The sequence below is a fragment of the Chanos chanos genome, chromosome 7 (assembly GCF_902362185.1).
Source record: "Chanos chanos chromosome 7, fChaCha1.1, whole genome shotgun sequence".
NCBI lineage: Eukaryota > Metazoa > Chordata > Actinopteri > Gonorynchiformes > Chanidae > Chanos > Chanos chanos.
Genome location: NC_044501.1, coordinates 13,578,325 through 13,716,198, shown reverse-complemented (window position 1 = coordinate 13,716,198; position 137,874 = coordinate 13,578,325). Strand labels below are relative to the sequence as shown.

General features: G+C 41.6%; 17 protein-coding genes across 19 annotated transcripts in view; 6 read left to right on the top strand and 11 right to left on the bottom strand.

Annotated features, from left to right (window-relative positions):
• The window catches only part of tfdp1b (transcription factor Dp-1, b), a 4,651-nt gene extending 1,758 nt beyond the window's left edge, over positions 1 to 2,893 (bottom strand). Inside the window, exons 1-6 of the mRNA XM_030780439.1 lie at positions 2,832 to 2,893; positions 2,236 to 2,335; positions 1,701 to 1,710; positions 940 to 1,064; positions 279 to 444; positions 1 to 40 (exon numbers count right to left, since the gene is read on the bottom strand). The exon at positions 1 to 40 is cut by the window's left edge and continues 107 nt beyond it. Coding sequence (XP_030636299.1) covers positions 1 to 40; positions 279 to 444; positions 940 to 1,064; positions 1,701 to 1,710; positions 2,236 to 2,324 — 430 coding nt within the window. The 5' untranslated portion in view covers positions 2,325 to 2,335; positions 2,832 to 2,893. The remainder of the gene's footprint in view (positions 41 to 278; positions 445 to 939; positions 1,065 to 1,700; positions 1,711 to 2,235; positions 2,336 to 2,831) is intronic.
• Positions 2,894 to 9,675: 6,782 nt separating this feature from the next.
• On the bottom strand, positions 9,676 to 21,109 carry tmco3 (transmembrane and coiled-coil domains 3). Its single transcript, XM_030780157.1, has 13 exons — positions 21,050 to 21,109; positions 18,972 to 19,448; positions 16,155 to 16,334; positions 14,601 to 14,795; positions 13,937 to 14,065; positions 13,405 to 13,497; positions 11,902 to 12,088; positions 11,694 to 11,811; positions 11,071 to 11,266; positions 10,732 to 10,882; positions 10,407 to 10,486; positions 10,075 to 10,224; positions 9,676 to 9,891 (listed from the first exon to the last, which is right to left on the bottom strand). Exons 2-13 carry the CDS (start codon positions 19,419 to 19,421, stop codon positions 9,778 to 9,780), a joined length of 2,043 nt encoding a protein of 680 aa, XP_030636017.1. The 5' UTR covers positions 19,422 to 19,448; positions 21,050 to 21,109; the 3' UTR covers positions 9,676 to 9,777.
• Positions 21,110 to 23,349: 2,240 nt separating this feature from the next.
• dcun1d2b (DCN1, defective in cullin neddylation 1, domain containing 2b) lies at positions 23,350 to 27,125 on the top strand. The gene is made up of 6 exons (XM_030780507.1): positions 23,350 to 23,560; positions 24,071 to 24,239; positions 24,570 to 24,700; positions 25,187 to 25,269; positions 26,699 to 26,795; positions 27,046 to 27,125. The coding sequence occupies exons 1-6, from the start codon at positions 23,386 to 23,388 to the stop codon at positions 27,123 to 27,125; spliced, it is 735 nt and encodes a 244-aa protein (XP_030636367.1). The 5' UTR covers positions 23,350 to 23,385.
• A 3,506-nt stretch (positions 27,126 to 30,631) lies between these two features.
• On the top strand, positions 30,632 to 35,236 carry adprhl1 (ADP-ribosylhydrolase like 1). Its single transcript, XM_030780862.1, has 7 exons — positions 30,632 to 30,845; positions 33,170 to 33,334; positions 33,553 to 33,678; positions 33,845 to 33,985; positions 34,251 to 34,378; positions 34,626 to 34,758; positions 35,082 to 35,236. The coding sequence occupies exons 1-7, from the start codon at positions 30,632 to 30,634 to the stop codon at positions 35,234 to 35,236; spliced, it is 1,062 nt and encodes a 353-aa protein (XP_030636722.1).
• A 6,172-nt stretch (positions 35,237 to 41,408) lies between these two features.
• Positions 41,409 to 49,311, top strand: grtp1a (growth hormone regulated TBC protein 1a). Its single transcript, XM_030780735.1, has 8 exons — positions 41,409 to 41,648; positions 42,618 to 42,769; positions 43,118 to 43,276; positions 44,673 to 44,797; positions 45,686 to 45,782; positions 47,192 to 47,364; positions 48,327 to 48,512; positions 49,207 to 49,311. The coding sequence occupies exons 1-8, from the start codon at positions 41,569 to 41,571 to the stop codon at positions 49,297 to 49,299; spliced, it is 1,065 nt and encodes a 354-aa protein (XP_030636595.1). The 5' UTR covers positions 41,409 to 41,568; the 3' UTR covers positions 49,300 to 49,311.
• Positions 49,312 to 50,943: 1,632 nt separating this feature from the next.
• lamp1a (lysosomal associated membrane protein 1a) lies at positions 50,944 to 60,448 on the bottom strand. Its single transcript, XM_030780674.1, has 9 exons — positions 60,143 to 60,448; positions 55,862 to 55,977; positions 55,194 to 55,410; positions 54,483 to 54,650; positions 53,787 to 53,986; positions 53,469 to 53,591; positions 53,201 to 53,267; positions 52,614 to 52,781; positions 50,944 to 52,259 (listed from the first exon to the last, which is right to left on the bottom strand). The coding sequence occupies exons 1-9, from the start codon at positions 60,186 to 60,188 to the stop codon at positions 52,120 to 52,122; spliced, it is 1,245 nt and encodes a 414-aa protein (XP_030636534.1). The 5' UTR covers positions 60,189 to 60,448; the 3' UTR covers positions 50,944 to 52,119.
• Positions 60,449 to 62,978: 2,530 nt separating this feature from the next.
• On the bottom strand, positions 62,979 to 75,929 carry cul4a (cullin 4A). The gene is made up of 20 exons (XM_030779862.1): positions 75,325 to 75,929; positions 73,972 to 74,087; positions 72,336 to 72,439; positions 71,944 to 72,013; positions 71,629 to 71,702; positions 71,374 to 71,536; positions 70,817 to 70,906; positions 70,174 to 70,256; positions 70,032 to 70,099; positions 69,808 to 69,926; positions 69,164 to 69,356; positions 68,652 to 68,756; positions 68,313 to 68,423; positions 66,701 to 66,786; positions 66,158 to 66,265; positions 65,866 to 65,979; positions 65,671 to 65,776; positions 64,604 to 64,776; positions 63,691 to 63,843; positions 62,979 to 63,230 (listed from the first exon to the last, which is right to left on the bottom strand). Exons 1-20 carry the CDS (start codon positions 75,452 to 75,454, stop codon positions 63,135 to 63,137), a joined length of 2,262 nt encoding a protein of 753 aa, XP_030635722.1. The 5' UTR covers positions 75,455 to 75,929; the 3' UTR covers positions 62,979 to 63,134.
• An 809-nt stretch (positions 75,930 to 76,738) lies between these two features.
• On the top strand, positions 76,739 to 82,908 carry pcid2 (PCI domain containing 2). The gene is made up of 15 exons (XM_030780032.1): positions 76,739 to 76,824; positions 77,141 to 77,196; positions 77,290 to 77,379; positions 77,540 to 77,613; positions 78,039 to 78,104; positions 78,217 to 78,258; positions 78,459 to 78,513; positions 78,690 to 78,793; positions 78,986 to 79,061; positions 79,240 to 79,381; positions 80,617 to 80,717; positions 81,061 to 81,134; positions 81,643 to 81,768; positions 82,245 to 82,368; positions 82,580 to 82,908. Exons 2-15 carry the CDS (start codon positions 77,161 to 77,163, stop codon positions 82,667 to 82,669), a joined length of 1,200 nt encoding a protein of 399 aa, XP_030635892.1. The 5' UTR covers positions 76,739 to 76,824; positions 77,141 to 77,160; the 3' UTR covers positions 82,670 to 82,908.
• A 374-nt stretch (positions 82,909 to 83,282) lies between these two features.
• prozb (protein Z, vitamin K-dependent plasma glycoprotein b) lies at positions 83,283 to 86,490 on the bottom strand. 2 transcript variants are annotated; one of them, XM_030780036.1, is made up of 8 exons: positions 86,330 to 86,490; positions 85,696 to 85,850; positions 85,250 to 85,274; positions 85,030 to 85,143; positions 84,746 to 84,877; positions 84,496 to 84,608; positions 84,096 to 84,213; positions 83,283 to 83,913 (listed from the first exon to the last, which is right to left on the bottom strand). In XM_030780036.1, the coding sequence occupies exons 1-8, from the start codon at positions 86,403 to 86,405 to the stop codon at positions 83,372 to 83,374; spliced, it is 1,275 nt and encodes a 424-aa protein (XP_030635896.1). In that variant the 5' UTR covers positions 86,406 to 86,490; the 3' UTR covers positions 83,283 to 83,371. The 2 variants fall into 2 exon arrangements, with proteins under 2 accessions (XP_030635896.1, XP_030635897.1); XM_030780037.1 differs by having other exon boundaries at positions 85,696 to 85,835.
• Positions 86,491 to 88,059: 1,569 nt separating this feature from the next.
• f10 (coagulation factor X) lies at positions 88,060 to 91,752 on the bottom strand. The gene is made up of 8 exons (XM_030779579.1): positions 91,606 to 91,752; positions 90,952 to 91,112; positions 90,785 to 90,809; positions 90,345 to 90,458; positions 90,005 to 90,136; positions 89,567 to 89,838; positions 89,015 to 89,132; positions 88,060 to 88,763 (listed from the first exon to the last, which is right to left on the bottom strand). The coding sequence occupies exons 1-8, from the start codon at positions 91,664 to 91,666 to the stop codon at positions 88,141 to 88,143; spliced, it is 1,506 nt and encodes a 501-aa protein (XP_030635439.1). The 5' UTR covers positions 91,667 to 91,752; the 3' UTR covers positions 88,060 to 88,140.
• A 626-nt stretch (positions 91,753 to 92,378) lies between these two features.
• Positions 92,379 to 95,679, bottom strand: LOC115816596 (coagulation factor VII). The gene is made up of 8 exons (XM_030779580.1): positions 95,568 to 95,679; positions 95,261 to 95,424; positions 95,121 to 95,145; positions 94,518 to 94,631; positions 94,240 to 94,377; positions 93,810 to 93,919; positions 93,461 to 93,581; positions 92,379 to 93,314 (listed from the first exon to the last, which is right to left on the bottom strand). The coding sequence occupies exons 1-8, from the start codon at positions 95,674 to 95,676 to the stop codon at positions 92,653 to 92,655; spliced, it is 1,443 nt and encodes a 480-aa protein (XP_030635440.1). The 5' UTR covers positions 95,677 to 95,679; the 3' UTR covers positions 92,379 to 92,652.
• Positions 95,680 to 96,318: 639 nt separating this feature from the next.
• f7 (coagulation factor VII) lies at positions 96,319 to 99,967 on the bottom strand. Of its 2 annotated transcripts, XM_030779581.1 has the most exons (8): positions 99,830 to 99,967; positions 99,434 to 99,597; positions 99,058 to 99,082; positions 98,854 to 98,970; positions 98,060 to 98,200; positions 97,677 to 97,801; positions 97,314 to 97,434; positions 96,319 to 97,164 (listed from the first exon to the last, which is right to left on the bottom strand). In XM_030779581.1, the coding sequence occupies exons 1-8, from the start codon at positions 99,888 to 99,890 to the stop codon at positions 96,599 to 96,601; spliced, it is 1,320 nt and encodes a 439-aa protein (XP_030635441.1). In that variant the 5' UTR covers positions 99,891 to 99,967; the 3' UTR covers positions 96,319 to 96,598. The 2 variants fall into 2 exon arrangements, with proteins under 2 accessions (XP_030635441.1, XP_030635442.1); XM_030779582.1 differs by lacking the exon at positions 99,830 to 99,967 and having other exon boundaries at positions 98,854 to 98,938; positions 99,434 to 99,565.
• Positions 99,968 to 100,053: 86 nt separating this feature from the next.
• Positions 100,054 to 103,684, bottom strand: f7l (coagulation factor VII, like). Its single transcript, XM_030779583.1, has 8 exons — positions 103,543 to 103,684; positions 103,185 to 103,348; positions 102,936 to 102,960; positions 102,671 to 102,784; positions 102,032 to 102,169; positions 101,800 to 101,897; positions 101,467 to 101,587; positions 100,054 to 100,955 (listed from the first exon to the last, which is right to left on the bottom strand). The coding sequence occupies exons 1-8, from the start codon at positions 103,625 to 103,627 to the stop codon at positions 100,408 to 100,410; spliced, it is 1,293 nt and encodes a 430-aa protein (XP_030635443.1). The 5' UTR covers positions 103,628 to 103,684; the 3' UTR covers positions 100,054 to 100,407.
• A 1,220-nt stretch (positions 103,685 to 104,904) lies between these two features.
• On the bottom strand, positions 104,905 to 109,582 carry LOC115817353 (uncharacterized). Its single transcript, XM_030780644.1, has 9 exons — positions 109,356 to 109,582; positions 108,924 to 109,115; positions 108,588 to 108,707; positions 108,201 to 108,433; positions 107,884 to 108,021; positions 107,284 to 107,477; positions 106,694 to 106,773; positions 105,916 to 105,999; positions 104,905 to 105,674 (listed from the first exon to the last, which is right to left on the bottom strand). The coding sequence occupies exons 2-9, from the start codon at positions 109,108 to 109,110 to the stop codon at positions 105,529 to 105,531; spliced, it is 1,182 nt and encodes a 393-aa protein (XP_030636504.1). The 5' UTR covers positions 109,111 to 109,115; positions 109,356 to 109,582; the 3' UTR covers positions 104,905 to 105,528.
• An 857-nt stretch (positions 109,583 to 110,439) lies between these two features.
• setdb2 (SET domain bifurcated histone lysine methyltransferase 2) lies at positions 110,440 to 115,146 on the top strand. Its single transcript, XM_030778986.1, has 11 exons — positions 110,440 to 110,455; positions 110,600 to 110,713; positions 110,869 to 110,964; positions 111,221 to 111,323; positions 111,641 to 112,453; positions 112,987 to 113,156; positions 113,515 to 113,759; positions 113,850 to 113,898; positions 114,229 to 114,404; positions 114,797 to 114,885; positions 115,002 to 115,146. Exons 1-11 carry the CDS (start codon positions 110,440 to 110,442, stop codon positions 115,117 to 115,119), a joined length of 1,989 nt encoding a protein of 662 aa, XP_030634846.1. The 3' UTR covers positions 115,120 to 115,146.
• Positions 115,147 to 116,115: 969 nt separating this feature from the next.
• Positions 116,116 to 116,532, bottom strand: h2af1al (H2A histone family member 1a like). Its single transcript, XM_030780321.1, has one exon. It carries the CDS (start codon positions 116,530 to 116,532, stop codon positions 116,116 to 116,118), a length of 417 nt encoding a protein of 138 aa, XP_030636181.1.
• Positions 116,533 to 117,178: 646 nt separating this feature from the next.
• Positions 117,179 to 120,428, top strand: creg1 (cellular repressor of E1A-stimulated genes 1). Its single transcript, XM_030779822.1, has 4 exons — positions 117,179 to 117,511; positions 118,216 to 118,335; positions 118,698 to 118,893; positions 119,661 to 120,428. The coding sequence occupies exons 1-3, from the start codon at positions 117,239 to 117,241 to the stop codon at positions 118,884 to 118,886; spliced, it is 582 nt and encodes a 193-aa protein (XP_030635682.1). The 5' UTR covers positions 117,179 to 117,238; the 3' UTR covers positions 118,887 to 118,893; positions 119,661 to 120,428.
• The last annotated feature ends 17,446 nt before the right edge of the window (positions 120,429 to 137,874 follow it).

The following is a 137,874-nucleotide window of genomic DNA, read 5'->3' as shown; positions in this document are numbered from 1 at the left end:
CATAAACACGCCTTCGGATATTCTTTTGGTCATAACCATGCTACAATCAGAGAAAAATAGTCAATTTCTTTTAACTATAACTGGAGAAACAACAGTGCTGATAGAACACATCAAAGCACACATTATACAGTGTCAAATTAATCACTAAACAACAAATTATACTGGACCATTTATTTAAAAAGGGAGAGAGAGTGAAAGAAAGAAGAGAGAGCTAAAGTAAAACTTGATCTTTGCTGAACTGAGACATAAACGAGACCATGTGACAGAGTGATGCTCACCGAGTCGTTGGGAGAGACACCGCTGTCTCCTGAGCTGAGCTCTGCCACCAGCTCATCAGCGACCTCATTGTAAGAGGTGACACCCTTCTTCTGGACCTTCTCACATACCTTCATGGAGAAATGCCTCAGGCCTTTCCCATTCTTGTCTCCTCTTTTGCTACGCCGCCTGGGCAGAAAGCAAACCAGGAGAGATTACAATTAAGATACCAGACTTCCAATGGCATGCTTGAAATTTAGAGAAATCTGAAGTTGGAAAAAAAAAAAAAAAAAAAACAGTTGAAAGACAAAATATTTGAGTCTTCTTCACTTATGGCTGGTGAACTTCTCAAAAAGACCACTGGCATGCACTGTGCTGTTTTATCAAATCCGCTACCAGTGAGGTCGTCTCACTCAGGCAAAGAAGGTTTACTCTACAGCCATGAACACTATGGCTTCTCCAATCAAGACAACCACTCTATCCACACACAGACTGACTTCAGACAAACAGTAGTGACTGACCATATCTGTACGTCATTTCATTTCCCATGGAGTTAATGAGCTGTTTGATGTGGAGAGAGAGGGGTTAAGGATGACCGTGGACCTGTGCTAGTCATGGATGCCCTGCTGGGATCTCTCTCTGGCATTGACCTTAGACTCAACCAAGCAGGGAGTGATGACTCACCCTGTCGACCAAGGCGAAGAATCCTGCGGCTGGATCTGTGTGAGCAGCTGGGTGCTGGGTGTGTGTGGACTGGACAACAGGACACTGCCACTGGAGGTACTGGGCCTCTGAGGTGTGCCAATGACCTACAGGAAGGGGGTGAAAGAGACCCTTTACTAGACCCAGTGGTCAGTCTCCATAATGATACTGTAATGTCACACTCACTTCACAAACATGCTAATGAACAGACCACAAGAGGTGTCAGAATAATTTGGGGGCGGGGGGGTAAGATGGTAGCAGAAAAAGGAAAGGAGTGACTATTTAAGGATGGAACTGGCTGATTCGGGCAGCTCCAAATACATTATAAGTGTGTGTGGGGTCCTGGACGTGGTTCAGAAGCATCTCTGACTGCGTGGAGAGCCTGGCTTGTCCCCAGGCTTGGGTCATTAAGAGGATGATAAAGATGATGTGTGCAGTAATCCTGCTGACCACAAAGTTTGTGATCAGCTTAGACTGACTCTCAGGTCACCTCACACAATGTTAATGGAAAGCTTTATCACCATGGAGACCTCCAGATCTGAGTTAGCCAGCTGGAGGGTGAGAGAACCAGGGAAACCTCTCAGGGTGAGATGAGCCATGCCACATTGGAAAGGAACTCCCAGTTCTTATGTGTCACATGGCTGGCACATGTGTCTACCAATGTCTATTACCAGAGTGAGATGGATGGCTTTCAAGTGTGTAAAGTATATGAGAGATTACACTACTCAATGAACGAGAGTCACAATGTGCCCTCTGTCATAACTGGACAATTATATTCTAACGTTTCTTGGTTCGAACTGTCCGGCATTTGGTTGTCATATGGGGAACTGTGCTTCATTGTAGCATAAAAGAGCATCCATTCAATCAGTTCACAATGAAGCACAATTTTCTAAACATGCAGCAAAGCCAGCTCGAAGGGCTAACTTCACTCTGATCCCAGCGATCTCTTAGTACGGTCTAAAATTTTTTCGATCATTCTTTTGTCTCACTTTGGTCACTCTTACAAATTCATTTGCATGCTCCTCTCATGACCGGATGTTGACACTCAGTTGTACCGATTATACTATATATGTTAAATCAATACAAAAGTCATCAAGATGTTAGTCCTTATTAAAAACAGACCCCACTTCAAGTCTCTCACCTCACACTAACAGTGGTTTAAATGTCAAGATATTAACATTTAGTATGAGATAACATTTCAGATGTTAAAAGTATCAAAATTATCCTACTTTTTAAGATAAAGGAGAAACAAATCTGTATGAGATGGGATGTTGGTGCAGTTCAGTTACCATCTGTGGCACAAGTGTTTTGGGCAGTAGCTGCTTCACTCCAGAGACAGATGACGGGTGCACAGTTACCAGAGACATGACACCTGCTCCTGAGAAAACAAGAGGTTCATCATTCAGCCCGTCTTCAGCAAGTTAGGACTAATTAAACGAGTATAACCAAGTAATCAAGACTGGTCAGTGACTGTGTTTACATGTAAGCACAAAGACCGTACCTCCTAAAATGTCAGAGAACATGTTTGGTTAACATAACTGATTCTGCCTGTTATTTGTTGTCCTTGTTGCTGTTGAGGGAGCTGTACTCAGGACAAATTGTACAACAGGCTGACACTTTGTGAACGCACGAGACTCGGCTCAGTGCATGGGGACAGCGACCTCTGCTGTTCAATAATATAACTGTCAACATATGCACAACCCAGATATCACAATCATGATGCGGCAAAAGTTTTTTTTTTTTTTTTTTCAACTAAATTTTCACAAAAACTGTCCTGCAGGGCCAACAAGTAAGCAATGCACTAAAAAAAAAAAAATGACAGCAATGGGTGTTTTCCTCTCTGTTCACTATTTGGTTTTCATGCTGCTGCTCACCTTTCCCTGGGCTTAGATTCTGGTTTAGGAAAACCTTCAGCTCTCCATTGGTTTTAATTAGAGGAGCCTGCGGAAGAGGAAAGAGCGGAAAAACAATTGTCATATCAAATGCATCTCCACAGCAACACGATCACTGTACATTTCTACAAGAGCAAGTAACTCTCCAAAGCCATTGAATCAATTATCCTATTTCAATCATGTGCTGCTGACATTCATAGTAACCCGAAAATGTGACCTTGCATCTGAAACCACTTTGGCTAATGATATGAGATCTGGTTCCAGCCAACTGTGGGTCAATGATTAGATGAACAAGAACATAGCTGAAGCGAAGCCTAAACCGAGGACTAGCGGGAGTGCACCCCTTTTAAATGACATGCACAGACCTTGGGCACCAGGTTCCGTTAGACAAGGAAAAAAAAAAAAAAAAAAAAAAAAAGGTATGTGGCTTGTCCCACAGTCCCTAAACCTCACACATGATGTGCAAGGTCTTTAACATAGCAGGCTTAGAGTATTACAGCACTTCCTCATTGCTAAACGGTCATTATAATACACAGACAACTTGGCTTTGCCAAAGTATCACAGGATTTGCCAAACTACACTTATGTGACACAGAGGGATTTTAAGGCTTTGTAGTAACTGCTTTCATGGACTTTTCCTTTTGAGCTCTAAATGCTCCAATGTTTCAGAACATTCTTGCCTCAACTTTAAAAGCGTAATCCCGTTTTAACGTGTAACAGAATGGCACCTTCGTTTCCTCTGTTTTGATAGCGACCCGGTAACCATGGCAACCACACAGCACAACGGCAGTTTTAACGACTCATTTGTGTTGAACGTGCTACCAAAACCCAGTGAGAGTGAGGGCAGAATGCATCACCACTGGAAGTTTGAGTATTACTGGCTGTGCTGCAGCACGAGAACAAAATGTGTCAGTTTTCTTTTTTTTCCGCCCCCCCCCCCCCCCCCCCAAAAAATGCACCCATCAACTTTATCACATCTGGCTTACGGTAGGGAGAAGAAAAATGACAGAACCTCGTTTTCAGTGGAGCAGGTAAAATGAATAGAAAGGCTGACCCAAAAAGAAGATGGAGAAGCAGCTTTCCTTAACCTACATCAAAGTGAGACCGGAGTAAAAAGCAATTGCATTTGTTTCCAGGATATACATGAGTTTGAATAAAGATTCTCTATGAATTACAAAAGCAAGCACATGGTTTATCCTGGGTGCAAGTATAACAGGGCAGAAATGTTCCATTCAACTTCTCAACATTCTTCATCCCAAGCCCGTGCTCTGCTTTATTTAAAGGGGTAGTACAGCCTTTCGAGACATGGGCTCCTTACAACACTTACTTCACTGTTAGTCAGCTGCGCAGATGCTTTGTTATCAAAGGATTAAATTTTAATTTTTGTATTTTTCACCAAAACTTTACTTCCCCATACTGTTCCTCAAAAAGACAACTATGGTGACTGTGACAACAGTTAGTTCCCAGATAAATGAATGATTCCAGGTAAATGATTTATAGCTGTCGAACAGGTAAAAAAGGAAAAAAAAAAAAAAAAAAAAAAAAAAAAACCCACCAAATACCTATTTCTTATCACTACAGTTCTATTCTGCATGGCAGGTAACCTAGCTGACACTGTTATTACTTTTTAAGATATAACTTACAGCTATTTCTGCTCAGCCTGTAAGCAAATGTAACACACTGATTTACTTACTGGACTTCAAACTGAGGCCAAAACAACAAAATGTAATTAATATTGATTTGTTGAAATATCATATAAGAAAAATTGTGAAGACAGTTTACAAAAAGAAGGCACATGTGAAAACAGACACATGCATCAAACAAAGTTTAAGCTCTGCTTTACAAGCACTGTGTCAGCTTACGTTTTCAACACATTCCTTTCACATTTGTCCCATGTTATTTCAACACCATTCAGCAGAGCAACGTATTATATAAAGTTTCCACCCAGCAGATGGAAACATCTTTGGACAGATGCACTGGGATCCTTTCTACACCCAGATTGCCAGACATCTAGCAATACTTACATCATTTGCCATGATACCAGTTTTGAGAAGCAGGGACAATGAGCTCTTTGGAGAAAGCCTTCAGTGTCAACCTGTGGTTTCCCTATAAAACAAAATATTATAATCCTCATACAATCACATTACATTAAGTTACATAGTAAAGCCTAACAGACTGTACGTTCCTGAATAAAACGAACTATTGCACAGTCTGGGTTCTCTTGAGTCTTTGATGACTAAACAACACATGGCATCGCTCTACTTTGTCATAATGCAGGGCACTGATGTATTACATGAGTAAATATGACATCCCCAATTAAAGGAAAAAGTTAAGCTCAGTTTTTTCCATTTATATACCTGAGAATAATCACACTTGAATCAATGCACACTGTCCTTTTCCCCAAATGGTGGTGTTAGTAGTTGGAATTTTGACTTCAGTGTACCGCTATGCCTTAACAATAACTGTTTACAGTATATCTCTGCGGTTGAGCAGACACGACAAAAATACATGACAACTACTTCGGCAAACTATGGTCTATAGACGAAACAGGATGAGTTCCAGCTGATGTCGAGGAAATGCGCGAAAATGCACGCACACCATACAAAACATCCATTCACCAACATGCAAACCTTAACCTCATCCCTAGATGACAGTTTGAACACTCCAGGGAACAACGCATCCGCAGGGCGCGGAACGCATTCAGGCACCAAGCCTTAACGCTTTCGCTACCACAAGCATAGCAGAGGGGGTGAAAGGGTTTGTATTCTCACGCACATGCACTGATACAGATAAACAATTTTATGTACGAACGAGTTCAGTAGCCTGCGACCAGGCTCTTCATTCTCGCCTTAAGAACAGCTGCGCACCACTGACAACTCGATAAATGTTAAGATGTGTGGTCCCACCAAGGTAGAAAATGACAAACAGGCTGTGTTGTCAATAAAACAAGCACAGAAGTTACTTAAACATGATATTAAAGTTTCTCCAAGTGTCGATGGGCAGGCCTTGATAGAGGCCACCCTGTCTTTAGCATAGCATTGCCGGAGCTGAAGAACGAAAAACTTTCGAAACGTCAGTTACAAGTATTAAAATTTCGTGGTTTATGTTACCTCGAGGGAACATCTTTATGAATATCCGTCAGGAATGTCGATTACCTAAACATCTGCTTTAAAATTAGAGTCATAGCACACTGAACGAGTAGCCTACCACTAGAAGTTTCCCAGTTGAGACAGACTGCACATTGAAAACGATGATATAGAGACCAAATATCACGCACAAGTAATAAATACAAGCATTACACTTACGAACTCGAGCAGAGTTTATTGTCCTAGTTTATGTCCCACTCCTCTTTTTTATTGGCAGTGAGGACAGGGGAGGAGGAGTAGGTCTAAATCCGGACACTGAACAGGAAACAAGTAAAATGCGAAATAATTTCACAATGTGAAAGACTGATGCCATCGGACGTAACGTGAGCTGTCCACACATGCAGTCCATGATCCACATTATGATAAAATAACTTAAATCAACCAGGATAGAAACGCAAATTCTTGTTAATTAGCTTGCCATCTGGCAAATTTACAGACAAAATGGATGCTCGGCAAGGCAGCTAATTTTATCTCTGAGTTGTGGCTCACACACAAACTCTCTAAATAAACATATGCATAAAATAAGCTAGAAAGTGACAGCTTCGCCTTCAGTTGTTGACAACTCCGTGAGTCGCTCAGTACTTTTTTGGCAATTCCCATGCGCGTCTTGTAGGTCTTTCACATGGCTCAAATGTGAATAACATCAAAATGACTAAGTGTGCATGCAGTTTCAAAGTAGCAAGGGCTTCTGTACCAGTATGTTGACCTACATTACATAGTCATTTCAAATATGAGTCCCGAACAACTAGGAGTAAACTTCAAAGCGTCTGTTTTTACCCTTACAAAACCTCTACACTTCATCTAATTATACGTCTTTAACCATTTGTTAATTAATGACTGAAGTCGAACGAGGTAGCTAGCTACGTGAGCTAACTAATATTTACTCAGAACCTGAGTGTAACCTAGCTCGCCGGCTGATGTTGCTCGATAACCTTGTGTGCTAGCTTGCTACAGCTATGTTAACATGATTACCAAAGAATAAATTAGGAGAAGTGAAATGTTAATACACCGGAGCGACAGTTCTACCAGAATGGAAATGAAGTTCTACAATAGTACATTCCAAATCTTGTTACTGTCAGTGCTACAAATTTAACATAACTGTTTTCATGTCAACGTACAAGTAGATTACGAATATCGCTGTTATCTTCAGCAGGCTGGAGTGCTACCACCACCTCATTACCTAGCTAGCTAACGTAGCGTAGATAGCGTTAACCGGCTAACTTAACTAGCTAGCTAGTTCATTCGGTAGGTTAGAGATCTTCTAGCTACTTAAAGAAATTGTAAAACCATGTGCAACATTAATTGAAAGCTGCCGTAATACCTACCTGATCATGGTTCAAAGAACCGATAGCTCTACTACTGGCATATGCAGTTACTTCAGATAAACTGTTAACAAAAGTAACTACCAAGTCAGTGACTCTCAGCTAGCTGGTTCCTCAGAGATGCATTAGTTTAGCAAGCTAGCAAACTAACCAAAGCTCTGATGGCTAAGCGCAAAACTGAGCTTGGCGGTGTCCAATAAGCACGAACTCTGGTTGGATACGTATAATACGACGCCAACACGCACACCAGATTTTGACCACGCCTCCTCACATTGACTTATTTGGCGCGCCAATATGTTTAAGTCATATGTTGTTGTTTCAGATATGTTTTCGGTTGTAAATTTAAATTCTTGAAGAAGGACAGTAGTCAGCATATGAATTCAATTATCGTGTAAACTCGATATTGCCTTGCTTACATAATCCAGTTCGTTTGTAGAGACCCAGTTAATGTGTTATCGTCAATGTTAACTCTGCACTGCTTAAAAAAGTTATTTCCATTTCCAGCTCCTCAGCATTTAATAAACATATATTTATTTGGCAAATGGCTTGTATATTATTCAGTGTATAACCTTTACAAATAATCAACTGTATTTGGTCTCACAATCCCAGACAATGCATCTTTGGAGAGTTCTTTTCATTTCAGCTGGTGGGTCAAACTCCATTTGGTTAGTGTATTGCAATGGCTTTGCAACAGTCCACTTTAATTAATCATTGTCCTTCATGAGTAGTCGTCTCACTATAGCCATTGATATACAGTATTTAAGACTTGCATTCATATACAGAACAGTAGCTTGAGAAAGGCTTATTAGAATATGCCAGCTATTTAGCAGAAGGTTAGTCAACATCCCCACTACTGCCTCTTCCTGTATTCTATCATGTTTTTCATCTAATCCAAATTTAATCCTGTACAATATTCAGAGACTCACCCAGATATTGATTGACTGCACCAGGTGAACACGAGGGTGGCCTGAAACCAACATTAAGGAGGACAGTTGCCTAACTCTGACTTTTCAGAATCTTGGGGGTGGTTTTGCACAATTAGTAGATTACAGTTTCTCTTTATGGAAAGAATTACTTATTTGACAGAGAACAAGTGTGGCCTTTAGTGTAATTCCGGACTCCACATAATGTATGTCACAGCAAAATGAACAGAAGTACAGTTGGTACCAGCTGGGGACTAGCCTAACAGGCGGCTGCTACAATATCAATAAAGTCATTGATACTTCATATTTACAAGTTGTGCTGAAGTTGTACTCTAATATGACTAAATTACCATTTTCCACAGATGAATTCACAATTAATTATTGTGAGCAATTTTTCTTAACATTCATATCAAGGTTGAGGACAGCTGAACTGTGACACGGTCAAATCAGAAAAGAGAGAAAAAAAAAGGGAACCGAAATTCAGCTATGAACTGAAAGTCACTGATGGGCATTTAACGAGGTAAGAGATGTATTCCGGTTTATGGAATGAGAATTGGAACTGAAAAGGCACAAACATGTGCTCTTATTGATTCAAAGTAGTCTCATAAAAAGTTGTGTCCTTACATGCTAGGAAAGCAACGCATGTAAAAGAACAATGTAGATCACTTTTCTTTAAGAGCCTCCACCTGCACACTTCTGTCTGGCCTGTCAGTTTCCTGTAGTTGGAAATGCTACTTCATTCTTAGACGACTAACTCTTATCAGGAGCCTTAAGAATGCGTGCCTGTCTGTATCTCGAAAATGCTGGTTGCATGTCTGTGCCTAAAACCAAACTGGCTGATGTAATCAGACAGGTTGGTATGTGTGTGCCATGTTCTACCTTTCTTCCATAAGTTCTGGCTTGCAACTTGAACATCTTGAACATTTGTGGTTTTTTGGTGGGGTTTTTTTTTTCCAACCCTTTTCTTTTACTGAGCACTGTAGATGAGCATTACTGATTGCATTCTATAATGTATGTAATATGTGTGTGTGCGTGTGTGTGTATATACATAAATATACACACACACACATATGTACATATACATGATACATGTGTTAGTTTCCTAACTCATTTATAGAGGTTGCAAACTTTGCAACCTGTGCCTTTCTCTCACAGTTGACTGAGTGAGAGATGTAGGGATATATCTGTCATTCTAGCATATGTTAACATGATCAAATCTGAATAATAGAATTGTGTTTGTGTGCTTCTGATCATGAGCATAAATTGTGCTATCTGAACATATGTTGAAAAAGGTGAAAATAAATAATCTATTATGGTTAACACAGACATTATAAAAAATAATGGAGAACAAAATATAAAATATCAAAAAAAAAATCCCTTTTTACCCTTTAGAAGAAAAAGTACTATTTTCTTTGTCATTTAGCATCTGCTCTAATGTAGTGCTAGTGTAAACATTCAAAATGCCACTATTGTTCATCATGATGTTACTGTAGCGCCTGGCACAGCAGGCAAAGGACAAGACCCAGGATGCTGTTGGGTCAGGTAGATGTTTTCCGATCTGTCCGAGGGATGAACTTCAGTGTGGCAGCTCTCCACAGCACCGGTGCCAAAAGCAGACTGAGCGTGGTGACACTAAGAACCAAAAGATACACCTGAAAAGAGAGAGACCCCAACACAAAGTGAGAGAAAGAACAGGAGAAGATAACTGTGAAATGGAGGCAGGTATGATACGTCATTGAAAAAGCTGATGCAACTTTAAAAGTTAATTCTTCTTTTCGTGAATACGTGGGTGACAAGGTCAGTGAGCGGGAGAGGGCGCTAGTGCCAGCGCTCACCTCTCGAGAAATGATGCCAGCCCGGCGGGCACGGCTGCCCAGTACGAAGGAGAACTCGCTGACTTGTGCCAGGCCAGCTGACACCAGCCAGCGGATGTGTCGAGAGCCACGGGGCAGGATAGCAGACAGAACCAACACTGCCATGATAAACTTAGAGAGAGAATGTGAATAATAAGAAAAGAGACAGAAAGAGAGAGAGGGACAGAAAAAGAGAAATGGTTTAGAGAAATACTTACAATACTGCATAGGTTACTTTATACCACCATATATTATGTAGTTCTGAATAGTGGAAAAGCAGACAAAAGTGAAAGTCAACAGTGTGGAGATCATACCTTCATAATCACCAGTGACAACGTCAGGACCAACAGGATGGTTAATTCATATAAAACAAAAGTTGGGAACACATGAAGTCCTTTAAGAAGCAAGAAACAATTGAGAAAAAAACAGAAACATTAGTATTGTGATCATCACATTAGAGCCATGTGTTATTGATTTTAATATAGCTGCCATCCATTATCAAAAACAAAGGAGCATATATAGATTTGATGTATATATCACACATTAATGTGCTGGAAAAAAAGAAAATTCTAAAAAATTCTAGCTTAGTGGTTCAGACCAAAAACTACTATTATTTCATTTGAAAGACAGCTTACTCACCAATGGATGCAAAGAAAATAATAGCCAGGAAGTCTCTGATTGGCTCAATGCAACTCATGACCTCACTGGTGACCATGTGACCTTGTGATGAGAGGAGTGCTCCAGCCACAAAACAACCTAACTCCATGGAAACATCCAGGAATTCTGTCACCTGCAAAGATTTAGGAATGTTAGGATGCCTCCCCTGAAAGTGCCCTCTTCATAGGCAAAATCTCACCAGAATGTTTAGGAAAAACTTAGTGGTCTATGGATTCTAGAAAAGGCTAGAGGAAACTAGCTGTGTTCTTCAGCTTGGGCTAACAGATCAAAAGAGAAAAGAACAAAAGATGAATCATGTACCGTAAGCATGAAGAAAACAAACGCAGTCGTGCCGAGTACCAGGATTTCCTTACTGCCCCTGCACTCGGCGTGAAGCTTCCTGTAGAATGGACCAATCAGGTGGGACCTGAGGAACATGCACAGAACCAAGACAGCTGCCAGGGAGACCAGCACTTGTGCCAAGAGCATCAGGACATGAAAACCTCCGATCAGAACACTGCAATAAAGAGACATACCCAATGAGAGCACAGTGACAGAAAGAGGCAGCCAATTAGAGGGCTCCAGAGTAGCAATATTCATCAAAGTCTCCAGTCAAGGTCAATTAGCACAATAAAGTTCAGAACATTCAACTATGGTACCAGCAGTTAAGCAATCAACCGTAATAAACAAGAAATCAGAGCATTGTTTTTCAAGTCAGAAAACAAAATTGCATTATGGAACAATTAATACTGTCAAAAAACAAAACAAACATTTAAAATGTATATGACAGCCATTCGGATGCTGAGAGCACACCCTAATATAGGGAAAAGACAAAACACGGCTAACCTTTTGCCATCAGTCATACTCTGAAGGTGTGCATGTGTCTGTGTACACAGGTGTTTGGAGGAGCAGGTGTGTATGTGCATTTATGTGAGCAAATTCACCTGTCCATGTCTCCGTTTCCTGCTTGGATAAGCGTGGGCATGACAGCAATAAAGAGGCCCAACTGGACATCCTGCATAACCAGCATTCCCAGTAAAACACTGCTGTAGTCCAATTCACCTAAACACACACACACACGCATGCACATAAGCCAGAATACATTTTGCATACGACTTCCTGCAACACACACACACACACAAACACACATACCATCCTTCTCCCCCCTGGATGCTCCGGAGAGGAAGCGAGACACCAGAGGTGTACTGGACAGTGACAGACAGCTGGAGATGAAGACAGTCTGAGTGGGGTGGAGGCCTAACACCTTGCCCCAAAGGAGCCCTGCTCCCACCATCAGGAGACTCAGGTAACACGAGCCCTGCACGGAGATCTTCCACACCTGTTACAAAAAGCCATACCGCGTATGAATGGATGGTACGTATAACCCTTGAAAGCTGATCTGGGATCGGTACGAACTTTTGAACCGTGGATGGGTTCAATGTAAGAGAGGCAAATGAAAAAGAAGGTTCACACGGACGAGTTCCTTTGTACCTACAGACCTAAGTCTATGTCATAAACACAATGCATGGAGTCAAAGACATGTCACAGCTTTTGTTGTGAAAGGAATGACTGGCCCAGTCAGTTAGTCTTTCAGTCATTAAGAAACATTCCAGAGACCGTGGGAGGACAGCAGTGAGGGAAAGATGAAGCATACACGTGGGAAAAAAAAAAAAGAAATAGAAAAAGAAGAAGAAGAAGAAGAAGAAAAAAAACAGAACGTGGACTGGTAGGAATGAATCACAGTCGCAAAAAAGTAAAGAGAGGAACTCTTTGTGAAATTAATTTTCAGACATTTATGGAAGGCAGGATTTGGGTCAGTCTATGAGTAAATGAAAATCAGCGGAAAAATCCATTGAGGAAGTTGCAATCGGAGATAGTTGAACTGAACTTAAAACTCATATTTTGTATAAAAATTTGTTTTCTACAATATCAAATGAGAAGCACTTCAAAGTTATCTTTGCATAGAATGTAGAATTAAACATTAATTAACAAAATTTAATACTTAATTTTCTGATTTACATCATAACATAATTTATATCTGAAGTAATGCGGCTAATATTTCTAATATCAAACTTTCAATATTTTGTTGAACTGAATTCTGCTTCCAGTAGTTCCTATTCAATTCCAATTCTACCTCTTGAAAGTCTGTTTACCAGAATTGAAATGGAATTTCTCAGTTTTCAGTTCAGTTCAGAACTGATTCTAACAGCAGTATTGTTATTGGTAAGTCAGCACGCAGGAGAAGGGCAGAAAGACCACAACAGCATAAAAATGAAAATATACTTCAGAAGATTAGTGGTTGCTACAACAGCTTTGTTGTCAATAAATATGTGGTTGTGTGAGTCATGCTTTAAATGTGCAGTAGTCTGTAAGTCAGAGCACAGTAATATTTTGTGTGTGTGAGTGTGTGCGTGTTTGTGTGCGTTTGTGTGCGTATCTGACTGTATGTGTGGGCGTGTGTGTGTGTGTGTGTGCGTGCGCGTGCGCATGTGTACCCCCGTGATACCATTTTGGAAAAAGTGGAAGTCCTTCAATAACTAAACCATCTCCTTTTATGAACAGACAATAATTTACAGAGCCATGTTGATGAATGTGCTTTGATTGTCTAATGTATGGGAGGAATAAGGTAAATATTAAACTGGTATAGTTTGATACCTTGTGTAGGCGTTCAGGTGAGAACTCCAGTCCAACCACAAACAAAGTAAAGAACACGCCCAACTCTCCCAGTGTCTCCACCTGTACCATAGACTAACAGGAGAGATAAACACACAGATATGAGTGATAAAGCTTAGCTTATTCTGTGTGGAAAAAAAAAAAAGTCTCTGTGAAAATAAACTCATGAGCAGAGAGAGGACGGGATTGAATATGTTTTCATTTTTATTTCTCTAAAAGGTCAAATTCCATCTAGTTGGACAAAAATATTTATCAAAGCACTTCTTGTATGGTGTCAGTGAAAAGCAACAAACAGGTGCTGAAATTCCCTACAGTGTGTTGTTGCGCATAACACTTAACACTCGCCAAATGGAGTCCGTGTGGTTATGGATGTTTAAATACATCACCTGCTGTCTGCACAAGTGCCAAAATATTCAGATTAGGTACAAATACAGGGATCCACAGCTAATGTTACATGCAAAACAAACTGGATCTCATACACAACAACGCATTCACTGTTTGATGTGTGACTTACCTTTATACTGTTAAGTCCAGACGGTCCCAACAAGACACCGGAGACTATGTAGCCAAACATGGGAGGAAGCCCCATCAGTGTACACAACCAGCCACATGGTAGGGACAGCATAACCACAGATACCAAATCCTGGTTGGGCAAATGCAGATAAACATGTTAAAGCAAGTCCATTTGGCATCAGCCAGAAACTGTCAGAAAACACTTTTAATGTGCAAGACTCCTGATGTTCTTAGCTTGACCCAAACACTATCAGGCGCAAACAGACAGTATTAAAGCAAGTTTGATGCAAGCTGGATAATTTAAATAAGACCTCAGAAGCACTTTGAAAGTGCGAGGCTAAAACGCTATAGATTCTCACATTCTCGCAATTACATAAAGCATGTTAGATTATCAGACATATACTCAAATTATTTCGTTTTTGATTAAATGACATCAAAAAGACAAGTTTCCTGGACTAAACAAAGACAAAATACAGCATAACTCTAACACAAACATACTATCAACTGTACCGACCATATGTGTTTGCTCTGGACTAGTCACAGATTCTTTTAATGTGTTTTTGTGCAAACAATTTTAATTTGCATTAACCGTGGGTAAACATGTAAACAAACACCTCGGTGCCACTGAGGGTGAACGGTCAGACGTGAGGAATCAGGCTGCTTACCTTGATGAAGTGGTGGTCGGCCCGCGGCATGGTGGAGTCCCGCGGTTTGGTCAGAACATACCGGTTATTCTGGGAGTCAATGAGCATGCTCAGTCCGAGGTCGCCCTTCACCTCCTGTTTCGACGCGTTCTTCCTCTTAACGTCCTCCTCATCATCCTCAACCCTTAGGACTGCCTCTACATTGACCCCTTTTATCTGAATAAAGACAAAGAAGAGAGAGAGCGAGAGCGAGAGAGAGAGAGAGAAAAAAAAAAAGGGAGTGAGAGGACAAATTAGCATGGTTTTGAGGCCAAGTCAAAATTTTGTAGAATTCAGAGCAAATCATTAACACGTTTGAAAGCATACAGATTCTCCCCTGAATTGCACATATCAAATTTAGATTTCAAATTAGGCAAAATGAGGCAAATGAAAACCATTACAGATAGGACTCAAATATGATACATATGGAGTCTTTCTATTTTTGGTGCCTTCACATAATCCCTTTACACGAGTACGAGGAAAGAAGGAACAGAGAAATAGTGTTTACGATTGCCATAACAGGGACGATCATTAAACTCTATCAAACAAACAGGTCTGTTCAGCGCTGCGTAAAAAGGACAAGTAATTACTCGGCGACAGGTTTACACTGTGTGTAACAACATGGAAAACTAAAGCTCTGCAGAGAGAAATACGCACAACACAAAAGCGACCAGTGAGAAACTGTGTCATTAGTTCTCAGTGTGTCCATCAACAAACTGCCTTCAAGAGTTATGAAAACGTAGACAAACTTTCAGAAACTGTGTATGAAACTTGACTTAGCTGTCTCTTGAAAACTGAATGTAATATAGACGTACAGTTAGTACTTTAGTGGGTTTAAGACACAGTGCATTGTGTTTTTAAGTGCAGTCCAACCTGTTCCTCACAGTTGCAGGTGTGGTATTACATGTTAAAGACAGTCAGAGATCTCGGCCAAAAGACTGACTTTGTATGGCTTGCAACGAAAACACTTTCTGTCATGAGTTCTCTCACTCTCCCTCATTAATTAATGATCTGAAAATGAGAAATATGGGAGAAGGTTTGTGGGAGTCAAGCCAGTTCCCCAAGAATTCAGTATCACATGGTTTTCATGTCACACGCTTCATTAGTGTTAGGGGCATGGTCTCATAGAGCTGAAACTTTAGAGCATGGCCTTGGCCTTTTTAAGCCCTGACCTGTTTGTTTGTTTGTTTGTTTGTTTGCTTGTTTCTCTGTTTGCTTGTTTCTCAGTGTTCTTTAAGACTGAGACAAGGCCTGACATGTTTGTTTGCTTGTTTCTCAGTGTTCTTTAAGACTGAGACAAGGCCTGACATGTTTGTTTGCTTGTTTCTCAGTGCTCTTTAAGACGGAGACATGCCCTGACCTGTTTGTTTGTTTGTTTCTCAGTGCTATTTAAGACGGAGACATGCCCTGACCTGTTTGTTTGTTTGTTTGTTTCTCAGTGCTATTTAAGACTAAGATAAGCCCTGACCTATTTGTTTGTTGGTTGGTTGGTTTGTTTGTTTCTCAGTGCTCTGTAAGTATGAGACAAGGTCTGACCTGTTTGTTGTTGTCAAAGGCGTGGTCCTCAATCTCTTCCTCCAGCCGGTCTGCAGCCTTCCTCACATCCTCCAGGATCTCATCCAGCATGGACAGAGTCTTATTCTGATCCTGAGCCACCTTCAGCGCCTCCTGCTGGTGCTTCTCCGCAGCCATCAGTTCCACATACTCCCTCTCCTCCTGCAGAGGCCCAAAAAACGCAAGCACGCATATACGCACGCACGTGCAAATGTACATGCAAGCATAGAGATAATACTAATTATTGCATGTACAGTTAAGAATAATCATTTACTCACATACTACCAAAACCCAGTGCATACATATATACAGTGCTGTCAAAAAGTCTTTGCCCTCTTCCCGATTTCTTCTATTTTTGCTTATTTGTAACATTTAAATGTTTCAGATCATCCAGCTAATTTTAATATTAGACAAAGACAATGTGGGCGGTAGCAACTGCCTCGGCGGAAACAACTGCAATCAAACGTTTGCGATAATTGACAATGAGTCTTTTACATCGCAGTGGAAGAATTTCAGCCCACTCTTCTGTACGGAATAGTTTTAACTTAGCCACACTGGAGGGTTTTCGAGCCTGAGCTGCCTGTTTAAGGTCACGCCACAGCGTCTCAATCGGATTCAAGTCCGGACTTTGACTAAGCCACTCCAAAGCCTTCATTTTGTTTCTTTTGAGCCATTCGGAGGTGGACTTGCTTGTGTGCTTCGGATCATCGTTCTGCAGCATACCCCGACTACGCTCGAGCTTCCGGTCACTAACTAATGACCGGACATTGTCCTTCAGGATTTTCTGGCACAGAGCAGAATTCACAGTTCCATCACTTATGGCAAGTCATCCAGGTCCTGAAGCAGCAAAGCAGCCCCAGACCATCACCATCACACTACCGCCACCGCGTTTGACTGTTGGTATGATGTTCTTATTGTGGTATGCTGTGTTAACTTTACACTAGATGTAACGAGGACCCATGTCTTCCAAAAAGTTCCACTTTTGACTCATCAGTCTACAGAATACTATCCCAAAAGTCTTAGGGGTCATCAAGATGCTTTTTGGCAAATGTTGGACAAGCCTTTGTGTTCTTTTTGGTCAGCAGTGGTTTTTTCGCATTGGAACTCTTCCATGGATGCCATCTTTGCCCAGTTTTGCCCAGGGCTGCAGCTCTTTAGGTATTCGTATAGGCTCTTTCGTGACTTCCTGGGTGAGTCATCGATGCGCTCTTGGAGGAATTTTGGTAGGCTGGCCACTCCTGGGAGGGTTCACCACTGTTCCAAGTTTTCTCCATTTGTAGATAATGGCTCTCACCGTTGTTCGCTGGAGTCTTTGTAACCCTTTCCAGACTGACAGATGTCAATGACTTTGTTTCCCATCTGTTCTTAAATTTCTTTGGATCGTGGCATCAGGTGCTGCTTTTTGAGACCTTTCAGCCTGCTTCACATTGCCAGACAGGCTCTATTTAAGTGATGTTCAGATTCATCAGGTCTGGCAGTAATCATGCCTGGGTGTGTCTATTGAAATTGAACCTAATTATCAATTAAATTTGGTTAATTGGTTGATGTAGTAAATAAGGGGGCAATTACTTTTACACACAGGGCCAGGCAGGGTTGGATAGCTTTTTTCCTTTGTTAAATGAAATCATCATTTAAAAAACTGCATTTTGTGTTTACTCTGGTTATCTTTGTCTAATACTGAAATTAGTTTGATGATCTGAAACATTTAAGTGTGACAAATATGCAAAAATAGAAGAAATCGGGGAGGGGGCAAATACTTTATCACAGCACTGTGTTCAGATATATTCATACATATACAGGCGTATTTAGACTAAAATGATGCCTTGTTCCATCCAGCAATTTTTCCCTCCCCAAAAGCTCACATCTCTATTGGTTGTTATGCCTCTTACCTACTGCTGTGATGAATAAATGTTCTATTTTTGGTATGATAATAAACTTTGTTTTATTCTATATGGCATTATAGGAAACTGGTCAAGATGTTTCAGTTACAGTGGACTTTTGCTCAAGACACTGCAGTTAATGTGAGAAAAAAAAAAACCTTAACACCCCCCCACCCCCCACTATTGACATTCATGGACCGCACCCGGACCTTTTGCTGCCTCACACACACACACAAACACACAACGACACACTTGCATCTGGTATAAACAGATAGCAGCATGTTTTGGAGTGTAATGCTGTCCCCTCCCCAACCCAGCTCCTTGGTGCTGTCCTTCAGTGTGTCAGAGATAAGAGTCTCCTCTCTAGCTGAAAGCTCTGGGAGTTCATCAGACCTCCTCTATGCCACAGTTGCCAAGGAAACAACAGTCGAGCAACTTAGACTGCCAACAACACTTAACCACTCAAGTCCCAGGGATCCTTATTGGCCCTTTAACTACAAACTACCACTTGTCTACTGAAAAGAAACGGAATAGAATATATAAGCATACCCATTTGCCTAAATGGCCCTAGACCTGGGTACAGAAATACATAACCGTCATTACATCATTATTTGATTTCTGGGCTTATTGCCCAGAAACAATAGACAATATATGATTGTGAGTCACTAAAACTTTGATTGTCTACTTTCAAGTTTGAAGTTTTAAACTGACTCATATAAGCACTTCCATCCATTACAGTATCTGAGCACGGAGTCATTTCAGAGTTATCATGGCAACAATAACCGACAGGCTCTGACATTAAAGACACCTCCCAAAAAAAGCCCTCATCAACGTGGTTTACACTTTTCCGCAAATATCACGAATACGGCCACCTCCAGACCTAACCAAAATGACCTCCTCCGTCCCCCAAACTCCTCACCTTGATGGCAGCCTCCCTAAGCGCCTCCAGTCTCTGCCGACTGCTTTCTTTCATGCTGACCACATCCCTGTAGTCTCCGCGCAACACACGCTGAAGGCCCAGCACGGCCTGGAAGACGGAGCGCTCGCTCTCATTCAGTTCCTTCTGGAAAACTTCCAGCGTGTGGACCTGGAACAACTTCTCCGCGTCGGAGAGCGCCCGGTCGCGGAGGACCGCGGCGGCCGCGGCCGTGAGCTTCTGGACGGCGGCGCTCTTTTGCCGGAGGAGGCCGGAGAGCCGCCGGCAGTTCTTGGCCACCCAGTTGTGGCTGTGTGCAGCGGTGGCTGCGTCCACTTTCCCGCGGTGCAGCTTGATAGCATGCTGGGCCACCTGCTCCTTCTGCTGCTGCTCCCTCTGCTGCTGCAGCGCCCCCACAAGGCTGAGGCACAGCAGCACACACAGAGGTTGCATCCACCCAGCTCTGCTATCACTCCTACACTGGGGGGGGAGAGAGTGAGAGAGAGAGAGAGAGTGAGGCAGTTCACTGTACCACCTATACCTAGCTATTTCACCATCCTGTGCATCGGTATTTGGTGCTGTCCATATGAGCAGATGGTCTTGGTATAAGCCTTTATATAAATAGTGTTAATAATCACCATGTCAACAGTAAAAAAAAAATAATAATAATAAAATAAAATTAAAAAAAATTACTTGGATCAATTTTCTGATTTCCACTTAAGGTGATTCTGGCCTAAAGTAAATATGCTGAAGGCTATACATTTCCTAGAATTTCTTAAGCAATGCAGATAACTGCTGCTAGAACTGATCTATGAGTTGTTGTAGGACTGGTTTTTCAAGAACCATATACAGCTAATGGTAAATCAGGGCTTAAAGGCAGCTGTGCACTGCACTTTGGCCTCAGGGTTAAACAGCTTAGGTATATATTTCCTCATTCCAAAACAATCAAATCTACAAAACCTGTTGGAATCGGGATGCTCATCAAATATAACAACAAAAAGAAATGCACTCATAACTGCCCTAATCCTGATTTGATCCGGAAAACATAAATATCTGCGATCCAAATCACACTGCAATTACTCAAAGTAGCCTTCATTATCAAAGATTTTTAGAATGTGACCACATCATGACAACAGAAGGAAAAAAAACAAACGCAAAACTTTGCTGCCAGCCTCTGTCTGTCTTTCTCTGCATTTGGTGGCTGTGTTAGACAGAGCAGAATATCGTCATAGGTTGACAAAGGTGGAGTCCATGTTTGAGCTACTCAAACAAAGTGGAGGTAGAATTACTTGCGCTGAAACACCTGTATCCTGTGTCTTAAGACCATAGAGTCATTGTGGACCAGCTGTTACTGTCATTCCCGAGAGGAGAGAAAGGTGGAGATAACTAGGCCAAAATCTTGTACAATGAAGCTAAAAAATGCAGTCATAACAGGAGGCTCTACTGCTGAAGCCTTACCAGTGAGAACTTAAATCCACAGAAAATAGCTGTAGCCTAGTTTCACGTGTGGAACATGAGGTATATTTACTGCCCGACGTAACTGTCAACAACTGTGAGGCTGTATTGCTATAATATGTCACTTCTCATATGCTGTATAGCTATTAATGTGTTGACAGTTTTACTGTGCAGCATGAAAAACGAAAAAAAAAAAGAAAGAAAGAAGTGAGGTTATGAAGACGACTGTTTTGCCTTGAATTAAAGTGGTTGGTTACTTACGACCTCCAATACCTCCAATGCCTGCTAAAAATTTCTGCCTTCTAGTGTTCACGCCGTTTTATTAATCTCTTTCTCTCTCTCTCTCTCTCTCTCTCTCACACACACACACACACACACACACCTAAAAACAGAAATACAATGATTTGACTTCTGTGCATAACATTCAAGTAGGTCGGTCAGGTAAATATTCAAAGATCACAGTTGTCATATTAGCTGATTTCATCGAATGCTTCCACAGTTTTTCACTCGAAAGCAAAGACCTTCTGATTGCCAACCAACACAGTGTCCAACAGCACCAGGAGAGAGCCGGATAACAACCGATATGTCTAAGTTGATAATAATTGGCGAAAATTTAAACAGGATACCTACTAGAATGCTACGCCGTCCACGCAGCACCGGGCTCCAGAGTGAATGTAGAAAACAATTGGGCTCTTGTAATGCCACCCCTCCCCAGACGCCACATATTACAAGCCAGCGTTGAGGAGTGACAGGAGGCAGGCACCTTTACGAAGCAAGTTTTAACAGTTACAGCAACGTTGTTGGCGCCTCAGTCGACCAACAGCGCAAGTCCTGTTCGGGTGGAAACTGGGTCAGGTAATCCCTTTTTTTACATGACATGACAGTGTATTTTACAAATGATGCGATAATATTCTGAGACAAACTCCCGACGTAAGGCTGATAGCTAAGCGATTAACCTCGGCTAACCAGAGTCGGTCCGTCTGTAATATTTCGAGTAGTGCGCTTGTTTGCAGTGCTAAGCTAAAAAGAGAATGGTCGAAGCCAACTCATGCTAGCCACAGCGGCTCCTGTACATCAGCAAAACAGCTTAAATAGTGTCAAACTTTACCGAAAGTTTCAGAATATGTGTGACGGAATTAACAGTCGGGGCCGTGCACACATGACTGTGTAGATCTGGAAATGTCCAGCTCATTCCTTACAATGTAACATCAGATTTATAACCTCAAAATCGGAATTTCTTTACTTCCGAAACAAATCAGGACGACCGTGTCCATATTTGCACTGTAATATGGGATATGTAGTTCGATTGTAATGATTCCACACGTAAATTCACCGATTGTGACTTATTTAAGTTGATTCCTTTTGAGAGGTGATTCGCAACCCTTTTAATCATTTTAAATTTATGAATAGCATCTCTTTCTTTCGATACAATGGCAAATATTAGTATTTCAAACAGTTTGCCAGTTAGAGCTCTATTTGGTCTGGCCATTCATGATTCGTGCAAATATATATGTCTATCTCAGCCTTTTATATATTGCTCATAAATGCAAAATAACAATTAAGTTGTACCTCGCTGAACGTCTTGGAGTTACTGACCAAGACATGACAAAATCTCTCATTCCGAGTAGGACTACACTTCCCTGCAGCCAAACGCCCAAACAAACACTCCCGTTTTCTAGCGCAGTTTCAGTAGGCTCCCGCGCAGGCGTGGAAGGGGCTGTTGGCTATCAACTTGGTCAAACAGCGGGTGATAAAATGGTAGGTAAAGATAAAAATAATAAACCCAAACGTGAGACTGACCAGACAACAGAGCATTGCAGTGCAAAGGAGGTTTATGCTCTACGCCTGGGAGGCTTGGTTGTCGGAAAAATGAGGGTGTCCTTTGCCAGTGTCGCATTGTCACTGTATTTCACTAGCAATTTATCAGGGAAATGGAAGGTCAGTTGTTGGTATTTTGAGAGCTGAGACCCGTGCTTGCTGGGCACGTACTTTTCCCTTTTTGGTATGCTGCTTATGCGAGCTGAGGCAGAGGGGCTGTCCAAATGGACTGGCCCATGAACCGGGTCGTGAATGACTGCGTTGCTGAAGCCGGGTGGGTCATCTCTGCAGGACGAAGAGAAATTCACATCATCGCTGGACTGTACTTCTGCCAATAAGCATCTAATGAGCAAAGCTACGGTCAAGACTGTCAATGTTCGTTTCGTCGTGCGTCCAGTGTGTTCACAGTGGGGTGGCGCTTATGGTCTATCTTTCGTGTTAAACGTGTTTACGATTGTCCTTTATAGTGTGTTTTGACGTGAGCTTCGTTTTGACAGTTGACATTCTTGTCGACGTTGCGTTTAGTTTTGAGCGCGCTGCGCGGCCCTGTAGCCAACTCTCCAGGTTGAACGTATGTACTGTTTATGTTGTATTTGTGAAGCAATTATTGAGCCCTCAAAGAAAACAACTTCCCTTATCGCTTACGGTTACCGATATATAAGAGACACGATGATAAATGTATTGTCAGTCCTATGAAGATTGTGGTGGAAGTTTCACGCGTTTGCACTGACTTATTAGATTTCATCTAACACACTCGACGGGCCTTTCTTTGCAGTAGTTCGTTCACAAAATATAGAAGTTTTTGTAGCCAAGAACATATTTGCTTGTGAGAATTTGTATTTGTATTGCACAGCTGGTTTGGAGTAAGAGTTTTGTCAAGCATATTCAGCACCTGAGTTAGTGTCCATCTTGCCCTCTGTGATCTCTGCATAGTATACTCTGCTCAGTTCCTGATGACAGGTGTGACAACACAGACCTGACCTATCCTGACAAAGGGCGTGTGCCCTGAGTGATTTCCTCTGATACCAAGATCCATATGCTCCTCACCTTAAGATGAAACTTAAACACGTGGGTCATTTGATGTCTTCTTCTCCTTCTGCAGCATAAGCTGAAGTCATCACAGAAGGACAAGGTTCGTCAGTTCATGTCCTTTACCCAGGCTGGGGAGAGGACTGCTGTGTACTGCCTCACACAGAATGACTGGAAACTAGAAGTGGCCACTGACAACTACTTCCAGAACCCAGATCTCTACTACAAAGAATCCATGAAAACCTCAGTGGACCGCAAGAAGCTGGAACAGCTGTATAATCGCTACAAAGGTAGGCTCTACCGCATATTGTGTCTGTATATCTACAATATTGACTGAAGACTATTAAGTCTGTCTGATTTCAGGACACATTGACTAATTGGGCTTAAAAATATATGTTTATGTGTGGTTTCGGCGGTCGAATTATCCCAAAATATTTTGTCACTGACTTATTGTATTGATTATCCTATTTTCTCTTTCTCTTTATAATTATCTTACTCTCTTTTTATAATTTCTGTAGATATATTTTTTAATCTTAGGGATGTTATGGCCCTTTCTTGGAAGGCTGGTTTTATGTGCAAATTTACACTGAGTTTCTACACTGACTGTAATACTTTGAAGGAGCTGCCAGGGTAGAGGATGTGCTCATCTTGTCCACAAAGATCTGTTTCCGATTAAAAAGACATCCAGAAAAACTCCACATGCACTGTCCCTTGAGGAAAAGGGTTGTCTGCAACCCTACCTCACTTCATTTCAGTGGTGTGTTTCAGTCCGCTGTATGTGCCAAATTCTCCCTCCCCAGATCCCCATGATGAGAATAAGATCGGCATTGACGGGATCCAACAGTTCTGCGATGACCTCACCCTAGATCCGGCCAGCTTAAGTATTCTGGTGGTGGCCTGGAAATTCCGGGCTGCCACGCAATGTGAATTCAGCCGGAAAGAGTTCTTGGATGGCATGTCTGAATTGGGGTGAGAAATCTCACAACATCTTCTGATAACCGTTTGATTGAACAATTATACTTAATAGCATTGTATTTAGTTATAATTCATGGAATACAATTGGGGTTTTTAAGGTTTAATACGCCACTCACAGAGGACAATTATTGAGCTCATGAGGCTTATTCAGTAATCATCTACTAAGCATCTGATAATCAAGCCCAAGATTATTTGAATTAGTTGTGCCAGTGTGGATTTAACAGAATTGTTTAGGCCTTGGGCACTGGGAACTGTAATTGATTGCAGAACAGTTTTAGATTAAGGGTCATGCAAGTCTTATTCTCCCTGTCCCCCATTTCTTAGTTGTGACAGTCCAGAGAAACTGAGGGCTATTTTGCCCAGATTAGAACAAGAGCTCAAAGACCCTGCGAAGTTCAAGGACTTCTACCAGTTCACCTTCAACTTTGCCAAGAACCCAGGCCAAAAAGGCTTAGGTAAGTGGCACGTCAAAAGACCCTCTGTTGTTTACAGTAACATAGCAACCTGGTGATAGTGTCTGTTAATTAGGAAACTATTTTAATTTTGTCATCGGAACGAGTCCTTAAATTAACAGTGGCTATCTGGTGTGAGTTGATGACAAATGTGCAATGATACTTGTAAATGTTCACTTCTTGGAGGGAATTCCTGGTTATTTGCTGTTTGCAGTGGTGTTTTTCAGAATGGTACACTCATCTGAACACAAATGGGTTTGCCCTAAATTGGAATTGGGGGCCTTCTGCAGGCCAGTGTTGGCATAGAAACAAAGGTGTTATTTGTCTCTTTGCAGTGACCCCTTCTTGTTGCTGCCACACAGAGTCTCATTGTCAGATCCACATTGGGGATGGATCTCTCTGTGTAGCCTGCCCCCCCCAACACTTTTGCCCTTTTCTTCACTGTCTTTCACCGTTTCCATGTGTCTCTCACCACTGTCTGTGTTTCAGATTTAGAGATGGCAGTGGCTTATTGGAACCTGGTACTGACGGGCCGGTTCAAGTTTCTGGACCTCTGGAACAGGTTTCTATTGGTAAGTCTAGCTCTTAGAGCAGAGATCTGTGTAAATGTTGTTGTTATTTTATCCAGGAAGAGTGAACCTACCTTTCTTCTTAATGCATGTAAGTGTCCATTTACTGTAATATTTGAGAAGGCTAATGGCAGCCGTTTACAAGTGGGTGTTCCCAGTCTGTATTAGCATCAAATAATACCTTCAAATAATATTTCTGATACAGTAGTATTGAATTGGAAGCTTAGACACACATTGACAGTTGCGGTAACTGTTTTCATTCTAGGTATAACAGACTTTTCAGACATAAACAAACCAAGCTGATTTAAACAATACTTTGTGAGGTATTGAAATTGAAATTCCATACTTTTGTGTGTAAACAGACTATTACCAAAATACTCAACATCTTGATGGCTCCCTTCACACCGCAGACAGTTCCAAATTGCTTTTCAATAGTTTTTTTTTTTTGTCTGACTGTTCACATTAATTTTGCAAAGTGACCCACACCCAGTATCAGAGTGTGCCATCCTGAAACGGCCCATATGTACGATAGGCAGATGCAGCTCCTGTCTAGATAGTTGCACCAAGAGAACAAACTCACCATTGAAATTACACTGCGGCAGTCCAGCTCCTACTTTTATGAGTGATTGAGAGTAGAGACAGTCTGTAGATTCATCAGACTACCCGAGACAATAATCAAAACAGGAAAAACCCCCGAAGTTGTGTATTTAGCGCTCTCCACATCCAACACGTGTTTTTTACCCCCCTCGATTAGCAACTAAAAATCACTTGGGCCATACTAAAAGGCCAAACAAGTCCAGTTTGATTGTTCTCATTCAGACTGCTAACTAGTTGCTTGTATTGGCATCAGATTTTGTAACCAAAATCAAAACTAAAAGCTGGGATGCTGCATGTTGTTTTTCCACTAAAATGGCTTTACATGCGTTTGATTTGTGTCACATATTAATGGGGGAAAAAAAAAAGTTGGAATTGGGTCACTTTTAGCTGCAGCGTGAGATTTGAGTATAATAAATGTTGTCATAAACTGACAAACCATTTTCTCTGGTCTCTGGTTTCTGCTTTCAGCGGCTCATACCAAGAATGAGCAATCACCCTGTCCTACATTTGTAGAACCTGGCATGTTGGTTGGGGAATAGCACATACATAGACCGAATGGATGGGGCTTTTTCAAAATGAGGGAGATGCCCATTGATCTTGAGCAGAGATACTCCACCCCGGCCCTGAAGTCCAAAATCAGTCATGTCTTCTCTCACCTCTAACAGTTGAAATAATAGTTGGCTCAGTTGATTGGCCATAGCGTCATCTGTTTGGCTTCTCTGACAGGGCAGAGAGAAAAATCTACAGTACCCTGCTCTTCAGGGGCAGAAATTGGATAGCTGTTGTCTTCGAGTTTTGGACGTGTTCCATTTTCATCTTCCGCTCTTCTCTTTAGGAACATCACAAAAGGTCTATCCCCAAAGATACGTGGAACTTGCTGCTGGACTTTGGCAACATGATCGCAGATGACATGTCAAATTACGATGAGGAAGGTAAGCCCGTTCTGTCATGTCACTGTAACGAAACTGGTGTAGAGGTAGGAGTTAAAGAGCACCGTTGAACATCCAGGGCTTCACTTCTTTGCTGAAATGCTGAATATTAAAGAGCTGGTATTCTTGAAGTTAAAGGGGGCACCTATTCAGTATCATAAAACAGGGCAAAAAGAAGTCACTCGGGGTCATTGGTTCAGAGTGGAGTCTGATTGAAATCATTCTATTGTCTGTATGTTATTTCTACTCTTAGGAGCGTGGCCAGTCCTTATAGACGACTTTGTGGAATTTGCTCGACCAATTGTGACAGGGGCCAAGCGCAAGAGCTTATAATTACCAACTGCCTCTTGGGGAGGGAAGTGGAGTCATATCTCTTTATTCTGACTTTCAAGGATTTTTTTTAAGGAAAATTAAAAAAAAAAGAGGAATCAAAAACACAAACAGAAAGAGAGAGACTTATCAGTTAAGTGAAACTATCCTACAGTCAGATCAGAGGAACGTGCTGGAGGACAAAGGAAACAGCCAATCAGGAATGGGCAAGATGAAGATGTCGTCAGGACCGCTTTAACGTGTGCTCCCATCAAAAGGGCGATGACCAATCAGCCCCCTCGGCACAAAGCTAGCGAGCTTCCTGAATCCTGCTTGGGTGGTGGCGCTGGGTAGTTGCTATGGTAACGGGCAACCTGACTCTTCATTTTTACCTCCGGCCACCTTTTGACTTCCACTGCGACAGGGCAAGCTTGCAAACATGCTAATGATACACCTGTTCTAGAGATTCAGTGGTGACTCTCTAAAACTGCTGATGACAATGTACATCATAGGACGTTAGACTGTGCATGGGATTTTTTTTTCCTTTTTGTAATTTATACAGATTATTAAGATCTTAAATTGAAAAAAAAACAAAAACAAAAAAAAACAAAGAGAGAAAGAGAAAGATCGAAACAAATTTCATCAGATATCGTCTTGTACAGTCTCACTCTGCCGTGTAGTTTCAATAAGAACAAACTAATTACAGTTTGTTTGCTTTGTCATAAGATGTGTAAAGTTCATATTCTAGTTTTTTTGGGAGGTTTTTTTTTTTGGTCTATCGGTGTAAAGAACAGAACTTTTATCACTGAAACATGTAAAGAAAAGTTCGAAGAGTCTAAAGAGCAGATTCCACCATTTAATTCTTGGTAAGCTGTACAGAGAATAGAAGATTCACTCTCATACTCAGAGTAAGTTAAGCACCATGCACTACCTGCCCAGAACACCAGCAGAAATCTTATTGCTACAGTTGTAATATACTGTATCTATGGAGATATATCTAGATATATAGTGGTTGAGAACTGTATGATCTAAAAACATGACAAGCATTATGGCGAGAAGAGAAAAGAGAGTATCCTATTATTATGTGCATTCTCACTGAGTGTATTCCAACTCCCAAAAGTGTATCAGGTAAAAGGTTTTTATCGGGTTTTTTTGTCGTTGTTTGTTTGTTTTTACACTTTTTTTAACCTCAGTGGTGAGCATTTTCTTGGTTTTCTTAATAACTTTGAATTGCGTCTTACTTTTATATCTGCAACTAAATAGTGGTTACAGTATGTAAAACTTTCAGTTCACGCACAGAATGTTAGCGGAGTCGTCAACAGTTACTACGAACCTCAGTTTGCCTCTTATCAACTCTTTTTAACTTTTTTTTTTCTAGCTTTGGTCTTGTTTAAGTTTGTCACCTTTTAATGCTAACTTAGTAATGACATGAATGCTATGAGAATATATGTTATGAAAATTGTTTTGTCTGAACAAATGGAGAGGCAGTGAGACCTGCATACATGCAGTCCATTTCTACAAATAATTTATTTTTATTTGAAGTGGCATCATCGAGTCAAAGTGTTCTGAAAAGATTTTTTTGTTTGTTTGTTTGTTTTAAAGATGTCATCATCATAGAGTGTCAGTGTAGATCTGGGGCATATTTCACAAGACGAGATTGTTGTGCTAGTTTGCTAACTTTCACCTCATACAGTTGGCTGTTTTATTGCAGTGTAGCCAGCTAGTACATCGATTCTTTTCTCTCTTTTTTTTTTCTTTTTCTTTTTTTTTTTCTTTTTTTTGAGTAATCTAGTTATGCCCCGTTGAAAGATGATGTCACCTCGAATGAGCAGGTTAACTCTGCAGTAGTGTTTCCTGAGATATCCCCTGGTTGAGTTCATGTGATCTGGCTATGTCATAAATGAGACTGAAGCTAGCTTCTCTCAGTGTTACATTGTACTTGTGTGGTACGCATTGCTGGGTGTTCTGTGTTTTGACAGTTAAGTTCTCACTAGGCAACTTCAACTCATCAAATCAGTATTATTGCTCATGTAAATAAAGATTATTTAAAAAAAAACAAAATAAGATACTATAGTTAAATCTCCATTGTCAAACCATGATTTATTTGTTTGTGGAGCAAAGAAGATGTGCAATAAAGCATGTTTTTAACAAAAATGTAGAACTTAGACTAGCTTTTGTGTTTTCCAGTGTGAAAGTAAGCCGTGACGGACGGAAAGCTTCTTTAAAGCATAATAATAAAAATCACACATTCACGTGGTCTCCAAAAATGTTCTAGGGACAGCAGAAGAATTGACATAGAATAAAGGGGGTTTTTTTTACGCAAAACAAAGGAATTTTTCACATAAAAACAATAAATATTTTTGATCAGAAAATACTTAGACCAGTTAATGGCCTTTCACGTGTTTCACCATTTGTGGCTTTGGTCATAAGTGAAGACAAAATGAGATGAGTTGGTCACGTCACATTACACTTGTGAGTTGATACATAAGTGGGTGTGTGCAGTCAGACATAACCATGGTTATATTTTTATAGACAATACTTAATAATTAACGGTTTGTGTCTGTCAAATATGATTACCAGTTGTGGCAGGGCTGTAAAAATTAATTTATCTGACATTTCATTCTCTTTTCCCTGGCTTTTTCACGCTCTCGCTTATACACTTATTTCTTTTTTTTTCTGATTTTCAGTCAGAGGTTATGTCATGTGTCATATTTTCTGTCCCCATCTACTTCATGATCTGTCAACAAGCATCAAAAATCTTGAAAGAGAATATTGTGTCATGTATTTTGCGTCATCCGAGAAACAACTGCCACTATTTTATAATAACATTAATGGTCTCTCTAGTCTCTCACTGACGTCAGAGTGCCAAGGTTAAACCTCATTTGTTTCAAGTGTGAACAGATATATAATAGCTCAGTTTAACCCTCCATCTTGAGATCCTAACGTGTAGAATGATGACATTAGATTATAGTGATAAATGAGTGTAGCCTCTGCTGTCGTACAAGGGGCTGGGTGGGGTCAGGGCTGAGAGAGGTTAGTGGAAGTGCTCCGTAATGCTCCATTCTTATCCATCCTCTGTGGGAGGGGTGTCTGTGCTGATCCCAGACCAGCTGCATGTCGCCCCGTCTCTTGTCCTAGTACCATAGTGATTGCCTTTTTAGGAGACACCTGATCACAGCAGTCTTAGTACAGCAACACAAAGAGGCAAGCTGATAACGTCTGACTGGTTTAGAGGGGGAGAATGTGATTAGCCTGAGAGTTGGAGGGAGGGAGGGAAAGAGAGAGAGCAAGGGAAAGGGAAATTTTGGTAGAAGTGGAGTTGATTCTGTGGGGTGAGCTTGGGTGGCGGATTCCCTCTCTGAAGACTGAGGAGGTGGGACAGTTTGAATTGGGGCAAAAGGCCTACTTTGAGATCCGAGTGCAGATCTAGAGAAAGAAGATATTGTTCATCCCTGGGACATCAGAGGTTGTTGAGTGGGTGACGGGTTTCTGAGAGAGTCTGAGGGGATTGGTCTGTTGGAGTCGACTTCATGGAGAAGTTCCAGGCTGCGATGGTTTTGGGTGGCGTAGGAGACGCCCTGGGATACCGTAAAGGCCGATGGGAAGGCTGCACATCTGGGAAACAGATTCAGGAGGAGCTCGCCAGCCTTGGTGGACTGGCGGCTCTTAAACTGGACCCCGAAAACTGGCCCTTGAGTGACGGGGTCCTGATGCATATGACCACTGCTGAGGCGCTCATCACAGGTGAGGATATGTACGCTCAAGGTGGGGAGGTTCATTAAAAACGAATAAGCACATTGCTTATTCACATTTTTGGCAGTTGGGTAGTTCTTCCTCTGCACCAGTAAAAAGACCGCACAGAGATTATGGTGTATGCATATTGGTTTACTTTTAATCAGGTTTATGAAATTTTTACGCAATTAGTTGCACATGATCAAACAACACTTCTATATCTACATGTACATGTTTAGACTATTTTTATATTAAAAATGGAGGAGAGCATTTCTTTACAGAGAAATTTACTTCAAAATATGAGCAAGTTCTGTATACATAGTATACTTTTCTAAAGATAGTTTTATTACTGAGAACATTTGCCAGCATGGTCCACGGAATTTTCTGCAAAACAGTGTGTGCATGGATGTAGACAAAGTCCTCTGAGGTTCACTGAATGTCAGTTACCTCAGTATTCCACCATATACTCCACATTACCCCTTTCCACAATTCAGACACACACACACACATAAACTCACACATATATGTGTAAAAGGTCTCTGTCGGCCCACATTCATCTCTCTCTCTGAGCTCACTGATTCCAGAATAGAGGTAGATTTGAGCTGGAATGTCCCAATCACTCTGAAGTCCACTCACTCTATTGACATGTCAATGCTCAATAACATGGGCTCTGCTCCATGACCGTAATAAATAATAGGGGAGTCAACCGTGTCCAAACGCAGCTCTAATCCACTCTACCACAGCGAAACCTTAATGCAAATGTCAACGCTGCCGCATCTCAAATCCTCATCCCCGTAACATGTATGGAATGAGAATTAGTACCCTACTCTGGTTAAGTTATGGTGGTTCAGGAGTTGCCAGGATAAGTGAGCTGAAAATAGCGTCTGAGTCAATGTGATCTGCTCTGCTGAACAATGACTGAGTGCCTCTGATTGGGGCAAATATTGTCCTCCGCAAGTGGCTTGTGTTCAAAGCCCCCTCCAGCCTTGACGAGAGACGTGAGGACAGCTCTCTGGATTAGCAGTCCGCTTATTCAAATTCCAATGCTGCTCTGGTGGTCGAGAAAAATGTCATGAACGAATCATATACGAGAGGCTGTTAGAGGGGATACTCTGATCCACGTGGAAAAGAAGCGAAAAGAAAGCCCTTTTTGGTGTCGGCGGACGACAGGCCAAGTGTGCGGACTGCGGCAGTGAGTTCAGTAGTGATGAGAATGTAATCGGATGAGCCCCTCAGGATTCATCGAACCCGTATTCTCCTGCCCCACTAAATTCGCACCTGTGCCCGATGCAAGATCCCCTAAGCCCCGTTGTTCCTAAATCTGAGGTTCCAGGCTTCCAACGCTTTTGGCAGTTTGTCAGAATGGTAGGGGGATTACTGTGTGGCCTCCCAGGACACCCTAACGTCCAGGAAGGGTCCCCCCCCAGGCCAGACTCCACTTAATCATGACTAAACTTAGCCTCACGCACAACGGCTCATCTGTCAGGAATGCCAAACATTCTTAAGCCACATGAGAGTATCTCAGTGCGTCTGCGCCACGTTTGTGAATGTATTTTCTCGGGATGTAAGAGAAGGAGAAAAAAAAAAAAAAGAGCGTATTTGTATTCTGTGCAACTTCCCTCTTGTTTGTGAGGCCGTCATATTTTTTTTTATGGATTTTTAAGTTAATAAAGTTTTTAATGAAAATTCAGGACGAGGAGTTGGAAGACGATCCCTCACCGTCATAAAATGAATCGGGCCACAGTATTTAAAAAAGCTTCAGTCGCTTCCAATGCTTTCACCAGCTCTTCTCCTCCCCTGACTCACCACTCATCCACTCCTTCCTATCCATCTCTCCGATAAAGGGAATGAAAGCTTTCCAAGGGCCTACTCTTCCCAGCTTGGATTTCAAACCAAATGTGCTACTATGTTTATCCAGCATCCTCAAGTGTTCAACAACACCATTCTATCAACCCCTCAACTCATAAATTCCTGTTTGTGACTCTCATCCTCAGTGCAAGATCCCAAATAATAAAAGATACCAGGCAAGACATTTAACGGGCCATTGTTGGTTGTAATCTTTTAACCGCTTGCTTTTAGATTCCGTTCAGCTTTGCGATGCCCTTGTGCTAAACCACCCATGTCAAATGTGCTAAACCACAAATTACTACCCCACCTTTCCTGTGTGTTCCTGTCAGCAGAACACAGCAAAGAGATAGAGATATACAACCATGTCACGCATGCAAACACATCCAAACACTGCCTGACACACTACATGTTCACAGAGTATGGAATGTATGGGAAAAAGTGTTAACTGACTGTAGTGATAACTGATTTGTGTGCTTGTGTTCTGTCAGATTACTGGTGTATGGAGGATCTGTACAGAGAACTGGTGAGGCTTTATGTGGAAGCCATGGTCTTGCTCCAAGGACGTGCCCCTGATCCCAGCACTGTGGAGGGCTGTGCACACCTCAAACCAAACAACTTTCTCCTGGCATGGCATACGCCTTTCAATGAAAAAGGTCAGAAACAGCCCTCATAGTTACAGTGCTGTACTGCAAGTATTCTCCTCTCTGACTACTGACTTTTTCTTTGTGTTTAGACTGTTTCTATGTGTGTAGAGACAATAAACTCTTACTCTAATTCTCTTATGTTTCTCCTGTGTGTGTGTGTGTGTGTGTGTGTGTGTGTGTGTGTGTGTGTGTGTGTGTGTTTATGGGGGGGTGTGGGTGCACTCCAGGATCTGGCTGTGGTGCAGCCACGAAGGCCATGTGTGTTGGCATGCGGTACTGGCGGCCTGACAGATTGGAGAGCCTGATAGAAGTGAGCATAGAAACAGGCCGGATGACCCACAATCACCCCATAGGTACAGCACCAGCAACCCACCAGCAATCTACAATATTACCTTACCCTTCATTGCCTCATCTGTCTGTCTACCTTCTCTACTCAGCCAAAAAATGATTCACTGCTTGCTTGCTTTCTACACAAACGTCAAATTCTCTGTGCCCACCCCTGTTTACTTCCGTGTGCAGGATTTCTGGGGTCTCTCTGCACCGCCCTTTTTGCCTCTTACGCCCTGCAGGGCAAGCCAGTGGTCAGCTGGGGTAGAGAGCTCGTGAAGATCATTCCCAAAGCGGAGGAGTATTGTAAGAAAACCATCCGGCACATGGCAGGTAGACCAGCGTGACAGTGTGAATGTACATGTATGTTTTTTTTGCACGTGAGACAAGTTTGTTGTTTAGGTGCAGAGGTCTATGTACGTGTATTGTGTGTTTGTGTGTATACGCGTGCGCATCTTTGATGTGATCGTGAGTATCGGAGTGTTTTGAGAATGAAAGGTTTGTTTATGCGTCCCGAAGAGAGCCTTTGTGTGCGAGAGAATGTTTGCGTGTGAATGTGTGTGCGTGTCTAAATGGTGTGTGACCCTTGACTTTCCAGAGTACCAGGAGAAGTGGTTTTACTTTGAGGCTAAGTGGCAGTTCTATCTAGAGGAGCGAGGCATCGCGGAGGAAGGCCAAAACAAACCCGTGTTCCCTGACAAATATGACGCCGAGGAGAGAGACAAAGTGAGACACAAACACACTCGCACAAAGCCACACACATTTTTGACATCTACGTATGTCAGCCTAACTGAATCACACAGCATAAGCAACATGAGCCGTAAATAGCCCGTGGATTCTGTTACTGGGATTCATTTCATGATGCGTCCATTTTGCTGCGTCTATGTACAAGTCACATAATCTCATCAGAGGGTAATGTCTCAGTGGTATGTGTTGATTGTTAATCACAGCTGTTATCAATAAAACTCCTCAGGCGTACAAGCACTGGAGTTCAGAAGGTCAAGCAGGGCACAGAGGTCATGATGCCCCAATGATTGCCTATGATGCTCTCCTGGCCTCAGGATCTGACTGGATAGAATTATGTAAAAGGGCCATGTTTCACGGAGGTGAGCCAACAACCATATCAATTCATAGGAGGTTTTCATGTCCATAGTGCAATGCGTGTGCCATCCAGCTGAGCACAGTATGCGCATGTGCAGTGTGTCTCTTTGGAAATGTTCATGTGAATGTTTCCAAATCCCGTTTTCTCTCCCTGTTTGGTGTTCTTTGCTTTTCTTTGTGTGTCTGTGTGAGTGTATGTGTGTGAGCGTGTGTATGAGTGTGCCCGTGTGTGTGAGTGCAAGTGCGTGTGTGAGTTTATTAGTTTCTGGGTATAAATATGTCTATATAACAGTCCTGACTCTATAACAGTCCTGAGTCTGTGTTCCAGGTGTAAGCAGTGCCACAGGTCTGATAGCAGGCTGTCTGTACGGTCTAATGCACGGACTGGGTCAAGTGCCTGCCGGACTGTACCAGAACCTGGACAAGAGGGAGCGCCTGGAGGAGCTAGGGGCCAAATTATACAAAGCAGCTGCAGAGAAGTAAAGTTCATCCCTCCCTGGCTCAAATACGAACTGCACACAGTTCTAAGGCAGCTCACCATTCCCTCCTGATACCCAGCTTCCCTCTACTGCGCTGGCACCTCCTCTTCCTCCTCCTCCTCCTCTGTATTAACATAACTCAGCTATCTATTCTATTCTTAAGCCCCACCCACCTTGCTATCACAGGAGTCACAGTATTGGACACAAAGCTGGATAGAAACATACAGTATGAATATACAGTATGTGTGTGAGGAGATACTACTGATGAAAACGTAATGCATTTTCAGGTTGCATTTTCAGGTCTCTTTAAAATGTACTGTTTGACAGAGTCTGAGTTCAACACAACAAAATGATACGGAATACTAAAAAAGTATTACGTTGTAGTATCTGACTAATAATTAGAGGAACAATAAAAGAAAGAGAGAAAGAAAGAAAGAAAGAAAGAAGGAAATTCAAGTAGTTCTTTATCTAAACAGAGCACTCACCTTGCACCTAGCTGACACCAGATGGCACTAAAGGCATTTTATATATAGATCAACAGACTGCTACAGCACATTTTGTCTGTATTTTGTATTTTTTGATTACAGATGAACTGGTGTGTTAAAATGAACAGTTTTGTTAATCTGATATCTACCACACATTCTTAAATCTTAAACTGGCTGTAGAACAGTTCTCAAATGTCAGAAAGTCCATGGGCACAGAGAGAAGCCGATATAACTATAAGTAGAAGGTAACTTAAAACTAGGTTAAACAGACAACTGTTTAGTGCTTGCAATTATGTAGTTATTTGGAATATGTGTACGCATGTTCTGTAGCAAGTTTAATGTTTTAATCTATTAAACAAAAGTATTGTCATATCATGCTTTTATTTGATTATTAATAAAGCACCTCCTTTAGCTGACTTAAAGAAAACACTGCCCCACAAGCACTCTCCCACTCTCCCCCTGTTCTGATGTTCAGTCTGTGGCTGCCTTTTGGTGAACCTGCACCAGTCCTTATAAACACACCGAGCCCAGTCAGAGTTTCAACACTGACAGTAATAGCATCTGAAATCCTGCCTTCTACCCCTGTCTTTGCTTGTATGAAAAGCCACTTGGAAATATATCGAAGAGTTAATGTCGTAAATGCTAGTTAATTGAAGATGTTGCTGCTCCTCCTTGAGTACAAAAAAAGGAACTTTTATCTCATACAGACTTGAGAAGGTGAGGAGTCAAGAAGCTGTTGCCACGGTGACCGGCAACAACATGGACGCCACGACGCTGAAACAACTGGTCTCGGACCGATCGTTGCGCCCAGAAGTGAGAGAAGTTCTGGACACTCTCTTACAGTACCTGACCCGAGAACTGCCAAACAGGGGCGAAAATCCTAAGGAGGACCTCTCGAAAGAGACTGGAGGGTTTAGGAAGATAGTTAAACCTGCAGGGGGCAACAGCGCAAGGCGCCCCACTACCTTTCAGCTCCTTCAAGCTAGATTTATGAGGTCCACATCAAAGCCACCAGTCACCCACAGACGTGAGGTGGGGTCTTTGCACCTACGAGGAGGACGTGTCAGCCCAGTCAGAGATATAAACAGGCCAAACCTTGACACGGCCCATGGAGTGAGGGGAGGGAGCACCAGTGTACAAGGTATGGTTGCTAGATTTGCAGCTGTAGAGCAGAAAGAGAGAGAGATCTTAGCGAAAACACAGGGGCCAAAGAATGGGATAAAGTTGAAGGGCAAGGGATCAGGTTTGTCTCACATGATGGAAGTATTCGAAACTCTGTCAAAGGTGAACAGCAGGGAGGGCCTAATGTGTGAACGTAAAAAAAGACCTCAGGACAGCGAGAAGGTGAAAGTTGCAGGTGTTTTTGGAGCAAAAGAGCAAGAAAAAGTCCATAACGTGGGACGAGACATCAAAACTCAGAGTTTACTGAAAAAAGGAAACAGACATGATTCTGAACAACAGATTACTGCTGATAGTGGAGGAGAATGTAATTGCGGGCAGAGAGAGGAAGAGGTGGTACAAAGGAGAGGTTTACCGCCACAGGACGAGGTACAGGAAGAGGCCTCAGACCTGACCTGCTATCCTGGAGGCAAATGTCAGGGGTCAGGTAAGAAAGTAATGTGTGGGCAAAAAGAGGTGATATACTCCTATGCTGTTGTGGAAGGTCCTAAAATTGAGTTCCACACTTCTTTAGCCATAGCGGAGGTCCCACAAGGGAGATATAGAGCCGTAATTCTCCACTGTCCTGACGTATGGATGCTAGCATCCTCAAGTCTTCCTCATGTGCATTGCTTAGATCACTCTGTAAGCACAGAGTGTTTGGGCCAATCACAGCCACAAAACCAAGAGTTACAATCCATCCATTCCTCTGAACAATCACAACCCAAGCATTTAAACCTCACCGCATACGAGAGTTTAGGAAAGCCACAACAACAGGACACACAGACAATTTCTCCCTCACAATCATCATTCACGCCATGCCTCAAGGAGCCTCAACCTCAAAGTTCTGAACCCTCTCTCCAAAAGATTCTGAACCCTTATTCCAGTGAGTTAATTAACCCACAAAAGGATTCTCTTTGTCACCTAAGTCTAGTTAACAATCCCTGCCACAACAATACCCCTTTTCTTAACACAGACCATGAAACTCAGACCGCTGTGGATAGAAACCTCAGGGCTTATTCAAATTCAGCTCAGGCTCTGGAAAAACAGTCAAATTTTCATCAGCCTCTGGCAACTAATCAGACAATGCCAACGTATCGTATCCCACGAGCTCAAGGATCACGATCACCAGCACAGACTGCCATTTCCAACAACTGTTCCTCACCACCAATCACAAAACTGAAGAATCCAGACAATGAGAACTTCATCCAATCTTCTGAAATCATGACTGCCTCTGACTACTCATTTCGACCAATCAGAGAGCTGAATGATGCAAACCCAGAGGAATTATCTCCTAGGACAACACAGTATGCAGCGGATCAAGCAGTCTGTCTAACTGGAGATGATCAAGGCAGACATTTTACTCCCGAGGAAAGAAGCAGTGAGATATTCTTGAGGGAAAGACTTCCAGAAAACATTCTGTGCAATTCAACGGTGAAGAACAGTCAGGGGTGTTCACCAGATGAAAGGTTGGGAAACAGCAATTTATCCCCAAGGGAGAGGCCAAAGTACAGAACTTTCAATTACAGTGATCCCTCAGTAAAAAAGACATTCAGTCCCAAAACCATTCGATTCACTGACACATTCAACTTCTAAAAAAACCAAAAACTGTCACTGCTGTAAGTTTTTAGCAGTACTGGTCAGTATTCTCCTTTTATAGAGAAATTTGATATAACTCAATCATCTCTCACTCTACATTCTCAGTTATTTAAACTGGCCTTACCAAACAGGTTCTATCACGTGAAGGTGCATTCCATTAGACACAGCTAGATCTGAGGCAGAATGATATGCTGTTATTTTTTTAAAGAGAACCATTTTGACTGTTTTCAGGGAACACGTGACCTGGTAGAACATGGACTCATTGGTAATTGTAGGTCTTTGACCTTGACAATATAAACAACTTTTTTAAGCTACCAGGTTAATCTCTTTACTGGACCAATTCATTATTGTTCTAATATATTTAATTTATTATTACGCTGGGATGAACTCACAAAACACATGCACATTTATTAAAACTAAATATTTTTAAGTATTCACTTTTGTGATAAAGAAAGACTGACCATAAACTTATATCTGTCTTTGAATTGCATATGGTTTGATGTGATTGGATGCATTACGTTCATATTTGAGTTTTACAGCAGACAATGTCCTTCACATAATTTTATCAGTGGTACACTGTCCGCTAAGTGAATTTTAGATTTACAGTGTTCTTCCTCTTAAAGCACCAATATCCTCATATTTTTGACAAACAGAGCCTTTTAAAGGTTTATTTACCTACTAGCTCCTATAGTTACCCTGTGCTACTCATAGTGTTGGAAAGAACAAGGTCATTACGACTCCTTTTTTAAAAATTGTATCAGCCTTTCTGTTTGATGCATGTAAAAGCCCTCAGTGGGTGTTTTTTTGAGCAGTCAGGTTTCTGTTTACCTTGTTAGTCAGAAAGGAGCTGACCATAGAGTATAGCTATATATGGTTCCTCGCTGCTGTACCACTAACAATGAGAGCATTCTTTCTAACCATTGTGTTCCCTTATCTCTTTAGTTCCTAATTATACTGATTCAACAAAGCAAAGTAATTGAGTAAACTGTTCAAACTGTTAGTCTGCAGTTTGGACTCCTATCAGACAAGATTTGAAGTGCTGTTTAAGACAGCAGGATTTCTGTAATAACACAGTCCACAAGGGTGTGGTTCACTACACAAACCTGAAGGAGAGAACAGAAAACATAATGTGGCAGAGGCAAGAACGATCTTCGAAAGATTAACTACTGTTATAACCCTCACCAAAAAAAAAGACATTTTATAATGATTTAAAAATAAATGAATAAAAACTCAATTTGTCTTAATTTGTCTTTATGTGTAGTCTGTGTTTGCTCTAGTTTCATTGTTCGACAATATTCAGCTTTATTTTGGTTTGCTGAGGACTGCGTGATTTAATAGAAATAGTCTTAGAGAATCTCAGAATGTGTTCTAGTTAATCTGACATGGATTATCTTCACAAAAACTTATGTAATATTTGTCACAGCCATCCCCTTCCACCCCCCCATCCCGACACACACACACACACACACACACACACTGTTGTGTTGGATGTACAATATGACCCATTTTCTGAATGTGGTCTGAAGTATATGTGAGCAACAAAGTCAATGGCAGTGTTCACAGAGAAAACAGTGACTCATAACTGTAGAGGCAGGAAAACATTTCAGCCTAGAGTGAAATTTCCCGTTTTTTCTGAACGAGACCTTGAATCACAATTTGAATTACATTCAGTGACACTGCATTTACTGATAACTGAAATATTTTAAAGCATCCGCAATTTAATCTCCTTTCCTCAACATAAGTAACAGCAGGCTAGACTAACGAGGGTACATTCACATTCGTAGCTACCTATATTACCTCGTGGGAAATTGTGAGAGTGAAATGGTGACAGAGAATGAATCTAGAGTGGGGTGATGACAGTGCACGTGGCCCGGCTACGGTCTAATCCTCTGAGAGGCCCAGCACACAACCAGCGAGGGATCAAAAGAGGAGGATTTAGCTACAAATGGACAGAAATCGGTGTCTGTCGCACAAGAGCGGAGCAACAGGCTCGAAGGACTACAACACAGCCACAACCAGAGATATACGTTCCCTTTCCTGTGTGAACTTCTAAAGTGCTATTTCAGTTAAACGTTTGGAGTACACACATTTCACATATTAAGAATACTCGCCGTGTTTCTCGAGAATAGACGAGAACTGAGGCCAGAATGCAAGCACTGCCCTCCGCTTCCTTTACTTACGTCAGAACACCTGTTTGAAGGGGTGGTCAGGTGAATGAAAGCATCACTTTTGCGCACTGGACTTTACATACAATCATACAAATGCAAGTTCCACCTCATGTCTTTCCTTTTCAGTTTTGCAAAACAAACTTGCTTGCTTCATTCATGAGATTCTAAGAACACAACGGATGCAAAAATTCTGGGCTTAGCGAAGCGACAACTTGGACGGAGTAAGAAGCGGCTCTACCGTAATAATAATTAAAGGGGCGTTCCATGTCCTTTACACGCCCCGCCCCTAGTGTGATTGACGTCTGCCCTTGAGCTGCTAGGAGAAATTAAACGAGCGTGTTGGCTATGGAAAGAGTTACCCATAGGGGATGACAGAAGACCGCGGCAAAATGTAAAATAATGAGTCAGCGAAGTGGACCTAATATTTAGAAGTAGCCTACCGTTTCTGAAGTGTTCCTCGTTCACAGTGGCAACTCAGACATGGTAAAGTCAATTCGCTCCTGCTCGGCGATCAAAGTGAGCGACAGGTTTATCCATGGTTCGTCTCTGTCATGAAGGAACACAGTTAGCCTATGATAACGAGAGAAATGCGATAAGCTTGCACGGACCACAGAAAGCGATACTTTCGTGTCGTATTAACGATGAACCGACAAAATTATTTAATTAATCGTTTTTTTGATCACGAGTAGTAAGTGACAGCGAACATTTCTTTCAAAAGGCGGCTACAAAGAAACCTCGTCTCTAATTTGCTGGACCTCATGGCATGGGCACCGAATTTGCTTCACAGCTCAAGACCCCGTGTAATGTTTGACCAACAGTGATAAACTTTTCGACTTGACTGGGGGACCTTAGAGCTAGGATGAGTGCAGAAAAACAAACTTAAACACCTGCGAGTGGATAGCGGTCGTTTAAAGCGAGAGTTCACCATGGACAAGAAAGCAAACGGTACAAGTTCACCTCAGCTTCGAATAAACATCCCCAGCACAGCGAAGGAAAGAGTTCCCAGGTAAGTTCATTAATTAAGTATGATTCTAAACCTTGGCGATACAGCTTTTCTTTCATCACACGCGTTGCTGTTTGCCCAAACAAAACTTTGTAATACTTGTTCTGAGATGGCGGGTGTATTGAGGCTACCACAATACACCGGCCTGTTACTCTGTTCGGTCCCCCAGTGTATTGGCATGCTTGCTATCTAAAGCAGCCACCTCGCAACCTAAACCCGACACCAGCGAAATTCCTGTCCCGTTTTTGTCATAGATACGTGTGACGTTTTCCCACAGCATCGTTACATTAGACAGTTTGTAGTATGTCAACACTTGTGTAATTAAAGTATAATTGAACGCTTTCCTGTGCGCGCATCTTGTATTGGAAATAAAACAGGACAGCGATGCTCTTCTCTAGCAGGTGAAACGAGATACGATCAGGATCACTTGTTTTACTGGAATTTACCCTGTCGTTTTAACCAGTTTGTCAAGATCCCCTATGTCGTGTAATGACTAATCTCTTACCGCAGTGTTAGTATTTTTCTTTTTATCCGTCGTTTATCAAGTATTTTCGAAAACCCCGTTTGCCATTTAATGCTCTTACGTAACTCACTTCACCGTCAGACCCGGAACTACCGGCACAGGTGTGTAATTATGATAATAATAACAATTAAAAAACCCTTTGTACTTGTTAACTCTTGTCTGGGCTGTCATTGGTTTACGTCTTTAAGCAGAGATCACATTTCTGAATTATCATGTTTTCACAGTGTACTTCTCTCCTGTTTGTAATTCATAGTATTTGCTGACCATTTCACCAGCGTGTATATGTGTACGTATGTGCATGTGAACTGTGCACAGGGTGTGTGATGATCATATATCTTTCACAGTCAGAAATCATTTCCTCTGTAGTTTTGGTTTTGAGGCAGTTCAAAACAAGTCTCAAAGTGTATATTGCTCAGGGGAGTTCTCACACAGTGTTTGTATGTCAACAGTGTGGATCCATATGGCTTCGAGCGGTCAGATGACTTTGATTATGAGTCCTATGAGGAGTTCATGTCAGAGTATTTGGCTGTACTCACGAGACGGTCCATCAAGTGGTCAAAACTGCTGCAAGGGAAAAACCGTGTGGAGAAGAATTTGAAGGGTGGGTGTGAGAGATTCGCGCAGTGGGTAAACTTTCACACTCGCACACACCCTCGCGCGGACAAACAGTAACATACTGGCTTCCACCTGCTGTGTTTGCAATGAAATGTATGCACTTCAGTCAGGTGTTCTCCATAAATTACTGACACTCTCAGGATTGACCTTTTGCAGGACACCATGTGGTTTCCATGGTGATCTCTTTTGATTGCTTTTATCTGTGTTGTGCTTGTGTGTGTGTGTGTGTGTGTGTGTGTGTTCACCTTTGGAATGATCCTAACCTTGCGTCCCTTCTTTGTAAGAAAACACAGTGTTTTACAGTGTTTGTCCTCTTATTGGTCTGTTGTTGCAGTGAAGCGTTACGTGCGGAAAGGAGTGCCCAATGAGCACAGGGCTCTCATCTGGATGGCAGCCAGCGGCGCTCAGCAGCAGCTGGAGAAAAACCCTGGCTATTACCACTCACTGCTGGAGGCCCAGCACGACAGCAAGCTGGTGGAGACCATCCGTACAGGTGAATTCACTCAGTCCCCCAACCAGCCGATGTTAAGCTGGTTTCGTTCATGATGTTATTCCCACACAGCGCAGTTCAGGCGTCGTTATCAGTTAGCGCAGTGCTTCCCAACCCCCGTCCTTGGGGAATGCCCCGGTTTGTTTGATACGTGGGGTTTTTTTTTTGTTTTCTTTTTTTGCGGGCCCTGAAGTAGCTCAACAGATTGCAGTAATGAGGCATTAAATGAGAAGTTGACAAGTTGAGACATATTTGGTTGTGCAGTGATGTGGCAAATATGTGAAACAATTGATGGCCCCTGTGGAAAACACTGAGGAAAAAAAACGAAATATATGTATTTTTTAAATATCACATTTTTATGATGGGGGTTATGTTGTTTAATGTGGATAACTGAGCCAACCCTACCAGTCTTACCAACCTAAGCCAGTCTTAACAATTATCTAATATTTGCTCATGACTTAGCATGACTGGCATTTTTATTTCATTGACATAGTTTTTCATTTTTTTTCAGGCAAAAAGTTTTTTTTTTCCCGTAATGAAATAGTTGAGAATGGGGATGCCGCACTACTTGAGAAGACTTGAGGAGTTGTAGCTACTGTTTTTATCTTGTTTGATACAACACACTGGCACAGACACGCATACTTACACAACACATTAAACCTACATTACACAGGAAACTAGTCTCTGCTTGTCACTTCCCAGCATCTCATAACACAAGCTTTTATCTGTAGTGTAATTACCAGTACTGTTGTCTCGCGCACTTCGGATGTTTCAACTCAACTTGATTACTTGACCATCGTTCAGACAGACTCTATTGATTCTCTCCTCTAAGGAAAATCCCTGCGTTAAGCATGATTCCAGGTTTGCATCTCATCGTAAACACCTTTGACCCTCTCGGGATCTTACCAATAAGTTAAAGCACCGTAATTTTTTTACCAGTGCCTTTGATTGCAGTGGGGCCGTATGGACCCTGACCACAGCAGTGTGGAGCCTCTGTTTAAATGCTATACAGTCCTGTTCACAGACTGAGAACTGTGTGAGAGCTTGAGAGGTTGTTGTGAAGCAATGGTAGCTTATCAGGAAGCCTGTGAGAGAAGTGTAATGTTTTGGATTGCAAGGCTCTCGCTGGCAGTTCTGTGTGCAGTCTTTGTGGTTTTATCTCAGCCTTGCACAAACTTCCTGCTGTAATAGGACAACAGAGTAACAATAACATTAAAACATAAACATTTTTTTTAATCAACGTGACTCACAGTAACGAGCGGTTCAACAGTTACACGGCTAGCCCGTTACTCTACAGAACGAGGCCAATAAAGTGAATTCCTTTTTTAGTGAAATTCTGCAGTTTTTGGAAGTTTAGAGCTGTTTGAATAAGATGCATGGCTTTTTCTGTGCCCCGCAGACTTGCACAGGACTTTTCCGGATAACGTCCAGTTCAGGAAGACGGCCGATCCGTGTTTACAGAAAGCCCTGTACAATGTGCTAGTGGCATACGGTCACCACAACAAGGCTGTTGGCTACTGCCAGGTAACCCAAGGCATGACACCGACACCTGATCTCTCTACTGTTACCATGGAATTTCATGTCAACTGGTATCAAATAATAACTGTCATTTTGTATTCTGAAATTGCATTCACAACCCCTATAGGCAGAATCACCCATGAGACATTTAAAATGTTTGTGATCCTTCTCAAGTCTGCTTGAGTATTATGCACAGGTAGTTAAATGTGTTGACATTGCTCAGTATTTGGGAGAGTTGATTCTTGAAGTAGTTGCTTTGTGAAAGAGCCTTTAGAGCTACAAAGTGATGTTGTCACTAGTGCATCTGTTCACTTCCGTACGTGCTGTGTGTCTTCCCATGCAAAATAGATGATACAAGAAAATAAAACATTTTGCAGGAACTTCAATGCAAACTATAATGCAAACTCTTTTTCCTCGATAGGAATTTCAGTCCAATTTTCATTGCAAATAAACCTCAAATCGTCTGTGGGGCTTGACTCACGTACATGCGACGCTATCAAAGCTTTCTCTTACTTGCTGAGTTCCCTGTCCGTTGATCGTGACATGCCTGTGCTTTTGAGCTGGTGCTTTTTGTTTTTCACACACAAAAGAGAACAGGTGTGCTCCTGGGTTCAGTAGCTAGGCTGGCCGTTCTTGTTCAGTGAAACAAATAACCAGAAGTTCACAGACAATGAGAAATGGTAGCACTTCAGTTTTTTTTTTTTTTTTTTAATAATTAAAAATGTTCTAACATTTCCATTTCCAGGTTCTTCTTTTTTTGTGTGTGTGTGTGTGTGTTTACTTTTCGGTCTGCTGCCGCATACGCTCTGTTGTGGTCATTCTTTGTGTGTGCCCTTTTCCCTTGTTCCTGTGACAAGCTCACGTGTGATTGTGTGTGAAAAACGTCTGTGGCAGGGCATGAACTTCATTGCTGGATACCTCATCATAATCACCAAAGACGAAGAGAAATCCTTTTGGCTGATGGACGCTCTGCTTGGCAAGATACTACCAGGTCTTTTTTTTTTTTTTTTTTTAATTTAATTTTATTGGTTTGTTTGTATACATGACCATGTTCAAATACATTAGCATACTGCAGTAAGTGTATTAGTGATGGTGAGGTGTTTTTTTTTTTACCAGTCTCACCCAGGGCACATTGTAAGTAAGGTAAGTCTAGTGCTGGTCATACTGTGAAGTTAAGACTCACCAATCCTTTAGCTGATCAAACCTGTATGTAATGGATTCTCCCTGAGCTGGCGTTAACTCGTCTACCCCAGCTGTTAAGCGGTTAGACGCCCTAGCAAGTGAGCTGAAGACTTCAAATGGTACCAAGTTCAAGATTCAGAATGTCCCTTCGAGGGTACAGAGTTTATCTCCTCAAAAAAGGCACAGTCGCTGTGTGTACACCTCATAAACATGTCTAAATGAGAGCTGGAACAGCCCTTAAAAATACAGTGATGTCCAGACAATGTCAGAAGTTATTGGGGCATTGCAAAGGAATATCGTATTAGCTGGCAGGCCCGCTTGTTTAAACAGCAGTGAAGATCAGATTTGTCTTTTTGTCTTTTTGTTTCGTCAGAAGAGATGCTGTAAAAGTGATGGCCAAAAGCAAGCAGATAAAAGAGTTATATAATCCCCGAGATGTGCGGGTGTGTTTGTCTGTATACATGAGATGGGATGGACAGTAGTAGCGTGTGTGTATATTTGTGCGAGTGTGTGTGTGTGTGTGAGAGTGTATGTTGAGGTGACATGTGCAGTTCTATTCTGGGATCTTAACCCCATCCTCTTGGCTATGAATAAACCGAGGGAGGTGATCACATGATCTTGATCTCCTGGAAGCCCGTTAGACCTGCGGCTGTACAGGGAAACTCTAATCTCAAATTCCCCAGCGAAGCCTGTACTTCCTGTCCCCATCTAGACTCCCGTATGGAAAAGACACATTTTACAATTACACATGTTTTGTCTAAAAAAAATATTTAACTATAAAGCTGTGTTTGTGATTGGCTGAAAATTCACTCGTAGGAGAACGTACTTGTTGGGGTGAAGCTTGATCATTGTAAACAGTTTATATCAGGGGAGGTGTGATTGAAGACCAAGGATTGTTTTAGTGACAGTAATATGAATTAAACATTTTATGAAGCAGAAACATACACATGTTTCACAGTGATGCTGGTAAGGATAAATTTTGTGCTTTGGCTTCATTGGGCCCCATTCATTTATATCAGGCAATACTGGGTGGGTAACCTATTTTCACAATGTCTCACAATGTTTTCACAATGTCTTACAGAAGTTTATACTGACAGTCTATGATCGTCCTTTGCCCACCTATGTAAAGGCCAATAACAGCATGGTACATCCAAAGCAATATGTATATATAGATATAGGGTTATATTCACATCTCCTCTCTCTCTCTCTCACTCTCAGACTACTATACTGCGGCCATGCTGGGGCTGAAGACAGACCAGGAGGTGTTGGGGGAGTTAGTGAAGGCCAAAGTGCCGGCGGTGTGGCAGGCCATGGTGGAACATAACGTGATGTGGACCCTGGTGGTGTCCCGCTGGTTCATCTGCCTCTTCATCGACATCCTGCCCGTGGAGGTAAAGGGCGGAGCGTAAAATCACGCCGCTCCGCGTTATCGTTTTACTGCATCGCTTTAACTGCGCTCAGAGTTTACGACAGCTGTACCTTAACACATTCACTGTGCATTTGACTGCACTCAGTGTGTGAGTGCACAGGCATGTCATGGGTCCAAATGTAGTTTGCTCCAAGAGCAGCCGCCCTCCGTCTGTGACGTGTTTGTCCTTCAGTGTCACCAGCTCTGAATGTTTCAGTCATTCCATGCAATGCCTGGAGTAACTAAGTAACACGCATCCTGAGAAGAGGAGATAAGCTGTTTAGCTGAACGGAGGTGGTGAACTGTTCTAGGCTGAGACATATCCCCGTCAGAATGCGCGGCCTTTTCAGGAAGAAGCTGACTATTCCGCGAACCGCACCGTTGGCTTAGTTTTTAAATGTAAAAGGGACGTTTACTCTTTTTAGGCAGGCATGTCAGAGGACAACACTGCAAACCGGGCCAACCCTGTAATGCTGTCAGTGCAACTCTGAAGAGTTTGACTCAGTGTGTTAACATTTTTCATAGTGTGAAATGACGGCAGAGAACGCCGGATGGTAGATATTGTACTGTCTGTCATTCTCGAGGACTCCACACATGTGTCCGTCATGGTTATTGGTGTTAGCTGACCTCTTTCAAACTAGCCTAATGGAGACAGGCCATATGAGAGAGAGAAATGCCTTTGGGGCTTAGCACTGGAGTCGCTGAGCATGTTGGGATGGAGTGGATTTATTGAGTGGTGATGAGATGAGTAGAGTCTGGGGATTGGGTCCTGTTGTTTTAATCAAAATCCTGTTTTAAACTCGCGGCTAGTTTTAAATCTCGATACCGATATAAGCTCTGTTGGTCTCTTACGTTAAATGTGAGCATGAAAAAGTTCTCACGACGCGGCCCCTGTTGTGAGTTCAATTTCGAAATTGACCGTCTCGTCATCTTCGTGTTCCGCAGACGGTTCTGCGGATCTGGGACTGCCTGTTCTACGAGGGTTCTAAGATAGTGTTCCGCGTGGCACTCACGCTGATCCGGCACAATCAGGCAGTCATCCTGGAGGCGCGGAACCTTCCGGACATCTGTGACCGCTTCAAACAGATCACCAAGGGCCCATTCGTGGAGGACTGTCATACTTTTATGCAGGTGAGACACGCGCACACACTCACACCTGAGACACACATGATACATGTCCCCTCGGCTGTTTGTCTGTGATACTAAAGCCAACAGAAACTCTCTGCTGTGAAAGAATGTGGGGGAAACTGTCTGAACCCATAATACTGATGGGTTATTAAGTGTGTCACACAGTTGTGCTGTGAATTTTTTTTAAACTTTTTTTTATGAGCATAGGATATGACTCTTAGAAGGGGCACCCACAATTTACTCATAAGACCAAAACATACATGTCCACAGCTAGTGGCACACTGTGTCGTCATGGCTTTAAATAACCGAGTGGAATTTGATTCTGTTGACACCACGTTTGCATGTTCATAGTGAATGGTGTGAAATAGTCCCCCATTAACAGTGCAGTTTTTACCAGTGACAGAAACACATCACAGGTGCAGTTTTCAGCTTTCACCAGATCCCTTAATCACGTTCAACACAAAAATACAAATTTTAATCAGAGGCTCCAAAATAACCACAGAGCTTGACACGCTCCAGCGCAAATCCAACGGACTCCCATACGACAGGCCGAGCACTGGCATAACTGCACTTCCTCCTCTTCTTCTTCTTCTTCTTCTTCTTCTTCTTCTTCTTCTTCTTTTTAAATTCAGACATTTTCACAAACCGATCTTTTAATAAAGCACGGTCATTATTTTTTTTTCCACGGTCTCTTCAGAAAATTTTCACAGAACCTGGACGACTCTCCATGGCGACGATCGACAAACTCCGGGAGACGTGTCGGGCGCGGATAGTGGCCGAGGAGTCCTGATGTCTTCCTTTCCACACACATTTCATCCATTCCCAAATCTTATTTGCACAATCTAGATTGACTGCTGCCAGTGACTGTTCCCATTCTGTTGTTAGACCACATTCTAGAAGGCTGAGATCTGTAGAATATACTGTTTTATTATCTACTCACTTACAAACTGTGATTTTTTTTTTCTTCTTTTTTTTTTAGTTTTAGTTTTACTTTTTCACATAGAGCCTTGTGCAGACTTCTGTAAGTCCCTCAAGTTTGTAGAAACTATGCAGGCAGTAACATTTCCGATCAGATAGTGGATTTATAGAGGTAATAGATATTTTCTTATCATTTCACAGAATTTAGTCAGTTAGATTGGGTAAATTTCATGTGACTGCTTTAGTCTTACATGAGGGTTACAGAAGGAGATTTTTCAGAGAGTAAAGGTGGTTAAAAAAGTAACAGTGATAATGAAATGTTTCGGTTACTTTGCACTTTTGTCCATATACAGTCTTATGTGTATGTGACTTGGCTTAAGAGGACTGTTGTAACACTACAGTATGAAAAACTGTGTAGGACTCCGTGAAGAAATGCACTAATACTTGTACTGTTCCTGCGTTTGTTTTAGAATGGGATAAACCAGTGATAAATTCTCATTCTTAATACAGGGTACGTATGGTCAGTTGTGAGAAAATTTCAAGAGACAGTGGTCCAGTTAAATCAGCTCCAGCAATAACGCGTCCTTTCAGAGATGCACTGCAGCAATTAAAACTTCCTTTCGTTGAACTGCGTCTACCTTTGTACCTTCAAGGCTGTGCAGCAACTTTGGTTATTTAGTCCAACTCTCAAATGTGCAAGTCCTTGTTGAATAATAAATTGCCTCATTTAACTTTGAAAACCAGGCTTTGTTAAATATTGATCTCTGAAAGAAATCTGACAAGTAATTCATTCTGTTCTCATAGTGCAATGACATTTACTATACCGGTGTTCTGTGAGGTAGAGTAGAAAGATGTAAAAAAAAAAAACCAAAACAGTATGACTGAACTACATTTCCCAGCATTCACTCCACGTATTCATATTTATATGTCAGACAGAAAACAAATGATCACTGGTTTGTAATTTCATTTATTGACCTCATCAAGATGCATAATAGAAAAAAAAAGGATTTAAGCATTTCCTACAAAAATAAAAGATCAAAACCACTGCAATTTATATTAACAGCATTCAAAACAGGCCAAAAGAAATTAATGCCAGCCAAAACAGGAACAAATGATCATTTGTCAGGTGAGAGGGTACATATTTTCAAATTGCAACAGTACCTTACTCTGTAAAGAATGATATTGCGTTCAGTCTTGCACTGAAGGAGTTCAGAGTGCACACTCTTGAGTTTTACAAACCTCACCACGCAGGGCCTCTCTATCTCCGAGGTGTCTGTTATAGTAACAGCTGAGGACTCCGGAAAGGTTTACCATTCTTTGCTTTAAGAACAGCCAGTTTTGTGTGTGTTGTGTTCATCAATTTAACAACTACTTTTTGGTCACAAGTTCTCATGATTAAAATATTCAATTTTATTTATATATTCTTAACATTTAATGATCAAATAGTGCAGAATTAACCTGACTTAAATATTAACATTAATTTTTTTTTCTTTTTTTTTTTAAAGTTCAGTTTTAAACTGTTTCTCGCTTGTGCATAGTGGTCTGCAGTTAGCTAGGGAGGAGAGGAGGGAGTGAAAGACTGATAAGATAAAGGGCGGGGCAAAACTAAAGCTAGGTGTTGTCGGTCATAATCATCCCTTTTTACTGGAAATTACTGAGGTCTCAAAGGTGATGTCACAGAAAATATGACCCATCATTCATCAACAGAAAAGGAGACAAAAGCCAGAAAAGGAGGAGGAAACTTAAGCGTTTCTTTTTTTGTTGTTGTTTTTTTTAAGTTTCTAAAGTGAAATCGCTCTGTTCTAGTTCACACAAACCAAACCCATGAGAAGTATTTTCCTGGATGACGGTGCTGGTCTCCACCTCACACTGAAGAAACTACTGGAAACTAAAATCAATTATTTACCCAAGTATTGGATTGCAACAGAACACTCCTCTGTCAACACAGCATTTTTCCCCTCACCCTCCCTCACTCACTCTCTCCCTCTCGTTATTTCACACGTTTAATATCAGCATTTATCATACGGCTTATCCTCCAGTCACTGTTTATACACAACACTGCCTGCTCTAAACCAGCACTCTCAGAGTTTGCTCTCCATTGGTAGATAAGCACGGCGCCCATGGTGACATCATTACTCAGGCGTTCCGACCACACCCCCTCCAGCCTGGTAATATATAACTTAAAATGTCTGGTAAACACATATTTACAGAAATAAAACAAATCTACTAAATAACACGATTCATTAAAACCCAAACGAATTCAACCTCGAGGATGAGAAAAAAAAGAGGTGAGGGAAACATGGTGACCAGCCGTGAGAAAACGACAGAAAAGAGAGGGATGGGTCTTTCATAAAACCACCATTCAGAAAGAAAAGCACTTCTAGTAACTGGAGCACTCTTGAGATGAGAGGCAGGCAAAAAAGAAGAGCAGGTGATGGTAGTAACAGACGGAGAGACTCGAGAGATGGTCGTTAGTAACAGTAGCGCTGTGGTCTCCTTTTCTCTACAAAACCAAATATAGGGTTGGGGGAGAGGAATTCAAACAATGCGCATACACACGCGCGCGCGCACACACACACACACATACACACACACACACAGAGCCAGTCTTTTCTGCCAGGACTCAAAGCCTGACCAGTCCAACAAGAGCCACGGCTGGACGTCCTGGTCTTGTAATGGGAGGGTGACAGGTTTAAATGGTCTGATAGCCAGCATGACTCCTCTTCCTGCCTATCAGGTACGCGATGAGGACAATGAGAACCAGGCCGGCCAGGGCCGCGCCCACAATGATGGGAATCAGCATGTTGTCCTGATCCACAGGACACTCATCCGCTAGAGGGTCAGATGGAGGGAGGGGAGAGAGAGAGAGACGAAGAGAGAAAATTGGAATAAGAGAGATCTAAACAGAGCACACAGGACAAATACACATTAAAATGGACAGCATCTTTCCTTTATTGCTTTCGTTGTCATCACACACAGATATAGACCTGCATGTCGTTACACCATACATACGACAATACGCTTCTGTATTACATAAATATAAATAGTAAACATAAATAATATAAACAGTACTTAATTCTGAATATTTCATTGTCTTGTGTTAGATTTCTGATCAATTGGCTGTGATGTTATACGCTACAATACAGCTTGAGCAGGAAGGGATGAGGTTAAGGAGAGATACTTTACCTGTTCCAAACTGGTTTTCTCTCACGCCGAACGGCTGCACCCGCACGCCGACGGTGTTGAGGGAAAAAGTGTTTACGATAGCGTAAGTCTGGGTGGCACTGCACATGTAAGAACGGCCTAGTGTACCCCTCAGGTAGTCCAGAGTGGAGTTAGAGGCTGAGAATGGGGCTGGAGAGAACAGGTGACAGACACACACATGCACACACACACACAATATAAGCAACAGGTGGAAAAAATGCAGCTGCTTAAAGTTCAATATCTCAGGTGTGAGGGACTGTAGTGAACTTGAAAGTTCATTATCTGAACTGAGGAGCGCAGAAGTAGCTAGGCACAGGTCAGGGTAAGGTTTCAACAGTTCTGTAATTAATTCAATAGTTTAAAGGGTTCGTTTTTGTTCGAGTGAAGCCCTTGTCAGTCGCTGAAGTCAGCAGAAGTTTTACGTTATACAAGATGTATTGATCAGAAACTAACCTGGAGAATTAAAGAAACTGCATGGACAGTCTCAACAGACAACATGATACCAATATTCACCTTGAATTGTCCCTGAGAGATGTAAGTCCAGATGTGGGCAGAATTAGAACTCTTACCTGTCATATCAGGCCAGCTGGCAGATACATTTACAGCACTCAGGTGATACTTATTAGTGGTGGAGTTCTACGGATGCAAACAGAGGTGGAGAGAGAGAGAGAAAGAGAAAGCAAGAAAGAGAGAAAAAGAGAAAGAGTTAGTCATGAGGTGAAAACGTTCTTGATCCTCAATAATAAATCATTCATATGCTATTTTCCACTCCATGTGTTTTGTATGGAAGAGAACAACAACAACAACAAAAACCCCCCAAAACCACAGGACCCTCACCAGCGTAAACGTGAAGCTGAGAATGGTACCATTCTCCGTCAGCAGCAGGGTGGAGCTGGTAGGACCACATGACCCTGAGAATGACGTCCTATTGGGGTGCAGATTCACGACGGTGGAAACAGTCTACACAAAGTGAAGAAACACGTGCAGAATTCATTATATTTATCGCTCTTCTCCTTAAAAACATTACAAAATTCCATTACCTATGTGTACAATGTGTGGAAATTGGAAAAAATCCATAATAGTTGTAAAGCCATCCTTGTATTATTTAGTCCTCTAAAAATGTGTGTTGTTAAGCGTATTAATATTGACATATACCTTGTTCTGGGATTTGGAGGAGTGGGTGATGTTAAGCTGGAGCCCCATTCTGGCCAGTAAGCAGATGGTACCGTTGCCGTTGGTGACGTTGTAGTTGCCACGTTCTGGGTTGCTGGGCGTAGGGGCGGGTGTAGGGGCTTCAGTGGGAGCTGCAGTTGGGGGTGCAGTTGTAGCGCTCTGATCCGCCATGCACACACTCTCTGAGGGGATAAACAGGACACTGCAGTTAGATTAAAGGATTAAACACACACACACATACACACACATTTAAAAACATCACATCCATCATCAATGTGAGTAGAGCATGTAAATACAATAATGACTGTTTATGGACAATAAAATAGGAGAAATGTTCTCCAACTAAAGGTTAGCTTTTTGAGACTCCTGTCACTAAAGGACGATGGGACCTGGTTTATTTTCTAAAATCAGCTCAGATTAAGAATAAACTCTGACTATCTGTCCCACTCTGTCTATCTGTTCACTTCTTCACTGTAGGAAATCCCCATACAGCCCCTCTGACTGACAAAGACATGTGGTACATGAGGTCTACAATGCAAACGTGACGTACATTCATAAGCATCTGGGTCTATTGCTCTATATGTTAATACAAGTCTTTTTTAGTGTATGTTCCTAAAAAAAAAAAAACACTCCACATAAGGTACGGTTATTAGGAGGCAAGGAAAAGCCACTGTGTACCGTTTTGGCTGAGGTCACCTCCGAGCATGTAGGCCTCCATCTTCATGTTGGAGAGGGTGACGGTGACGTCCGTTCCCTTCAGACTGACAGTGGTGGAGCTCAAACACCTATACGTGCTGTTCATGCGCGCCGCGATCCCCGAAGAGTTTGTCACCAAGGTAACGGTCTCTACAGACGACAGAGAAGCAGCGACAATATACGGAGTTAAAATGCGACGTCTCTAACACAGCGATGCGTTTGCCTTTGATCTGCTCTTTATTGCCTTTAATAAAGCGTTTAGAATATCGTGAGTGCGTGAGCTTTTAACGGTGACGTCTTTAAAAAAGGAATTTATTTAAAAGAACTGCTGTGTGTGTGTGTGTGTGTGTGTGTGTGTGTGCATTTTCTAGGTGTTTTTGTGTAATACAAGTCTGCACTAGTGACAACATTTGGAGATAAATAGAGAGGAGAATGGGGAAATGTCTACCCATCTGACCGCCTTTGTGTGAGAACAAAAACAAACAACAGGGAGCCACATGAGATCTGTTTTGAAGTAGGTCGTGTTTGAGTGTTTGTATGTGAGTCACACAAAAACATGACTCAGATGTTTGCATTCATGTAAATGTTTTTTTCCAAAACACTGTGTCAGTAGTAGACTGAGGGCTCTGAGACACTAGAGGGCGCTATAGCTAAATAATTGGTTAGGGGTGTGTGTGTGTGTGTGTGTCTCACCAGTGCTGGAGGACTGTGGGAAGGTGGCGCTGTCGTTGAGGTTATACGTCAGGCTGAGGTTAGCCACTCTGTACTGGTTGCCGTCAGTGGAAAAGGACAGACTAAAAGTGTGTCCGTCCCCAAAGGAAGCCTCCAGCTCAGGTTGAGCATCTTCACGTCCACACGAACTCCCATTGCCCACTGCTGCTGAGTCTGGGAGGGCCACATTCACTGTGCGCTATTGGATCAAAACAAAGAAAAAAATAAAAGCCTGTTACACTCTAATAAAAGGTGTAACTATGCAGACATAACACAGACTCTGAAGTGTGAAGCAACTAGGCTATTTTGAATTGGCACAGCTAAACAGGCCTTTTATTGGAGACTGGTAACTTGTGCCTTTATCAAACACACTGTCATGCTACAAAATTCAGGGACTCCTGATGGCCAGAAGGGCGTTTTTGAGTAGGGCTCGGGTAAAAAAAAAAAAAAAAAAATTACCACAGCCTATCAGGAGAACAGCTACCTATCTATGGGTTGTACCCATTTCCAAACCTGTTTCAGGCCTACCCTAGTCTATCAGTGCATTACTGAAACAGAAATTTCTGTCAGGTTCATACATTACATGCTACAACGGTGTGTGTGTTGTATGTGTGTGTGTGTGTTGTGTGTGCTTTGGTGGAGGGCTGTACCGTTCCATTGGAAGTGTCGTATGTGATTGAGAATGTAGCTGTGAGTTCTGCCTTGATACAGGTGGAGTTCCCATCTTTCACCTCTAGTGTTACACCCTGTACCACCGCCAAACAACCTGCAACAGAGAACAACATTATTATGGTCTGTGTTGGCATCATTACTTTCTGTGTATTTCTGTATTAATATTGGATATTATGGAATGTGTCTAAATCATTATGATGACTCTTAATGGAAACTGAGCAAGGCTATATGAAATAGAGAACCAAGGTAACCTTTATTGTTTTCACTACCTCTGTCCTAATAACCTGCTCTACATTCAAACAGTGAAGAGATGATAACAATCTTGTGATCAAGGTCATCATGTTAAGGCAAAAAAACAAATTTAATCTCTCCGTCACCACAACTGTCTTGTTGCACTACAGTATGACCTTAAAGGAAAATCACTGGTTACACGTCTGAACGTGGCCAGTGTGTATTTACACTTTCAACAACTGTCAAAGGTCAATGAGGTGAAAGCTGCAGTTCTGCACATTTACCAGCAGAGGGAGACACAAGTAAAGAAACAAACACTCATGTGCTTGAAATATGAGAGGCTTGGCATCCAGTAGTCTCAAAAACACAGAATCAGAACCAGCATGAGGGTGGAGGAATAGTTATATAATAAGTTATCACGGGGATCTGGCTGGAGGCTTTACAGTTATAACCCAGGCCAGGACTGCTGTGCTATAAAGGGAAGAATTTACAGCAAAGGTGTTTTTGAACATGGGATACAAGCAAATGCAGAAAACCTCCTAATGCATGGGTATACCTCTTACACAATTTATTCCTACAAAAAGACTCACTAAAAACAACAACCAAGACTGATATTAGAGTAATTAGAGTAACCTTGATGTAAAATAATATTGTCTACGCACAGGCATTAATTCAACATTTCAGCTCTGCCTAAATGAATACACGTCCATTAGAGGTAATAACCAATACATACTCATTCTGTTGTCGCCTAAGTAGTCCAGACAGTCCATGATAAGTGTATTTTAATTCTACATACTAACCATGGAACCAATGAAGTATATGGCTGCACAATGGTGCGTATACAGACATGAGCACCGTGCATCAACACTAGACTGATAAATGACATCATTTCACCATCTAAAATCAATTTTACATTTCTTTATGTATCAATAAAGTCCTTAATCAAACTATAATTAAACCTTCTGAGGACACAAGGCTACTCTAAGAAATCACCGCTTTAGCTTGGGGCAGCGGAGTACTAGAGTTGTCTGTGTCGGTATTTTGGAGCTGACTGTTGATAGGGGACCACTGGAAATCAACTCGCACAGTGCCTGATGTCCCATGTGATGTAACTGCGTGCTTGGCGTACTTCCACGTGCTAAAATTAACAAACGGTTTATTTACAATTTTCATCACTGGAGCTCAAGTGAAATACAGAGTGTATTATTAATGAGAAGAGACCAACGCAGCACATGACATGGCCTCTGCCGAATGCTGCACACAGAGACTGAGTGAAGACTGTAAAACTGTGGTATTCTTCACTCATACGAAGGGCTCCTACTTTGTTTAAAAAACTAAAAAAAAAAAACAACCTAATGTTCACTGTCTCATAAACTACATTTGTACGCTGTAACTACAGCCGAGGTAAAATGAATATGTTACATTGGTAGTAAGTGTAAGTACTACCAGTAAAAGTAGTAATAAGGCAGTAAACCTCTCAGTTATTCCATTCAAGGGAAGTTGTTTGAAAAAGACTTCATAAAAAAAAGACACCTTCTAAAAAGGCATCACAAAGGTGTTAACTAAAGTGTAACATACAAGAGATTAGAAAGAAAGAGAGAAAGTCAATATCTAAAACATTTTAAAACATCCTACAAATAAACAGTGACAGGAAGGCTGTCCGGTAGAGTTCAATAAACAACTCCAGCAATGCCATAGTGATATGCAAGAAAGAAAAAAAAAAAATTAGTTCACCTCCATTTAGCATTGACAATGGAGACAGCATGCAAGATAAAAACATGTGCTGACACACTCAGAATCATGTGAACATATTTATTAAGGGTGTGTACATGTGCTGTGCTTTTCAGCTAATTTTTGCAAACTCATTGCCATACAACAGAATTCACATGCATAAATGACCGCTCCAAATGCTAAGCAAGCGAAACTGAGTCAGGCGGTCTGTGTTTGGTTTTTACAATTGTGGTTTGCCATGTGCAGTGTGAAACCAAAGCTCTCTTGATTAGCTTGTTTTCAGAACAACTTTCCACAAAATCTTTTTTAGATAAGAGTTGAAGTGGACCAAGACCAAACCTAAGCCCTCTTTCAAATGGGGAAAAAAACAGTGTAAAATTGAGCAAATTGAGTTATTTTTTCTAATTTCCACCTCCAGTTTCATTTTGAAAAAATGACTTAATCAGGTTCTCATCTTGCCCTGTACTTGCAAGCTACACCTTGTGTACAGCCGCGCAATATCTGAAACATTCTAATGACGATGTGACACGCTGCATGTTTCCTGCTGTGAATGACTGTGAACAGACCACATACACACAGAGAGAGTCATTACAAGAAGGATCTGTCAGCCAAAGATTCACAACCAATCAACCAGGTCGACAAAGTGTCTGTCAAATAACGAGTGATTTTTCAATTCTCTCTCTTTCTTTTTTTCCGTGCTCCATTATTCTTTTTTCTTTCCTCCCTTTCTCCTCAGATCTCATTCTTTTCTCTGTGGGTGTCGGATATCCCGCAGTGTTTGATTTTCACTTTTCTGTTACAGCCTGTCTGCTTGCTCGCTTCTCTGTATGGCTGTTTCACTGCTGCCCATCAGATCTCACACACACACACACACACACACACACACACTTTATATATATACAGACAGAAGCCCATTACCTTGAATGTGTGATTGTGTGATGTGGAAAGCACACACTGTTATGTAAACCCCAGTGGGTCTGATGTCCAATCATGCTCTGGTGTGCTACTGATGACTCAGGGAGTTTTTAGCGTGGTGCAAAAAAGGATGACCTGGCTCCAACACCATCACCACCTCCATCACCTCCAACGCCACCACAACCAGACACGCAAACAAACCTATCTTTTGTCAGCTGCAAACTAACCACAGAACAACGTTGACTACAAACACACTCACAGAACCAAGACCCTTGTGACAGCAGATGCTGCTGGGAACTGTATGCTGTAAAGCCTCACCAGTGACGGAGGCCTAAATTTATCCAAACCACTAAATCTACCACAATGTGAGCATATTTACGAAAAGAGCTCCCTGGTTTCCACAGGTTAAAGGAAGATTCATATTTTTGCTTGTAGAACACTTTCCAGTTGGATATAACCACACGGGATGACTCTTAGTCTGTGCTCTAATAAGAGTTTAAAGAAGCAACTGCATGACGAGAGAGTCAGGGCGTCACAACAACAATACTGTCAACAGGGTAAGTTACAGCTCATCGTCTCCAGGTAGAGGGACAAAGAGAAAAACACAGAGAGGGAGAGAGAAAAATAGAGAAGGAGAAAAAAAAATATTTACGCATGTGTATATATATATATAGAGAGAGAGAGAGAGAGAGAGAGAGAGAGGGAGGGAGAGAGAGAGATGTCAGTATCACCCCCACGCGGGGTGAATGATATTGCTCTGTGCTGCAAACACATAGAGGGGTCACTGTTTTAACACAAAAGCGCTTCTGCGATCACGTGACGCGCTGGAGGACAATGGAGTGGTTCTGAGAGCGCTCAACTCGGACTGACAGCTACGCAGACTACTGCTGTCCGACAAGAAAAACAAATAGGCGGGTTGTCCGCATTACCGAGTTAGCGAAAAGCTGTACTATTTTGTTTGCTCTCTTCATTAGGTTTCATTCAATTACTTAAGGACCTCAGACTCAGTCGGAAGCAACCTGCTAGGATGTTCCGTTTATCAGCATATTACAGCAAACTTGCGTATTCTATCCGAAGCTGTACTTAATACGTTTGAACACTTACAGTGAATCAAGAGCATTTAAACTCGAAATGAAACAGCTGACCGGATCAGCCATTCTATGTCAACCCAGAGTCGTTATCAATCCGGTCATGACACTGCATTTTATGCATGGGGAAAATGAGAGACCTTGTCAAGACAGGACAATAGACTTATGTACTATTTTACTGATAACTTGCAGGACTTGCTTGTTTAGGATCGTCTCTGTATTGGACAAAATGTATGACGCTATTTTAGTTGGAATAACGTTCGATGTACACACACCTGCGCAGTTAACACTTACCCGTGAAAACAAAACAGGCAACGGCGGAGAGATGTCTGAAGTTCATGTTTCCAGTCGGGTGCTGTCACTGGAAATAACCCACAATCACAGGCGAGAGGGGTTCGTGAACAGCGCTACCAGTAGGAAATAGTCACTTTAATTACGTCTTGTCTGGGTCTGCGCACTCCGTTGTCTACGTCAAAAGACTGTTTAGGATATACCTTCTTTTCGTCAGTGTTTCTTCCAGGATTGCTGGTCTGTTGATTGAATTTCTGCTCTAAACCAACCAGTCTTCTATCTTGTGCAGGCTGCCGGGGTCAGACTAGACTGTTTCCCTTTCATGCCCTCAATACCAAGAAGGAATGTTCCAGTCATGTGAACTAGCCTTTAGAACCACCCAGCACGGTCACGTGCACAGCGCGACGCGTTAACGAGCAATGGTCCGTTTTAATCAACTTGGCACTATGTTGAGCCGTAAACAAAGCTTTAAATTAGAGTGTAATACAGGCTTTTTTTTATGTGAAAAGAGTCACGCGTTAGAAAGGAAAACGTATCAAGGGCAGAGATAACATTATCTTGAGCTGAACCTCCATAAATGTCGCATCATGATAGTTAATTCGTAATAATATGTGGCCTGCTTATAATGTAAATAAACCACGTATTAAACTGTTGTCAGAAAAGGGAGTAAAAACATGCCATGCAACGACAACCCGAGATAGAATGTAACGACTCACGGTCGGCAACTATGTGAAAACCTTATGTGCAGCCGGGGCGCGATTCGGTGCTACAGTGCGTGGCCGCGTGCGGTCAGCTGACACAGTCATTCTCAGCCGGGTGCTGAACCCTCTTTACATATTTCGACTTTTGCAACTTCTCATACTTCGGTGCTGCGCACTACATCATGTGTTTTCAGTACTTTCGACATACCATCATTGTGACACCACACAGAATTGGGATAGTCTGTGGTCATACACTGTCAGAAGCAAGTGCGCGGGGGCTCCAGGGAAAATGATCACTTAACTTTTCTGAATTTGTCAAATAAACTGAATGATTAGATGGTACCAGTAATGGGAATAAGGAACTGCCGTATCCTCTTCTCTCACTAGGCAGCACAAAACTCTAAATGAAATGAATTTATAAAGAAATAAAATATATTTACGAAATATGTCACACCCTCTCCGATTCCCTCTTGTGGTTTTATTCTCGCGAACAAAACGATCTGCTGAATCACTGACCCTGTAAAAGGATTGCATTGTTGTTGCTGCAGTCAAGTGAATGACAAATCATAGCTTACATTCAACCCACTGTATAACTCACACTGTAATGCCTAAGTGAGACTGGTGTTTGAATGAACCAGTGACCTGGACTTCTCCGACCTGTTAATCAACTCACTAAATGACTGTGATTCCTCACGCGCAACAGCACAGTTAGAAGCAACTGGTCTTGTCTTACAAATGTGTGTCTCAGCTATGGGGTCAGGGCACGGAGGGTCGAAACAAAGGGTGGCCTTCAATTCCACACCAGCATGTCGTCAAACAGGGACGAGCAAAGGGCAGGACCTGAAATGAACCCCTGCCTGCCTGTCTGGTCTCTCCTTCACTCTCAGCAATAATCTGTTTTTATAAGGAATTACGCTCATACTCAGGGGAGGGAAATCAAATTACATGTTGTGAGGGGCTGTTCTAAGATCATGCTGAGAGAGAGAGAGAGAGAGAGAGAGAGAGAGAGAGAGAGAGAGAAAGAGAGAGAGAGGTAGTAGTGGTACTGGGGTACTTTGGGCTTTAAACACCCAACTGTGCACTATCGTACTGATGCAACCTAACGCACCAACACTATTAAAACCAATATATCAAACAGCTCTCCAGACTTTCTTAATAACCATAAATGTTAAACAGGAAACTTTACAGAAACTCGTCAGATTTATGCACTGAATATTATACATGTTGGCAACGTTATAATTAAATATGGTTTAATTTCTCATATACTTCGTTTCCCAACCCCACTTACAAAGAATAGAATCTGGTCTACAAAATTCAGCGAAAATGCAGTGTTGGTCAGAATACAGGTGGTACGTGAGGAAGAAATTCTAACTTACACACACACGCACACACACACACACACACACACACACACACACACACACAGGCGCCTTGTTCATTTGTTCCAAAACATCACAACACATAGCACTCCGCTCATCATCAGCATCATATACTTGTGTGAAAGCGTCCAAGAGCGCAACTTCTTCATCCACATCACATACTAATCTGTGTGTGTGAACAGGTGTAAAATGCTTTTTTTTTTTTTTTTCTTTTAAATCAGATTTCCTTAGCCTGAGAGGTTATTAAAAGCGAAGCGTATTCACTTCACTTTGCCATTGGTTACTGAAAACACACTAACAGTTGCTGCATCTCTAATGGTAGATGAACAAACACGTGAAAACATACAAATCACCAAACTAAAATAAAAGGGGGGGAAAAAAGAACAGAAACAGCAAAAAAAAAAAATATAGATGAAAATGTCAGAAACAGAACAGTTTGAGCATAATGATCACAACCAAGATTTGTGTCAAACATGATAACAACTTAGCAGAAAACAAAACAAACAACAACAAAAAAAAAAACACACAACAACAACTAAAGAAAAACAGAAAAGTGCTTCTTTGTGTAGATCATTTCAAATTCTCCCTCCTTGCAAGTGCCCCTAAAATGTCCACACTCAAAGAGTCCAACACGCTCTCTCCTCCCTGCCCACCACCTCAGGTTGTGGTCTGGGCATTGTGGGTGGGGGCACAACAGTGGATTCTGGGACACACACAGAGGTCAGGTAGGGGATGGGGGTGGGGGTGGGGGGGGGGGGGGGCTGTCTTGACAAGCTACTCCCAGGTGGAGATGGCTGAGTCAGAGGAGGGCTGGGAGGGAGCAGGCAAGGAACCCGAGCTGAGAGCAGATCCAGGATCAGCAGTTTGGTGGCCTGAGAACTGACCGCTCTTACTGGCCTGTGTGCTAAACTGAACTCAGGCCACATAGTGGTATTGATTAGGGCTCTCCTTGTCCCGTTCCATGTAGTCGCGGTCGATGAGTGACTCAATGCGTTTCTTCAGATCTCCCGGCTGGAGACGAAACAGAGCAATGAGAGGTACGGATGAGTGAAAACAAACAAATAAACAAACAAATAAAAAAAACACGACAGCTTGGTGCCTCTGGTTTGATAAACGCAAACAAAGTTTGAGCGAAGTTTCGATAAGCTTACTAACTCATGTCTTAACTTCTGTGGATCTAAATAAAGACTTAAAAGGTGATTAGCAACTTTCCTTCTAGAAGGCCAAACACTAAGGATTTCCTTTCAGTTCTAGTCTATCGCAGCGTCCCAGGGATTTGGGTTGTTGATTTGGGCTGGTCGGGCTATGGGTGAATTAAGTCTTTAGACTCTTTCTAGGATTAAGCTTACCTTTCCCTAAAGTAAACATGCTTTTTAATTTGTTACAGCATTATTTTAGCAATGGAAAACAGAGTGATGTATCAGAGATGAAAAACACACGTGAAAATCTGGGTTGAATATACGTGTCGTACCTTGACAGGGAACTTGAGCTGGTTGTAGAGTTCAGACACAAGGAGGTTGTGACTGAGGGTCTTTCTCATCTTCATGATACGAACCACTGCCGCATCGATCTGGTACTGTCTGTCCTGGAACACACGCTCTGTAGTGCTCACCTGCTCCTCCACCTGAGAGACAGAGAAATTATGAGTGACGTGTGTGTGTGTGTGTGTGTGTGTGAGAGAGAGAGAGAGAGAGAGAGAGAGAGAGAGAGAGAGAGAGAGAGAGAGAGAGAGAGACAGAGAAGAAAAAGCACATCAGTGATAGTAAATTATTCTGAGAGCCAAAACAAAAGCTGAATGTCAATGACAGAAACCAATACGTGCTAATTTAAATCTGCAAACAGAACAGAATGAACCGCCTTGTTTTTCATATCTCTGTATTGGTAAATTAACAACTTGTTTATCGGTTATTTCATGTTGTGAATATGCATTTTGATTCTGTCATGCCTGTTGATGTGTTGTGTTGTACTCAATGGGACAGGACAGAGGAGTGACCCTCCCAAAACAGTGTGGAGAACCACCAGTGGACCAAAGGATTAGTCATGCTGCAAAGATTGAATGCAATCCCAGAACTAAGCAGTGCATACTTTACAAGTGTTTGGCTACCTGAGACTTTAATATAACAGCAAGATAAGAGCCAGGTCCTTATCAAACTGAGAGAGAAAGACTGTTTTCTGCTAATTCCAAAACTGAGAACTGTAAATAGTTCTGAAAATGTAAGAGACACAGAGAGACATAAAAGGAAGTTGCTAAGTGAAGGATGAAGTAATTCAGAGAAGCAGGAAAACTAAGACACTTGTAAATTACGCCCGAGGAAGTGGAACGGCAGGGGAAATTTCACACTGATAATGAGATGCGGTGAGAGGTGGAGGGGATGTTCAGTTACCGTCTCTTTCATCTGGATTTGGTTAATTTTAATACGGAACAGTTTATGTTTGAAGTCGTTGTTGAAGTTGAAACGATCTCCGTCCTCCACGTCTTTTCCGCGGGGATTCTTATTCAGGACGCGCGCTTTCCCACACGCCAGGGACTGCAGTGTGCGTCGCAGCTCGGCCTCCTCTGGGGAAACGCAGGCAAACGTGTGTTAGTTCCTCTTCAGTGTGGTAAAAAAGAGAAAACACTTTGTGTCTCTGAGTGCGCTTAGTATAAATAGTTATTAGTACGCAAACCTAAAAAAAATGCTAAGATGTGTGCTAATAGGTTTATATATTTTAAAATAAAAAGGTGTGGAGGCCAAAGAGAGGGGAATCTTAAATAGACATGTGAGTCAACCAATGAGATTTGGAAGCATTTCCCATTACAAAGCCATCATGTGATGAAGAAACAGAAAACTTTCAATTGTCTTATTGTGCAAGAACTCCCCTTTAAGAGCATTCTGGCTTTTGCTTAAGAGCCTTTGTGAAAGTAGGAAAATCCACAGGAAATTTGTTGAAGTCTGTACAACAGACACCACGACATCCAAAATGCACCCTGCTCGTCTTTTATCTAACACTTTAAAAGCCAAAACTGACTGTATGGTGCTTATTTAATTTTGTATAATTTTTTTATGTTAGCAATAAGTAACACAAAAGAAGAGTACATTTTGTTATGAAGAAGACAGTGGAGTGGCCTAAGGCAGCGCTTCTCAAACTATGGACCACAGACTGGAAACTGCCCGGTCCGCAGAGCCCTGCCGCTGTGGCAGTCACATTATGCTCGGTGCTTCGGTCACTCGCCAGGTGCAGACAGTAACATTTTATTCAAGATTCTAGAGTATTAAATAGGTTCTCGCGGGCGGAAACGCTTAACATTCTAGAATCTTGAATAAAACGTTACCATTTTCAAAGCAGGAACTTCAGTCGAGGGGCCGGGGACCTGGCAGTTTCCTCGGCGCCGGTCCGTGGCCAATAGTTTGAGGAACTCTTGCCTAAGGTGTATTGCCCGTGTGTGTGTGCGTGGGAGAGAGAGAGGCACCTATGCCCGTAGCGGAGCGGATCTCCTCCACTGTAAACTCCTCCCCCTCATTAAACATGAGGAGCACCAGTGTTTGAAACAGTGACACCTGCAGCTCCTTCTTCCCCTGTGACATATGTAGTGTAAAAAGGTCAGTATGTTGATACTCTATGAGAAATGGCTGTTGGTGTAATAATGGTTAGGGTAAAGGGTCACCTCCTTAAACTCTGTCTTCAGCACAGCATGGCCAAGCGTGGGCTGCCACTGGAGCTTACGTCCACTGTGCTTCCCGAGATAGAACGTCTTAAACACCTCCTGCAGCTTCACCATCTGAAACACACACAGGGGTTATACACACACGCACACACTTCTCACAGGCATACGCCCTTCCGCCTAATCGACGGACTGCCAGACGTCTCACATGAATCTCCATCTTGACCAGACACTCGTGGGCACACACACACACACACACACACACACACACACAAACATGCACCCACATTCTCACCTCAGGGGGGAGATGAACCTCCATGGGAGTGTAGGAAGGCCAGTAGCCCATGGTGAGAATGTTGACAGTCAGTTCAATGCTGCTGGGTTCACTTTGATTCTGCATGTACTGTGAGACAGAGGACAGAGCACTGATTCACTAATTCACTCTACTGATTCAATGATTCACTCCACTGATTCATTCCACAGGTAGAGGTAGAGTCGACCAACACTGATACATAGGCGGAGACTAGTCAGAACTCAAACTGGTTACTGAGTACTGATGCCAGCACACGCTGGCTGTCACACAGTTTATCTGATGCACATATGTAATCTGTGTGTTCAGACTGACGTGTTTTTCTTTTGTGACTATGCATAAATGCGAAAGTTAGTCTGTTAAAATGTTTTCCAAAAATAAATCTGATAATCTGATTTTTAACTTAAAAAGAACGCACAAAGTAAAGTCAGGTCTGACAATGTTCAGGACCTGAGAAAACTAGGTAAGTGACAAACTTTAATGTATATGTGTGTGTGTGTGTGCGTGCGTGTGCGTGTACATGTGTACCTGTTTGAACTGAATCATGATGTCTTTGGAGAGCTCCATGTCTTTAAACATGCCTTCCAGTTTGCTAGTGAAAGCTGCACCACACTCTGCAAAATAACAGAACCCACATCACCTCTCACACCTTTTACTCCTGTTACATCTGATTTAACCAGCAATGCTGACAGAAAGCAACAGATCACGTTCAGTTCACAGCGTCACAGCAGTGTGCGTACAAGCTGAATGGGTGTTGTGCTCACAATATCTGTTAATGTGCTGTTAACTGATAACCAATCAAACTGACAATCAATAAACTAAGGAAGGGTTGTGTAGAGAAAACTGACAGTGAGTCCTGCAGGTACAAATGAGAGCATGCCGTGCAGGCCACACGAGGACAAGTCAAATGAGAAAACCTGTGCCGTCTCATGGTTGTGGTTGAGGCAGACAGCGTCCCTTATCTTCCTGTTACTTATCATGTCTTTTGTGCGTGTGTGTGTGTGTGTGTGTGTGTGTGCGCGTGTGTGTGTGTACTTATCGCCTCTGCAATCTCCACAAAAACTTGCAGAAACAGACATGCTTGTGTGTGAAAATTTTCCTGAACTGAGACTTTGAAGTTTGCAAAGTTTGAGGTTGGTGGTAAAAAAACGCCTTGGCTTTAAATTGTAACGTGTCGTTCAGTTCATCAAGCTTTGTACACAGCCCCGACAGACAACCGACAAAAGAGAACCTGGATGTGGTTAACACCCCTCATCCCATCCCTGTCTGGGCCTCAACCCATAAAAGCTACTGTGTTGATCATTTTGGATGACTTTTGTTTTCAGGCATATTTCCACAGGTTGACTTCAGAGAACAGCAGTGGTACTTACTCACTTAAACCAAGCAGCCCATTCAATCTTGTTTTGGTTCTCTTCCTATTTACTCTGACAAACTCAAACAGCATTTCCAACGTTAAGTTATCTTTAGTGGCTTACAGTAACTTTTTTTTCGTCACGGGGTGATGCAACGTTTGACTATTTCAACGACACGACTTACAATTAAGAAACAGCCTGACACGGTTTCCATGGTTACAGGTAACCTTCTTCTGATGAAATCTTGGATCAATGAGGATTTTGACATTATGATTCTGGCAAAAGCCACTGCAATAAAACTTTACAAGATCAATTTGCGTAAAAAGGATAAAGTGTTACTATACGGAATACAAACAAGGGTACAAGGCATGTTGAGAAACCACTTACTGAATATCTTTTTATTTTATATTGTGACAGTGACTCAATCAGTAGTGTGTCTGAGACTGCTTCTTAACAAGACAACTGCTAACCATTATAATACGCACTTAAAAAAAAAAACGTAATAAATGCAGTTTTAGAGGTTCTGGGTGGGCAAACGTCTTAGATTAGTACTGACACAGTTTCTATACCTGCTCTTTAATATTTTCCATCCTTTCATACTGTCTCTTTCCGTCTCATCAGCACAAATGCATTTCTTACAAGTCTTTATATCAGAGCAATAAGTAAATGAACAAAACTGTAAAATTTTAGGGTTGCTGTAGTGATGGGGTTGTGCGGCTAACGGCAGTAAATTGGAAGCCATACCAGAGACACAGAAAAATGAACACATAGCACAAAGAGGCACTCACCGTGCTTGAGTTTGGAAAGCATGGACTTTTCTGCATCCACGGACGCACTCTTGCCTACCAGCAGTCTCTTGGCCAGATCCTTCTTATAGAACGCCTCAAACACGTCCTTACCTGTGGAGGAGAGGAGAGAGACAGGCATCTTCACATTAAACATCACTACACTCACATAACCTCAGAGGCTATAAAGTCAATTTAGAGCAAGTGGCCGAAAACACTTTTACACGGTGGAAAGTCCAGAAAATGCTTTAAAAGTGTGTTGTGAGGATCAACAGTGTCTTGGTAAAACAGACGGCGTCCAGATCAATAACGGTATTTCTAAAAGGGGCCAATGGAGTTTACCATGAATGAAACGGAAGATGATCATGATCTTGTCCAAGATTCTCTCCAGCTCTTCCTCAGTGGCCTCTTTGTTCCCAGCACGCAGTTTGGAGTCCACATATTTGGCTGCACAGAGGAGCAGACACAGTCACCAAACACACACATAATCCACCAAGGGCAACTGAAAGAAAGGCATGAGAGGAACCTCTGTTTGATGGCATGCATCAGTGAGCACACAACACAGAGACAAAGGCAAGAAAGGAAAAAGAGCAGCCAAAAAAAAGAAAAAGATCGAATGAGAGCGAGAGAGTCTATGTGTGTGTGTGTGTGTGTGTGTGTGTGTGTACGCGTGCATGCGTGTGTGTATATGGGCGTGTGTGTGTGTGCGCATGCGTACGTCTGATGATGAAAAATCAGACTGGTCGGATGTGAAACTTTCATTAACAAATGGACCAGCACATGGGAGAGGGAAAAAAACAAACAAACAAACAAAAAAAAAAAACCCATGGCCCGTTTTCTACTCCCTGTCCTACCGATGAGCTCAGCAGGCTTGTTGGGTCTCTTGTTGATGAAGCTCTCGAAGGCCTCTTTCATGGCGTTAATGAAAGTCTCGTTCCTCTGGAAACACTGCTGAGTCACGTTGTCCATCTTGTCCTTGAAGTCCAGTAACTCCTGCACCATCTCTTTATCCTTCTCCGGACTCCCCACTATCCCAAACCCATAGGTCTGTAAAGCAGCACAGAAAACAGTCAGACCACTGAGACCTTACTGAGACCTACTCCTGTTTCCATCAACTCTATTACTGGCGCCAAAATGCAGCTTGAAAATTCCATAATGTTGCCACATTACAAACCAATCTGCTGTATCAGCAATGAAAGCGTTTAAGTGTGTGTGTGTGTGTGTGTGAGAATGATGAAGAAAGAAAGTGGAAAGAGGAACATAAGACAGCAGAATTTCTTCTACTGGCAATGTAAAGCCAAATAAATCTATATAAGTGACTGTTGGGGATAAAAATATGGTATATGTGTGTGTGTGTGTGTGTGTGTGAGAGAGAGAGAGACAGAGACAGACGGACAGAGGGATAAAAAGCGGAACCAAAAGGCCAACAGAATACGAGTCTACATGTAAATGAATGGGATAAAAATAGGGTTGGTGTATAGTACATGTATGGCTTCACCTTAATGTATTCTCTCCAGAACTGGAGCAAAACAGGAAGTCCCTCCTTTACTTTACTGAAGAGTTGATACAACAGCATCAGTTCAGTCACACGATTCTCATCCAACAGGGTGCTCAGACCTGAGCCAGGGAGAGACATATTATTACACACACACGCACACGCACACACACGCACACGCACGCGCACACACACACACATAGATATTGGGGATAAACAATTAATACCTTTCTGTAGGATGGCTGTCATGTGCTCCCCCAATAGTTGTTTCTCCACAGTGGAGATGAGTGGTTTCCTGTGAGGAAAAAGAGGGGTTAGTTTCCAGATTGGTGATTCGGCCTGTCAGTCAGACACAGAGGCGGGACTCACTGAGTGCTCTGATCCAAATAGCTGATGACACGGTCATTTTCCTCTTCCAGGCGCCCAGCAACATGATGAAGGTACTCGGGTACCTGAGGTCAACACACATACAAACACCTCATATGACAACTAGATTTATCTGACTGTCACTTGATGCCCTACGCTGTTCCCCTTCACATCGAATCACTGCACAATGAACAATGACTATTTTCAATCTCTCTCACTCGTTCTCACAGATAACTGGTTAAGAATTGCACTTTTCAGTCATTATTATCATTATGCACAGTGCATAGGAATAACGTTTTCTATTGCACATTGCACACGTTAAACAGCACTGCTTTTACTTTTGTTTTATTTTTGTATCATATTTCATTATATACTATGTATATAATTATTGCACAACGGACAATAACTTTCTATCTACCTCGCTATTCTCATTCTGTTTTATGCTACTTATGTAATTACTGCACAATGTAGAGTTGCACAATGTATATCATTACTGCACAATACAGACAGTCATATGCATCCTGTCTAAATATTTTTATTGTACACTATAGTCGTGTTTGATTTATGCTGGACGGTGCTGTTGTGGCACTCGGATTTCCTTTGGGATTAATAAAGTCTGTCTTATCTTTGCATCAGTGTAACTCACGTCTCTCTCCTGCATTAGTCTTTGACCCTCTGCTGCATATAAACGATTGGTTTCCATTAGAAATCTCTGTTCAAAGCATTCCTTATAGACCTAGTCAGAGAGAGGGAACAGGAAAAAGTTTTGAAAATCAATACAGGCACTAAAACGACCACAGTTTGATCTATACAGAATTCTCTGTCATATGGTTGCTGTAAGTGTCCTGACACTGTAATAAATTTGTCATAACTGGCCATGAATGTCCACATCAGGTTATGGCTGCAGATCAAAGAGTCTATCTGGAATAGATCCACTGCAATAATGTGCTAAAATTCAAATTTTTTTCCATTTGGATGCACTGACAATCCGTTGTAATGTAAAATACCCCAGATACTGTGCAGATTGCGGAAAGATTTACAGCCTCTGTATCTTATCAAGGGTAACGTAATCTCTCTGTAAATGGGAAGAAATACTCATTTCACAATCAAGGCTTTTACTGTCACTGCTTCACAGTCTTTCATATTTTTCTCTGAGCAGAGTAATATTTCTAAACTATGGCGTCCTCAAAATTGACCAATCACCTGCAGGTCCGAGAGCATGCCCAGTAGGCTCCGGAGCAGACTGCGGTCCACAGCCTCACCGTTACGCTCACGTTCGATCTGCTCCAAGATTCCATCCACCGTCCGGCTCTGGACCGCGCCGTCACTTACGATGTGTGTCCGGAAGAGTTCCAGCCCAGTGTCCCTATGGAAACAGAACCCAAGACATTCTCATTAAAAAATCTGAACTTAATCAAGACTCATCGGTGGAAAGAGTGCCACCTGACTCAAACTCACCAGATAGATGGAAGCAGAGAGTTCTGCAGAACATACGTACGGTCCAAGAAGAGAAAAATACTCCTTATCATGATCTAGAGAGAAACAGTGACAGTTCTATGAGTATGGCCTGAAAATAACTTTTTTTATGATCTATGTCTGAAAAATGATTTCTTCACAAGTTGGAAGGCTGAATCACTCCAGGTTGTTCTTCTAATTATGCAGAACCTTTAATACGAACGCTGGCACAACTGAGCATTTAAACAAATTTCTCGTACTAATTGGATTTTTCTCCCCTATCCCTCTTCAGTTCTCCATCCTGGTTCCCCTCCTTACCGTTTGCCTGCAGTGGTCCTGCCAACACCTGTTCATCCTCTTTAAGAAGGACAGGCTGTCCAGAGACTCTGTGAGTACAGGTTAAGGTCACTCCCCAAGCCATGTCGTAAACCTCACTGCTCGATACACAAGCATTTTACAGGGCTTCTGTATGAATGGAAGTCAATGTAACCTTTAGGATGGCCAAAAGCCTAATGTGTAAATTGCTCCATGTTACTCTCTAGTGGACACATGATGTAATGACATCTCTAACTTCTATCCAAACTTCAGCATAGCAAGTGTTATCAGAAACACACAGTACGACTGCACCACATATCAGCCTCTAGCATCAGCTCCTGTGATACTCCCACACACACATACACACACACACACACACACTGAGTTAAGGATATTCTCTGAACTGGTGGATCTGTGCTTGAACATGCTCCTCACACACCTGCCGCAGCTGTTTGTATAACATTGGGGAGACCTTGTAGGAACACAGGTTCTCTACCGCCTGGAGAAACAGAGAGAGAGAGAGAGAGAAAGAGAGTGAAAGAGTAAGTGTGTGTGCATGTGACAGAGAGAGAAAGAGAGAGAGAGAGAGAGAAAGAGAGTGAAAGAGTAAGTGTGTGTGCATGTGACAGAGAGAGAAAGAGAGAGAGAGAGAGAGAGAGAGTAAGTGTGTGTGCATGTGCGAGAGAGAGAGAGAGAGAGAGAGAGAGAGAGATAAGTTGTTAACAACACGGTGTGTAAAGAAAACTAGTTAGGAAAATATTATGTCTTTAAGTGAACAACTACTTTATCGTGACTTTATAGCTTTAAGCTGCTTAAAAAGCAAAGAACCAAAAATGCTCTTTTTCACACAGAGAAAGGATCAAATTGGAAATGACTGTGCTCAGCAGCAAACTTCCCTCAGTACAGGAATCTGAATGTTAACTACGCAGCCAATTAATAAAGGAATTTTTCACCATCCTGTTTGTAACACAGCTTTGTGTGTCAAAGGTTTATTCATTCTGCCAGTTGTGATAGCTGGGTCCAGATATGCCAGCATTAGTATTCTCAAATGGAAACAATGAAATCATATGTGAGTCACAAACATGTGAACAACGCTAATATGCCTTTCCAAACAAAACGTGATGTACAAAAAGCATAACGTACCAGTTTGAAAGATAAACTATTCAGAGGACAATTTTGCTCAACGCATACAAACAAAAGCACGGCCATTTGTTTATTTTCCAGCACGTCTCACAGACTTCCTTTCTAAGCACTACCAAAGCAGGTCAACTGGTAACAATATGAACAGCCTGACAATGTGGCATGAAAGGCTTGCTCGGTTAATAGGGCCCTGATAAATTCCCGTCCGTTTTCAGTTGACGACGCTAAGGTTAGCACTTTCGAATCAAAGCAAGTGAAATGCAGCGCATTCTCATCGACAGACTGGTTAAAAAAAAGTAACGACGAGGCGGTGCCGACGTGAACGTTTGTGAGTGTTTCTCTCGTTAACAGTTCAGGAGAGCAATTCAAAATCCATGTAAATTGAATGGGTTGGTCCTGTTTTAAAGCCTCTGAGGACTGGAGGAAAGGACACAGCCTCAAAACCCTGTACCAGTCCATTTGGCACCTTTCAAACAACCAGTGCGGTTAGATCAACATGCTATGCAAGGCAAGGTATAGTGTGCCCACACAAGCCAAGACCGGCTGAAATAAACACATCACGTGGTAGTGGGCACAAGATGGGCATCACTGAGTGTCATTCTCATACTTTGATTTTTCCATCTAAGACACACACACACACATACACACTCTCTCTCTCTCTCTTAGTCTTGCTCTACTGTTTTGTTTCACTCAACCCATTAGTAAATGAAACTGTCCAGACATCGTCAAACGTACTTGGAAGGCCTGTCGCAAAACAGTCTTTCCATATGCGTAACGGAGTTTTACAAACATTTTGAACTATTGCCTCACTGGAATGATTACCAGACAATGGGCAAATGACAAAACAGACAGTACTGCTGCAACTCTCCCATTTCTCTGCTGTTGCATTACCTGGTAAAGTTCCTCTAGATTGTACTTGATGGAGGTGCTGTTCTGAATGGCACTCACAGCATCTCGCAGCTTCAGCCAGGTGTCCTCAGTATAGCTGTCTGTAAGTTTGGGTCTGTCTGGAAGAACAAAACAAAGCCAAGTGTTTACAATTCTTAGTGCTCCAGTGGGGTATTCCAGAAAGAGGGTTTAGTGGAAACTCTGAGTTAGTTAACCCAGGGCAAGTAGTAAACCTCCTAATAGAGGACCCCTATGGCTTTGTTTGGCTAGGAGAATGAAGCCATAGAACTCCTCTATTAGGGGGTTTCTACTTATTCTGAGTTAACTAACTCTGAGTTTTCACAGAACCCGCTTTCTGGAACACCCCCCAGATAAACAGCCTACATAAGGCATATTCCACAGAATATAACTTAATATAAGCTCCCTAGTTTCGACGCCTAGAGTTTCAAATTCTAGGAGTTTTTTCGGCTGTTTATGCTTTCGGACACTTTCGGACCAAAACATAGCTGTTTAGAATCGACCTCGAACTATCAGGCAGGTCGCACCTGATGGCAGTTCTACCATCAGCTTCTACAAGGAACAAGGGAGTGACTCAAGGTCCAAAGCACAAAGCTTATCAAAACAGCCGACCTACCAGTTGGAAATTTCATATTGTAGTTTAAGCAGGAAATGGCCTATTTTGCAGTAGTTTACTTGATTACTCGCTCCGATTGACACCAGTGCATCAGAGCTAAGTTACTTCTTGAGAGATAAACTCATACTCTTGGGATCAGTTATATTCCACTTTGAAAACTCCGAGATGCACCCATGTTACTTCTCCAACCTGCCGGAGATATAATAATACTGCAGCGAAGATTATTACCTGTTAGTCTACACCCCTTCGCGTGTCGTTAGCTTCACTCATTCTAGCTAAGAGGCAATGACAAAAGCCAACTACAAGAAGGTGTCTTCTGTGCTAGTGAAAATAAACGTATATATATATCCTTAAGATTTCGAATAAAACTGACTAAATAGCATCATTTACATGTGAACAACTACCTACTCTACCTATCTGGCTACTGTTAGCTACTGCTGGCAGAAAAAAAGGTGGAAGCTAAATTTAGCTTTTCAAACTTTTAGCAACTCTTGGATATACTGACAAATATGCACTGGTGCATTTCGACTGAAATTCTGAAAAGCTGACTAGCCTGCACGGTTGGAGGCTGCATGGTTGGCAACAACTAAGTTACGGTGCTTGAGAGAAATGCAACTGCGGCACTGCTATTTAGCTGAGATTACATAACAAGCGGTTTTAGAGACGAAGCAAGGTAACTTGGAATAGCCAAATTAGCTAGCTCGTTGGTAGACTGTGTTTACCTTTAAAGTTTTTTATGACCAACTTCTTTGACGTTCCAGTTTTGGATGCCATTGTTTTTGTTACTCCGTTGTTGTGCTCAGTCAGCGTGGAGAAGTTTGCCTTCTTGTTTTGTCTTATGTCCTCTGCCATTATGTGGAGATGCCTGGGGTTCCCACTGCAATCTGAGACTGACACTTTTATTCCTTCGTCTTCAGTTCACTCATCAAAACTCAACGCATTCACGCGGAAGGCACGCCGCCCTTTCGACTTACATGCACAAATTAACTCCGTAAAAAAACAGATGTCAGAGCATCGGTCGTGCCTGTTCAAGCCGACAAAGTGTAGCAACTGACCCCCCTGTGTTTGTCCAGCATTTGACGCAGGGATGAGAACTCGGCTAACAGCTATTAGCTTGCTAGCGTTTGTAAAGTTGAGCTTAAGTTAGCAGCTAGCCAACTAGCTGGTAAGAACACTGGACTGTCTCCAGTTCCTCAGTGCGTAAACCCACGGCGTCCCTCTTGGGAAGTCGGAATAAGATTTATTGAACATGCAATGTGTTCGTCAGACTGCTTCAGTCGGAGTAAGACAAAGAAGTATGCCCGCTTAATTTTCATCGTTCTGTGGTATTTCCTTCATAACACTGAGGTTCACAACAAAATGGCCAGTGCAACCCCCTTTGAAAGGTGCATCTTGGGAGATTTACTGTCACAACACTTTATTTACTGGAGTTCAAATTCTCATAATTTATTTATACGAACGAACTACTTCACATATTTACACACTATGTGTAATGATCTTTTGTTTGCGATGCGTATATCACCTAAAATATACATTCGGTTGGGAGCTTCTAAGAACGATTGTGAAAAATGACAGAAACCCAGGTCTCACGAGTTTCACGATGTCCCCATAATTTTGCATTGCATTTTATTAATTCGATCCCATATATTATAAATAATTGTGATAATTAGGAAAAGAAAGCAAATTAAATATCGTTAAAGTCATCATGTTCCTGGACATTTACAGAGCTTTTCATGCAACTTGCACGACTTTTAGACTTCATTCTTATATTACAGTCTGCAGAAGTGATAACTACGGACATAACTACGGACATAACTATGTTAGCCCACACACACAGATAAAATGAAAATTTTACGTTAGCACAGGTGTTCATGAATGACACTCCAGTCTCCATTAGGGTAATAACGTTGTAATTTGTTTCTCTTTGGGAAGGGAATGCGAAAGATAATATCAAAATCTGTTTTAAAAGTGTCTGGCCGAAATAATCATTTCACATAGGGGCGTCACTTGGATGTATTTATAAAGCAAAAAACAGATTTACACTGCTTACACTGATTAACTGACGAAAGTGCCAAGTGGAATCGACAGGATAACCTTTTTAGCATCGTGAGCAGGAAGTACTTCCCCGCTACGACCCTTTGGCTCTGATCGGCGGAATTATTTGTGTTAAGGTGGAGAGTGGTTTGTGAAGACAACAGGCAGAGTGATGTGAAAACTTTACGGTACAAATAAAAAAGCAATATGTATAAAAGTTATGCACGCGCAGCTTTACAAAGCGCTTTTTGAGATGATCTCTTTGAAGTATGATTAGCGTAACGTGATTGCATTTGAACCAGATGATGAAGTGAATGAATGGATGGCATGACAGATAAGGCTAGCTAACTGAATTAGCAAATTGTCTAGATTCATTAATTCAGTGTTTCTATGGACAAGCCAGTAGTTACATAGACTTAACCACTTGTCGATTGCTCAGCTTTCTTTTATGACGTTGTAACTCTCCGAAGATACTACATCGCTATATTTTGTCTTGCGTTGCAGTTTCGCACTAAAAGACCACAATGGCACACATCTCAATAAACCAGTACCTTCAGCAGGTAGGCTTATCGTTTTCTTAAGAACCGTAGCTGCTGATATGAAATATTAGGTGCGTCTTTCTAAGTAGTGTTTTATATGCTGTGTACGTGTAGGTGCTGGAGGCTATTGACTCGCGGGATGGCTCATTCTGTGCAGAATTACTGTCATTTAAACACCCTCATGTTGCCAACCCACGTCTGCAGGTAAAATATGTTTTATCCTCTCTGTATAACATGACAGTGTACATCAGGTTTGGTCAGTATACCTGTGACTACAGCATAATCGACCATGTGCCCTCCAGAGCATGAGTCTGAATGCATTCACTCACACAGTTTAATGAGTGTCTTTCTTTTATGCCCGTAGCTCCCAAGCCCAGAGGAAAAATGTCAGCAGGTGCTGGAGCCTCCATATGATGAGATGGTTGCTGCACACTTAAGGTAGGATACACAGCACAGAGATATGCAGCTGTTCACCAGAATCTCCCACTTCCCTGGCTGCATCTGTCCAGAATGTGGCCATTGGCAGATCCTTTTGAGTGACACCTTAAGCGTTTTCCAGTTCTTCTCGCTGCTAAAATCCAACACACACACACACACACACACACACACATGAATACCACTTGTATCGTGTTGGTTATAGAGGACTTTTAGCTTTTGCACCTATTGCTGTGTGGTAGCATTACTCCCAGTGGATTATTAAAGCAAGCAGTGGATGTTTATCTGAGCACTGGGGTTTTTTATATGCTTACGTATGCATTTTTAGCGCTCTGAGTTTGCCTAAACTTAGTGTTTCTGTTGGTCTACAGGTGCATGTATGTAGTGTCTAATCACCACTTTGTGTTTCTATTTCTGTTGGCCTACAGGTGCACTTATGCAGTGTCCAATCATGACTTTGTGGAAGCTTACAAATGCCAGACTGTGGTAGTTCAATATCCTTGTTAAGAAACAATCGATGCAGTTCAAGCATAAACACATTTATATAGTATGTCAGTATAATTATATAATTAAAACTTGATTGTCTGTCACTCCTTAACATCATACATCATTCTTGAGAGCTTTTCAAGCACACAAAGAAGAGAACTGGTAAGAGTTGCCTGATTTTTCTTATATCTTACTCAAACGTTTTTTCTGTATTACAACCTCAGTGCAATATTATTCTCTGCTTCTGAAACTGGTTTTATGCTAGCATGTAAGTTATCTTGAGTAAGATTAAATGTACTAATAATGTCGATGACTCTGTTTTAAAGACAGAAAATCTTATTGTTTTATGAACTTTTTTTCAGGGCCTTACCCATGATGTTTGCTGTAACCCTCGACCTGCGGATATTTGCCAACAATGTGAGTGACAGTTCAAACCTATTTCAGATGCTGGACTGACAGGAACTCCACCGAAACCGACATTTTACCACGATGCATTTTTCTGACTTTGTCATAGTCCTTTTTGGTCGTTTGTTATTTAACTCAGATTTGTTTGTAATGGTGTTTTTGTCGTTGTTGATGTAACTGATGGACAGGCAGAACAGCAGCTACAGAAGAAAGGAAAAGGAAAGGTGGGCGACATGTTGGAGAAAGCTGCAGAACAGCTCATGAGCTGCTTCCGAGTGTGTGCCAGCGACAAGTGAGTGCCACACACACACACACACACACACACACATGCACATACACACACACACACACATACACGTACACACACACACATATACACCTACACACACACACACACACACACACACTCTCTCTCTCTCTCTCACTAAGTTTGGTATGAGGGAATATTTATGAACCTGTGATCAGCGTCCTCTCCTCTGTGCAGTCGTGCTGGCATTGATGACTCCAAGAAGTGGGGCATGCTCTTTCTCATCAACCAGCTCTTCAAGATCTATTTTAAGGTTAGCAACGAACGCCTGGTCAACACTCTGGTGACTGAACCAAACAATATACAGATGGATTTGCCCTCAATATTAAATCTTACCAGTTTCAGTAACCGACTGCCTGGACATTGCTAGCCATGTCATCACTGTTTGTGTGTGTGTATGTGTGTGTGTGTGTGTGTTTCCACTCCTCCAGATCAATAAACTCCACCTGTGTAAGCCCCTCATCAGGGCCATCGACAGCTCCAACTTGAAGGATGAGTACAGCATGGCTCAAAGGGTCACGTACAAATACTACGTCGGGCGAAAGGCCATGTTTGACAGCGACTTCAAACCAGGTGAGACGGCATGTATGGATTTACCTGCTTTTTCTCTCCATGCAGCCCTAGTACCGACTCCACCTAATCATGGGTAATTCTTCCTGTGAGGGTTAGTTCGTGCGTACTTCGTTTGTTTGGCACATCACTTTTTTATTAAAACGACCAGTTACCAATTAAAATGAGAAATTATCATGAACGACTGTGATAACTGGTTCCTCAGAACTGATGGTAATTTATCATGGGTGATTCTGAGGGCCAGTGATGTCTGATTGGGCTTCCTGTGCTCGTTGCTCTTGCTCGTGTTAAACACAAAACATTTTAATATACGTTCTATCATTCAGTGGATATTAAAACTCTTGTTTGTTGACATTGTGGAGACATTTCTACCAGTATAGAATGCTGTGTGTGTACACTCTATGTCAAGTTAGTTTTATTTCATTTTGGAAATGGTCACATTAAAAGAGATGAAGGGGCAATTTATTTTAGAATACCAGGAAATATCTGGAGATAACTCATATTATTCTGTTATTGTCCAAAAAAAAACCAGAATAAAATGGAAGGGAAATGGATGGGTAGAGTATATGTAGCTACTTTTACCATGTCAAGGAGCAGTGTATACTGTATATTGAGAGAATTTCACCATAATTGTTTTGCCTATGTGTTGGTGCATTCAGATTATCAAAAACAAAATCTGTTGTGATGTAAATGTTGTCACATATGCGTTATCCAAATGTCATGAGGGCACACATATCAATGATGTAATAATGGAATATCCCAACGGGTCAAAAATAGACCTCGCACGACGGTCGGTATTGAATGTTCGCAATGTGCTTTATATTGATCTAAAAATAATACTTGTGATGTTCCTCTGTGTCCGGTGCCCAGAGTTCATGTGTCTACAGTGTTTTGGCCTCAGCGAGTCAGGCGCATAGGATTATTGAGCGGAATACGACAATGCTACTGTTTCAGAAAAGACGGGCATCCGTAGCACTGCCTTAGAGAATCATAACAGACGCTCTCTCAGTCTCTGAAGATTTTTTATGCAACGCTCCAGTCAATTCATGTGTTTCATCACGGTATTATTAATTATGAAGACCCTCTGTATGGATACCATGATAAAATTGTTCACAAACAAACAATCAATAAATAAACAAATAAATAATTAGGGACAAATAAATAGGGATGGATCATTAGGCCCAGGTGATGGATCATTAACCTGTTGTCTCTGTTTTCCTCTGTTCGTCTCTGGTCAGCGGAGGAGTACCTGTCCTTCTCCTTCCAGCACTGCCATCGCTCCTGCCAAAGGAACAAACGCCTCATCCTCATCTACCTGCTGCCTGTGAAGATGCTGCTGGTGAGCCCCCCCACACACACACACACACACACACACACACACATGGACACACACACACACATACATACATTCAGTGGTGTAGAGGTAACTATTCTATGAAGATTATGAGCTCACTCACAGCACAAACACACTCCGGTTTTGGACTGTGATCATTTGGGACCTTATATTTTGAAAACATGAGAAAGGCTTTGTGTATCTATTTTGCAGTGTAATGTAGTATGTCCTACTCAGACTGTAAGAGTTTTTTCACACATCTCAGGTTTTCTTTGGATCTACAGAATTTAGAGAATAATTTGATTCGTTGACACACACACACACACTCTGATGGTATTGTGTCTTGTAGGGTCACATGCCAACCCACCAGTTACTGAGGAAATATGACCTCATGCAGTTTGCTGATGTCACCAAGGCTGTGAGGTAGGTCGGCTGTTTACTGTGCTCACAGAGGAATAGACTGAAAGAGAGGACAGAAAGACACAATGAAACCTGAAACATGAGACTGTCTGGAAATCGATAAAGGTTTTTTCCCCCACATGCTAAAGCTTGGGTTGAAATCTTTGGCTTTAATAAAATTCATTACAGTTGTGTAATTGTACCTGTTATGTGTTCGTACCACGACTTACGTCTAGACAGCGTTCTTGTGGAACTGCAAGTTCTTACTTCAACTGTACAAAAAACGCGTTGTGTATCTAATCAAGTCCTAACCAACATTTGAGTAGCTGGTTTGTTAGATTTGACACCAAACAAACATTTTTGGGGGGGACGTTTGCCCTGCCCCTGCTGTGAGGGGGCAGCTGCTTTTCACTTTCCACATCGTTGTGATAATTCTTGCTCGTGTCCTCTCTTCACCCCCCCCTTATTCCATCCCTCTTTCGCACCGTTCTGTCCCTCGTTCTTTCTCGTTGTTCTCTCCCTCCCGCTGTAGCGAGGGAAATCTTCTGCTCTTGAACGAGGCGCTTGCAAAGCACGAGACCTTCTTCATTCGCTGTGGGATTTTCCTCATCCTGGAGAAGCTGAAGATCATCACCTACAGGAACCTCTTTAAGAAAGTGTGAGTCCTGCCGCGTCGGTCCTTTGGAGACGTGTCTTAAAGGGCCTGCTCTCAAATGCCTGAATACAGTACTTTGACATTAAACTGGTCCACTCTGGGATAGATATGAGTCATGTCTATCTTCAAGTCACTGTTAACGATCAACAAATACTGTTCCATTTTACTTTATGACTCAGATATTCCTCTGACATGACTGTTACTTAATTTAGTTAATTTAGTTAAGTAACAGACATGTCAGGGCTGCTGTTATCTTTTTCATTGCTCTTCCTTAGTTCCCAGTCCTTACCCCGTCAGTAATTGCACAAAATTCAAATTAGGTTGAGCATTATGCTTTAATTTATCCCATGCCAAGCAGTCGCCGAGTTTACCACGATAACAAACATATCCAGTACACATAAATGCTCTGCAGGTTCTGTAAGATTAAGCTGAATCCCCCTGGTGCAGTTTTCCTTACCTGAGCGTTTCTTTTACTTTAGGTACCTCCTGCTGAAGACACACCAGCTGCCTTTGGATGCCTTCCTGGTAGCTCTGAAGATGATGCAGGTGGAGGAAGTGGACACCGATGAAGTGCAGTGCATTCTCGCCAACCTCATATACATGGTGAGACTCTCGAAGCGTACAACACGCATAAACAAACATCTACCATAGCGTACCATAGCGTCGCTCAAACGCACGCACACACGCACTCTCTCTTTCTCGTCCTCAAACCCACTCATTTGTGTATACAAACAAATTATGGCGCTGGATAACCCATCATGACCTCTTTATTAAAAAAGTATACCTAACTGTATCCTCCATGTTTCTATCTCAGGGTCACATCAAAGGCTACATCTCCCACCAGCACCAGAAGTTGGTTGTCAGCAAACAGAACCCCTTCCCTCCTCTGTCGTCTGTGTCCTAAACTACAACTCCCAGAATCCTGTAAAGTCTGCTACGTTTTAAACTCCATGTCCCATAATACCCTGCAGCCTCCCTCAGCCTATACAGCTGAATCAGTGGTTAATTGGACCCACTGCTCTACAGTGTTTCTCTTTGATTCCAGCATTTAAGATCTTTGTCGACAAATTTGACAAAACTAAACTTCTTTGTTTTCTCTTTTTTTGTATTGTTTATGCGAAATAAACACAAGACTGGTTTGTACCATGTGTCATGTCAAGTACTGCTGTGCATGAAATGACATCACAGAGAATAATACATATCACTCCAGAGGTTTTAGGACGAGCCTGGTAAAGGTTTAAGTTTAAAGGTTTTTAGGTTTAAATTCTCAACTTTGGTTTTCTGGGTCAGTTTAAAAAATACTTAACTTTACAAAACTGTCAATTCTGAGCAAAGTTTGCAGTTTATAGAGGGAACCTATGTAACCTACTTGCAGAACAACATCTAAAGACTGAATTGCTACACCAGAGAGAAAGCTTAACAGCTTTGTAAAGCCTATTCTGTGGTGAAACCATTAGTGTATTAGTGTGAGAAGGTGTGTGATGGCATGAGCCCAAAACCAGTCACTCAGTGGTTAATTACATTGATTTCACAGTTTATTGATGTACAGAATGAATTTACAGGACCATGAATATGAACATACACTTCGCAGAGCAAAGCCACGCTGTCATCGATGGGTCCGTCGTGGGTTCTCAGACTCTTCAAGGTGTTCTCGAATCCAGTGTAAATATCGGGATAACTTGGTGAACACCAGGCCTTGGCTGCAGTCCTGAGAGATAAGCGTTCCGGTGAGGAAAGCTGTGTTCCCCTCCACCGTAGCGACGGGGGTCCCGAATTTCAGTTCACAGTCGAGCCTCTTTAGCTTTGTATGAGGCCTAGTGCCATCATCCTCTTTTTCCCTCATGCAAAACATTTTATTGGTCAAGGAGAAGGTGAGGTTGAGACTGGCGCGACAGTCATCCAATGAAAGGTACGAGAGGCTTGCTCCCCCTCTACCAAGCATGCCTTTTTGGTCAGTGCGCATCAGTACATTCTCACTGAAGTCCTTTTCAGGGAGGCAGAGCGGGGTGATGTAGGTGCCTGACGGGATCGGTTCCTTCAGCTGCAAGAAAGCAAGGTCGTTATGCACTTGACCGTGCACAAACCTTTTGTGAAGGGTCCAATCACCATCAGTCAGATTGACATGCGTGGACATCGTGGAACGGTCACCTGTAAGCAGTGGAAAACCAAGCATGGAGAACGATCTTAGCAATGTGCTATCAGCTTGTTACACGTTGTTGGTCCACAGATTACAAGTTTACATGTGTCGATGGTTGGGCATGTGGACTGAAGTCAGTCTTGTGGATATTTGGTAGAAATTTGTGGTAATGGAGGTCCAGGTAAAACCTCACCAATGACCATGCTGAGGTCTTTTTCGGAGGACAAACATCTAGCCGTGGTGAGCACAGATCTCTGGCCAAGGATCACCCCATGACAAACCACTTCACCAACTGCATCCACAAATGACACCTAACAAATAGAGCTAGACACTTTATTGGACAGTAATACATTCGCACCCACAATCTTCTCCAAACAGATAATATCACTGCTGAAATATTATCATCAGAAAGAAGTTGACTCAAGCTATGATGATCTGACAAGCTTGCATTGTCCGTAACATGCTCTGACCATTTGCTCAAGGATTCAGCCAGTCATTTCTGTCCTCAGCCATAACGTATAAAATGAATCAGATGTTCTATAAGGGTAATGCTAGGGTTGAAGGATTCGTTTTCTGCTGGAGGAAGGGGTTACCTGCCAGGGGCAGCGTCCGTTGGGACAGAAGTCATTTATGAGGCTGCTTGCATTGTGATTCATCGTACCGGAACCGTGGGAGAATCTTTTTGGCTTTCCACAAGGGTTCTGAACTAGGAAAATGAAAAATATCAGTGGAGAGATTTGGTAGGAACCATCGGTCCCACTATTTGTAATGTTAACAATGATTTTTGTCCATGACTCATCGCTCTAGAAGAATGAAACGGTTGTGTGAATGTTTCAGTTGTACCTTGAGGTATGCAGCTCTTCCCATCACTGTGAAGGGTGTATCCATGAGCACAGTAACAGACAAAGGATTCATATGTAGGCTCACAGAAGTGTTCGCATGAGAGAGGTCCCTCAGAATGGCATTCTGATTTGTCTGCAAAAACACATCGGACATACTGCTTTCAATCCAGCTTTACAGGTAACACATATATGGACCTACATTATTCACTTGTGATCATTGGCAAATGTATATAAAATGTGATGAAAAGAGCCAGAATTTGAAAAGGCCTCCTTGCCCTTGATTACCTCTTTCACAGTTCACTCCACTGTACTTCTCAGAGCAGGTGCATTTATATCCTCCAATTTTGTCTTTGCAGGTACCCCCATGTTGACAGGGATTTGAAGCGCACTGGTCCCCATCTGTTGAGAGTGTACATAAATCAATCACAAGATCTGTCACAGAAATGCATTCCCTTCTTTCACAACAATAACCGCATCAATACACTATGCTTTGATGGAAACTCACCGTAATATACTGTCCAGAACTCTTCCTTTGAGGATAAAAAGAGGTAACACATATTAGTGGGCTGATCCATCCAAAAGAAACTTGACCATAAGAAATGTTAAAGGTGGAGAGGCATCAGTAGCTGTTCAAGATCTCATTACTGGATGGAACTGAAAATTGAAGTTTGATCAGTCATTTCTCACCTTAAATTTCAGATATTTTTTCCGCCATTCCATCAAAATGATAATTCATTGGTAAAGCATGGGGTTGACATGGCTAAATCATAGAAAGTCATTGTCATAATGATATTAATCACTAACGTGAGTCTGCCTCAATGACCTTATTAATGATCCTAGCCATGGATCCATTTCCAATCCATTTAATCACTCATCAAATGATTCGCTGATGTACGTTGTACCACAACGCGTCAGATGCATAAAGAAACAGCTCATAAAGGAAAAACGCACCGTTTTCTTATCGTTTTCAAAGTACTCCCTCGCCTCCTCCTTGTTGCACCGTTCCTCAAAGCACTCTCTCTCAAGATTACCTTGAAGAATTTCCTCAAAGAAAAATGTGTTTGATCGCTTGGACCGCAAGAAGGATTGTGCTGAGGGTAGAAAAACTGAGGGTTGCAGAGGTTAACAAGGTTACTGTAAACGGTTGTGGTGAACATAATCAATCATGACAACAACTGGGGAGTCAGGGTATAACTGGTGAGAAGATCCATAAATGATAATATTAAACAAGACACAGCTGTTAATCTGTTAATCATGGAATTTTCCAGGGGAAGGACTCAAGAAGTAGAGTTTAGTGTTAAGAGTAAGTCATTTGGTGAAGGTGATACATTGTTTATGTGTTGCTTGTATGCTAAGATATGGAAACATATCTTGAATGAACAATGAACCTTTACTCTGTAATAGTTAATAAAAGGTAACTGTAAAACTAAGAACTTAGATAATAGGAGAGGTGACTGTAAGATACTCTTGTGGGATTAGTTCCAGTCTTGAACTGGAATGGCTGGATAATAATAGTCATTCTCTCTCTCTCTCTTTCTCTCACGCACACAGACACACGGTCAAATACACACTGAAAGCTCATTACCTCTATGGTTGGCCAAGGCTAGCAGAAGGTTGCAGTGTAGGGAAAGAACAAGGAAGTGTCTTGTCCACAATTCCATGATGATCTGAATTGTGCCACACAACACTCTGACAGTGCCCAGAAACCTTTGTCAATAACCGCTGTTCTGTCTTTGTCACTCTTTTCCCTGCCGTCCCCACTGGGGAGTGGGGTGGGGGGGGGTGTTTGAGTTCTGTCTGTAAGTCACTCCCACCCCATGGCTTTTCTTTCTTTCTCTTTTTTTTTAATGTTCTCAATCTTTTATAAACCGTAAAATGTGATGAGTCACAGAGCCAATGTCATACCTTGTTTCTCCTGCAAAATACTCTCTCTCTCTCCTTGTCATGCTGTATATTAATGGTTAGCTGGATTCAGCCATCATTTCAGTTATTTAAATGCTAAATTGAGAACATTCATGTGTTCAATTTGGATAGAGCATTGAGGTAACAAGCAGAAATGTCTTTGAAGAAATCACAAGATTCTTATGTGATTCTGTGGTTTTTGGGATTGATTTTTTTTCTATCTTAAATGAAAGCTTTGCTGGTAAAGTCAACAACCGGTGGACTGGACTTTGTAAACGCGTTCAATGTGAAATCTTGCTCCGTAGCAACAAAATCCCTCAGTCTGGACTTTTGAACCTTTTCTGTCTGGTCCCAATAACAGTTAGTGAGAGAGAAAACAGGGAAAAGAGGAACTGGGTAAAATGTACAGAATTTACATCTTTTACATATATACAAGATATAAGAGACAATTTGCTGTTTAGGAAATCAGAAAATATACTAATTTCCCAAACAATGAATTTAACAACAGTTGTGCCCTGTCATGTACTGCTAAATGCCATTGGTTTTCTTTGCACACATCCCATCAGCATAATATCATTCACTACTACATCTCCGTTTACTTTTTAGCAGTAAACAGCAGGGGGAACATTTGACAGGTGAGCCTGCTGGCTGAGAAGAATGTGTGTGTGTTTGTGTGTGTGTGTGTCTGTGAGTGTGTGTGTGTGTATGTGTGTAACCACTAGGCAGTCTGCAAACAGGCTGTCTTTTCTTTTCATGATATGAGCGTGTCCAATTGACTTAAGAAAAAAACTGGCTCCTCTTTGACCCCATCACATTCTCCTTTCCACATAAAACATCCACATTAGTGCTGACTGCGGCGTTAAGGAGGGCTTTTGTTGGGTTGAGATTCATTTCATTAGTATTTGGCTTTAATGTTGCCATTTTTACTGGCATTACAGGATATGAAATAAATACATCAGGTCATTTTGCCAGGGGGACACGAAACTTACAATGTTACATTTCTGGGAAATTACAAGCCTCTAACGTTGTGTGTCGGTAAATATTGGGGTTGATATTTTGTTTAATGTGAGAGCTTCGCAAATAGACCACCACTAGTGGACTCTACTCTGTAAACAATGTCTTTGAAAACAGAAAGCTTGAAACGGAAAATCAGTCCATGCGTTTGGACCATTGAACTCACTGACTCTTTTTGACGTTAGTGTTACTAAGAATGAGAAAAGCGAAATGAGGAAAAGCAGCTATCAGTGGAGTCTTTGGCTGCTTTGAGCAAAAAAACAAACAAACAAACAAACAAAAAAGAAAGACAAGAAAGAAAGAGAAAAAAAAAAACCCTTACTGAGATTCAAGGAGAATCTTATGTGTGTGTGTGAAATGTTGAAGGTGACCGAAGAATAAAAATTCTGTATGTCATTGTGTCATTAATAATAACAAATCTTTATTTGTTTTTTATTTCTCATTTCTAATTTACTGTATTTTATTTCCCATCACATTTCATCACACTCTTATCACTGCCAGCTTTTCATCTCTCTTTTCACGGGTTGCCGCAGATGGTTTCCTGGTATCGTTAGGAGGCAGGAACTGTGCCATAACACTTTCAATCCACTTGATGTACTTGGATACCTGGGTGTATACTCCGTATTTGCCGCTACGGGCACAACCCTCTCCCCAGCTGACAACGCCAGTTACAAACCACGTGTCTTTGAAGCGGGTGACATGTGGTCCACCGCTGTCTCCTTGGCAGGCATCCTTTTTCTCCACGTCATAGCCGGCGCAGAACATACGGTTGGAGATTTTGAACGAGCTGGACTCTATGCATGTGGCGCGGTCAACGTAGGGCACGGTAAGTTTTTGCAGTATAGTGGACTGAGGGCCGCCTTCGCGAACTCGGCCAAAGCCGCTCACCATTCCCGTTGCCTGGCGCATGAGCACGTTCTCGGCAAATTCCCGCTCTGGCAGGCAGGCCGGAATGATGTACTCTGAGAATTTGATTGGTTCTTTCAGCTTGATGAGAGCAATGTCGTTGTGGTATGTATCCGCTACGTAGTTACGGTGCACGAGGACCTGATCTACCTTATATGTAGCCTCATGATGCTCCTTCACCCGCGTGTCAAAGTCACCTACATAAACATACATGAATTTTAAATGAATCGTACATCCACAGCAAGAGATATGCTTTGCACACGTGCATTAAACAGAGATCACCCCAAATATCAGTAATGAATCCTCGCTCTTCAGTCCCTGAACTGATGTTTAATTATGCCCAAATGCTCTCTTTTATGGCTAGAAAACAACAACAAAAAAATATGTAGACGATCAAACAAACGCACACACACAAAGGTTTCACACACACACACACACACACACACACCTAGAACAACGCTTATGTAGCGGGACTGGTTCATGCAGTGGGCAGCTGACAGGATGAAGTATTCGTTCAGGATGGTTCCACCGCAGAACCCGATTTTATCCTCATTCATCAAGAGAGCCTGCACAAAAAAGGCACAATCAGCCTGTCAGAGAAAATCTTGAGGGAAGGACAACATTTCATATTACAGCCTACACAATAAAGAAGACAGAAAAGACATCAGACAGTAAGCCTCATGGTAACCTCAAAGGAATCACAGCAGAATCATGTGATCTAAATAGTTATACACAAAACCACACAGACTAGACATACTATTTTTTGTGAGCCCAAATTTAAAGTGAGTTATGGTCTCGTGGCTTGTGATTGGCTGATGCCTGCTTTTTTTTTTTTTTATAGTTGAGTACGCAATTCCTGTCAAGGTGCTACGATTTGGTGCAGTGCATGTGTATACACTGTTACACTGTGTAAAACAGATACATATCAAGCCAGTCTGCTCACTAAGGACAGTGTGTGTGTGTGTGTGTGTGTGTGTGTGAGACCACTATGTGGAGCGACCTGCCATGGGCACTCTCCAGGACGACAATCATCTCCGTTCACGATCCGTGTGTTTCCGGCTGACGAGAATGTGATCCTGTCTTCCACACTTGGAATCTCCCCACCAGTGCCTTGCTGGTCGGACTCTGTAGGGCTGGGGCTCACTATACTGGCACTGGCAGTGGTGTTTGCATTTTCCGTGTTATTGGTCATCTGGTCGGTAGTGTTAACTCCTTGGTATATGAAAATACTCCGGGTATGCGTGCTTGGCAAAACACCACATTTAAAAGGATCTATTGGAAGAAAAGTGTTATTGATTGTTAGTGGAATATAAATGTTGAATTTCTTTTATTATTATCTTTTATTTTCAGTTATCCATTATTATCAAAAAAGGTACATTATTGCACATCCTTTCCCCCTCCATCTCTCTCACTCTCTCTCTCTCTCTCTCCCTCTTACCATTGGATCGGCAGGATTTTCCATCAGACCACAGTTGGTAGCCAGTGGCACAAGAACAGACAACGTTGTTCTGCTCAACCTTACAGAAATGATCACATCCACCGTTCTTATTCTCACACAGCTCTGGTATTGCTGTATTCAGAGACATCAGTTAAGGAAAAAAAAAAAGCGAAAGAGTGAAAATGACCCCAGCTTTACGCGATAGTTCTTGTACTGTATACATCAAATTAAACGAATATACTGTCATTTAAGGACTGTATCTGAGCATTTTATCTGAGGACTGTATCTAAAGACTGTAATGAAGTAACGAAATAATATACAGGCGTAGAGGACAGCTTACCAATCTCACAGTCTTTTCCTTGGAAGGCTGCAGGGCAGAAGCAGGTGTAGGTCCCAATCCCATCTTTACACACACCATTATGCATACAGGGATGAGACTCACACGCATCTCCATCTACACGTAAGCCATTTGAGGAGACACAGTTCATTCAAATATGCTAAGAATGAAGAGGTTTTTTTTTTTCTTTTTAAATATGAACAAACCAATACATGACATTTAATGCACGTATTCTGCAGGCAAATGAGACAAAAAATAAAAGCAATAAAAATGTGTTTAAATGACAGCTCATTGTGGCCTCTCTAACAAATTTACAGAATCAGCGACAATAATGAACAAGTTTGCGTTAACTGACAGTTTCTCTGTTCCTTGTTTGCGTCTCATTACAGTAGAACTGCCCTGCTACCCAAGACGAAAAGATATCAGTTACCCCATTCACTTACCAAAGTAAATATTCCAGAATTCGTCCTAAAGTAAGAAAAAGAAAGTGGTGTACCTTCAGATGAAAATGTCACAAATACAAAAAGTGATTTTGATTCAAAAAAATATGCCAAGAAAGTAAGATGTGTGGGAAGGGTCAGAGATGGAACTGAAAAGGAGTACCACCCACCGTCCTTTCATCGTGTTCAAAAATCTCTCTGGCCTCCTCAAAGTCGCATCTCTCCTCCACACACTCCCGTTCCATGTTTCCTTGACGGAACTCCTCCCAGCCGCTGTTGGCTCTCCGTTGTCGATTCAGAACCTGACTGGCATCCCGACTTTGGAGGAACACTTAGGACAACACTTTCATCATCATCATCATCATCACCGTCATCATCTTCATCATCATCATCATCATCATCATTGTTGTTGTCATCATTATCACTGCTATTGCCATTGGTGAACATTACCAGTATCGTTGATGTTATCATCCACAACACTGTCGTTAGCATTTTAAGCTAAGACTAGTCAGTGACAATCCTGGCAGTAGCAGATCATTTAGGTGGTGAATTATGCTTTACAATCATCAGTCACTATTACAGATATCAGGTCCATCAGTGGGAGTATTACCGTGTTACTGTAAGAGCCAAATATCTGTGACCATCAGCAAGTACTGCCTGTATCTTACAGTGTTCAGAGTCAACACTGTGGTTTAACATTCGGTGTATGGACAACCCTTTCACTGTGCTTACACTTTCAAACAAAAGGAAGACATTTTCGCTGTTGGATGACCACATTTCTCACATAATTACATTTTTTATCACAACGTAGCAAGGGTGCTTACCCTCAGAGGCGATGCAGTGAACTAGCAGAAGAGGCAGAAAGGTCCAGAAGACCCGCAACATGTCCGATTCTCTAACCACTCGTCTTCTCCACACAAGCAGAATCCAGGAAGGCAGACTCCAAAAAAAAAAAAAAAAAGTCAATGACCTCAGTGAAAGCTGGGAGAAGGGGAGGTGCTCAAATGACCTCCAAAAAAAGAGAGAATGTTATTGAAAAGAGAGCAAGAAGTTTGGAGAGAAAGAGAAAGAGAGGGAGGGAGAGAGAGAGAGGGAGGGAGAGGGGCCTCAAGTGTGTGATCAGACGCAATAGTGAAGTTTATTCTGAAGGACTTTGAAATTAATTCAGGCCTTTGGAAAGAACAAACAGGCCTAGAAAACAGACATCCCTACAGTGAGTCCCTAATCTTACCCAATCATATCAGATCTCCCTGACAAACAGCAGGCCAGAGTGCTCTTAGGACTGATCCATTGCGTTATTATTTACGCAGCGTGATGAGAGACTTTACTCTGTCAATGCTGAACACTGTAAAAAGTGGGTATGTGAGTTTCATTTGCGAAGATCTTCATAGTATGTTATGTAAAACAAACTCCAGATTTCTCTTGAATTCAAAATAGTTTACAAGTTCACTTCAACAACAACCACAACAGGCACATATGTATGTTTTTATATGTTTATATGGCAACTTGTATATATTGTGTGTATATATATATAATTTTATAATTTTTTGTACTTATTTCCACACACACACACACACACATAAATAAAGAACACACATCATTTTTGGATCTCCTTTATTTCCAACAGTTTTATTTCTAACAATCATGCAGAAGCTTAAGCCAGTATTTTTAAACTCCTGCCCCCCCCCCCCCCCCCCCCCCCCCAGCCCCACGCTGACTTAGCAATGGTTCCCTGTCTCCTCAGAGCTCCCCCGCCCTCGATTTCAGCACTAGCTCACATGACTCCACTGACTGACTAATGATCAATCCTTGATTAGCTCAACCAGCAGTGATACTACAGTTGAAAAACCACAGGCTTAGGCTAAAACATACTATGGCATTTTCTTCTGTTGAACAAGAGGAGGCGCTGCTGAGCCAGTGAGGCTCTGGGCCTGGTTTTGGGCATTCACCAGAGTAGGTGGAGGGGCGGCCATACGTTCCTGCAGCCAGTCAAGGAAGTTGGACACTTTGGTGTATATCCCATAGTAGCCTGGATGGGCACAGCCTCTACCCCAGGACACCACACCACTCAAGAAGTAGGTCCCCTTGTACTGAGTCACCAATGGGCTTCCATCATCTCCTCTGCATGACTCCTGGTTCCCTTCCATGTAACCAGCACAGAACATATTGTCTGTGATGTTCACTCCACTCTTGAGCGCACACTGAGGGGTCAGCAAGACAGGGACGTCTAGCTGACGGAGGATGGGTGAGGTCGGTTTAACGGGACTCTGAGGGAGATGGATGTTCCCGCCTTCGGTGCGCCGTCCCCAGCCACTGATTTTGTGGAAACGGACGGCGGATAGCTCGCTCTCGGCAAACGCTCGTGTCGGGAGGCAAATGGGCACGGAGTGGGCGGAGAACACAGCAGGTTCACTCAGACGCAACAGGGCCAGGTCACTGTCCATGCTTCCGGGGTCATAACTCTCACGCACAATTATTTGGGAAACTGGGATTTTCTGCTCTGACCCTTCCTGCACTTCAAGGTCATGTTCGCCTACACAAGAGAGCAGATTTAGACCGAATTCTCAGGTCAAATAATGCACTATACATGCACATACTTACACAATCACTTAGGAACAATTTTGGCATGTCCACCAAAAACCCAAAATTTTCAGATCTGTCCATGACAGACTACTCTACCTGTAACCACAGTTAAGTCTTTTGCATTTTTCTTGTCGAGGCAGTGGGCAGCAGTGACCACCCATCGATCATCCACTAAGACTCCACCACAGAGACTTTGGCCTTTGTGCTGCAACAGTACCTGTAAAATGACCAAATATGGGAACCAGTGACCTGAAGTCCCAATCTAACCCTAAAGATCCAACAACCTAAAGAAAACATTAGCTTTTCCACTGAATCTCTCACTTACTGATTCATTGCATAGACGCATGAGAACCCTTAAGTTAATCTATCATGTGGAATTATAACTTTATAATGCTGGAATAACATCGAGTAATTTCAGTGTAGATCAGGAGTAAGTGTGCTTTACCTGCCATGGACAATGGCCTTTGGGGCACTGGTTTCCACCAACAAGTCGTGTCTGTAACTGACCTGTCTGATTAGAGCCCTGATGTGGTATCTTCCCACAGGGATACTGGACTGTGAGGACAAAGTTAGGCATTTAGCAAAGTAAACAACACAGATAGCATATTATAAGAAGTCAGTCACGCTCCGTGGTAAGATAAACAGATTCCATTGTAGAAAAAAAAGAGACTGTTCCTCAACCCCCTTCATTCTTTTAACCAAACCCACTCTCTGAGAACAAAAGCATCAACAGATTTCTCCATTTTGAGTTTCCATAAAGAGCTTCCTCCTCATTATTACTCCCTAACACATTCAAGAGGTTTTTTTTAGGAAATAAAAGTGTTGAGTGAAGTTGAATTATATCATTGCTATACTAATGTATTCACTTCTCACACCTTGAGCAACACAAGATTTCCCGTCTTCTCCAATAGAGTAACCATGGGCACATCCACAGGTTCGACGAGGACCAGAGCCGTCACAGAACTGCTCACAACCACCATTCAGATACAAGCACTTCAGTGTGTCCTCAAATACTACAAAGGGGAAGAAGAGATGAGAGATATTTGGAGACCCATACATCTCTTTTTGTTTGTTTGTTTGTTTTTTTTGTAAAGACTTTTTTGTTAGGTAAACAGAAGCCAAAATTAAAACGTAGGGAGGGGGGATATCATACCTTCTTGACAATATGCGCCTTCAAAACCCTCCAGACACTGGCACTGGTAAGTGTCGCCTAAGTAAATACACGTCCCATTGTTTTTGCAAGGGTTCGCCAAACATGGCTCGCGAGCTGATGGGAAAATCTGCATTAATAAAAATACTTGTCCATTTTGGTCAAATATTAATAAATAAAAAAAAGCTATCTTCCCCAAATATTCATTCATTCATTCACCTCAGTCTGCAAACAACTTGTGAAATGACAGTATAAAGTATAAGTATAAAGGACAAGTATAAAGTATCCATGGACAAGTAAAACGGAGGCAAAGAAAAGGTTCAGTTCAGTTCAGTTCAATGTTCGAAAGAATGCTGCCTTTACTCGATGGAAACGACCAATCATAGACGTCATAACCTTTGCCTTTGGGTCGAACGTATTTCAACCTACGAGTTACTGTAAGAACCAGCACTCTAATGTAGCATGCTAGTAAACTCGAGCTAAAATTAGATAAAGGTTAAGCAATAAGAAGAAGAAGAGGAAGAAGAAAAGAAACTTTCTGACGTTATATACATAAATATACAAATAGTGAAATCATAAACAAATAGTTAAATCACGCTCTCTTACCATGATAAGTCATCCAGAACTGTTTCTATATAAAAAAAAAAAAAAGAAGAAGAAAACAAAGAATGAGCTTTCGGGTAACTCTGACAGATGACAATGCTCAGCAGACCAAGCATGCTGTTTTGCATTTTAGTAGCTTGCACCGTCATTGTGTCGTCTTCAAACACCTCCCGGGCCTCCTCGTAATTACAGATCTCCTCGATGCATTCGCGCTCTAGATTTCCCTGCTTTAGTTCCTCGAGGTACCCTGAATTTGCACGTTTTTTGCGGTCCAGGAAAGAGTGTGCATCGTCCTTTACGAGAACGACTGAAGGTGGTTAGAACAAAGACAATAAACACCAATTTTTTTCTCTGATCAGACATGTTTATTATGATAGCCGTACAATTATTAGGGACGCCTATTAAGTGTCTAAATAATACTTTTCGGTATATTTTCGACAAACTACTTACCTACTCCGGCAGCGATGCGAAAAACTACAAAAAACACGCAAACCACACGCGTGTGCATTTTAACCCTCTTTGGTTTTGCTTTGAAACAATCTTTTAAGGCTTTGGTCATTGGTTTAAAAGTGAACACCCACAGTTCGATCGGCAGTACAGAGCAAATAGATTTAATGTAATTTGAGTTCAAGCTACAGCGAGGCAATGAATAGTAGCATGGTCGTTTAACCGACGTTCATTGATACAGTAGACAGTTAAACAATAACTGACAGGTTCTTTTCAGCCCCCTTTACACGCCGTATGTACATACTTAACACTAGGGGAAAAAACTAGTCTAATCGTATGGTAGAAAGTGGAGTTCTAAGGCAAACTGCTGAGTTTAACAGCATTGTCAGTGATGTCGAAACAGGGTCGTATTGACTGCTCGTATCGCTGCTCTTAGAATGTATACAGTAAGCTTTTCCACAGTTTAAATGTTTGACCAACTTTCTGCAGGAGAAAGCAAGATATTCAAACATTGCGCAATAACAAGCAGATAAAAAAAAGATGTAGGACCCACAATGCAATCTCCCCACAAGGTATAGGCTAGTTGTCAACCTAAGCAGAAAATAACAGTGGTTTCTTTCATATTTCATATAGACAGTTGTGAATTACAAGAATGTAAATCTCTCTCTCTCTCTCTCTCTCTCACACACACACACACACACACACACACTATTGTTTGCTCAGACACAAAGAAATAAGAAATCATTAAGTATGCTTCAGTTTACATTAGCTATCTTTTATTCCAGAGTGAAATACTAAGGCAGTCCAAACCATCAGACAAACGTTTGAAAATAAGGGGAATCAGATCGAAACGAAGCAAAGATGTTGATAATGATCACGAAAAATATAAATACAAATCATAACAGATACATTTTACAGTGATGCACACTGTTCTATCCCTTCTGATTTTTAGACAAGTCATTTTCTCACTGCTTTTACTCTTTCACCAGTCTTGTCACGTGACACAGGGCAGTTCAGTTGCGGGCTGGTATGATCTATGTCACTGTGGGGTTAACAGCCGGCGTCGACACAACATTTTGGATCCACTGAAGGTAGTTAGACACACGCGTGTATATGCCATAGTTCCCTGGACGAGCACATCCCTTTCCCCAGCTGACGATACCCAAAAGGAACCAGGTCTTCCTATAGTGGGTAACCAGTGGTCCACCGCTGTCACCTTTACACGAGTCCTGCTTTCCCTCAATGTATCCGGCACAGAACATGTTAGAGGTCAGTGTGACATTGCTGTTTTCCACGCATTCCTGTGTTCGGATTCGGGGGACCTGCAGCCGGCGAAGGATCCGTGCGGTGGGACCCCCCTCGCTCCTCCTGCCCCACCCGCTCACCGTGTGCATGTTCACGGCCCAAAGCTCCCGTTCGGCCATGGCTTTGCGCGGCAGGCACACGGGCACGGCGTACGGGCTGAGGGTGATCGGACGACGGAGTCGCAACAGGGCGATGTCGTTGTCTGCCGTCTTTGTGACGTAGTTGGGGTGCATGAACATCTCCTCGACCTCCACTGTCTGCTCCGTGCCCTCTTTTTCGTCAAGGTCATGCTCACCTAAGTACAGGAAACGGCACGGGATGGGGGAACACACACTTACACGCTCACAACCACTCAGCAGTGTATTTGGAATCAAGATGCATTGAAGCCCATGTATCATGTTACAAGCAATATATGATCGTCATACCATTACGCAAAATTCATACCTGCAACGACCTTGAGAAACCGTGTTTGTAAGTTCTCCAGACAGTGGGAGGCAGTGAGGATCCATGTGGGCTTGTAGATTACACCTCCACAGATCCCTTTCGAATTATACATCAGCAAGACCTGTGGTAAACAACATGAGAGCGTGCATGTACATACACACACAGACACACACGCACACACACATGCACATGCAGATGCTCTGATTCACTCCAGAAAACAGACTTTTTAAGACACAAATATAAAATGCTGTTTCAAACTAAACAATGAATCATGGGACAGTAAATCTTCGTACAACGTGTCTTGTATCCCTAATTGTCTGAAATTTTCTACGGACACATAGGTCTTGAAATGATTCTTCCTACCTGCCAGGGACAGTGACCCTTGGGGCATTGTTCTCCACCCACTATTCGAGCCCGGGGATTCAGTAGATTCCCTCTCGGAGAGAGATTACTCTGCAGAAGAGGAACTTTACCACAAGGAATGGTCTCTGAAATAGAGCATTCACAACATCACAAATGGCTTACTGAATCAATGTGTGTACAATATAATAGTTAAAATTCAGTTATGCCCTCTAAAACAAAATGTTCCAAACATCCCTACCGCAATACTGATAGCGAATAACTACATTTCTGTTTCTGGTCATGACCACATCGGATCGATAATAATAATAATAATAATAATAATAATAATAAAAAAAAAATCATACCGTGGATGGAATGCACGTATGATGATTGACAAGTCTTACCATGCGTTAGGCAGCTTTGACCATCTGAGGCCAGGAAATACCCCTCCGCACACGAGCAGTTACGTCTACCCACCTCTTCCTCGCAGTAGTGCTCACACTTCCCGTTGTCATAGAGACAAGAGTCAGGGACGTCCTTAGTGACTGGAGGAGAGGAGAAAAGACTACGACTTGACATTTATCTCTTCCTGTGGTGTGGTTTTACTGTACGAGTCGATATAAGCGCTGAACTTGTAAATGTCACGTTCTGCTCGTCCTTCCGTCCATTTTAAGATATCAGTTTATCGAAAACAAGTTGTTTGTGCGTCTGTGTCTTCTATAAAGAGATAGTTGTGTTTGTGTTTCACCAGACAGTTGATCATATTCAGTGAACATTGGATAGACTCCTGATGCACATTTTAGGGTCTCCTGTTTTTGGATCGCATTACTTCAGAAATTTTGGGGAAGGTAACAGCTTTTAGGAGGAGCAGAAAGAAATGCAAACAATTAAAGATTTATGATCAAATTTTTTAAAAATGAGGATGAGCAACAAGTTACTTAATCTGCATTTTCATGGGATTATCCTAGTTTGTGACATAAATGTATGTGAACAAAACAAACAAAACAAACCAAACAAGCAAAGGTGTGCACACTTGAACATGTGAAGACAATCATTGGTTTAATTCCCCTTAGCTCCACATAATGTGCCAAAAAGTTTTTGGGGTTTTTTTTGAAAACCTTACCAACAAACAAGATATGAGCAGTTTTCTGAGTGATACATTACAAAGCAGCTAACAGATAAGAGTGACTTAACTTACCCAGTTCGCAGTTACGTCCACTGAACCCAGGTGGACACATGCACATGTAGGACGCCCCTGATTCGTTGGTGCAGCTGCCGTCGTTCTTGCAGGGGTTAGAGAGACAGTGGTCCTGAACTGTCAATCATACGGTCTTGTGAAGCTAGAGAACTAACACCAGGGGGTATTGATCATCATTTGCCTATTGTAGAAGCATCAACTTACCATTGTACGTTTTCCAGAACTCGTCCTGAGGGAAACAAAAAACGTACAAACAGGTCTCAAGCGGTGTTTACTGGTGTATCAGCTAGATAAAATATTTCACGGGTATGTGGGTTGAATGTTTGATTTGTCCGGTACATTCTGTTTCTCTTTTAAACTCTGTGCGATGCTGAACCATCACCTGTTCTGAACACGTGATCACATTCAGTTTAACATGTACAAATGATGTGGAAAAAGCCGTTTTAACGATGTCCACAATTATTTTAGGCGGAATTACCCCTCCTCACTGCAGTATATGAAACATAATGTCGCATTGACATTAATAACGACCAGACTTTGACTACACAGATGGCGATGATGACTGGTTTGTGATGCTGACCGTAACCTCCTTATGCTCAAACACCTCCCGTGCCTCCTCATAGGAGCATTTCTCCTCCAGACATTCTCTCTCTAGATTACCAATCTTCAGCTCCTCAAACCAGCCTGAGTTTGCACGTTTAGTGCGTGTTAGGACCCTGTGGGCCACATCCCGTCTCACGAACACTACAAGACAAAAAGTCAGCAACACACATGTATGTACACACACACACACATGCACACACACACACACAGGCGCGCGCGCACACAAACGCAAACGCGTATTCAGTCGAGCATTAGAGGACGGCCCGATAAGTGGTGCAGTGCAACCACACTCAGCAATAAAATCAAACTAACACCGTATAAAGATTTACGTTATATTTCCATAATAACGAAGATTTATGATTTATATTTTTACCCGAGGCAGAGAGACAGGAGTTGAGGCTCCACCAGAGACAGAACACATGCAGGGTCTGCATTTTGAGCAGTTACAACCGTTCTGAACAGCCTGTTTCTCCTTGGACCAAAATCTGGGGTCCAAAGTCTGGTCAAACTCCTCCCCCCCCCAAAGCCAGGGCTCAAAGCCTGTTCACTACCCACCTTTTAGAAATTCCACAGTTTCCAAAACCAATAAAATCTGAGTCCAGCTGCAGGAGCATTTTATTGGTATTAAGTATTAGTGATGTTATTAGTATTCCAGCATGAGTAGACAATGCTAAAACGTAGTCAAAACTTAGTAGCACGATGTTTGTTACACAAATGAATATACTGAATATTACAAAGAATGACCTTTTTTTTTTTTTAATTTGATAAATATCATTTTATTACAGTTTCATTTAGAATAACTTCATCTAAAAATGGATATTTGAATCAAAACATAGATCAGTAGAACTTCTCCCTCCAAGCCCAGGTCTTTCAGTATGTCAAATAACTATGTAAAACATTTAGATCTTGCTGAGGGGAAAAAATTTCTGATTTGTTTGGAAAACCTCCAGCTCAGCCTGTGGCCATTGTGCTGTTTATCCACTCTACAAAAACAGAGACTCGAGTGTAGACCCCGTAGAGGCCAGAACGGGCGCAGCCCTTCCCCCAGCTCACCACCCCGGTCAAGAACGACGTATTTCTGTATCGTGTGGTCAGGGGTCCGCCGCTGTCGCCCTGGCAAGAGTCCCGGCCGCCCTCTTTAAACCCGGCACACAGCATGTTCCTGGTCACCTTAAGACCCGAATGTGCCCTGCACTCTGCCAGTGGTACCCTGGGAACCTCCAGCTTCTGAAGGACGGTGGAGGAAACTCCTGACTGCGCAAGACGGCCCCACCCGCTCACGGTGGACATTCGTATCGCCGCGAGGGTTCGCCCGAAAGTACCGGCCGTCGGGGGAAGGCACACGGGCACAACGAAAGGCCCGAGCGTTACGGGCTGCTCCAGTTTCAGCAGCGCGATGTCGTTGTCGGTGGTTTGGTGGTTGTAAAGAGGATGGATAAACACCTCGGCCACTTTTCTCACCTGTTCCGTGTTCTCGCCCACGCCTCGGATATGTTCACCTGCACACATTTTACACAGGGGACCCGCTGTTAGAACAGACCAGTGCGGACAGATATCGTTCTCTTGGTACTGTGCGTTAGGTTTGCCTGCGTATTTCCTTTCATTTTTTCCTAACTGACAACACAGAACAACACCAGTCGCAAATATGAAACTCCACAAAGGATGGGCAGGTGTTAGAAGCTTTATGTCTGTTTGAGTTGAAGTCTCTTGCTTTAGCGATGGGGCGGTAAGAGCGAACACTGTGTGGTCATACCTGTATTTATCGTTAACTGTTTTATACTTTACATTGTTTATTTTCGTACTTATATTGCATAGATTCTGTACTTTTTTATCGCTAATATTTATATTTCTTATTTTATTGCTGATATTTATATTTATAATTTCATATTTCTACTTTTTTATGTAAATGTGTGTGAGTCTCATGTAATGATCTGGTTGGGGATGGCACAGCAGCAATTTCGTTGCGCTTGCACGATGACAATAAAGTTCTTGAATCTTGAATCTACTCACCCACTGTGATCTGCAGTTGAGAGGTGTGCATTTGCCAGACACAGTGAGCAGCTGTGAGCATCCACCGATCATTCACAACAATCGCGCCACATTTATAAAGACCGCCGTACTCCAGTAAAGCCTGTCGAAAAGGAGGCGAGGTGATATTTAAAGACGACGGAAAAATGAGAAACTTTAAAACCGTGAAAAAGCAAAACAGTTGGGCGTCCATTTCAGGTTAGACATCATTGTCCATTATGAACAATATTAGAACACTTTATTGACCGTATCATATTTGAGAGTTCAAACAAACAAGCAAACAAACAAACAAAAAAAGACTATGTTATACTCCACCTGCCATGGGCACTGGCCTTTGGGGCAAATATCGCCTCTAACAATCCTAGGGCCCACACTTTGGGTTGTTGGCACCAATCTGCCACAAGGGAAAGCCACTGAGAAGAAAGTAGTCTTTAGGATTTCAGCATTTTTAACTCATACAGCATGGAATTACACTCAGTCTTTACAAATGTAACAGAGAATAGCTCTAACTGGGTAAATACACACAGACACACACACTCACACACACCTTGAGGTATACAGCTGCTGTTGTCCTGGCTGAGACTGTAGCCTGGTGCACACTCACAATGGGTGGACATACTGGTCTCTACACAAAAGTGCTCACACCCTCCGTTCTTGTACAGACAGTCCAGTGACTTCTGTCTTGCTGTGGGGAAGAAGGAACAAAATGGGAGATGTAAAGAGAGAATCTATTGAGATATTAGTCAAATGCATTTTGAGGACAGTTTCAAAGTCTCGGCCTTGGTTTTATAATGTCCAGCCTTTTAGTGCTGTTGTGTGGTGAGTCACTGACTCAGAGTCGTTGTATCAAAGGTTTTGTTTCAGCAGCGATCTTAAATCGACCACTGAAAGACAGAGGACCATCCCTGAAGACTGACCCTCTTCTTTCAAGGATCTGCTGTATTACATGCGCTGGATACATTTGTAAAAATTCAGAGATGTTTTAATAGATACAAATATCATTTTAAGACACATTTTTCATAGACAAAGTCTCTGTACTTTTCTATAATTGTTATATTAATATTTAAAAGGCATGAGACAGCCAAAGTGACCTGTTGTCCTTTTACCTTTGCCTATCCCATCGTTCTTTGAGAGACACCTTTTTTTTTTGACTATGTCTAAAGAATTAGCTGTGGATTTACCTTACCTTTCTCACAGTTACGACCCTCAAAGTTGACTGGACACATACAAATGTAAGCATCTCTCTGGTCCATACAAGTGGCACCATTCTGACACGGTGAAGACTCGCACTGGTCAACCTCTGCAGATATCACACATCAGTTTTTAAGACAAGAACCAGAAGAATTTAAATCCACATTAGTAGAACTGCAATCACTGAATCTCCGAATAGAGACCTTCCAAAACCTTGTTTACAAAACAAACGGTAGACATGTGATAAATGAACCAAATACCTGAGTATGTCTTCCAAAAACGATCCTGATAGGCCAGAAGAATGTAAGTTAGAGTTGAAGAGAATGCAGTAAATTACGGCAATCAACAGTGGATTCTTGAAAAAACAGGGTTTTTTTAGCCATGAAAATTCTGTATGAAATGTTCATCTCAGTAAGATTAGAACACATTAACATTTGTCCATAAGACACCCTGTGACATTACTCATGCCAAGCTGTTTAACAAAAGACTGGTCCTCTTTCTTTCCTTACCAGTTGCTCTGGGACAGAAAAAATCTCCTTTGCCTCTTCGTACGAACACGTTTCCTCCAGACACTCTCTCTCCAGGTCACCCACTTTCAGCTCCTCCAAGAAAGAGTTGGCACGCCGTGCCCGATGTAGAAGTACCCGCGTGGCATCCGGTCGACTGAGGAACACTGGAACATTCAGAGACCAGGGGACAAAGCAAACGGACAGATGAATCATCTGGGTAACGGGGCTGACAGTAATGACAGAGTCACTGCAGAACTTCAGATGAACAACTCAGAACTGAGAACTGAGAACCAAGAACTCAGAACTGTAGTCTGAGGTCTTTACCTTTGAGTCTATGATAGGAATTTTGATGGTTTACCTGGATGGAGCCCCAGAGAAGTCGAGATACTGAGGAACAGTGTGAGCAGGTGGCGAAGCTTTACTGTGTGAGGTCTAGACTCCATTCTTTTGGTTTCAGGTTTCAGGGTTGCGATCGAAGTACAACTCTCTCCCTAGCACAAACATATTGAGTAAAACACACAGTATTTTCCTGCTTTAGTTATGTGAACACAGACGTTTGGATTGTGGATCGTGATTGCACAATCTTGCCAGACCGTAGCAACATTTACCTTAACTCACCTGCAGGGGGTGCCATCGCAACAATTGAGAAGGTCAGTTGTGCTGTGCAGTGCCATCAAGTGCACTCTGTCACACTTCATCACTAATGGCTCCTTTGTAAACACAACCAGTGCTGCACCCAGTTGCACAAGGTAAATATGAAATGATGACTTCCTGGTTTGTATGAAAAAGGTTAAACTGTTTTGCGGTAGTACAACCTTTGCAGGCTTTTTTTTCATGCAGAGATAGGGCAATGCTTACCCGTTAAATTTTTTATTAATAAATGTAATAAACTTCATTTGCATGTCAAGTGCTGAGCAGCGCAAGAAACTTAGATGAAGTCCAAATGAAAGGAAGCTTTGAATTTGTTGGTAACGTAAAAAAAAAAGGGCAAAGAACAGCGAGAAAAGAACAGCGAGACTTCTTGCAGAGATGAGGACAGAAACTTAAGTTGTGATTACGGGATCACTACATTTATTGAATATGATTAAAAAAACACAAGTCAGGCCACATTCAAATAAAAAGCAGCATATATAGTAGGAATATTACATTTGCTACATTAACCACAAACAGAAAAATTCAAATTCAAATTCTTGAAGTGCTATATGGCAAAGCCAAGTAAACACGACGTCCAGTTGTACTCTGGATATAGGTAAGTTGTCTTAGATCAGGATGCATATATGAATTGTGCGTATGATTTACATTATAATGTATTCTGCCTGATCGAACGTGCAAATAATAACATACCACATTCAATTGGGTATCTGTAGATTTAAAAATAACGTCACCAAAGCGCCCCCACCAATCACGGAAGACAAAAAATACACTTTGAAAATAAATATCACATAAGAAACCAATCATCTGCAGTAACAAAAATCAGTGTGACTGCGTCAGCTACAACTGCACACAACAGAACTGGTTTCCTTCAACAGAACGATAAAATCATAGTGTTTGAATGTAACCACGGTTACATGACAAACGCAACCACAGTTTTATATTAGCGTTACGACCATTAGAGTGAAAACAGAGGAAATGAGAATTTCTTAAGTAAGACCATGAAGGTGACATGTACAGGAATATGGGGGGGGGGGGGGGGCGGGTTGGCATTACGCCTACATGCATCATGGGAAATTTCAGTATTGCCTGTGTTATTTTACACATGTCTGTTTTGAAATTATTAGTAATATCATTACTGGGTGGCGCCTGAATCAGGGGCTCTGCTGCCTCTTGCATGCATAGATGAGTGACAGTGTGAGCACAGTGACTTCAGCAAGACATCCAAAAGCCGTCAAAACGCAGCGAAAAGCCGCAATTACGTCACAACTGCAGTGTCATTACAATCTTTTTACCATATATGAGCGATAGAGTTTGTGTGTACTTGTGGATCTATAGACAGTATGCATGAAGTTGAAGTGTCTGTAAAACGGGGTATGGTGTGGGGGTTTTTTATATGAAAGTGAAGCCTGTTGCTGGCAACCACACATCCTTGTGGGGACCATTTCCTGTACATCTAGTTTATCTGGGCGTGTGAATGTGAAAGAACATTAAAGTATATTAGAGAGTAAACTAGATCGGAATCTGTGTGTGTGAACAAACATCTGAATTCTGTGCGGTGAGGGAAAAGAGACATTGAAAGGAGGTGGGAAAAGACAGACAGAGGTCAAAGGAGATTTGCCGAGGGGGAGAGACAACGTGAGACAAGCTCGTCGGCTTGTTCATTTCATTTTGCTTTCCGGACGGTTCGGGATTACGGTAGATCCTCCAGCAGGTCGGAGATCTGCTCCTGTGCGTTTCGCAGTCCATCTTTCCATTCCTGCGGTACGGAATGACCCAAGTGCCCCGCTCGTGCCCCCAGCAAGGCTCCGAGGGCTGCACCCCGATTGCAGTTTTCTCCTGTGGAGCACACAGCATCAACACACTTTAACACATTAGAGGCAGCGTTGACTAAAAACAAGCCTCAACCACTATGACATAACAGCATACACCTGCACATAACATTACACATGCCAGTCAGTTACAGACAGAACTAGACAGCCAAAAACTTGTTAAACTCATACATATGGTGAAGGAGAACACTAATTCACGAGCAGACACACACACACACACACACACACTCTCTCTCACTTTTACTCACCCCCACAGTTGGTATTAGCCAAGATTCCCCCCTTTAAGTCATTGTGAAACTCGTGGGCCAAGTAGAACAGGCTGCTAAGAGCACCTGCCAAAGGCAAATTCACCCGTATAAAACACTCAATAAAAAAAAAAAAACAGGTACATTCAGAAACAGTGCTCTAACATTTAAAATCTACAACGGATGTTTTACCCCCCCCCCCCCCCCCCCCCATATTAATACCACAGAACATGTGATTTCCTGTATGTGTGCTATTTCCTGTGTTTGTATAATACTGAACCCTGGTTAATAATGTATCCCCCACTCTTTTGGAGCTTAGGGACACTCTTAATGTCTAGGGGAACACCTGTAATGTCCAGGTTCTTAATGTTTAAAACTATCATAAGGACTTCACATGGGTGCTCCATGATTTCTTTGTATTCATAACATTCAGCTATGAATATGTGAGTTATTAAACCAGTCCGGCCTTGAACTTGAACTGCTCTCAAGTAGGATCTAAGCTCAATATAAAGACAGTATATATCAGATGAGTGTATTAGAGGAGTGTTCCAGAAAGGCAGTTAACCACCCAGTTCAACTAATAAGAACACACAAAATCCTAAACAATATGGACTGCCTGTATTTACCCCAGTAAGAAAAAAAAATTAACAGCTAAAAAGTAAATGATAGTTGTTCAACAGGGACAAAACCAAAAATGTACTGGGTTACCAAGGAGACAGGCTTTGCTGTTTAGTTTAAGAAACTCTGCTGCATGGTGGTAAAGAAGGTTATGCAATAGCACCTTTAGTATAACAGGCCAGACCAAGCACCTCCACAGCAGACTGGTGAACTTTCAGTCTCTCCTCTGAGGAACTGGGAAACCTGTAAATATTCAGATAGAGAGTTCAGCCCAGAGAGCACAAAGGAAAAATACGAAAGACAGTGTAAACAATAACAGGCTAAATATCAGTTACTACTCTGATTTAAGAGAATGAGACAATTGCAAGGTAACAATTTACAATGCAGTTTCACACAAACGCACAAAGGACATCCAAAAATATAGCTCAAACCTAGCCGTTCACTGACTTCTGTGGGTAAACCACTAAACAATAAAAAAGCGATTTAGACATCCACAACTATTATTGGAAAGTGTACGGTAGTGCTTAGTAAATGGTAAGCAATAACAAGCACCTACATGAATAACAATCGGAAAAAACAGCATATGCGGAACATAACTCTCTGCCTACTGAGAAACTTTACATTTACATTTAGCTGGAACAGCCTGAAATGAATTCTTTAAAAGTCTCCATTTGCATATGAGATGGCTCAGTAAACCTCTTTTAGCTTTGCTTGTTCTGAGGGGAAATCTAAAACAGATGAGTCATTCTGAACCTGGCTGCTCGATGCATGAAGTGCTGGCAGGTGTCCCAAACGTCTAGGGTAGGGGACTTGAGTGCCTGTTCGGCCTGCTGTTTCAGACACGCCCCGTTGAGGGTAGCGTGAAGCACCCGTGCATACAATGTAACAAATTTATCCAGCTTTGGGTGGGGGTGGGTGAGCCGAACAAACTCCACGGCCGCCGACACCTGAAAAACACGAAGACGGTAAACAAAGAATGAGAGGTCCTCGTATGCATCCTCATACATATTGTATCTAATGATTGTAACATACACGCAAAACACGACTTAGTCATTTTAAACAGACTGGTCAGTTTCAACCTGAAAAGAGCATTTCTGAGAGGTACAATAACAGAAAAAAAAAAACATAGGAGGCTCGAGATTTTTTTGGACGTTTCCGAGATCTAAGATTCAGCTCTGGGCGCTTTCTGCCTACGTTTACAAAGACTTATCGGTCTTAAGGTCCGGTTATTATTTGGACAGTGATTTAACTGAACCGCAAAACTGAGTCACGTGAGGCACATGCATCCCGCAAATAACAAAAAAAACAAAACAAAAACAAACAAACAAACACTTCTGTTTGAGTGACACCCACCGCCTCTTTCTCACTGGCTGTGGCGGAGAGCAGTATGAAAGGGATGGCCATAGGGAAACAGCCAATGGCGTCCAGCTGGCTGTCAGGGACCGATAAATTCATCTTCTGCTTGTTGCGCTTTTCCGCAAACTCCAAAACCTTTGAAACAAGAGGATCGGTTCAGACACACAATGCTTTTTGACGTTATCTGTTTTCCTGAGTAACTCGGCAAAATATCGACGTGTACTGTGACTCTTTTGAGAGAGATTTAAGAGTGTTAGTGCTGAATCAATCATTTTCTTCACAAACATCTGCAACACAATTCCATGTCGCATTACCTTGCTGGGAGAGGTGGGTCTTTGATCCTGCCAATCAGAGAAGAAGGACCTATGGAAAGATTCTGCGTAGGTGTCGTCATGTGTACCAGGAGTAGTCATAAACTGGACGTAGTCAGAGAGTACTGCTGCCCGCGCTGCAGGATCAGCCATACTGCCAAACTTGCCCGTCGCCAGTACTTGGGCCACCCTCAGGGCACAGAGGGCATTCAGTGTGTTCTCTCCAGCCTGGAGGCCTGTGCAATCAAGCAGACAAGATTCCATTAAATTTCCTGGTATACATGTAAAAGGCTGAATTTGCCACTTTTTAGATGAAATGCACTTTGTCAAATGCTACGCAGATGTATATTCAGATAAGAATGTATCCGGGGGGAATACTGACAAATGTACCTTGATGATAGTGAACTGAACCTCCTGGAAGCTTCCAGAACTGGAGCTTGTCATGTAAGATAACATTTCCCACAACTGGAGGTCTGTTGCCAGAGGACCAGGCAGTGCGCCCACTGCCCGCTATAAAACATTTAGGAAAAAATATCAGAAGACCAACGATATAGAAAGAATTTCAGATGATTTTTTTGTGGAAAACAGATTAAAAAAATGAGAGGGGGAGAGAGAGAGAGAGAGAGAGAGAGAGAGAGTGAGAGTGTGTGTGAGAGTGAGAGAGAGAGAGAGAGAGAGAGAGCAAGGCATTGCGACAGGCATGCTTTAACTTTTCTTCCTGAGTACCTGCGTTGGAAAGGGTGAGAATACTGGACGGGTGCCTGTTTCTTGGAGCGTTGAAGCCAGTTATCCAGCCATCGAAATCATTCATGATATCTCGGACGTTGTAGTACCAGTGAACAGGCATGGACATCGCGTCCGCCGCACACAATCCCCATAGCGCCTCAGTTACCGATCTGCGCACCTGAGTCATCTCGTCTAATCAAAGTATATTTGAATATAAGTACAATTTAAGTATATTGTAATATTTTTCTATTATGTTACTTTCGGTAACTGACTTACTGATTCTTTAAATAGAACATTTCATATACTATCAACCTCTAAATCACACATTTGTTCTTCAGATGTTTCAAAGTACAATACTGAGACTCAGTCAACGTGCTGGAGGACTTCTAGGATACTCTCAGGGATGTACATGATAGCATTTTATTTCCTTACCGTCTATAGGAACCCTCCTCTGTGATCCTGCCTTTTTCTCTCCCCGAATGAACAGCAAAACTCCAAGCCGTAGCACATACACAACAGTTCCTTCTTTATGTTAACCGTATAAAATTGCATAAGGTCTCTCCCGATGTTACAAAACTTTACAGGAAGTCCATTAGCTACATAACGATCTGAGCTACGTAACCTCATGACACATAACATTTAATGATCGCTAATATCGTGAGACTACAGATATAGCCGATTATTTATTGTTAAATACAATGGTTATAACTGATAACATATGCCGGGTTGGGACGTCCGAATTTAAAATCGTTACGCTGACAGAAGGCGTCTTAGAATGTTAGGCAGGTGCTCTAGTTGTGCACACATATAATAGATGATCATGATCACCAGACGACCGTGAGACACCATGTGCGCATCTGGAACAAAAAAGTTGATTACCTGTTCACTGGAAAATTTTTGCATTACAGCATCTTAAACAATAAGTGGTGAAATGCACGGAAATGAGAATGTTTCCAAAGAAAAAATGTTTTTCTTTTTGCTATTACGCAAGTTTTCATCAGCAAGCAAGCGACACGATCGGTTATCGACTGCTTTGGGCTTTACACGAAATCAAAACAGTGAATAGAATTGTGGGTGCAGTAGGTTGAATCGTGGAGTACCTACATGTACAGCGGCAGACCTAAATACCCAACCGAAATTATTTAACTTAAATGCATACATCTGAATGTTTAACCTCTGGTCGTATTTAAGTATGCAGTATACAGTATGCATTGAAGTATGAATCACTGTTGGAGCGGAATCTCGTTCTTCCTTTGTAGTGACAGTTTCTTTCAGCACTCGGAAGTTTTCAACTGCCCCCGCGCTTAGTGTGCAACGAAGAATCCAGCCTGGCGAAGAAAGACTATAGTCACAATAACATAAGACCAGTCTCACATCAGTGACCGCACCTTCAGCTCGGCGATTAAGTTTAATACAAGTAGCAATTTACAGAGATGTGAAATCTTAGTTGGGCTATTGTTTAGCTCAAAAATGTTTTGCAGCTGATCCGACGAAAGGTCTTTCAGCCTTAGGTAAAATGGAGGAAGAAGTAGGTGAGCTACCTTTTTCTATCCTTATATTGCACCGTGTAACTGTGTTATCCAAGTGCCCCAGAACTTTTTTTTTTAATCATCTACAATATTAGGTCATTTCACTCCAAATCTTTTGTGTGGCGCTAAATACGAACTGCTTTGCAGAAAGGGCCAAACACTTCTGGACACAGGTGGACATTGATGAGGCGTTTAATGAGCTATGGGAATATCTGGCACATCTCAAACAGTCAATAAAGGACAACAGTGCCTCCGACAAAGGTGAGAGCATTGGCGCGCATGGTTTCAGAGAATGTGAAACGCACAGACATTACTGAAACCCGTATTTACTCTGCTGACCATTAACCTCAAACATTGCAAATCATTAACTCTATTTCATACTTTCTGTTATTTTTTTTTGTACTATAACGTTAAAGAGTATGTCCAGGGGATGAATATTTTACTGGAATCTGAAGTGACTCTCAGCCTGAGCTTGAGAAATGAGTTCATTGAAGAGGTACTGATTGGTGAAGGTAAGTTCTCTACTGACACTGATTCATTGCTGCCAGCAAGTGTTTTTTTCTTCTCTAATTTAAAATAATGTCACTTAACCAGGTTCAAATATTTCCATAACTCCTTGACTTGGGAAATTTGTATGAAGTTCATCTCTTTAACTGAAATATCCCTTTTTATGAATGATGCAGTTGGCATTTGAATTGCATTGACCGGGCAAAATCTTTGTGAACCTCAACTCTGTGAAATTATGCTAACCTCATTGTTTTGACACAGACATAATGACCGTGTCCGTCTCTGACTCATTACTGAAGGGGACGGAAAGTTCTACCCTAGAGGCAACAGCAGATGCTGTCACAGAAGAGGAGCAGAATCCAAGGTTTGTCAGGACTGCACCTAAACAACTCTAAGCACAGTTCATATCGATATTTTCTTAGAAAGTTGCACTAGGTTGTAGAGGGACAGTGAGCAGGTTTACACAACCGAACAGGAAACAATTAAGGAACAGTTCTTGCCTTAATAATAATGGTCAAGAAATTAGAGTGACAATTTCATCTTGGTGTCTTTTGAGAGCTCATATTTCCTTTGGCTTGGCATGTTTTGAAAGCCCCCGTACGTGTTTATGTCTCTTGCTGTTGCGTGTCTTTTAGCAGCAATACATTTCATTTTGGGCTCCCTACTTATTTATCTATACAGACATTTGAAGAGCCTCAAGTCAAACAACAATGAGACTACTCCTCAGAAGATAAGAAAGGATGTTTTATCACCGGTGACACATGACCCCGTTTCAGTGCTGACACCCTTCGTCTTAAACTATGAGGAAATATCCTCCCTTCTGTCACCCAACGAGCGCTCCTATCAAGAGCACAACTGCAGCTCTGCATGTCTGTCTGATTTACCCCCCCACGCCGATTACTTTCTCGGTCACAACCCCCTCAGGGTACCCATGCTTTGCCATTTCCAGCGCTGCTGCACAAAACTCCGACCCTCCTCAAAGCAGGAGCTTGTGGCTCAGGTGGAGGTCCCAGACTGCTTGGAGGCAGATATCCTCTACAGAGCTCCTTGTGGGCGGAGCCTGCACTGTTTGGAGGAGGTGCTAAGTTACCTGCGACAGACCGGAAGCCTCGGCGTCCTGCAGCTGGAAAACTTCAGCTTCAACCCACTGGTGCTGCCTGAGCGTCAGACCCAGGCCCCGCTGCTGGGCGCCGCGCCGCCTCAAGCCGGAGCTGTCTTGTTCGAGAGGGACATAAGCCGGGGGACGGAGGCCGTGCCCATCCCTCTGTGCAACGAGGTGGATGGGGTTCGGCCCAGGGACTTTCGATACAGGAAGGAGCGTTGGCCTCACGGTTACTTTCTCAGCAGTCATCCGCTCTTCTCGGTGTGCTGCGACTGCAAAGACGGCTGTGTGGACGACCAGACGTGCTCCTGTCTTCAGCAGTCTCTTAAGGCAGGGGCAGATCCCACCAAACTTTACACCCACCTACGCCTCAATGAAGCTGTTCCCACCGGGTGAGTCAGCACCGTCAGAAATCGTTGAATTCAAACATGCAGTAATATTCCAACTTTGTCACTGTAGATGTGATGTTTAAAACACTTTTTTAAGGTTTTCACCTCTTCCACTTTGGCATAAGACCATGATGTGGTTCAGGAACGGCCTTGCATATTTTTTTTTTTATCACAGATTCCTGTTAGTGTTGAATATGTTAGTTATGCTATCTCTGAATCTGGAATGATGCACAGTTTGTGCATTTCGGGTGAGGTTGGCTCAGCCTTGCCCTGTTCCTTCAGGGAATAATTATAAAACAGAAAAGTTGCATTTACAATGTCAGAATGTAAAATAATTGATATATATGAATTAGAAAATGTAAAAAAAAAAAAAGAGAAAGATTTCTCTCTCTTTTTTTTGGGGTGAAGTCCATTGCTCACATACTTAGAATGTCTATGAATGATACAAAACATGATACTAAAGGACAAAAGATATCCATTTGGAGTTTTATTTGGTGAGACTTTGTTTAATATATAACATGTCTTTGACGTGACAGGCTTTATGAGTGTGGCCCATGGTGTGGATGCGAACGGAACAGGTGTCAGAATCGCGTGGTACAGCGTGGTTTGCGTGTGCGTCTGCAGGTCTACCGCACGCACAACAAGGGTTGGGGCGTGCGTTGCCGTGACGATCTCGACAAAGGCACATTTGTCTGTACATATGCAGGTAAGAGGAAAATCTGTCTGCTTGACAAAGTGGTAATTTGTGTAGAATTAAGAGTACATGGCAGGTTTGCGTGTATGCATATAAATAGAGGGCAGCCATGGTCTAAAGGTTAGAGAACCAGGCTTGTGACTGGAGGGTTGCCGGTTTGATTCCCAGGCCCAACATACACTGCTCCTGTGTCTGTTGTGTGTGTTCACTACTGGTGTGTTGGATGGGTTAAATGCAGAGACAAATTCACTGCTCACTGTTCACAGTGTGTGTGTGCAATCACAGAGAATTTAATTTAGATATTTGAACAACACTGTTTTTTTTTTTTTTTCTCTGTACTACACACAGTAACATTTCCTATTATTCCCAGGCGTGGTGCACAGTTCTGGGAGGAGCTTAGATGAGATCCTCCCCTCTAAAAGTAAAAAAGAGGAGCCGGTGTCCGACGATGAGGTGGAAGTGGTGGATGAATGGACCTTTCCAATGAGTGAGAAGGAAACAGTGGCTGAGCAGTTGGACTCCTCTCCCCGACTACATGTTCCAGTGATCCAGAGATCTGCTGATCTGCCGTCGCATGTGTTGGATGGAGAAAAAGAACAGACGGAGAACATAAAGGTCCGTCACTGTAAACAGTCAAAATCTAAACCATGGCCAAACCTTATCTGTCTGCATATTTCTCTAACCGATATCGTTGTTTTGTTAAAGGATCTGCAGGAGCCGTCGGACAGTTCGCCGTTAGAGAGCAAAAAGACAGGTAAAGCTGATTTTGAGAGTAGACATTGAGGTGAAGCATGAGAGATGCCACGTCACTGTGCTGTTGACCAACATAAATGGAGCTATACTAATGTGTAATGGTTAAACTGAACTGCAAACTCTGTCGTTCCTTACTTGGTTTTTCTTACAAGAATGAGGCAAAAGCCTTTTTCTCCACTCTCCACTCAAAATACATCTTAATCTAGGTCTGGGAAGCCTTTTTTTCCCCTAGTCCCACATATTTAGGCATAGTCTACAGGACATGCAAAACAGACTGTTGAGGGCGAAATTGTCCTCAGTGTTTAAAAATTGGATCTTTGACTGTACACAGAGGATGAAGGGGAGATAGAGACCAAGAAAGCAAAGTTGGAGTTGAACGAAACACAGAAGAACAAAATTAGTGGAGAGAGGACGGGGACAAGACAGACTTTGCCAAAACTGGGATCCCAGGACCACCTGTATTACCTTGACGCTACACAGGAAGGAAACGTGGGGAGGTTTATCAATGTAAGTGTCTATGTAATCCTCTCGTTCTCTGAGTTTTAACTGTGCTACTTATGAATTACCAGAAGTCTGGTACGTGGGTCGAAACTGCGTTTTCCTCACAGTGTCTAAACGACTTGTTTTTCGTGCTAGCTGAGCCCTGTTCATTTGTGGTTATAATTTGTTACAATGTGTGTCTGACTGTAGCATTTGTGTTCTGCTGTTCCCAAGTAATATTTACCTACAAACAACTAAGCTTTTGTATTGGGTTCCCAAGGCAACGGAAACTGAAAACCTCTTGGCTGTCCAGTATGTCTACTCTACTGTTGGCACCACCTTCTGATGTTTATGTTTATGTCTGAAACGGCTATGCTCATGCTTGTGTAACCAGTGACCTTTTTCCTCTTGATCTGTAGCATAGCTGCAGCCCCAACCTCTTTGTGCAGAACGTCTTCGTGGATACACATGATCCCAGATTCCCGGCTATTGCCTTCTTCACCAGCAGGTAAGAGCCCTGGGTCATGAGTAAGGTGCTAGAGGTTTGATCATCAGTCATTGCTGCACTGCAGAAGACACGAGTTTGTAACACAGTAATCTGACTGAGGCTTTCTTCTCCTACAGGCCAGTCAAGGCTGGCACAGAACTGACCTGGAACTACTCCTGCAATCCTGGAAGTGATCCTAAGCATGAAGTCCAGTGTCAGTGTGGCTCAAAGAACTGTCAAAGATTCCTTATCTGAGCTTGAGGACAAACTAATGAAGCATGAGGGAATATAACTGTCAACTGGATAGTGCTGTCCTGTTGACCAGTGATCAATGACCATTCTAGTTGTGCTGTTTTTAAATAACATGGCTCAGTTGTTTGCACTGAATTACATGTTATATTAATCCAGCTGATTAGGCTGTAGCTGTGTAATAGAATTCTAACAGCAAATACCAGTTGTTATATTGAAGGATTCTGAGACCACCAAAAGGACTCCAAACAATTTCATACTTAAATTTCAAAAGCCATGCCCTTTTTTTTTTTATTGTATTCCTTGGGCCTACAGTACCAAATTGGCCGTCGGCCTTGAGAGATTAAACTATATTTTCGATCTTGACTGTATGACTGTTACATTCAAATTTGTTTGGTATGATTTTTCCTGTTGTTCCAACAAATAGGTGTGGATATCAGTAACTGGCAGGGCATATTCACACGTGATTATTTTGCTGTTTCCTTGGAAAAGTACATAAGTGCGTTAAATGTAACAACCTTTCACCCCATAAATTCCCGTAAGGTCTGTGAGCTCAGCTAAACGTTTGCTCATATGATAGGTGCGATTATATAAAGTGTCCACTATAGTCCTAGACGCGAGTGTATACCATTGTGAACCACGTACGTTTCATCCAGATGGCTGGCTAAATCACTACATTCATGAAGTGTAAAGTCAAATGAAATATCGCCCGGATTCAGTTTGTGCGGAGATGGCATGCCCTTCGTTACACTGTTCAGTCAGCCAATTTAAATGTGGGCCTACTGTCGGCGTTGCAAATTGACCTACAAGCTCAAATATGCATGCCCTACAGTTCAACCTCTGCAGTGGATTATTAATCAAGTATAAATCCATAAAAGCCTGAGCACTCCCATATTTGGGCACCACTTAGGGGCAATAAATTTAAAGCTGCCAGACAAACAAGGACCTAAAAAAAAAGTTTACTTTATTTTAAACAGTAAAAAAAGTGCCTCGAAACTAAAGTTAAAATTCTTGCGACTGAACATCTTTGCTGCTATCGTCGCGCGACATCTTCGTCTTCTTCGGAAGCAGCTGTGCTTGGATGTTGGGAAGAACACCTCCTTCAGAGATGGTCACACCACCCAAAAGCAAGTTTAGCTCTTCGTCGTTCCTCACCGCAAGCTGGATATGCCGGGGTGCGATACGGAGCTTTTTGTTGTCTCGACTGGCATTGCCTGCCAGTTCCAACACCTCAGCACACAGGTATTCCAAAATAGCTGTGAGATACACGGCTGCACCGTTGCCAATGCGGCTTGCATAGTTTCCCTTCCTCAAGAGACGGGCTATCCTTCCCACAGGGAACTGCAGACCGGCCCTAGCTGAGCGGGACACGGAGGACTTGGTTTTCGCAGCGACAACCTTTTTTCCACGTCCTGACATGTTTTGCTGGAAAGACATGTTCAGTGATTACTTTTTAAATGAATGTAAAAGTCAACTGCATCTCAGCATATTAACCTTAGTCAAAACACCTCTGAACGGCAAAGAAACCTCACCAATATACAGAAGATACGCTGAAAAAATTAAACCACTCTCTCCGCAACGACTACTATAGACCACCTAAAGATGGAAATTGTTCAGCCCATTTAAATTGTTCAGCCCTGATATTAATTGAATTAAATCCACCTGTAATCAAAGTGCCTGTAGCTGATCAGCCAATCAGAGCACAATTAATTTCAGGTTGATTTTATACTGAAGCGGTCTACCTCCCTCCACCTATCAGTCAGAATATAAAAGTTGAGTTGATAGGGTTATAACCTGCTCGTGTTTTCCTTTCATCCATTTATTTTTTCCATACAATTACTACATCAGTTACTATTATTATTATTATTATTATTTTAGTAATTTGTAACACAGGAAACATTTGTGATTTGTGGAGAGTTGGTCTCATAATCCACAGAATCAGCATACGGAATTCATTTCACAACTCCCTTACGGATTTCACGACTAGACTTCAACTCGCCACACTTTTTGCAGTGCGTACAACTCTATGCGTTGGTATCACATGACAGCTGTGTAGTCATATGACCTAGGAATACATAACATTGCTAATCGTACAGCGTGCGTATTTTGAAGGGGACTCTGCAATATGACTGCGACGTTCGTGGCTTTGTTTCTGGCCCTCTTGGCCATTAATAGCGACCAATTCAAAATCCCACCTCACGAAGAGGTTGCCAGGATGGCACGGTTTGTCGTGAACCATTGTGACTGGGCTTCTATGGCTACCATTTCTACGCATGACCCGGTGAAAGGACAGCCTTTCTCAAACCTATTCTCGATCAGCGATGGACCAGTCGGCTATGGAAATGGGGTGCCCTACATGTACCTCACTCGCATGGAGATTTCCGTACAGGATCTGGAGGTTAGTAAATGAGACAAAACATCCATAGCTAGCAGTTCCGTTGTAGATCCCTTACCACATAGATCCCTGTTTTGTGCTTTGCACGACAGTACCTTGTTTACATTCAGCATGGGCACAGCAGGGTTAACTTTAGCCCAAACTCACAGGAATGGTAATATTATGAGACAAACTCTTTAGTCATTACTAATGGAACTTTCAGGTACTGTATACTTGTTAACTTATGTAACGTCTTGCTCGGCGTACTGCCCTGAGTCAGCTTTTAAAGAAAATGACACAGCGTTTTCGCTTCTCTCGTTATCTACACTTCCATAACCCCATCTGCAGATAAGTTTTAAGAACTGACATGTCATTTTGTAACGTGACCATACGGTTTGATGCTCCATTTAGCTGAAACCTAGGAACATTTGGTTCATAGGAAGCATTCAGGTTTCCGTCATAAGACACAGTTCTGAAATGTGAGTCTAAAGCCTTAAGTTGCCAGTAGTTGTATCTGTATGGAGCAAGAATGTGTCAACACTGTGTTCTGTATGAGGAAGTATTCTGTTTGTGTCTGTGGAGGGATATGCTTGACTGCTAAAATGAGGAAATAAACATAGGAATTGGCCAATATGTATGTGTACACACATTTTTATGTCTCTGCATTTTGATATCTGTATGCCTTTGTCATGTAACTGTGTACTGGTTATTGACTTGTGTTTTGTCAGGTCAATCCACAGGCCTCCATGTCTGTGTCCCTGGCCCAGACTCACTTTTGTAAACACCAGGGCTACGACCCCCAGAGTCCACTGTGTGCCCACATCATCCTCTCTGGCTCTGTGGTGGAGGTAACTTCATTTACACTATTAGCTTTTTTTTTTTCTTAAATGGAATGGAGCAGAATGCGAATAATAAATATTTTTAATTATAATTTTTATTGTAATTTTTTTAATAATAAATATTTTCTTGAGACCTTGTTGTGATGTCCCTTTAACTTAATTGGTGTAAACTTTCTGTACCTTAAACTCCCATTCTAAATGTGAAAATATGAGTTTCCTGTATCTTATTTTGGTGTGGTCAAGGTGGACTCACCTAAGGTTTACACCTTTTTATAAGGTTTGAGGCTGATGTGGTCTGTGTAGTCACGTACACGCTCTTGGAAATGGCTTATGGCTTTCTGTGTGTGTGTGTGTGTGTGTGTGTGGTCAAGGTGAACGACACAGAGGCGGGCTTAGCAAAAAAGGCTCTCTTCAGCAGACATCCTGAGATGACTGATTGGCCTTCTGACCATAACTGGTTTTTTGCGAAGATTAACATCACTCAGGTGTGGGTACTGGACTACTTTGGTGGTGTGAAAAAGGTGACCCCAGAAGATTACTTCAAGGCTACTCCTTACTAACCTCACTGTAAGTAGGAAAAAAAACACAACATAATTTTTCTCTTTTTCTAAGTTCCTTATCAGAAATGTCCTGTCAAATTTGACATCAGTGCAAAAGATGCATGACAAAATATTACTGAGTAAAACGGAAACAGGCCTGACTTTAGAAAACAGCTTTACTGAGATGTTGCAGTTTCAGTCCCTCTTAAAAGGATTTGGTCACATCTCTCCAAACCATGATTAGTCTGTCACATGCCTCTTTTTGCCAGAAAAGGTTATTAGTTATTTTAAGTTATAAACTGAAACACTCTGTAGCTTCTGTATCTTTGCCCACTTGACCATTTGAATGCTAGACCTAATGTCAAACAGATGTCTTGTTAGATTTCAATTTCAATTCAGTTAGATTTACAAACTTGCCCGATTATTATGGTTCCTGTAAATGATAAGGATAATTATAAATTACTGTCTTTTATAAATATTTTGTGCCTTTTATCACAATGTTCTGCGTTATGCATTTATATCTAAATTTATGATATTCACCTCAGATGATTAAGAAGTCACTGTGACATAAGCTAGAAGACATTGTGGCATACATGTGTGAAGAACTCCCTTTATCTTTTCAAACTGTAAACTGCCATTCTTTCAGCCGTTGACAGTTCAGATAAAAGCACATTTTACTATGTTGAGGATTGGTTCCCACCTAATAGGGGAATACCCTTTTGGATTTTCACATTCAGAAATGATGTGAAACTAGGAAACTACAATGTGTTTTTTTTTTTCTTATGTTTTTACCAGGAGGTGCTGTACAGTGAGGTTATTTTAGAGGAATCCATAGGTGCAATCCCGCTCTAATCAGAGCCACAGCAAAAGTGAGAAGCAATCGCGAGTTCCAGGTTGGCATTGAACTGCCCATGAATACTAACAGCCCAGTTTGAAGGGACATCTTGCTTTTTTTCTGCGAGTGTGATTTTTGGCTAAAACGATGGCTTCTTTGCCCTCATAATCTGTGTGTTCAAAACAGATCAACAGCAATAATAAGTTCTTTGTACACTCCTGACTCTTATAATTCTGTGTCACTATTTTAAAGTTTGAGGAAAGAAACCAAATGTACCATAATTTTCTTTGTCAAAGGTTGCTTAATCCCTCGTTGGATAATAATTGAATGTTGGAGGTATACAAGTAACTGAATTTTTGCATTTTGCACAGCTATTCTCAAGGGATAATATGCACTTAAAGATGTTTCCAATCCGGTCTCTATCATGGTGTCTGTTTTTTTGGTCACAACACCTCTTACCCACTTCGCATCCATGTACAATGCATGTAAGTGGTTCATACCGAAAGTGTTGCCCATATGTGCCTTGATGAAGAACAGCTGAAAACACTTTTTTAGTTCTTTGTCAAAGACTGACATGTATTTTTTTTTATATAAAAAACAAACAAACAAAAAAAAAACATGTTATTCTTTAAAGCTTTTCTTCATTAGGGCTGTTATAGTTTGGGCAAAAAACACCGTTAGCACTAAAGTGATATACATCAGCATTAAACAAGTTTTGTGTGGTTTGAGTCCACTCTGTCTTGTGTCTCTTATTTCTAACATGTTTATAAGTTTGAAAATTCAGTTAGGATTTTTTTGTGTGTTTGTGTGCTATGGATCGATAGTTAGCTATTTTAATGAATTGTCCCTAAAGTACGTAACTTGTGTATCTGCTACACGTAAAACTTGTGAGAAGTTATTCATCCTGATATTACAAGCAGTTCACTCTGACATTTTCATCTGAGCATTCTTTGAACGACACTACTTGTTTGTCTCATTTGAATGAGTGGGGACGACGCCTAATCTACGACAAGTGTCAAACATTATTCTTTTTGTGATCTGGCTGATTGCATTAAATGAGTGTGTTTTTACCCCCCCCCCTCCTTTTTTTAAATACAGTTATCTGTGCCTAAGAAAAATGTCTTTCATAGAACATCCAGTAGTTAGCGAGGGAAAACTTGAGCTAACAGACACTGGAGGGACAATATGACTCAATAAACAGTGATTTGTGAGAGTAAACATATGCAAATGGTTTAGCCTTTAACTTGTATCCCGTTCCACATCGTGAACATGTCCAGCAGTGTCTCCAGATCCAACATTCATCCTGCAGACCTGCAGACCTCTTTCTTAGCTCTTCCAGTTAGAAAAAGATGTGCTCAGAAAAGTAGGGCGCCAAAGTTAAAACCTCCCAAAATCAAGTATGACAAACTGCATCATTTGTGAGGAGGTGGGACAACCACGTCACCAGGTGGAGTACAGATGAGCCACTTCCTGTCATCAGACAGAACTTGAGCTTCAAAGAACCTGAGGCGTCACCAAAACCCTAACCCTGCAGCTGCCGCTGAAGATCCTCCAGCCTTGAGCTTCAGTCTGAGAGATCACGGTCTTCCTCAAGAGAACCGTCCACAAACTTTGAACCGAGACAGAGCCAAAAGAAGAAAGGACACCAAGGAGCATATGAAATAAGGATGGAGCTATGGAAGGCTGCCATAACATTGCTGTTGGTTTCAGTCGTTTCACCAGCAGGTAAGTCCTCAGATCTTGCAGGTTTCCTCCTACCAGTTAAAATGTATTCATCTACAGAAGAATCAGAGGATCTAGAGAAGTCTCAAGAACTTACGTATTACAAAAAAATTTCATTGCGGCAATAAGTTAGATGAAGAAGTAAGCACAAAATTCTGAGATAACACAAGAATGCACTGGAAACAAGTGCTGAGTTTTTCAATCTGAGGCGGCCATCTTTGTTGAGTGATTGCGGAGTTTATTTCGCGATGAGGCTGAGTGAAAAATATCGTTAAAATCTGTTTTATTGAGATTTCTGGCAGTCAAGCTGAACATATGAAAACAATACATTTTTACTTAGCATGGTGAAAACGGTTATTTATCTGGTTTATCTAAATTTGACTGGGTTTGACAAAGACGACTTTGGGAGGTCCACCACATGATTAAGTTTGTGTGTGCCATACATATATATATGTGAAAGTGTGTGTGTGTGTGTGATCTTTTCATGTTGTAGGTCTTTCTGTCTGTCTGTTTTGCAAATGCATAGTTCCTGTCTTGTCTTTTTATGTGGCTGAAATGATTGTGTGTGAACTCTCATCACAGGTGTTTTATGGTAAAAAAAATAAAATCCAAACAATTGTCTTCTAATCAGAATTAAACATGGTTAAATGATTGGAGTTATGAAAGTGGAAAAATATTAACATTACATCATATAAAGTCACAAATACAGTCATGGATGTCCATTAACATTCCTTAGAATATGACACAACAGAAAATTATTAGTGCATACCTGAGAGAATGAAAGGAAAATTATATGAAAACATGCCTCCAATATTTTTGCTTAGTGGCGCGTTAAGCAAGTACATTTAAATAATACTATTTCCTTTCCTTCGCACATAAGACTTCAGGCTGGCCTAGATATTTTATGTCAGATGCGCAAAACTGTCATAGCTGCACATTGACTGCCTTGTGTGAACTGCACATAAGACATTCTTCTATCTTCCGCACCTGCCATACCTACATTTACCAATTTCAATGAACAGTCCCTTATTACTATAACCTAATGATGTTGGATATGGGGCAGTGTGTTCGATATCACATAATAATAAGATTGTAGGATTTTTTATTCTTTCAAATTTCTTTTTTTATTGTACATTAATCCATGTCATTATGCGTGTCCGTAGAGACATACAAACTGACATTTAATGCGGTCGTACACCGAGCATGACCAGTATCCCTGGGTAGATTAAGTTTAGGAACCAAGACGTTAGCGTGCGTCTGTTTTCGCTGAACATTTAAGAGTTAGAACATCTCTAAAGTGTTTGATCGAAAGAAGTGGGTCCATGAAATCCGATGAAGGTAACTCTAACGATTCACCTCTAAACTTCCATGAAACGCGTGTTTATCACTGAAGACTGAACCAAGTTCTTCATATATCGTTGAAGAGGAAGAGGAAGAGGGTCGAGCGCGTCTCATGCCTCTCCTTCTACAGTCTTTAACTGCTGAATGAAAAGTTGTCAAAATCTGTTAAGATCTGCAGTGGACTTCACATGGCAATGTAAATGACTAACTGAATCACAAAGTTCAAACCTAAATGGAAACACAATTCACAGCACATCCAGGAGTCTAAAAAAAAAATCATGAGGGTGTAGGCCCACACTTAAAATGGCTGCCCTTGTTCCGTTGTTCACGACACAGCATCATTAAAGAAAATGCTAAAATTTCACCATCAGCTTAGTTAATTGTTTGAGCAAACACAAACTTTTTATTTTTTTTTTAAAGCTGAATATTTTTAAAAGATGCCTATTTTGTGACAATTCACTTCACCATAAAACATGTTTAAACTGATTTAGTCAATCATCGTGATCGCTAGCCTATTTTTTAGCGATTAGTAGCCCACAGACAAGAATACATAAAAACTGCTGGGAGAAAAACAGGCTCTCGGTCTGTTCGAACAACCAAAACTGGCACTGATATATATACATTTCAATCACTCAACAGATAAAGCGCAGCTGAAAACAACACGTCGACCTGTTTTCTTTGCTTCCATGGTCAGTTCATCAAAGAATTTATTTGAAAATGAGCTGAGAAAAATGATTTTGTCTCTGCAAATTTGTATATGAATTTTTTTGGGAAGCAAGCGAGGCCGTAGTATTTCATGGGTCAAAATCGAGTTTAACTGGTTCAAGCCCAATTCAGATCTCATGACCTCATCTTAAATAAGGTATGCATCTAAGCACAGCTAGCCCCCCATCCTCTCTCTCTCTCTCTCTCTCTCTCCTTCTGTTGCATTGCTGGAGTGTGCAAAAAACGTGTAATATGCTAAGTCTTGAACTTCAAGAGCCGCACTTTTTACTCTTCCACCATTTTCTTCTTCGATGGTTCACCCTGCAAGCAGCCAAAACGGCTTAAAGCGTGACATGCCTAAACTGGCCTAGGCCTCGCTGGGGTAGAGTATTTTTTTAAATATCACTCCTCTATTGAATTCATCGTATGCCGTCCCCCTCCAGTCAACACATTTTAACCAATATGTAATGGCCAGTACAACAAAAACAGCAGGCCGAACATTTTACGAAGTCTTGACTTGTTTTAGGAGAAGCCTTTGAAAAGTCGTCGAACTACGGAACACTGGGCCAAAGTGATGCAGTAAAAGTTCAGGGGCAGGAGTGATCACGTCCGTCAGGCACGCTTTTGAGTTATTTTTGAAAGACTGGATATTTACCACAAACTGAGGACACACTGCACATGATGCTGAAATGTAGACACTGCTCAGTTAATTACTTGCATAGAAGCCATCAGAAATTGAATTTTGCTTATTTGCCGGTTTACGGTTTTGGTCAATGAAAACTTGAGCTATTGAGTGATCATATGCAATGCTGAAACACAAAGATTCCATCCGATAATATTCTAAAACTCAACATCCGAGGGGGTCAGTGTGTCTGATAAAGATGTTATAGCCTATTTGCTAATATTTTTTTTGTGGTGTAGAACTGAATTTGAAACTGTCTGTTTCAGTGTATAGTCATTGTTTTCTCCACTCCCACTGCGTCACTGTCGGGACTCCTTGTTATTGTATGGGACAACTTGCGAAGTTAGCAGAAAGACTACTGTTGTGAAGCTCTGGCAGTGGCTGTTGTCAGTCATTTCACGCACAGAGGGAGCTCTGTGTGGGAGGGGTTTCTGTTTCCGTTGGCAACCGTGAACAATAGGGCCTTCTGAAAATGCTACTGTTCGTCTCGAAAGAACAGACAGCCTCTTGTTTGGGAAATACTCTCAGAGAGGTGTCAGAAAGATATACACTGTTACGCATTTTCGATCATTGGGTGATTCCAGTCATAAAAACAAAGCAAACAATTTTCCTAATGTAGCTAACAGAAATAATTACAATAATACAGCTGACACTTGTTCCTATATATTATTGACTGATGCATGCTGTGAACACAGATGTCCGTGAACACCTTGGTTGTCAAACTAACAGCACAGTATCTAAGCTGGAGTTGCATAGAAATTTTGCTAAGTTTTGAATGAAATGTATTTGTTTTTCCACTTCTGTACACTTTGTGGACTGTTAGACTGGTATATACAAAACACGTGGATTTATTGATATTCAGTTAATGGTTATAACTGTTGTGTTATAAAGTTCTAAAATGGCGAACACATAAACCCAGGCTAAATTAGCACTCCTAATGTACTTCTTCTAGATGATGTTTGGAGTGGATATATGCAAAATTTTATACAAAGTCGTCTTTTCGGAATGGTTTTAAAAAGTTCTCAGTGCATTTAAGAAATTTTAAATATATGTGATACTCACAAAATTAGACAGATTTGGTATGTATAATGTGCCTGAGTTCATTTCGCATAATCTCGACCCTCTTTTGTTATGCAATTGCTTTTGTATGTCTTTTTTTTTCATATCTCTCTCAGCTGTTGAAATATGTGGAAAATAACATTTGCAGTATGTGGGTGAATTAACTTAAGTGTTAATGACATCACATGAATTTTGCTAAATCTCTGACTTTTTTTTCCATTGTTCTAACTAATTGCTGTAAGGTTCAGATAGGGTTTGAGAATATCATAAAAACATCACGTATCGTCTGACATTTAGCCACGATGTAATGCACAACGTGTTAAAAGCTCTGGCACGTTTACTGTGTGTCTTGCACGTATTACAGTATACAGAGCAATACCAGGCTCATTATGCGGTTGTGAACCTGTCGTTTAAAAAAAGGAGATGAATCCCAAATAGCTATTTATAGCAACAGCAATAATTTCACGTTTTTATTATTTTACACGCTTAGGCCTACCTATAGCCTGTTTTCCCAAGGGCGCCGGAGCACAGCATTTTGTTAACACTACGTATTTAAATGACTATGGTTCTTAGACATATAGCACATTTTTGGATGTATCTGAAGATATCCCATGCGGACGTTATCTAATATCCTGTGCCCAAACACACTATGGTTAACCGGACATCACACAGTTCAGCACTGAAGCTATCGCGTTGGCTTGACCACAAGAGCAGGTGTTTCCTGTGTGAGATAATTTATCTCTCACTATTTTTTTTTCCTCTCGATGAGATGGCCTGATGTGAAAAGAATAATCCCACCGAGATAATGAAATGAAGGAGAGGGGAAATTTAATGAGTTTTCTTTGGCATCAAAAGTAATGAGCAACAAAGCCGAGAATATTTTTTGATGTAGACTACGCAAGGTGTGGCTCTACATATTCTGACGGAGCAATTTGCAAGCCTTTCTGAGAGGAGACGGGTTTTCTGTCACATCGTTAATAAATTAAGAAGGGCATGCAGACAGAATCAATATTGAATAATTCGAACAGCATAACCATGTTTAAATGTGGCCATAAACTCACGTAAAAATACGTACACAAGCATGTGCATATTTATTTATAGTAAACACACAGCAATACATGAGAGCTAATGGAGACCAGCGTAACAGAGCATCAGTCAATTCTTCAGTCAAACATTACTCTCAGTTTACAATTTAACAACAAAATAGTTCCCATATTGTCTTTTAGAATGACTCTAGTAACAGTATATAATTCATGTCTTAAAGGTTTGGTGTTTTTGGTTTATAATGCATTCAACATTTGCTTTGGCTTTTTATCGGACATCAGCGGTAGGCAGAGTATTTTGCGAATGTAACCGTGTTGTAACCCCGTTTTTAATTCATTAAATAGCCGAAATAAATCATTTTTTGACGCACTGCTGAGAAGGACAAGTTTTCAGATTCAGAAAGTCCTAACACGTTATTTTGTACTGTGCTAGTGTCTCTTCGGCAATGGATGACATACAACACGGCCATTGCACATTGTTATGTGCGTAGACAGATATGACTTTTCTCATTATTTAGTCTTGGGGATAAACTTTTTTTTTTTATCATAATTCAGTTTGGCTCTATTTTTCAGATCAATCACACTGTCATCAAATGAAAGAACTGTTCGACAGAAAACTGGACAAAGTGACAACAGAATTGTGTTTCTCCTTAATGGAAATGACACCTGTGTCATCATGACATGTCCTGTGTTCTAATGTTACAACATGACAGGATGGTATGATGTCATCCATTCCAGTGACACAGGGCAAAGTTAAACTGGATACTCATCAACTTAAATGAATCTGCTGTTTATGACCTGTAATACAAAATCAATAATCATATATGAAAATTATTTACACATGCATACATGTTGCACATTTACAACCGGAATTGATCTATTTCATCTTTGCACATAGGTGAACCCATTCCTTAGCGTGTTACAAGCTAAAACATTATGTAGACACCGAAACATCTCTAAACTACACTCTTAAAATGTCCCAGTTTTCAGATACAGCATTTGTTTCAGAATTACGTCTCAAAGATTTACCGGTTCTAAAGACATAAACATTTCAGTTTCTGTCACTGAAAACCATAAGAGACCTACTCTTTTAGGAAATAATATAATTTTTCCTCCAGTAAGCCAAATTTCACACAAAATTCTCAATTATAGAGTATGAGGTTTAGTGAAAGGTATGTTTTTATTTCTTCTTCCTTTTTTTAAACGTTTGCTACTCAAGACTAAGTTGTTTCGGCAGACTAAAGTGGTCTTTGTAAGGTAGAAGTTAACCACAGAAAGGTGCCCCTGTGGTGTGTGGAAAAGGAAGTTTACCCTTGACCACAGCTGAAGCTCTGAGGAACTTGTCATTGTCATCATGTGAGGCGATGTTGCTGTTTGCTTCACTTAACATCACGGAACTCCATGAGCCGTAGGAGAGACACTATCTCTTCTCTGTCATCCAGCAGAGAATTTCTAGATCTGTAAGACAGGCACGTCCTTGTATTTGATTTTTACAGACTAATCTTAGTTTCAAGGTGTCTCGTTTGATCTCAGAATAACTTACGATTTCTCAGAAATGATATATAAAGTAACGTTTCTCTGGTTTGGTGGTGGCAAACCACAGAGATCAGCAGCTAATAGAGCATCTTCTCACAGTTCAAATGTTAATCTGCTGTCATTCAAAGGCATTTTACAGCAATACATTTTCTTATAAATGGATTTCAGAATCGTCTACGACAAGAGGTCTTTTCTCTGCTAATACTGAGAATAAATGTTTTTTATTCTTCCTTTTAACATACAGATTAAAAGGGCTCTTGAATCTGAGACACCAGGGTCGCCTAGAAAAATAACGTCATTGTAGCAGTAAACTTTGATACTGAAAAATTATTCAAATTGATGCATAGGAATGCCCCCCCCCCCCCCCTAAAGAAGATGACTAAAGAAGAAGATGACTAAAGAAGAAGAAGTTTCGGTAAAGATTAACCTCAAAAGCAGGAATTCCGTGACACACTAATCCCGGTGTTCTAGAACAGCCTGTCGAGGTACTTTGTGTTTGGTGCCTTAAGTAACCGTGTATTCACATCATAACTTTATATGTAAGTATTGTGTAACCTCTGTGTAGGTCTTTTCTCGCAGATATGATCAATGTTTCGTAAGAAATTGTTCATTTGAGCTGTAATCAGCTTGTAAGTGTATTCCGACAGTCTGTAGTACTGCAGTTACTACCTTGTACAACTGAAATGAGGATATTAACATACACTTATTGGGTTCAATGTGTAAATGTGTAAAGGTCACTCGGTTCTCAATTTCCTTGGTTTGGTCTATACAGAGTATAACTGACTGATACTTTTGTCTGTGTGCACACATACTCAGGCCAAAGGTTACCTTTACCCCCTTATACTAGTCACTTTGATGTAGCATGTCTGTTGGGACAAATTTAGATCAGTTTTAGTTACCCGAGTAAGGTTGTCACTCCTTTATTATTTAAGTTTGCTTCAGTTTGTATCAGCATGTATTCTCAGTCTGTTTCTCAATAACAACGGGCATTCACCATAGGAAATTATTTTGTTGACCAGGACAAAGTTTGATCTCTGTTAAACAAGCCCGCAGACATCCAGTCTAATGAAAAGTTACTCTCAAATGGTTCAGTGTTTCAAAGTGATTGCCCTTCCCAGGGTAATTTTGCTTTTTATCCTAGATACAGGCAGTATACTGTAGTTTTAAAGATATTTTGATGGCGTTACCTCTCATTTCTTTCTTATGATCATAGTAAAAATGGACTGTATTCATTTTTTTTGGATTGCTATAGACATAGCCTATGGTATGAGAGTGACTGAGGAGCAAACAGTTATGATTTTATTTTAGGACGCGCAAATCCTCGTGTGAGACTGCAGATCAGCACAGTCAGGATTAACAGGTGTAAACCACGTTCCTTCAATCAGTAATGGATTTTTCTTTTTTTTTTTTTTTTTTTAAATATGCAAGTGTTATGTCACATTCCCACAGTAGAGATTATATTTCGATAATGCAAAATTTTGTGATTTCATATGATATCATTCAGCTCTGACAATATCGCAACTAAATACACGGCAGTACGTTTAGATTTCAGTGAACTGACATGCTGCTGTACTTCACATCCAATATATTTCACACATACAAGGTTTAATATAAATATCTGACTGAACAGATATTAACCAGCATTCATTAAATGCATTATAATTCATTTTTTTTTTATAACTGATTTAGGACAAGTAGTGCAAATTTTTCAGTGATTATGACACAGTTCTTAGGAACCTTAACAAATTTGAAGATTTCTCATTTGTGCTGATAAAATGAAATAATGATGCCTGGAAATGCCAAGAAAAGACATGAATGTGTGAATTAATTCAGGAAAAGCTCTTCTCTTCATAATGCTGGCGATATTTTGCGTAAGCCAGGGCTGGAGACCAAAAGTTGTAAATGATAAGACCCAAATCAGAGGTCTGTGTGTATGTGTACATGTATATATGTGTGTGTGTGTGTGTGTGTGTGCGTGTGTATGTGTGTGTGCGTGCGTGCGTGTGTGCATGTGTATGTGCGTGTGTGTAGGTGTAGGTGTATGTGTGTGTGTGTGTGTGCGTGTGTGTAGATGTAGGTGTATGTGTGTGTGTGTGTATGTGTATGTGTGTGTGCATGTGTGTGTGTGTGTGTGCATGTGTGTAGGTGTAGGTGTATGTGTGTGTGTGTGTGTGTGTGTGTGTGTGTGTGTGTGTGTGTATGTGTGTGTGCATGTGTGTGTGCGTGTGTGTAGATGTAGGTGTAGGTGTATGTGTGTGTGTGTGTGTGCAATGCTGATTAAAGAGTTGCCCCCTTGTTCTCCTCCTCTTCTGCGTTTTCTCTTTCTCTCCCACACACACACACACACACACACACACACACACACACACACGCACGCACACACACACACACAGACGCGCACAGAGGCACACGCACAGTCAGAGGCAGGCAGTTACACCACCACAACCTAGGGCTCAGCGAGCGTTGCAGCTGAGGAAACCACTGAACTAGAAACAGCGCGATTCTTACCAACCACAAGAGGCTTAGTGTATCACAGAGCACTCTCATAGCTCGCACCTTGCCTCTGTAGATATGTGAATGTGTTGCACCTAAGAAGGCCTGGCCTTGTTATGCTTGGGGCTCTCCATAAACTGCTGGGCTAACGCAATCTGATCTAAAGCCTATGTCAGCAAATGACAGGGGAAAAAAGATGACCGCTAAGATGAAAGCTAAACCGGAAAATCAGTGTTGAAAAAAAAAAAGGAAAGATTTTCCTGATGGTTTAGTATGATGAAAAATAAATAGTTCGGATTATTATTAAATGTGTGAAAGTTATATTTTTCCAGATATGTCCCACGTTTTTGTCTCAGAATCGTATGTTTTCCTTGGAATATGAATCAGTATTTGATTGTGTTCTTTTACAGAACTGATAAACTGCGACTCTATTCTATTTCCACAAATAACGTTTCTATCAAATCACATGTTTTTGAGAAACTTAAATTCTCTTTGTCATGAGAAGTATAAACGGATAATGAAACAATCCTTAAGTGTTTTGACTTAAGTGAGATTTTTCTTTGTTGTGACAGAAGCTTCCATGGGACTGTATGACCCAAAGCTATGCTACATCCTGGATGCTTTTCTGATGCTCTATGGAATAATCATCACTGCTCTTTTTCTGCGAGAGAAGGTGAGCAAAAACTTTTATTTATTTATTTATTTTCTTTTCGAAAGAAAAAACAATCTCTCCAAAAATTTTCTTGAAAGTGTGCATTAATTCATCCTCTATAATCAATGCATCAACTTTTCTCTTTCATTTGTGCGGCGGTTGTCTCTCTTTTTAAAAATCTGAGCGAAACTCTTTCGCGAACGTTTGTATCGCGAACTCTTTAATAATTATACCCTCTCTTTATGCGACTAATTTTCTAACTTCTCTGTTCTCTGTAAAACGTGTTCTCATTCATTATCAGTAACAATCTTGTTTATTCTGTGGGGGAGGCCTCGGGGTGACATGTCACATGTTTTTACTCTAATATTTATTTCCCAGAAAAGCCATTAAGCATTAATGGAAAGTGTGAAGTCTTCGTTTCCATAGCTACTTCAACAAAGATTGTTAACTATCAAAAACGTGGTTGGTCTGTAACAGTCTTATCGCAGGGTTGGCTCTCTCTTTATAGCTCAGTCAGTTCAGTGAAGGGGGAAAATTCTAGTGTTTGAATTTTTTTATAGAGTTACAGACTTTAATCTATTCAGTTTCTTTAAAATTCTATAGGGTTTAACGTGCTGCGTTAACTTAGAAACATTAAAAGTTCCATCGCAGCTTATCACAACTAGATCATTCTGAAAAAAGCAAACAGGTACCTCTTTGGAAACAATGAACTACTTACATGACCCATCGTCATTAAAAAACATCATTAACAGCAGTAGCTAAGGTTGAAATAGGTAAACCACATTTCAGTTAGCAATACCGACATAATTTCAACATCAAAATTTCAGTATAACAACCATCATCAAAAACATACAAGTATCTCCGTCGGACCTGCTGAGCCAAAAATGTTTCTGGATACCACATGTTTTAAGAGAACTTAAGCGAAAGCTATTACTTTTCTCCAGTACATACAAATATCTGCTTGGCATTAATGTTTACTGTAAAGAAAAGACAAACATGAAAATGTGATATGACGCATGAAAATGCAGGAATTCCACTCATCTCAGGGTTTTACAATGCCCGACGGACTAATCAAACTGTTGCGCTTACGCATGCTACAAGTTAGGGCGCAGAACTCTCAAGTAGGACTGCAATGGGCTCTGTGACATGGAAACCCCACACTACCCTACAATCTGTGCATAAACTCTTTCTCTACAGCCTACTAATCCCTTACTTAAATATCAGCCCTCAAGATACGTCCCACACGCTAGATGGCCTAACGGTGCGCAATTCAAGTCAGTCCTCCCCACACACACTGAGAAAAGCATGTGTATACCAGTATAAAGGCAAAGTGTGAACAGTAGCTATTTCTTGCACATACTTTAAAAAAAAAAGTGGTTGAACACTGTAGTTAGATGTGGTGGTGGCAATTTAGAAGACTGTGACAAATATAACGCTGATATACCATTAAACTTGAAGTTGGTATCATCTGCGAGTATCACAACATGTTTGAATTAAGGTGTTAGATGAGCCATGAGTCACTGAGGACAATCAAACACTCATTTATTTTTTCTCTTTCTCTCTTTCTCTGACAGTGTGGCAAACCTAAGAGCAAGCAACTAGAAGATTCACTTTATCAGGTGAGCACTTTCCACTGACTATTCTGGAGAGGCAGTTTCTTGACTTGGGTGTTGGTGTGAACCATTGCCAATATTTGTTGTGTGTGTGTTTCTGTAGCCACTGGACAAATCCAGAGTTGACACGTATGATGCACCGAACAGAGACCCAGAATCGGGACGCGCTCGTCACGTAAGTGGGCAAAGTTTAGAGACCAAAGGGACACAAAATTTTTTAACGTTAACATTTCTGTAATAAATATCCACTGGTGACCAAATAAATCACGCTGATAAGGAAAACTACTCATGGTATAATTACTCTTTCTAGACATTTCAGTAATCGTGACAGGTAGATCATAGTTTTGCCTACTAGGGGGAACCAGTGAAATGCATCAACATATACAGCAGGTTTCACCATGTTGATCCAAATAATTCACTCGCTGGTGTTGTTTTCAGGGTCGCAGGCGAATGGATGAAGACAGTACATACACGGTAAAGTCCTACAACAGAAATTAGTGACAAGAAATTCAAACAATGAATGTAGGTCTCAGTGTTATGAGAGCATTGTGCAGTGAGATCTATTGTGAACTTCAAGCCACAAAGACACCTGCAACCCACATCCAGGGTGAAATAAAACAGCTCATTTGCGAAATAAGCTGTATATTAAAGTGTGAAACTACGGAGTGATACATTTACAGGAAAAGCCCACCGTTTATATAATTCTCTTTATAGTGGTGGTGTATTCAGTAAATTACCCTAAAGACTATGACATTACACTAATAACTGAGTTTCGAGGGGCACGTCATTCTGAAAAGATGGCAGAATTACAAAGAAAATGTATGCCAATGAATTGTGTTTTCTTTTAGGGTTTGCAACGGACAACAGAAGACACCTACCGCGAGATTCAAACTAAGGTCTTATGAATTCTCTGTTTAACGCTCTTTACTGAAATGTGGTGTTTAACGATTTATGGCACAATCTGGAGACTGCTTGTGCCAAGTCTCTTGAGCTGTGAAATGACAGAGTAGAGAACACAGTGCTCTGCTGAAGGTGACCTCAGCTGTGGTGTAATCCACCTAACGAAAAATCTGATCCGTGTTTGAGTGATATGTGCAAAAGTGTAGAATTGTGAATGTGTTAAAATGAGAGAGATTTGAAAAGACAGGACACCATTTACTTTAGTTCGACCTGACGATCCCTTTCTGTTTGTCCCACAGCGTCGGCCGAAAGACCAGTTGTACGAGGTGAGAAAACAAGCGCGTCCTTCACATTAATGCAATATCACAGACAGAAAATACAACTTAGTTTAATTTGATGTGGTTAATTTTGTAGTTAATTTGTCCAAAATCCAACATCCCTGTGAAACCCAAGAAAGCTGACTGTACAAATGTCTTTTTTTAACAATTCCAATATATGATAAAAGAGAAGGAAACAAAATGATAATAACTACTACAGTTATTTACAGTTATTAACAGGTGAACTTGCAGAACAGTTATCAAATTTCAGGTTAGATGGAAAAAATTGAGTCATGCATTTACCAACTGCAATTTGAAACCCACACTGGTGGCAAGAGAGAATTGGGTTTTTTTTCAATATGTATGCCATGATAACATCATTTAACTGAACTTTCTCATAGGGCTTCACAATGTTTCAGCTAGCCTCACATCTTTACATACAGATGTGACTGTCTGAAAATATGCCAGCTACCGGCATGTTGCAAATAACATGGATAAAAAACTTACCCCCCCCTCACCTCTTTCCCTCTCTCTCTCTCTCTCTCTCAGGGGTTGAGTGCTAACAAGGCCACTTATGATTCCCTGAACATGCAGCCTCTTCCCCCGGCACCCCGTTAAAACATCGCCCCTTCCAGCTGTCCCCTCCAGACTCCTGAGATCCCCTAAAACCAGCTATCCACAACGTGACCAGAAAATACGGACCACACCATGTTCCTGCTTATACCTTTTTCTCCTCCCACTTATACCAGTCTCAATACTCTCCAAGGGTCACGTATACTAAAGTTATAGAACATTCCTGACCAATAGGAACAGCGTCAAGAGCATGAGCAATTTCTAGCGAAGCTTCTGGCTTTGCACGGTCTCAATGTTTCGGCATATTAGGTCTTGTGTGATCGATTAGCAGAGATCCTTTACGAGTTAGAACTTTGAAAAGGGGCCTCAGAAGAACGAAGCTACCTTGAACATTTTGTTTGTATAATTATTGTTTCGTTTTTTCGGACTTTCATCAACAACAAAGCACACCAGAGGTATTACATTATAAATATCTGTCTGTAAAAAAAAAAAAAAATAGTGTTTTTACTGTGTTTAGTATTATTACTAAAAAAAAAAAAAACTGCATGCGAGCACTTCAGAAATTACAAAATTGCAATTGCAAAATTACTCTGCTTTTCAGTTTGTTGTATTTTTCAAGATTTCTTTTAAACTATCCCTTTCAAAGGCCAACTATCGAGAAACATAAAAGAAGTTTAATGACTTTGTGTACAAAAGAAGTTTGCTAAGGTAGTTTTGGAAGAATTTCATGATAATACTGCTTCATTGTTCTTCGGTTACTATCAACCATGTTTGGCCTTTCTGGAAAGAAAAACATAAAAATGTTGAAATATTATAATATTGGCAGTCTCATAGTCATGTGCCTAGTACATACTTAATAAAATCTAAAACACCCACAAAAACCACAAAAAAATGCGTCAGCTCTGTAAAGTATAGTGTCTTCGCCTGATGGTTAATTACTCCAGGTCTGTGGTCTGTGGAAAATTACGCCATCAGTCTATTTGAGACCAAGTTCTACTTACAAAAAGACTGCAAAATTTTACTTGCACATGGATGGAATATGACATACATAGTGTATATTTTCAGTTAACTTCTCCAATCCATAATTAAATTCTTTACATGGTTCTGTGTATGAAGGTTTGTAAGTAGCAACTGGCTTTTCTGCCATTGTTTTCTGTCCGTGTATTTTGGTGCCAACTGTAACATTCATTTTATTTGACATTATTATAGTAGATTATATTCAAACTATATATGATGAGACCACAAAGAGAATGTGGCTATTCTTTGTGAGACTAAATAACTGTTTTGAGTTTTCGTATGTATATACACATTTGTTTTTCATGGTTATGACATTAATGCTGAGAATTCTGTGTGTCATTATGCAGTTTTGTACTTTTTCCTCTTGTATAAAATACATGTTCTCCCGAGCTTCACCTTGTCCTTGTTCTTAAGTCGTGTGACAAATTCTGTCTTTACTGAATATGAGAAGTATACCTGTGGTGCTTCAAACAATGAGCACAGAGACATGATTTAATAAAATGTTTTTTTTAAAAAAATCATTTTAATGGTGTACACATCCAAAAAAACACCTTACAGTTATAAGTATTAAAAACTGGCAAACACACACACACACACACACAATATACAGCAGACTAATGCATCAACAACATGATCCCCTCTTCTTGGTTCACATAATGTTAAGGAGGGGAGAAAAAAAAGAAAATCCATGATTAAATCTATCAAATTACAAAACTGTAGATTTACGAGGAAGAAGAAATGTTATACAAGTTAAATGTTATTTCATCAAGAAACAAATTTCAGAAATCAAATTGCAGTGAACATGTGAAATGTTCAAATCAATATGCAAACCATGACATCTAATGCTCCGTCATTGCTACATGATATTTCTCCCATAGATCGATAAAACCATGGTATTATAAACCAATCAAAATCGACAACCAAAAGGTTTCCTCAAACATACACATTTAGAAAAAACCCCCCCCCCCAAAAAACCCCATACAAAAATACTTTCTTACATGTACCAATATTGTATTGAACTTCATGCAGGGAGAAAAAGTTAATACAGTTAGTCAAAATCATTCCTAAATGATACCATGTTACAGTTACAGTAACCCAGCTTTGGAATTACCGGTGTATGTTAAGCAACAGTGCAACATTCTGTACCTCAACAAAAGCTAGAGACAGAGAGAGAGAGAGTGAGGAGAGAGAAAGCAGGAGCACAATCTTTGGTATTTCATCAGAGTTCTTTACACAGTATTGAGATTTCGTTTTGCTTTGGAAAAGAGCTGTTTTCAAATCATATGTTGACTTGCAAAACTGGGACAAACCACATAAATGAGGCATTTGTAACAGCAGAACAAGGTTAAAAGCAAAGGAGGATGTGTACGCCAACTTGCGAGTGGGAGGCTTGACTACAGTATGAAATTAAAGGGTTTGGGTGTAAATACATACTTGTTGTCGTAGGGGGAAAAATTCTTCGTGTAAGACAGGTCCTTTAAAGTCATACAATCACTAAAGTAGTCTTTGGTGTCTTAATATTTCAGAAAAAAAAATCACAACAAAACAAAACAAATAAAGAGACAAACAAAACAACAAACAAACAAAAAACAGGTGGTGGGTGGGGATGGAGATGTGACATGACTGTGACGGCCTGCAGAGGGCAGCAAAGACACGTTGGCCAAACAGTAAAACTCAGCCGGTGTTCAGTCATAAGAGTCTGCATTCATCAGGCTGCACAAAGGGGCTCTACTACATCATCTCGCTCAGCAGCAGACCACAGAGAGAGCTCGGACAGCTAGGAAACTGTCTCCGGAGTGCCCTCTTGAGGATTGTAGTAGTAGTACAACAGACTTAATCCATCTAGAATCAAATTTTCTCGTACACTCTGACCATATCTATAGAACTCTTTTCCCTGTATCACTAAACTACATGGCCAGCTCTGCGCTCAAAATCGTCCGCGCCAAGTTACCTGAAGGGAGCTCTCAGTCAAACGTTCAAAAGACGGGGACCGAAACAGCATCTCCTAATGGCTTATCGTTAACTTCAGTTCGTCCTGTTTTTTCATTACGCCCCAGTTATAAAGCAGAGAAATACTATTCACATCACCCATAAACACCCTAAAACAAACACACTGGCAGAGAAAGAAACACACAGACACAGCCCTCGCTGTAATGGGCTTCTCAAATGCCTGTAATACTAGATCCTTCAACCTCACACAAGCCCTGAGACTAAATGTTCCATCACACATCTCAAAATGACTAGGTGCTGGGTTTCAAACTCAAACACAATTCAGAGAAACAGAACTGCGTGCAAATGCTCATCAACAGCCGCCTTCTTTCTCGATCTCCTCTCGTTTTGACACGATGAGTCAAAGCAATAACAAGGAAACCCCACAGAGACTTCTCCCAAAGCTCAGAGACTGAGAGAAGATAGGCAGGGATGTTACATAGGTGGCATTTGAGTCTCTGTGGGGACCTACCATATGACCCTGGTTTACACAGCTATTCATATGTTTAGCTGGCCAGTAAAGTATACACAT

Coding starts and splice junctions, on each gene's coding strand:
- f7 (XM_030779581.1), bottom strand. CDS start 99,890: ATGCAGACCCTGCATGTGTTCTGTCTCTGGTGGAGCCTCAACTCCTGT. Junction 99,598..99,829: donor CTCCTGTCTCTCTGCCTCGG/GTAAAAATATAA, acceptor TTTGTCTTGTAG/TGTTCGTGAGACGGGATGTG. Junction 97,165..97,313: donor GTTTCTCAAGGTCGTTGCAG/GTATGAATTTTG, acceptor TCCTGTACTTAG/GTGAGCATGACCTTGACGAA.
- adprhl1 (XM_030780862.1), top strand. CDS start 30,632: ATGGAGAAGTTCCAGGCTGCGATGGTTTTGGGTGGCGTAGGAGACGCC. Junction 30,846..33,169: donor TGCTGAGGCGCTCATCACAG/GTGAGGATATGT, acceptor GTGTTCTGTCAG/ATTACTGGTGTATGGAGGAT. Junction 34,379..34,625: donor ACGCCGAGGAGAGAGACAAA/GTGAGACACAAA, acceptor AAAACTCCTCAG/GCGTACAAGCACTGGAGTTC.
- grtp1a (XM_030780735.1), top strand. CDS start 41,569: ATGGACAAGAAAGCAAACGGTACAAGTTCACCTCAGCTTCGAATAAAC. Junction 42,770..43,117: donor TGTGGAGAAGAATTTGAAGG/GTGGGTGTGAGA, acceptor CTGTTGTTGCAG/TGAAGCGTTACGTGCGGAAA. Junction 44,798..45,685: donor AGGCTGTTGGCTACTGCCAG/GTAACCCAAGGC, acceptor CGTCTGTGGCAG/GGCATGAACTTCATTGCTGG.
- LOC115816596 (XM_030779580.1), bottom strand. CDS start 95,676: ATGACCAAAGCCTTAAAAGATTGTTTCAAAGCAAAACCAAAGAGGGTT. Junction 95,425..95,567: donor TCGCATCGCTGCCGGAGTAG/GTAAGTAGTTTG, acceptor AACCACCTTCAG/TCGTTCTCGTAAAGGACGAT. Junction 94,378..94,517: donor AGGCGCATATTGTCAAGAAG/GTATGATATCCC, acceptor TCCCCTTTGTAG/TATTTGAGGACACACTGAAG.
- LOC115817353 (XM_030780644.1), bottom strand. CDS start 109,110: ATGACTCAGGTGCGCAGATCGGTAACTGAGGCGCTATGGGGATTGTGT. Junction 108,708..108,923: donor TCTCACCCTTTCCAACGCAG/GTACTCAGGAAG, acceptor AATGTTTTATAG/CGGGCAGTGGGCGCACTGCC. Junction 107,478..107,883: donor CAGCCAGTGAGAAAGAGGCG/GTGGGTGTCACT, acceptor CGTGTTTTTCAG/GTGTCGGCGGCCGTGGAGTT.
- setdb2 (XM_030778986.1), top strand. Junction 111,324..111,640: donor GAAGAGGAGCAGAATCCAAG/GTTTGTCAGGAC, acceptor TTATCTATACAG/ACATTTGAAGAGCCTCAAGT. Junction 113,899..114,228: donor GTTAGAGAGCAAAAAGACAG/GTAAAGCTGATT, acceptor GACTGTACACAG/AGGATGAAGGGGAGATAGAG.
- tmco3 (XM_030780157.1), bottom strand. CDS start 19,421: ATGCAACCTCTGTGTGTGCTGCTGTGCCTCAGCCTTGTGGGGGCGCTG. Junction 13,498..13,936: donor CTGGACTTAACAGTATAAAG/GTAAGTCACACA, acceptor CTCTCCTGTTAG/TCTATGGTACAGGTGGAGAC. Junction 10,883..11,070: donor TTGTTTTCTTCATGCTTACG/GTACATGATTCA, acceptor AAATCTTTGCAG/GTGACAGAATTCCTGGATGT.
- lamp1a (XM_030780674.1), bottom strand. CDS start 60,188: ATGAACTTCAGACATCTCTCCGCCGTTGCCTGTTTTGTTTTCACGG. Junction 53,592..53,786: donor CCTCCAAATCCCAGAACAAG/GTATATGTCAAT, acceptor CACTTTGTGTAG/ACTGTTTCCACCGTCGTGAA. Junction 53,268..53,468: donor TCAGCTTCACGTTTACGCTG/GTGAGGGTCCTG, acceptor TTGCATCCGTAG/AACTCCACCACTAATAAGTA.
- cul4a (XM_030779862.1), bottom strand. CDS start 75,454: ATGGCAGAGGACATAAGACAAAACAAGAAGGCAAACTTCTCCACGCTG. Junction 70,257..70,816: donor GACTAATGCAGGAGAGAGAC/GTGAGTTACACT, acceptor TGTTGACCTCAG/GTACCCGAGTACCTTCATCA. Junction 66,266..66,700: donor TCATGATTCAGTTCAAACAG/GTACACATGTAC, acceptor TCTGTCTCACAG/TACATGCAGAATCAAAGTGA.
- f10 (XM_030779579.1), bottom strand. CDS start 91,666: ATGTTGCGGGTCTTCTGGACCTTTCTGCCTCTTCTGCTAGTTCACTGC. Junction 90,137..90,344: donor AGGAAAAGACTGTGAGATTG/GTAAGCTGTCCT, acceptor CTCTGAATACAG/CAATACCAGAGCTGTGTGAG. Junction 88,764..89,014: donor CTACATAAGCGTTGTTCTAG/GTGTGTGTGTGT, acceptor ATGTTTATGTAG/GTGACTTTGACACGCGGGTG.
- dcun1d2b (XM_030780507.1), top strand. CDS start 23,386: ATGTCCTTTACCCAGGCTGGGGAGAGGACTGCTGTGTACTGCCTCACA. Junction 23,561..24,070: donor GCTGTATAATCGCTACAAAG/GTAGGCTCTACC, acceptor CTCCCTCCCCAG/ATCCCCATGATGAGAATAAG. Junction 24,701..25,186: donor CCCAGGCCAAAAAGGCTTAG/GTAAGTGGCACG, acceptor TCTGTGTTTCAG/ATTTAGAGATGGCAGTGGCT.
- prozb (XM_030780036.1), bottom strand. CDS start 86,405: ATGGAATTGTGGACAAGACACTTCCTTGTTCTTTCCCTACACTGCAAC. Junction 85,275..85,695: donor TTGAAAACGATAAGAAAACG/GTGCGTTTTTCC, acceptor TTATCCTCAAAG/GAAGAGTTCTGGACAGTATA. Junction 84,878..85,029: donor TGGAGTGAACTGTGAAAGAG/GTAATCAAGGGC, acceptor GTGTTTTTGCAG/ACAAATCAGAATGCCATTCT.
- f7l (XM_030779583.1), bottom strand. CDS start 103,627: ATGGAGTCTAGACCTCACACAGTAAAGCTTCGCCACCTGCTCACACTG. Junction 103,349..103,542: donor TTCTCTGGGGCTCCATCCAG/GTAAACCATCAA, acceptor TGAATGTTCCAG/TGTTCCTCAGTCGACCGGAT. Junction 101,898..102,031: donor CAGCAGCTGTATACCTCAAG/GTGTGTGTGAGT, acceptor CTTTCTTCTCAG/TGGCTTTCCCTTGTGGCAGA.
- h2af1al (XM_030780321.1), bottom strand. CDS start 116,532: ATGTCAGGACGTGGAAAAAAGGTTGTCGCTGCGAAAACCAAGTCCTCC.
- creg1 (XM_030779822.1), top strand. CDS start 117,239: ATGACTGCGACGTTCGTGGCTTTGTTTCTGGCCCTCTTGGCCATTAAT. Junction 117,512..118,215: donor TTTCCGTACAGGATCTGGAG/GTTAGTAAATGA, acceptor GTGTTTTGTCAG/GTCAATCCACAGGCCTCCAT. Junction 118,336..118,697: donor TCTCTGGCTCTGTGGTGGAG/GTAACTTCATTT, acceptor TGTGTGGTCAAG/GTGAACGACACAGAGGCGGG.
- pcid2 (XM_030780032.1), top strand. CDS start 77,161: ATGGCACACATCTCAATAAACCAGTACCTTCAGCAG. Junction 79,382..80,616: donor TGACAGCGACTTCAAACCAG/GTGAGACGGCAT, acceptor GTCTCTGGTCAG/CGGAGGAGTACCTGTCCTTC. Junction 81,135..81,642: donor GATGTCACCAAGGCTGTGAG/GTAGGTCGGCTG, acceptor CTCCCGCTGTAG/CGAGGGAAATCTTCTGCTCT.